A 139,826-nucleotide genomic window follows, 5' to 3' on the forward strand; every position below is an offset into this window, starting at 1 on the left:
TCTTAAATTCGCTGAAATATTGACTTGTAGGTCTTAAATAATTTTTAACTGGTCCTAATTCTCCAATGTTCATGTAAAGCTACCCAATTAGGCCAAAACCCATAAATTCACCAACAATACATCTCAATAGAACTTAACAAAACTCTATTTACAACTCTATTTTCTATATGGTTCCTCACAATAAATTGTGTAAGTTCTCAATGTATTAATAGGAAACTTTATGATATTTTTTATTGAAAAAAAGTATATGTGTGGTTTGCTTGATTTTGACACATTATTTAAGTTGACACATTATTTTTTAATGGAACAAGTAAAAATCCTTAGGGTTTAGCCCTGTATAAATCAGAAATTTCATTCATAATGGTCTTAAAAAGGTCTTAAAAAGTCCTAAATTTGACTAAATTTGAGAAACCCTGGTAATAGTAAACAAGGCAAGCGTAACAGAGTCACGTTAATGTAATGTTTGCTACATCAGAGTTTATTGAGCAAATGTGTTTCTATCTCAAAATAACCTTTTTTTCACACAAATTCTAATCCACCTCAAGTGAGCTTACTTTTTTTTGTGAATTAAGGGATTTTTATTGAAAATTTGGAATTTCCATCACTCGTTTTATCATTCGATATTCCAGAATGCACATTATCACAATAATGCTGTCTTATCCCAGCTATTGTCTTATAATATGCACTTATTTTTTACCTGATTTACCGTGATGCTGCAGCAATTGGTCCATTGATTGATGACCCAGTTTGTTGTGATAAGTCTACTGCATGCACATGTTGGAAAGGGAACTCCCATCACAATTACTGGGCAGTGTTTGGCCACAAACTAAATATTGCAAATAGTTTTTTAAAGGAAATGTTGATGAGTTGAACATCATGTTCTAGCAAGATATGCCTCTATCTGAGAAGGCCATACTTTGTTATTTTTGAAGAATTTTCAGAGCCTGATGAAATCGATATAAATATGTGAACATAGGCTCATTCTAAAAACGTCCCCCTATATACATCTCTGGAGATCACAAATTATGTAGCCAGAAGTACCACCTATAGAGTGGTATGACGCCATTTCTTTTCTCGCTTACCTGCTGGCTGCTTACCTCCATATGGATGGCTTTCCCACAGTTACCAGTTTGTCTAGTAGCTAGCCATGTACGCAGGCGGACTTGAGACGCAGAGAGGAGTTGACCACGATGACGGAGTTCAAGTCCAGCGAATAATGGTTCCAGAAAGCAGGTAAAACAAAAACAGAAGCCAAAAAATGAAATAAACAAGTAAATAATTGGTAAGAATGTGGTAAAATTTGAAAATGTGGTAAAAATCAGGCAAGGGCTTTTCTTTTTCTGGATTTCTTTTGAAAACACTATTGGTTGGGTTTAGGGAAGAAGGAGGGTGGGTCAGTCGATCAGTCATTTGGTCAGTCAGTCGAGAGCAGCCTCTAGTGGATTTAAGAGAAAACAGCAGGCGCGAATGGCACTCGTGAGAGAAATTTGAGATCTCAAAGAGCGTACACAGCGGCCTCAGGTGGATTCATGAAAATGAAAACTGCAAAAAAACGTACCACCTAGGATATATTTGGCGCTCTCCAGAATTGTATATAGTGGTACGTTTTCAGAATGAGCCAGGGTTGAAATATGTGTTAAATATCACAAAATACAATCTATGTTACAGTCACTGCCCTTGCCATCCAGATTAAAACAGAACAGACTTTGATCCACTTTATGAGCATTTACTTTAGCACTGTTTGGTGTATATACCTATTGCTGCTGATTTTGCTGACATTTTTGACACTATCTTAAACGCTGTTTGCACACCATTTCCAGGAAACATGTCATTTAACCTGGAAACTAGCTAAATATTTGTGCTCCTGGATAACAGCTTATCAAGTGTTGAAAATTTTATACAGTCTATGAACAGACAACATGGCTTCAATTTTACATTATCAGCTTGAGCCAGAGAGCGACAAGGACGCATTCTCCAATAATATATACAAAAATAATTTATTGATTTAGTTTTATGTTGTTCGCCATTATAATCCTGATCTATGAGCAAGACCTTCTGTTTTGTCATCACCAAGAGATTACAACTCTCGACATGATGCAATGAAGATCTAGTGACAATTTGGAATTAGCAACATCTTTTGGCCAGATGTAAAAATGTTTTGCTCAAGTTGTGAAGCTGTTGAGAAATAAAACATTATGCAGGTGATTTGCCTTTATCGTCAAATTTAGTTTTGCAATCAATAGCTACATGATCAGTAGTGAGGGAGTAATATTGAAGCAAAATGTTTTTTTTTTTTGTTTTTTTTTTCATATTTGCTTGATACAGAGAGATGCACACTCAGGTAACTTTAATTTACCTCCACACACACACACACACACACACACACACACACACACGGTTAATCTTGCTCTCCTTTTCTCTTTGATTATTGGATAAGTCTACATATAATAGCTCCATAACTCTGAAATTATATTTTGATACATACATTTTGAATAGATACTGTATTTTGGATTAGGGATGGGAGATACCACAATTTTCAATGTGAAACGATACCGATACTTTTTGTTAAAATTTTTTACGATACCGACACCACTGTTAATGTGATTTTTCAAAATAATGTTAGTTTGCCTCCTTTAAAACTCTCCTATAAATGTATTTTGTCGAACATAGGGAGACTGAGCAGAAGAACACTGGGCAGCTTGTTTTTTGTTCTGCTTCTTTATAAGTTTCAGTTGTCTATAAGTGTATATAAAGGCTGCTTGTATTGTTGCTCATACAACGGTTTTTCAGCTGATGAGCACCACAACACGCTGCGTTATGTCTCTGCCATCATGTCATTCCGTAATACAGAAGTGTGCGACTTGTTGAGTACGTAAGTTATTTGAAAGGCACATGATCGTTCACATCACGTTCACCGCAGATTGATTGGTGTACGTCTTATATACAAAGCGTCACTGACAATCCTGTACACAAAGCTAAAATATTTAGTTATGTAAAAATTATTAAAATAGTTAAAATATCGATACTTAAAAAAATATCGATACAAGATTAAAAGCTGAGTATCGATATATCGATACTTGAGCATCGATGTGCACATCCCTGCTTTGGATGAGATACTAAAGAATTTAGTTCTACACACAGCCTGCAAATGTGCAAATAAAACTTTTGAAGAATATATTTAGGTTTGGTAACTGTAAAAGGGGAATAATTGACTGTTCTGTTGAATTATAATTTTAAGTGTTAATAAATATACAAATACTGTAATAATAAGAATAATACAGTGATGGTTTTTGGTTAGATTGAGTAAGTAGGTGGTTTGTGAGTAGTTTTGTTGTAACTGATGGTACGCTTACTGTATCTTCCCCAGCATCTGCATTTGATCACTGTATAAAAATGCTGCATGAGGATATATAAAATAAGGTATGTTACCTCTAATACGAAACATCTGTATTTTTTGTTGCTTGTTGTCATTTTATATCTGATTGACTACTTTTCGATGGCCATAAATGGAGAAACTGGCTTTTCATGTTGCTAGGCAGGACCTAGCCATATACAGGCTTTAACCTGTTCATATTGACCAGCCAAACGCTGACTGTCTAAGTTGTGCCAGACTCATACAATACTAATCTGATTTGTATATTTGTAATTCAAGTTATTGCTGTATGAAAAACAGAAATGTTGGCTAGACTCCTTTAAAGCTTGGTCATTTTTACTCATTGTTAAAGATTCAAACAAACACTGGGGGAAGGTCACAGTGACCTTCTCCCTCCATAAAATTACTACTCTTTGACTTATTTTTGTTTAAAGTGTTAGTTTCACCCTCAGGTCATCCATCTCATATATACTGTAGGTGACCTTTTTGCTTCATTCATTCATTTTCTTTTCGGCTTAGTCCCTTTATTAATCTGGGGTCTCCAGAGTGGAATGAACCGCCAACTTATCCAGCATATGTTTTACGGAGCGGATGCCCTTCCAGCTGCAACCCATCTCTGGGAATACACACTCATTCACACTCATACACTACAGATAAACTTAGCTTACCCAATTCACCTGTACCGCATGTCTTTGGACTGTGGGGGAAACCGGAGCACCCGGAGGAAACCCACACAAACGCAGGGAGAACATGCAAACTCCACACAGAAACCCCTACTGACCCAGCTGAGGCTCGAACCAGCGATCTTCTTGCTGTGAGGTGACAGCACTACCTACTGCGCCACTGCGTCGCCCTAGTAGAACATTAAATAATATATATTTTTCTCTCTCAAAAAGTGGTTCTTTGTGATTCATGGAATGTAAGTCAATGGGTGCTAGCACTTTTAGACTGAAAAACACATAAAGGCAGTACTACACGAATACCTGTGGCTTCTGATGCATTACTGTCTTGGGAACCAGACAGTCTGTGCCAGAAATTTAACATTATATACAAGATTATTATTTTTAATCCACAGCCTCACGGTCATGAACACATTCACAACAGTATGGAACATGAGCTTCCTCTGGATGGATGTGTACAAAAGCCAAACTCACACGTGAACTGACACTGTTTTAAAACTATATTTTCACATTTTATTTAATTTAATTTGAATAACTGCCCATGCATACAGCAATGTTTCAGAATCTGTCCTAAGGTAAAAGGCGAGTTAGGGTAAAAGGTTGAGTTTTACCATTTTTTAATCCATTCAGCTGATCTAAGCTTAGTTTATCAAAAATCCCTGAACTGGATTGGATCATAAGCATCTCCCTCAAAAAATTTGGTTTGATAATTTCCTATTTAAACCTTCACCCATTGTACACTAATACCAACAGACATTGAAAGTTTGCTATGTTCTATCGTCTCATTCTGGTGTAAGGAACTTTAATCTGAGGAACTGTGCTGCCGTACCATGGCTACAGCAGGCACAATGATATTACGCAATGCTAGTTACCTACCTGGGGACCATTTTCAAGCACTGCATTTCATATCATTGTGTCTGCTGCAGCCAAAGTGTGCATTGGAAAAAACCTTTCATTCATCTATTAAAAAATAATTAGAGTAATGTTTCACATCTAAATTCTATCACTTGACCCAAAAAATCATTTACTTTAAACTATATTTTCTATGTTCATGAGAACAATTTTATCTAACTTGGTACAAAGCATATTTGTCTTGATGAAGAAAGTCAATTAATTTAAATTCTCTTTTTGTTCTAAACAAGAAGATATAGCTTTAATCAAACCAAAAATTCCCATAAAATGTTCATTCATCTAATTAAAAAAAAGTGGGTATCACTTGAGTTAATGAAAAATAAATTATTTGCTATAAACAATATTCTTTTAAGTCCATGAAACAACAAAGCATATTGAGTTTCTGTTTAATACGCATGAACTGGCCAAAGTAACCTTAAAATTTTACATTGGTAAAAAGAGTTGAGCTCTTAATCAAAAACATTTATAATTAACTACGTTTTGAACTTGAATGAAGTGCTGATTGAATTTTTTTTTCAGCGTGACAGCAAAGTTCCTTGATCAGTTTTAGTACATGATGTAACTTTTGAAGCGTCAATGTGTAAATAGCAAAATTATCAAAACTCTTCGATCATTTTTTTAGCAAGATGCAAATGGTCAAATCCAAGTCAGGGATTTATGCTAAAAGCTAAGCTAAAAAAGCTCCCAACAGACTGGCAGATGGATTGAATGGACTTAAAAAATTATAAAACTCAACTGTTAGATGTAAAATGAGGCTATTTTCACAATAGTGGAGTGTTCCTAAAAAGAAAAAGATCACTTTTAGAAGAATTTTTATAACTGAAGGGTGATAAAAACACTGAAAACCAATCAGAATTCATCCTGCTTTAAAGAAGTTGAGCAATCCAAAAACCAGATGACAAAAGCACTTATCATAAACAGAATGCTGTTTGTTTTTAGACCTCGTTATTGTTATACTCATCTTTACAGTTTTTGTTTGTGTGAACAGGCCTTATCTCTAAAACAAAGCAGATGTGTATACATTCAACCCAAGCTCATTCTGAAAATGTACCACTATATACACTTCTGGAGAGTGCCAAATACGTCCCAGGAGCTAAGTGTTTGGCAGTTTTTGTTTTTGCGAATCCACCAGAGGCTGCTGTGTACGCTTTTTCTTTTGCGATTGCCATTCGCACCTGCTGTCAACGGACTGTTGACTGACTGACTGACTTGCTGACCGATCGACTGTCTCACCCACCTCATTTCACAACCCAACATTCTTACCCTGTTATTTACTTGTTTATTTTATTTTTTGGCTTCTGTTTTTCTTTTGCCTGCTTTTTGGAACCGTTCTTCACCGGACTTAAACCCTGTCATCGTGGTCAATTTCTCTCAGTGTCTCAAGTCTGCTGACGTACATGGCGAGCTACTGGACAAACTGGTAACAGTGGGAAAGCTGTCCATATGGAAGTAAGCAGTCAGTTGGTGAGCGACAAACACAACAGGGTCATACTGTCCCGTAGTGTTCGTTTTAAAGACGAAATGCATCCATACGTACTTCTGGCTACATAATTCTCCATCTTCAGAAACGTATATAGGGCTACGTTTTCAGAATGAACCTGTTGTATTTAACAAATCCAGGCACTTTAAGCATGAAATAAAGCATTAATTAATCTCTATAACTGTTTTATTTGCTGTATTTGCAAGGACAATTGGCAAAACCCAGTCTTTATAAGTAGGCAAAAAATATACACACCAACCTAAACACACTGAAGCTCCTTTAGTTTATGTAACAATCCTCTCAGTATCCTTTGACAAACACTCTTCACGTCCTTTTCCTGTTTCAGAGGGGGCCATTTCCTGTTGGCGCTGCCACCTCAGCTGTCCAATCTGCCCCTGTCCACAAAGCCCGAGTGGTTTGGCCCACCATACTGCTTATCTTATCTGGAGCAGTCCACACCTTCATACTGAGGTGATGGAGGTAGAGAAAAAATGCAACAGGCTGCACATGAACCTGTGAGTTCAAACACACATCCAAACACACTATTTGTAAAATGAATATCTATGCATGATGAGTAAAATGTGTGAATTTAGCATAATTTCATTAGAATTATTTACATTAAACATTAACATGACATTAAACTAATAGCACTAATAATGTCTTTAAGCCTTTTTATACTCCTTACCGTTTTAACTTCAGTATTTCACTTTAACTTTTGTTAATATATGTTTGCTTATAAATCCATTCTGTCACAAACTACTTGCAGAATACACACACACATATACTCTGCAAAGCCGATCATAATGCACTTCCACTCTGGAGAGGAAACATATCTCACACAGCCAGAGACACAGACTCAAAGAGACACCAGTTCCTGACACACACATACACTCTTTACTTAAGGAAAATCACAGCATGGTGATTTCCGTGTGCTGGTACGAGGCTGAAAGCTCAGCTCCTTTCTTATATGACTCGATTGGGTGCCTCGTGTAATTGTAAGTGTACATTTCTGTGCAAGCACACACGTTTAACAGCTGAATGTTTTTTCTATCTCTCCTTTTGCAGCTGTTCTGTTGCCTTGAAATCCTTTAATTGCACTGCTTTATATACTTATATAAAATATACACAATTTTGGAATTATTTAACCTTATCTTACGCATGCACAGAAACAGTTTATGTTGTGTTCATTGTAAATCCTTGACTTTGTGGGCTTTTCTTTTCTATTTTATTGTTCTTATTGTCTACTATTCCTCCTAGTACTGTACGCAAGTGGAAATTAGTGAATTAAGACATTATATATTCTATAAACCATTTTGAGGGATGTAAACAAGGACAATGGTCCCAATGTACTTCTTGTTTTACATTTTTTATTTCTTTTTTTATTAAACATTTTGACTTTGAACAAAGCCTGACATCTACACCCCCCCCCCCTCCCAAAAAAAAAGTAATACCATAATAATATGTACAAAGTCAGGATTGAAACATATCTGATACAGTCCCTCTCATATTCGACCAAAATTGTAAAAAAAAATTTACTGGCACCATTTATTTTGGTTATGGTGTATTCTAAACTAATAATGTCCAGTAGATAGAGCCTCCAGGATGGATCAGCAGGAGCAGATGGATCCAGCCATATTTTCAGGATTGTTTTTTGCAGCATTTAGAACAACTGACAGAATCCATCTCTGGTTAATGGATAAGGAGAGTGATACATTTTTCATTTCTATAGCTTCCGAGAATCCAAAAAGAGCCACATATTTATAAAAAACGTTATGATAGCTGTTTTAAAATTAAGTTATGATTGAATTGCCTCTTGTTACAATTATGAACTAGTTTAATAACAAGCAGGAAATGTTCAGGGGCCAATGACATGACCACATTGAAATGGTCTGTATGAAATAAGAAAATGTATGCATCATGTTAGAGGTTTTAATGCAAAGAAACAGTGAAAATATTCAAATCTCACTACATCCCTTTCACTGAACTCTCTTCTGTCTCCTCACTCCTGGAACACACACTCTCACACACACAGTGTTTAAACAGAGGAAATCCTCTCTTCCCGTTGGCCGAATGTGTGTTTACTCACAGAAGGACTCCACTACACTCCAGAACTGAGGTCACACATGGGGTCAAAGGGCATGGTCACTCACTCCCCACTTACACGTACAGTGTGTACCAGACTTCACCTCTGGCACTAAAGCAGTCCATGTCTTCCTCTGTCTTTTAACTTGCTAATTTGTGAAACATTACATCAAAACGTAGGCCACACACTGCAACAGCTCATTAAATATGTATGAAGCTAGCCAAGTCACACACAAAGTATTAGGATTTACTTTCCTCAAAGGATGAGGGCCATGTAAAAATGAAATTATGGGTGTTTTCACACTTGTAGATTGGATCTCTTGGTTTGTCGGATTCAGATTGAAATTATACATTGTATCTCAGCATTCACACTGTCATTTTTATGACTTTTCTTAAAAAGTAATAACATTTTCTTAAAAATTCTTTTTTTGAGACAGAAAAAATATTCAGTTTAGACTTTTGCCTTCTTTATCAAGGGTTGCCATACCAAAAATAATGTCACTTACCCTGGCATATGTTTTACCCTTCCTGCCACATTCAAACCCTGAGAGTGCACTTGCTTATGTAACCCTCAGTGCTGGGAAATACCCACACACAGCCTTATTCACACACACACTATGGCCAAATTATCCAATTCACCTATACCATATCTCTTTGGACTGTGGGGGAATCCAGAGCACCTAGGGGAAACCCATGTAAACACTGGGAGAACATGCAAACTCCACAAAAAAAAGGCCTCCTTCCCCAACTGGAATTCAAACCAGGGACCTTCTTGTTGTGCTAACCACTGAGCCACCACATATCTTGTTTTTGACTTGCTAGATCTGACAACTTAAAAGTAACTTAATATCTACATCAAAAAAGCTCTAAAGCTTCTGAAGCTAGGTTCACACTGTGCCATTTTTAATAATCCTTTACAATTGTAGCCTGTCAGATTGTACGAACATGATCCCCATGTCACACTGTCCCAATGTCAGACTGACACCAAACACAGACACATCCAAGACTCATCTAGACTTTGACGCCATCGTTTCATGTCATTTTCAGTTACCTGTGTTTCTAGGCAAGCGTAAACAATATGCAGCATTAATTCAACTCATAGCATGCCTTGATAAAACCCCCAGAGATGCAGTAGTTGCACTGATTGGATCATCAGGTTAAGTGATGTTCATTATAAGAGAAGTCACACTGCTGCAGTGTTTGAAATTTTCAGAATTAAGAAATTCCAATTGTTGTTGGTGATTAATCAGCTTTCTGTGAACATGTCAAACCAATGATCAAAGACCTCAGATTTTAGCCTAGGATTAGGAATCCATCATGATTTCCAGTATGAGCCTGGTATCAGAAAGTATCAAGAGAGCTTATCTAGATATGCCTTGCTAGTGGTAAAATTGTGTGATCTCCACCTCTGCAAGGTATGCTTGAGCATTCTTTAATTTTTATTATTTATCATGTGACACCATTTACTCTTTTTGATTTATTTAGATGTCTTTAGTCGGTCACACATTAGCTTAAGGTACAATTCTCGCTGAAAGCTGAACAGATAGCAGATACCCATAAAGGCAGGACATATGAATCAACTGTGCTTTAACTTGCTTAACAGATGAGTAAAAATGCGAGGGCTCAAGACTGATAAATAAATTTTTGGAAACAGACCAGGATAGCCCACATAAATTTAGTATATGGAGATTTGATGTGGCAGTAACCACAGACAGTCTGAGGACTCGGAAAATGAGAGGTAAGACTAGCTTACTTAAAACTTATAGCCTCGAGACCCAGATAAACAATGAATGATTTAATGTTAATTGTCTCTTATAATTTCATAAATGCATTATTGTCTTGTTCAAGATGCCACAGATTGTGTGTTTTTGTGAATTATCTATTAGGAAATCAATTTGTAGCATTGTAATTCTATTTAAATGCAAGGGCGTAAATTCGCTCTTGACATTGGTGGGGACATACATCACTAGAGTGCATGCATTGAACGGCACAAATTCAGTTTCGTGCTTTTAAAAACATGAAAAAAATATTTAATAATATAAATAAACACTTAATAATACAAATTACAATCCCCTTCCATGCTGCAAATGTCAATTTACATGATTTTACTGCAGTTGGGGTTTGAGGAGGTATGAATGTAGAGAAATTTAGAGAGGTGTGTGACGCAATTTAACGGTATTATCCCGATTATTGTTTTTCTTAATCATGGAGGCCAAAATCAAAACTGAATTTTATTAATTGCACTGCCTTCGTTAATAGTATTACGGTGGAATAGTAGCGAACTTGACTTGGTGCACGTGTGGGTTACTATGGGTTGACAGAGCATTATTTTATTTTGAAGTTAATTAAATTATTGGTAGGGACATTTCAGTAATTGGTGAATATTGGTGGGGACACTGCCCCTACATCCATGCCAATTCTACACCCTTGTTCAAATAATCCAAACTTTCTATTGTTTATACTTGCAGGCTTTGTTTTAATTTCTTTTTATGTATAATGCAGACCTTTATGCCCAAAACTTGCATTTCGTTGCCTACTTGCATTTCGTTGCCTACTTGCATTTCGTTGCTTACTTGCATTTCGTTGCCTTGTACTTGTACATGTGTGATGACAATAAAGTTGAATCTAATTTAATCTAATCTAAAAATCCGTATGTAACTTTTCCCGAAAATGTTCACTATTTGCCTGGGGAGTGCAGAAATTGATAGGGTAGTGATGTGGCTGAGAGTGAAAGCTTTTCGGACAGGGAGAAGGTAGGCTGGGTGTCAGGGTCAATTGGTGACAGACAGACTCACAGACTTCAAGACATAATAGATGCCTCTGCCCAACCTATCTGGAGATTATGTTTGTCAAGCCAAGGGTGCCCCAACAGTGCAGGAATTAACAGAGAACAAAAACAACAAAGGAAATTGTCTCTTAATAATTGCCGGAGGTGTTGAGGCTCACTGGAATGGTGGCTCTGTGAACCACAGATCAAAGCACATCCATCTAAAATGAACTTGGTGGGCGTGTCCGATAGGTCACAGAGTGGGACATTGTTGCTGACTGGGCAAGTCTCGTTGATAAAACTTTCCTCGCCAGGAGTTCTCACTGCTGTGTAGAAGCATACGAGAATGAAGATTAATCTTGCAAAGTCTTTAAGTACAAGTAATTCAAACAAAATGTATCAACATAAACAAGACCAGGCAACAAACTAAGGAAACATAGGCACTTAAATGCACATATGAATGTTTAACAACACAGGGGGACAGGTGTGTCATTAAATTATCAATGAAAGTAACGGGATGACGAGAAGATAAAATAAAACAAGCACACAAAAAAAAAAACAGCAAACATGGCAGGCATGTCACATTGTACCCCAGGTACCAGAAGCCAAGATGAAGGATACATACAAAGACCTGGAGTCCAGCCTACGGTGGTGTTGAGGGAGGGAGAAGCCATGGTGTAAATGTGGTAGACTCCACCAGTTGATAGATATAGCCAGTGGAGTTGGATCACTGTTGTAAAGGATGAGATGAATAGCCAGGGTGACACCATAGATCTGGAGAGCAGTGGAGCCCAGAAGAGTTGTTTGGCTTATGAGCCAAGTGGAGATGAGGGAGTATGGAGCCAATGGATCAAAGGGCTGGAGGCAAAGACAGGGGATCTTGCAACCCCAAGATAGCTGGCAACTGGAGATCCTGAAGCTCACCTACAAACAAGTTTGGCATGCTAAGTGTGAGCTGAGGTATCTTTAGGAGCCGGTGGATAAAAGGATGATGGACTGACTGGCAGTGACAGAGGAGGGGGGAGTAGGAGGCTGGGCAGAACTCTACTTGTAGTCCTGATGGCTTGCTTTTTTACAGGTCACACTTGGGTAAGACTTGGACTCGTATATCTGTTCTCCTTTTCTTTTGCCTATAATACATGCTGTGTTATGTACAGTGGTGTGAAAAAGAATTGGCCCCTTACTGAATTCTTTTTTTTTTTTTGCACATTAAAACACATTTTAAAAAATGAGAGTTTTACTTTGTTTGATGTAGTGAGCAGTTCACTTTCATGATTTAGTACAATTGCATTTACATTAGAAGTGAACCACAATGGAGTTTGCATGACTCATACCTCAGACACCTTTTTCAGCTTTACTTGTGTACAGTTTACGGGTTTCCACCCAAGTTCAGAAAATTGTGTTCATACTAGCCAAATGAATCAAACTCTGACATCAAACAGCCCTGGGTGTGAATGTGAAAGCACCCTAGAAAACACTTAGCTGCTTTTTTTATTTTCATTTAAAGAGTAAATTCGTACAGTTCGTACACTTTTTATAGTGAAAGTGCATGGCTGTTGACCTCGACTGAGGATTTTTTTGGACGGTGGAAGGAATGAGGATCTCAATCCAACTAACCAACCAAAACTTTCTTTGAGGAAGCAGAGATGGGGCTACTGGGGTTGACTTATCCATTACCCAAGTTGAGGTCATTGAGGTAGTCTGCAAGCTTCACTGTTGCAAGGCTGCGGGGGTGGATGACGTCCCTCAAATTTCTGGATGGAGTGAGGCTGTCTTGGTTGATATGCCTCTACAACATCGTGTGCATATCGGGGACAGTGCCCCAGGACTGGGTTCCCATTTTTAAGAAAAAGAACCAGAGGATGTGTTCCAATAACAGGTGATCACACTTTTCAGTCTCCTCTGAAAAGTCTATGCCAGGGTACTGGAAAGAAGAATCTGGCTCTTAATAGAACCTCTGGAATGGAACACTGGACTAGTTTTTTACCATCACTAGGGTGCTTGAGAGTTTATGGGAGTATGCCCAACAAGTCCACTTCTCTGGTCTTAGAGAAGGCGTTTGACCATGTCCCTCATGGCACTCAATGGGTGTGCTCTGGGAATATGGGCTATAGGTATAGGTACCTAGGGAGGTGTTCCGGGATTGTCCTTGCCCTTTATTCATTCATTCATTTTCTTTTCGGCTTAGTATTCATCAGGGGTCGCCACAGCGAAATGAACTGCCAACTTATCCAGCATATGTATTACGCAGCGGATGCCCTTAGAGCTGGAACCCATCACTGGGAAACATCCATACACACTCATACACACACATACATACATACGGACAATTTACCTTACCCAATTCACCTATATCACATGTTTTTGGACTTGTGGGGAAACCGGAGCACCCAGAAGAAACCCACGAGAACACAAGGAGAACAAACAAACTCCACACAGAAACACCAACTGACCCAGCTGGGGCTTGAACCAGCGACCTTCTTGCTGTGAGGTGAATGTGCTACCCACTGCGCCACCGTGCAGCCCCCCTTGCCCACTGCATATTTTATTAATGCAATTTTCAATTTTGGGGTATAGAGGGCTTACCCTTGTCTGGTTTGTCATTAAATATTATAATATACTGTACATAGATGCCTTCACTGAAAAATAATAGTGCGTTGACTGCGATATGAGTATACCTAATATCCGTCCCCATAATCTTTGGAATGACTTATCTTGCAAAGATGAGTTTTAGTTGCATAACAATGTTGCTAAAGAGTTGTTGTGCAAATTTGTAATGGAAATGCATCAGATAGCTTAAAGTTATATTGATGTTGGCTACAGGTCAAGTTCGTGCTGAAATATTGCAGATGTTGTCAGGTTCTGGCTGAGTTGGGGCTCCATGGACCAGAGTTGGGTTTTTGGCCCATGCAAGGGTCTAGTGTGTGTGTGTGTGTGTGTGTGTGTGTGTGTGTGTGTGTGTGTGTGTGTGTGTGTGCGTGTGTGTGTGTGTGTGTGTGTGTGTGTGTGTGTGTGTGTGTGTGTGTGTGTGTGTGTGTGTGTGTGTGTGTGTGTGTGTGTGTACATGTATGGTTTGGACTCACTTGCCATATTTTAGTCCATATCTGCTCAGCTGCTTTGTTGAATAAAGTATTCATTTTTTTTTTTGTAAAATTATTGTACCTATTTGCTAACTGGTTTGCTAAGTTAAAAAGCCAATCAGAATGAGTTATTTTACTGATGCTACTGTATGTTCAATAGTTTACTAAGAGTTCACTGAAAAGCCACCATCTGTGGTTCAACTAGATTTAACATTATGCAACAAACAAAAACTGGGATGACGGGGGTCCAGTGACAGCTCAACATTGATGAATAGCTGACAGTGGACTTGATGTGTCACAACCTTTACATCTCTATATTTTACAAGAAACTGACAATGTGTTTGTTCAAAACAAACAAACAACAACAACTGAAAATGTGTTTAATTATGTGCCTAAATTAGTTCAGGGGGCTTTTATTGCAATAGCAAAGCAGTACTACTCACAGAAATGTGAAGATATATATAACCTTATAAGACTACAATATTATAACTGTATTGTATAAAAAACGGCAATATAATAACAATATTATTATTATAACAATATAAAATTTGAACTATTAGATTTATGAAGCTACAACTAAAATGGTTTATTTCCCAATACAAGATACAGTGTTTGTAGAAAACCAGTAACTCTTGCTAGTGGCATCTTTACAAAAATCAGAAATAATTTTCAATTTGTATATGCATTTAATATTCATTTTAGGAGAGTTAATTTCTAAATTAAAGAGGATAAAAGTTTTATTTAAGTCTATGCTAGGGATCAACTAGTCAAAGCCAAGTCAAACTGAAGTCTGTGTCAGTCAGTCTACCAAATCCATGCTAATCACCTCTTTATTTAATGATTTTTTTCACTTTTGCCTTCATCCCAATGAACACTGGATTGCTGCTGAGGTTGCTGTGGATCAGGTGTCATCCATTAAAGTCCTGAAACAGACCTCTGGTCCTGGAGTACTGAGATTTCAGTACAGCAATTCAATATTTTAAGTTTATAAGCTGATAACCTATGGTTACTATTACTGAGTAGTATGTGACAGTAACTTTTCCTGTATATGTGACCTCCACAGCACAGGTGGCATCGCCAAATTTATATTAATATATTTAATTTTCTGTTTTAACTTGTTTATCTGATAAGTAGTTTATTTGAACTAGTGAAACATGATCATTACTATAAGCATAAATAAGCATATGATAGCACCATGTGTTCAAAAACCTGGGTAGATTGTCCTACTTTTAGATTGATAAGAAAACTTGTCTCATGATAAGTAACATTTGACATGCACTCTTTTGGAAAGTGATATAAATGATAGAATTACTCAATTTCACAGATACACATATTGGATACAATCAACCCAGGCTCATTCTGATTATGTACACCTATATACATTTCTGGAAAGAGCAAAATACATTCCAGAAGATACGTTTGTTTTTGCCAGTTTTTGTTTTCGCGAATCCACCACTATGAGGTGGACCACCTCTGTATGCTTTTTCAGATCTCAAATTTCTCTTGCGAGTGCCATTTGCACCCACTGTTCTCACGTCAATCTACCACAGGCTGCTGTTGGCTGACTGACTGACTTACTGACTGACCAACCGACCAACACCAGACCAGTGTCCGGAATCAAGTAGGTCCTGAACTTGGTACGTCTTCTCACCGTTTACCAAAATGAAGGCTTCCATCACCAGTCTTTACCTTATCCTTCACTCTCAGACGCCAAGTAGGTTTAAGAAATGACACATGAAAAGTACTGCTGTGATGTCCCACTGAATTGGGGCCAGGATTAAAGACTCTGGTAGGAGGGTGGGTCGTTTTAAGGGTGGGTCAGGGTGACAAGGAATGGGAGTGGACGTGAAAAGTGACTTGAGCTCTAGCCTGCTGCGATGCAGTTGACCACTTGAGATGGGGATATTTCTTTTGATCAAGGATGTTAGGGAGAATACTACAGAACTGAAGTTGCTATTAAAACATTATGAAAAATAACTCATCCCAGAAACTGCTGTAACTTAGATAAATTTGTAGTTTGCAGCCAGTTCAGAACAGATCTATCCTTTTTCCATGCATGGGGACTCCCTCCTAACATATGATGTGGTGAGAATTGTTTCCCAAGAATGATGTGGTGATTTGGTGATGTAATTGATTCCCAAGAATGATGTGGTGGTTTGGTGAAACTTAAACTTTGCAGCTTTTGCAAGCAACTTGTGGTCAATGAATCACTATACTGTTCTCACGTGATGTATGTGATCCTCTTATGTGTTAGAGCAAATATGGATGCCATCTATGAAGAACACCCAGCAATCTAGCATGACTGAAAAGACATTGTGAAGAACTGAAATAAGGTGAGATTGTTGGCCAGAATGAAGGGTATAACCAAGTATTCATTGAGTCCAGTGCTGAAAGAGAAGCCTAAAGTTGTTCTAAAGACAGCAGTCAAAGGTAAAGTTTGGCATTTAATGTTGCTCAGGCCACAGTATACAATGCAGGGGCCAAGGCCACAATCATTCTTCTTGATGAAGAACACAGCAGATGCTGGTGATGTAGATAGCCTAATGAATTCTTTAATGAATGAGTTCTTTCTCAGTGTACTTCTTCATAGTCTTAAGCTCAGGTTGTGACAAGGGGAAGATTTAATCTTCAAGTGGTGATGTTAGGTTCAGTGGCGCAGTCACTGATATGATGAAGAGACAATTCTGGTGCCTTGGATTTTGTTAAAATCTTACGTAAGATCAGGACATTTAGAGGGCATAAAGACACCAGGAACTGGTTCATCCTTTAATTATATACTCTGACTGGATATTGAAGAGTTGTTAAGACGATTGCTATGACATGTGGAGTACTTTTGGATAATCTGACTCTCTTTCCATGGAGGGGTTTTGCTGTTGGAGCCAAGCCAGTCCAAGAGTTACTGAGGAATGAAGTGATGTAATAATGTAAAAGTGCATGTTCCCGGTGTAAAGATCCCCTGTTTGTAGTTGCATATCTGTGGTGGTGTGCAGGATCATTCCCTCACATAGCAGATGCTCATCTACCACCTTCACTGCCAAATGAAATTTGCAAGAGATTAACAGGTGTTGATTTTGTTTGGTGAATTAAAATTTTACAGCTGCATCTGAATCTTAAAACGCAGATGTGGACATTTATTGCATTTATGTTGTTTGGGAAGCTGGTGAGTATATCCGAACTGCACTGGATTGGAGGGTGAAGTACAGTATATTGTAACGAGACATCAGCAGAGTGAGTCCATTTGCAGCTTTACTGTGGCTCAGTGGCTCATTTCTGTGTGGAGTGGTCAGTTTAGTCTTGAAGGTTTCATGGTTATATCTGACTAGCCTGGTGGCAAAACTTCATTGATTGCACATTCCACCAGTAAGAGCAGAGTGTGAAGGTCTATTAGCAGAGTAATTGCACAGTTTTGCTTAAAATATTACAATGCACTTAACATTATGGGTGACATTATATTAGAGTTCAAAAGAGGACAAATTGTTGGTGCATGTCTCACTGGTGCATCTGTGACCAAGACATCAAATAATTGTGAAATTGTAAAAAAACATCTAGAGCCATGGTGATGGAACATGGAAGAAAAGCTGTTCATCTGGAGCTTCACAGGGTCAATATACATGGTCAGGCTGCTATAGCCAAACCTTTGGTCACTTCTGCTAATGCCAAACATCAGTTTCAGTGGTGCCAACAGTGAAAATCTTTCCCACATCCAGGAGAGTTACAGTGTGAAGAAGCCCCAAAGAAGCTTACCACCTAGACTGTGGAATGCATGAAGCATGGGGGTGGGTCAGTGATGATTTGGGCTGCAATATCTTGGCATTCGCTAGGTCAAATACTTGTGCTAGATGGGCACTTCACTGCCAAGGACTACCGAATCATTCTGGAGGACCATGTGCACCCAATAGTTCAAACATTGTATCCTGAAGGTGGTAATGAAGGTTTGATGCACATGAAAGTGAATTTGAACATCTCCAACTTTGGGTTGTTTTGGAGGAGTGAGTCAGGAAACGTTTTCCTCCACTAGCATCACGTACTGTCCTGGCCATTATTCTGCTAGAAGAATGGCTCAAAATCCCTCTGGCCCCTGTGCAGGATTTGTATCTGTCATTTCCAAGACAAAATTATGTTGTATTGGCCACACAAGAAGACCCTACACCATACTAATGAAGTTTTGTGGTTTAAAACCATGTATTTCAGTTTCATTGTCCGACCCATGTAGGTATTACCAACTCTGTTCAGCTAAGGATACCTCTCTCCTCTTCTCCACAAAATTACAGATAATTTTAATTGATGATCCAATACGATCTATTATGTTAGGTTTTTGTTTTCATTATTCTATGCATTAACATATCAAGTCACAAAAAATTAAGCTATTACATGCTGTTTTTACATTTGTGTACAATTGTGTTTGAGACACGATACAACTCAAATCAATTGTGTATTTCAGATATTGTCATATATTAAACTTCAACATCAGCAAACTGACGGCAAACAAGAAACTGACGCTCAGTTGAACCAAAATACACTGATGGACCCAGGACGCATTAGAAGCTCCTGGATTTAAGCTTTACAGTAGCTTCTGCACTTTTAAAGCATGCCGTTTCAAAGCATGTTTTCTTTAATTAACCTTATAAAAAGGCTTTAATTTCAGCAACCAAAGACTTATGTTGTATTAAGCAAAAAAAAAAAACTTATGTCAATAAAAACAAATATTCAATTCAACTCATCTTTATTTCTATGCTTTTACAATGTAGATTGTGTTAAAGCAGCTTAACATAGAAGCTCTAGTAAATTGAAACTGTGTTAGTTCAGTTTTCAGAGTTGAAGTTTAGTGTGATTTAATTTTCACTGCTGAAAGTCCAAACACTGAAGAGCAAATCCATCGATACGCAGACCCACAAGTCCCAAACCAAGCAAGCCAGTGGCGACAGATATGTTTTATCACCACCACTATACAATTTAATTTGCATTGTTTTATACTGATATAATATATTCCTATCACAGCTCTAAACATTGTACTCAGCTATTTATTTATTTTTTTACAATTGACGATTTTATTTTAAACCTTTTTACAAATTATTAAGATGTTTTACCCTCACAAATCCTAAGAGCATGTTCTTTGTGCATCCATCCAAGGATATTCCCTCCTGACAAAAACATCTTTGCACAGCCATGTTTACCTCCAACTCTCTGACTCATTGTCTGGAGACACTCACATGGCCTGCTAGCAGCCATTCATGCATGTTGCGGTCATTCATATAATTTGAACTAAAGCGCGTTTACAAACACTGTCGTGCAAAGCATGAGTTCTCTCCAAGTGAGGCATAGCTTGATGCATTGATGGCGTGACGTCAACACGCAGTTACCTTACCGTGAAGGAGGGGGGATTAATCTGTGTGTATGTGTGTGTCAGGAGAGAGAGACGCGTTAATCTCTAGGGAAATGGGCACGTTTGGAATAAGCGGTACCAGTCAGCAAGCGCACTCTAATATTCCAGTGGCTGTAGAAGAAGTGTTTCCAGAGAGAGAGAGAGAGAGAGAGAGAGAGAGAGAGAGAGAGAGAGAGAGAGAGAGAGAGAGAGAGAGAGAGAGAGAGAGAGAAGAGTGGGAGGGAGAGAGAGGGAATATGAGGGCAGTACTCAGGATGAGCTTGCGCTTTGAGGCTGTAAAACACAAGACCCTGAGGGCATTCTCTGTCTGAGGTAAGCACCGTCTCTCATATTTTAACAAGGCTTGACGCCACGGTGTTTTACTGCGGCGCGTCTATTATTTGTGTTTGTAAAGTAGCGCGCGACAAGGGTTCGAGTCTCCTCGCGCGTACTTGGACGCTCCATGAGCGCGAGAGTGCGAGAAAGGTCGCGCGCTCAGTTCTGTCAAATGTGACCGTGGCGATTAAACCGTAAAGGCTTCGCCGTAAACTCTCCTGAGGTAAATAGGCGTTAAAGGAGACCGGGCCCGGGTTATCACCGTTAAATTGTATTAGTACATGAGAGTGGATAAACGAGCTCAAAGCTGTCTTCACGAGTCCGTTCGGCGTTTTGAAAGTAACTTGGGTGAGAGAAGTTTATTCGTTCTACTTGAGATGTGTGAATGGATGAAGTGTATGATAGCCTATATATACTTCAGATATAACCTGCGCTTTTATATCCTCCAGTGTTTCTTGGCTTTCTTGTTTCAGCAGGCTGCAGCTATTTTGAGGTCCACTCTGACCAAATTAAAGCAGCCTCACGCAGCAAATTACACACTGAGAAACTGCTTTTAGTTCAGAGACGTATGTGACACACACACACACACACACAGAGAGAGAGAAAGAGAGAGAGAGAGAGAGAGAGAGAGAGAGAGAGAGAGAGAGAGAGAGAGAGACCTACTTTATGAGGGGAGTTAAACAGGTTTGTTAAATGTCACACCACAACCGCTTTTACTGTCACCTCCTAATAAAGCAACTATTGAATTTATAACAGTTTTTAAATACGATCTCACCTACATGGAACTTACTTTACATCCTGAAGTTTTGTATAGGCGTCGGGGAAAAGTGCTTTTGCCGGATTATTGCTCAAATTTTAGTGAACGTGTGACTTTTACAGCTACCGGCTTGTTTTGGGTGAAATCTTTTGGCATTGTTAAAGTAAACTAGTTTCCTGGGATTATAATGCAAATGTAAAAAAAAGTTTCTGACTTGTTCTATCTATCTATCTATCTATCTATCTATCTATCTATCTATCTATCTATCTATCTATCTATCTATCTATCTATCTATCTATCTATCTATCTATCTATCTATCTATCTATCTACTCAGATGCTTTAAAGATCCTGCTTAGTTCATTTAAATATGTTAAACATCTTCATTTAAATAATAATTTAAATGTACACCCCCTGCCTCCAGTGTCTTTATTTGTTTCATCTAAAGACTGACTTTCATTGCAGCTGTGCCTCTTCAGGAAAACTGACTGCGCAAGAGAAAGGAAGAGTGAGCTGGTATCTTCTGTAGTAGTAGAGGTTCATGTTGATGCATTTGGCGTCCAGCTGAGATGCCGCGTCGCTGACGGTCCTGCCCCGTCTGTCGAACCGGACCAATGATGATAATGAAGGCGATGATGTCCACACGGCGCGTGTAGCGCTATATTCCACACTGCCGGACTTTTTCCAGACACTCCTCTCTGACCCACGCTCGTTCACACCTCAGATGGACTACCTTTACTCTGCACTCACCAGTAAAATGCATTGCATCGCACTCCTGCTGGCCGGCTTGACTTTTTGTTGCAAAGTGTCCGTGCACAGCTGTTTAGATTACGATGACAGTTATGATTATTATGAGGAGGAGAAAACAGAGACAATAGACTACAAGGATCCCTGCAAAGCAGGTAAGACATTTTGTGCAAATTGTAACACTCTCAGTTCTCGTGAGGTGATCAAAGGAGAAAGCATAAACTTCTGATTTGCACTTCACACTGTGCTGCAAAGTGAGATCTGATGAGTGAACAGTTGTGCGTGTTATTCATATTACTTTCTTTGTATATAACTTTATTATCGCTTTTCTTGGCGAGTCACTTACTGAGTCTAGCAAGAACGACGCCTCCTTTCTTGTGTATATATATATGTAATACGTAATATATATATATATATATATATATATATATATATATATATATATATATATATATATATATATATATATATATATATATATATTTGTTTTTCTAATGTAGAAATATCTCTCGCAAGCCTCGAACGACCCCTCCTCCCCAGCTGAAATGATGTAGCCCGCTTTAATTCTGTTTCTCCTGGGATGATCCCGCGGCTCGCGAGGCCACGTGCGCTACGCTGTCATAAACCCGTGCTTTCCGCGCGCACGTTCCGTCCGTGCAGGTAGAGCGCGGCTGCTCGTTTTACGATCTCTTATGTAATTATTATTATATCAATTTAGACGATGTGAAACTCAGTTCACCCAGTCCATCTGAGCCTGTAATTCACCTGCTGACAGCTGGCAGACAAAATATATCAACGGATGACCTCTTGTTATTAGAATACACGTCTTAATTTATCCTTACGTAATAAAAATGATCTAGGAAAATACAATCAGTGGCTTCTCAAGGCATTTACTTCGTGCAGTATTATGTTTGCATTCGTTATTTAATATGGAAGATTTAAAAAGTACTGGTGTAGATTGTTTCACCCGGGACCTTAACAATAATATGCAGAGGTTCTTCAAGCTGTGAAGGGTTCTTTTTATTATTAAATTGTTCTACATAAGTGAAAATGGTTATTTAAGAACTTTCTCTGAAAGGTTCTTTAGGGAATGTATATTCTTTGTTAATGCAAAAAAAACTTTTGGGACCTCATTTTAGGGGTGCATGTTTATGCATCTTAAACTTGACATCTTCATGTATGAATCAAATGGCCAGTCCCATGATTTTGCCTTCACACTGTCTTCAGATAAATACACTTCACATAAGGCAGTGCAAATGTTTAGATATGCAGTTGCATTTTGTAAAATTGATCAGTTCTTCCCTCTTTCACATGCCCTCTTAATAATGATGGATCTTTACACTCTTAAAAATAAAGGCTCTTCTTGCCATAAAAGGTTACACGAAGAACCTTTAATATCCTTAAAACACTTTCATTCATATTTGGAGTTATAAAATTCTCTTCACACTAAAAAATTATCTCTTAACATAGAACTGTATGTGAAGAGTTCCTAAAAAATCTTTTTTTAGTGTAAAGAGAATAGTTTTGTGCCAACCAATATGTTTCTTTTATGGCACCACTTTATTTTTTAGAGTGTATTTCCATTTATGGTTCCATGAACTTTTAACATCCTTTAAAAAAGGTTCTTCAAATTATTAAAATCTTCACTTTACACTCTCAGAAACAAAGGTACGCAAGCTGTTGTACTTAAAAAAAAATTTATACCTTAAGGGTACATATTGGTTCCTAAAAAGTACAAAAGTGTTCATCTTAAAACTTTTAGGTTCTAATATTTGAGGTACCAATATGGACCCTTTAAGTACAAATGTGTACCTTTTGAAAAGGTACAACCTTAGTGACAGCTTGCGTACCTTTATTTCTGAGAGTGTAAGAACAAAGTAACTGTTTGAAACTGTTTACTAAAAAGTAAGAAATGTTATTTGGAAACTATACTGTACATTATTCTTTGATGGCATTGCTACAAAAAAGACCTTTTGCAATCTGTTTTAAGAGTGCCAACATAGATTTACACACATAATCTTCCTCTCCACATTCTCTCTCTCTCATTTTCCTTTGTGTATATATCATGTTTACACAGGAACTATAAATCTGATCATTTGTTTCTGTTCTGCATTGTGTTGGCATTGTTTCCAAGCCTCCATGAGACAAATGCCTATACACACACATAGGGCGCATATACTGTAGACACAAGCTATGTGAATTACTCATGAGAATGAAAAAAAGAGGACTGTAAGAGTGTTTGTACAGTATGTGTACGTGTGTTTGGATTAGTGTGTCTGTGTTTGGGTGTATGCGTGTAGGAGTATGACTGTTTGGCAGTTATAGGGAGGACCTCTGTTTCTCCAAACCGTGAAATATTCTGCCTAGTAATTTGACAGGCTCATTGATAACAGTACTACTGGGACAGGGTGGACAACATCATCACATAACCTTTAAGCATATGCATAAATAAATAGTCTTAGAAAAGCACTTTAAATCTTTTTAAACACACATCTGTCATGTTTCTCTCACATATTCTCAGGCGATCTTAATTCATATTAATTGTATTGAAGTACAAATCAACAGCTTGTACCTTAAGAAGTACATGTCTCATTTATAAACAGCAGTCTACACCCAAGATGTTGAATGTTTTACACAATATTGAAGTCTGGAAATAACTAAACAGACAATAATATCAGTCTACTTTTGGCAGATAAGATGCTTCTCTAGTTAAGACGCTTTTCTAAAACATCAGGATGTTAATATTGTAACAGTTTTAATTCTGTAGTTGCTACAGTAATGATATAGTGCTTGAGGATCTTTGCATCTTACCAGGTGAAATGCTGATCATCTAAAAAGGGTCCAGGTCATTGAGCGTGTTCGATCCAGCTCTCTCTAATGCTAACAGACACTCTCTTGGCTGATGGAACGTTTTACCAATGCGTTCGCTTGCAGTGTAGCCTTGCATTAGCATATTTGCACCATGTTGGTGTTTTAGCAGAAACAGCCATGCTAATTAAAAGCAAGGTGTCAACAGTGGGTGCTGCGGTGCCTTTCAGATGAATAGATTCACATTTAGCCTAATTGTTTTTAGTCGTATAGTATTAAACCTTTGTCATAGGCGTTTGATAATACTTCTGCTTAAAAGTTCTCTCTCTCTTACTGCATTGGTTCCCAAATTGGAAGTTGCGTGACAATGAGGAGGAGTTGCTTGGTGATTTCCAAATATTTTATAAATGCAGTGGTGGAAAGAGTTCTGAAAAATCATACTCAAGTAAAACTACCATTACTTGTCCAAAAATAGAGTGAAAGTAGAGTAAAGGTATATGTTGTTAATATTACTCAAAGTATGAGTAAAAAGTAGCTCTTTTAAAAGTACTCAAAAGTAGTGAGGTCCACGCTGTCAATGACTGATGCGTTTACTGATGCATGTGTAAACGTAACATTCTGTAGTGGATTAAGTTATTGTTTAAGGCCGTTTAGCCATTTATATTTAGTCATACAGTAAACATCATCTTCTCATCAGTGTCTAAACAGTCTTAGTGAGTTAGTGCGAGTAAAGAATTTGGACGTCTTTTTGGACAATTTTAATGCTTCCAAACACTATGCTGCATTTAAAAAGTGCTTATATCTTGAGGTTGTTACTTTCAATGTGCAATCTGATTGAATGGGAATAACAGATCTGATTTTTCCACTTAGTCAATCCCCATAGACAAGAATAAAATAGAGTAATGACTGCAGGTCAAAAGTATCGAGTAAAAGTATCGATACAGCACAAAAAATGTACTCAAGGGAAAGAAAAAGTATAATTTTTTAAAAAACTACTTAGTAAATTGCAATTACTGAGGAAAAACTACTCAATTACAGTAATTTGACTATTTGTAATTTGTTACTTTACACCACTGTATAAATGTTATTAAACTATTAAAATGACCATATTTTATCCATAACTTACAGAAGATACAAATAGTGTTTAAGAGTAACATAAATAAACAACATACAAATAAAAAACTGGTAATATAAAATTAAGCAAATGAATAATGACTTGAATAATTTTATGGTAGACTGTTGTGCTTTTTGGTGTTGTCAATATGCTTGTGTTTATATAGTTCCTATTGGTGCGTGTGCACAGTTGTGTGCAATGTTTGTATGTTTATAACCACCTCCAAGGATAGTGGGGGTTGCAAGTCACTAGAATTGTTATTTCGGGCTGAAAAGTTTGGGAACCCCTGTCTTACTGTACTTACTTACTGTAAATCTTTTACAGCACAAATACAGTATTTACATGTACAGCACCAATTATCTTGTTCTTTATGTAGTGTTGGATATTTTTACTGTAAAATATACAGTAATTCTCACAATGCATATTTAAACATACAGTGACTTACTGCACAACTGTCCTACAGTAAAATACACTTCATATTACAGTTAAATGCTGTGTAATTTACAAAAATAATTAACAGTGTAAGGTTCAATCTTGGCTTTAAGATATTGAGAATGTGTCAACACTGATCACATTTTCTAAATTAAAAGTCATAGAATGCTCACAACGTAAAAGAAAAGTTGTCACTAAATAAGAATATGTGAAAACCTTTTTTAATTATTGTAGATTAGTGTTATCATACCATTACACGCTTTAGCATATAAATAGGTCATAATTCAGTCGATTTGTTAACTACATGCTAGAGCTTTTGTTGGGCAAGTTGGTTTCAATTAATATAGTTGTCCATTGTCCATTTTTAGAAATCTCATTCCAACACTTGCAAAACCTGAAACACATGCAGATTCTGTTTGTTGAAGACCCACCATCTTCATGAGCTCCTATTAATGGCTTTTTGGGGTCAACACAACAGAAGCCTGACATACTGCATAATTGTCCTACAGTAAAATACACTTCATATTACAGTTAAATACGGTGTAATTTACAAAAATCATTAACAGTTTAAGGTTCTATCTGTTTTCTGATTGGCTTTGAGATATTAAGAATGTGGCAATGGGGGATCAAATTTTCCAAATAAAAAGTCCCAGAATGCTTGCAACGTAAAAAAAAAAAGAAAGACAACTTGTCACTAAATAAGAATATGTGAAAACCCACCATCTTAATAAGCTCAAATTAATGGCTTGTTGTGGTCAACACAACAGAAGCCTGACATACTGCATAACTGTCCTACAGTAAAATACACTTCGTATTACAGTTAAATACTGTGCAATTTACGAAAATCATTAACAGTTTAAGGTTCTATCTGTTTACTGATTGTCTTTGAGATATTGAGAATGTGGCAATGGGGATCAAATTTTCAAAGTAAAAAGTCCCCGAATGCTCACAATGTAAAAAAGATTCAGTTGTCACTGAATAAGACTATGTGAGAACCTTTTTAAATCATTATAGATTAGTGTTATCATACACTGTTAAATCCAAAAAGTTAAGGTAACGTAAACCATTTGAGGAAACCGATTGCAACAAACCATTTAAGTTCAAAAACTAATCCTAATGAGTACTGTGAACTTAATCCATTTGAATACACGAAGCAATCTTTAAAATCCAATAATTGAAGAGAACTCAAACCAACTGAGTACTGTAAAACCCGATAACTTAAGTCAACTCAAACCGTTTGAGGAAACCGATGGCTACAAACCATTTGAGTAAAAAAAACTAAATCTATATGAGTACTGTGAACTTACTCCATTTAAGTTACAGAAATGAGGTATTTAATAAACTCATTACCTTCAACACTGAGTTTAAAACTTTTTTTAAATGGGTAGAATTAACTTAACAGTAAATCTTGAGTTAACTACACTCATTTCATTTGATAAAGTTGACTGTTGGGTTTTACAGTGTACCATTACATGTTTTAGCATATAAGTAGGTCATCATTATTCACTCGTTTAGTTAACTACATGCTACTATGAGCTTTTGTGGGGCAAGTTGGTTACAATAAATATAGTTGTCCATTGTACAATTTTAGAAATCTCACCCCAAAGCTTGCAAAACCTGAAACACATGCACATTTACTTCTGTATGTTGAAGACCCACCACCTTCATGAACTCCTATTAACGGCTTGTTTTGGTCGACACAACAGAAGCCTATTAGCTTCATTAATGAGGTGAGTGTATTGTTTAGGACCTCTGTTCTTGTTTACAGAAACCGGGAGCTCTATTGGTTTCAATAGGTCACTAAGGGGCTAGTTACATTATACAGTCATTAAGTGATGTTATCTGTTTCTGTTATCTTAAGACATTGTAAATCTAACGACACTGTTGCCACAGAATAACCAATCTTTTCGGATTATGCAAATTTAGCCCACGCCTCCTTGTTTAGGCAAGAGAAACACAAACAAACCCGAGGGAGTTTACTGGGAGTGTATGCGGACAGACTTTGCTTAAATAGGGGCAAACAGGCAGAAAAGATAGCCGATGCAGGTTTTTGTATTTTCGACAAAGCATTATTAGCATGAATATCAGCATTTACAATTTTGCCAAAGTCTACGGTACAGAAAAGGTCAGATACAAAAGAAATATAAAGATAAAATAAAATATTAAAAGCAATATCGATTCAGTTTCATATTTCATATAAGATATTATATTAGAAAATATATAGTTGTAGTCTCATCATCCAGTAAAGTTATACGTGCACAACTCTCAACGAAACTGAAATTAAATTATTATCATTTAATTTTTCCTCTTTTTATTGTTCACTCTTGCAGTTTCTATCAGATATTTTCTGCAATTAATGTCTTACTCTCCTCCTTTATTGCTTAAACATTCAGTTTTATTCATTCGTTTAGTCATAAAGTAGTGTACTTGCCCATTTTTTTGCTGCACTTCTCACAAAAAAAAATGTGTTGAAGTAATATTGCTTTGAGTACAATAGTTTAGTGACTCAAAGTAGTTTTGACATCTCTTAAAGTAGTTTTGACAGTTCTTTGATCATTATTAGCTGAAATAATAGATACTTTTTTGAAGACCACGTTTATCTATTTCATTTCGTTTACTTACATGTTTTAAGATGAGTGAGAACCAGCATTCCATTTTCACAAGTCAACTTAAATGAAGTCAGGTCTCCTGTATTTCTACAGTGCTTCATCCAAACACAGACTTTGTTAAAGAGATTGTCAGGAAAATGCCAGAATTAGTAAAGGAATGTAACTATTAAAGAAATTTCAACTATTCAGGTTTTGCTATAGAGCATCTCTAAAGACAATGTTATCATTAGGTTCAGGTCAGATATTCACTGTTGGTTCAGATCAAAAACAGTGCGCAGATTATTTAAGTGAAACAATTAATTAAAAAAAGCAATTTTACAAAAGGCAGCAATATCAGTAGATTGAGGAAAATAAGTATACACTACCAATCAAAAGTTTGGAGTCAGAAGGATTTTGAAATGTTTTAAAATAAGCTTGTCCTGCTCTCGGCTGCATTTATTTAATCAAAAATACAGTACAAATTGTAAAACTGGAATGTCATTGCACCATAAAATAACTGTTCAAAAGTAGTTTATCATTTCATTTAATAATTTATTCCAGTGATTTTAACAATTAATTTTCAGCTTTATTACTCCAGTCTTCAGTCACATGATCCTTTAGAAATCACTCTAATGTTAATTATTATTATTATTTATGGTAATAGTAATAAAATCAATAATGACTGACGTAATAATTTAATTTGAAACTGCATACAATAAGAAAGCAGTTATTTAAAATTTTTAATAAATATTTAACAATAACATTTTTTACACATAATAAATGCCGTCTTGATGAACAAAATAATTTTCTTAAAAAAAAAACAAACTGACCCCAAACTTTTGTCCGATAGTGTAAATTTAATTCAGTTCAATTGAACTACAAAGCAGCTTTAATGAGGATGAGAATGCCATTATTCAGTTCATTCAGTTTAAGCTTAATTCTCATCTATGGTAATTCTGTTAGTTAATGTGGTCATGTTGTTGCATTTCTGAAAGTTAAAGAATTAGTTCACTCCAAAAATGAAAATGTTTTTATTAATTACTCACTCATATGTCATTCCCAACTCCTTTGGAGCACAAATATTTAAGTGAAATATAAGAGCTCTCTGATACACTATAAAAAAATCCACACAATTCGATTTGTAAGGACAACATGAAGACATTAGGTTTTTAGTTTTTAGCAAATTTAAGTGGATTGAACATGAAATAGTTGTCCCCCAAAAAACAAAAAAATTATGATCTTACAGCTTATTTTAAATAAGTAGTTTGAACAAACAACAGACGTCATTTTTTTAGTGTAGACAGCAAGGTTCCTATAAAAAAAGTAGAAACTTTTGAAGAAACTGTTGAATTAAGTCATTATTTTTGTTTTATACATAAACAAAAGTATTCTTGTTACTTGATAATATTTTGATTAATCTACTGAAGGTAGATGGTCTGTTTTAAAACATGTTTTTTGTTTTGGTATTTTTCTGGACTAATGTTTCTGCGACCTTGATGTCAATGGAGGATGAGGAAGCTCTCAGATTTCACCTAGATTATCTTAATTTGCAAAGATAAGCGAGTCTCTGGGGTATTTAAACAACATAAGTCAGAGTAATTAAAAACATAATTTTCATTTTCAGTGAATTTGAGACCAAGTTAAGAATGCCACACTAAAAATATCTGTAAATTAGAATTTTTCTGCGATTAATCTTTTTATTTTCCATCATTTTTTTAATGATTTGCAATTCATTACGGGACCTTGATCTTTTTTGCCAACAAAGATTAACCTTGAAAAGTTTGAAAAAGTGACTTTTATTAACAATTGTGATAGTTCAAAGGGATATATTGTCTGTTTTGTTGTTGTTTTATGCTACAAAATCCTTGTAATTAACTGCCAGTACATTTTCTGTCAATTTACAGACTTATTTCTCTATATATTATTTTTTAAACGTTATATTATTTCAAACTACAAAAAAGTCAATAAAAGTCACTTTGTTAAATGATAGAGTTGAATCTTCAACATCAAAAGTCGACAGAGTAGAGATCAAGGTCAAGCCTGATCTCACGAGGAAACGTAACTATTGTACGTTTTGTCAGTTTAGTGGCTAATTCGTATGAATTTGTACAAGTTCAGTCGTACAAAAATGTACGATATTAAAAAGGAGGCGTCGCACCAAACCCCGGCCCTAAACCCAATGTCATTGGGGGATGAGCAAATCATACTAAATTGTACGAATGAGATCGTACGAATTCATACAATTAGCCACTGAATCAAAAAGTTACGAATTGCAGTGAGATCGTGTTGCAAGGTCCCATAATGCAGCTCACAACCGTATATAAACGGAAAACACTTGTGAATTACAAAATACGGAAACTGTTAATCAACAGATATTTTTTACACTGCAGATGATGCAACAATGGGCCCATATGAAAATTACTGACTACTAACTGTTTTATCTGTATTTTAAGCTATAAATACAAACATTTTAATACTAGATCTTCTGGACTAATGTGCAGAAGCGTCTCATGTCAGTCTGACAGAATTCTGCTCTTTTAAATTGGAGTAATTTTGTTTATATTGTATTACATTTTGCAACTGGATGAGGAATTCAAATCTACATACATGTCATATCCATGGGTGTCTGTTTACATATTGAACATATTTCAATAGCTATGTTTCAATCCAAAAATGTGAATTAACTTCATGCGCAAAACTGGAATATCGCATAAAAGATGTGCGAATAAAGCAGCGTTTTCCATCCAACGAGTTAAAGTGAACAAAATCATCCCTTCCTGATTATCTGGCGCCAAATATCAACAGTAAAAAAAGAATTTGCTGTGATAAAAGAAGCTGCCTGAATCTTTTCTTCATTTAATAAATGACTTGCAGAAGACAATCCTGACACGCAGTGAACGCGCAGTGGCGTTTGAAGGCGTGAGACGCGGAGCACAGACGCTCTTGATTCTGGAGGTCATTATTAATATAATAACACTAATACTGAAATGGTTAAGGCTTTTTAGAATGACCAAAACAACATTTTAGATAGTTTACAATGTGCTCAGCCTGCTGGTTTATCCATTCACACACATTTTTATCTTTACATGATCTCTCATAACAAATTCACATTACCTTTTTTAATGCGCATACTGGAATTTGTTCGGTAAAAGTGTTTCCATCGTAATTTTTGCGCATCTTTTGTTATCGAATAAAAAGTTGATCCTATTCAGATTTGCGCATATGTTTTTTATGCGCATTTTCAAAATTTATGTGCATCCTGGCATTTTCATCAACCGTTTTTTTATGCGCACATCCAAAATATGCATAAAAATAGGTAGCTAGTAGCTAGCTAGGTAACGTAGCTAGTGTTGCAATTCTACGAAATATATGTGCTGTTAATAAAAGAAATACAATTTTTGATGCATTTTCCCTCTTCATTTACAAATATTGTGATATATTGTGGATGGTTTTCTTGTGATATATCGCGATCTATCATTATCAGGGGCAAAATATCATGATAATATCGTATCGTGTTACTGTACCTGAATATCTGACTACTTATTTCACTTTTATCTTTGCTCTATCTTATTTATTCAGAATTCGACTCTTTTATTCATCTTCAAGTTGGGGTAATTTTGTTTATATCATATTACAGGCTGCAAATGGATGAGGAATTCACCTCTACATACATGTCAGATCCATGGCCGTCTGTTTACATATTGCTTATGACCTTGTCCGTGTGTGTATGTACGGTGGAAATGACTCTGTGCGGTTGATCATCTTGCTACTGTTGTTCTTGGGAAAACAGAATGTGAATATTTGGCCGTGTGCTTATCTCATGCCATTAGAGTGCACTAAACACATTTCCATCTCTTTGTACACTGATTTCCCTCTCTATGTGTGTGTATGTGCGCGTGTGTGTGACCAATGTGGGAGCCCACTTCATTCAGGCACTTATCTCTTCCTGGTAGCCTGCATCCTGCCACTTAGCTTGAGAAGAACCTCTCTCTCTCTCTGCCTCTCTCTCTCTCTCACACACACACATACGCACCTTCATTCATGCCCTTTACAAAAGAGGGGTTTTGTCATAAAACTGTACACACAGCAAAACACAGAGAGTGAGTGAGTGAAAAGGAAAAAAAAAGAACTTTCACTTGCAGTTATATTGTCGGAGTGTTTGCAATATCAAAGTGTTTATGCGGAGAGTTTTGCAGACAAATGGACAATTTGATTACATCCTGACGGATTTACTTAAATGTTAAGCACATCGCACAAGACATCAGCCTGCCTTTACATGTCTAGACACACTCGCATTAAAATTCAAAGCTTTCAAGAGCTCATCAGATGGCTCTTGGCTCTTTGACTGCCTTTGCTTCTACTTTTACCTGATGTTGGCTAGTGTCACGGATTGGTCAGGCTCTCACGATCCCCACTCACGAAGATCACCATCACCTGACTTCTAATGAGCACACAGCTGCATCACATTCACGAGCACCAGATAAAAGCACAGCACTCCAGTCGCTCATTGTCCGGGCTCGTCTCGACGAAAGCGGACAACTGAGCGACCACTCAGCGTAGTCATCCTCAGCTAAAACAAACGCTTTACTTACCTGTTCTCTTTGTATTCCTCCTAGTCTTCCTGGTCCACCCGAATCGTCCTGTCTTCCAGTCCTTCCAAGTCTGTGTCATCCTCTGTCAGCTGTATCTGGTGTGTGCTGTCCATCCTCGTGTATTCCTGTTACCCAGCCACGGAGGAAAAGACCCCAACATCATTCCTGATCCTCCTGGCTATCCTTCATGTGCTCCTTGTTGTCATTTAATAAACACCCTAACGTTTCCTTACCTCTGTCTCCTGTCCGCTTCATAACAGAAGCCCGGACCTTAACGACGACAACATGAGCACCCCCGATCACTTTCAAGAGCTGGTGGACCAGTTGAAGCGGATTCTACAGCCACCAGCTCCACTTTCCAACGCACCACCAGCACCGAGCACTTCCGCCTCCACAGTTTCTTCTTCGGCCCTTCCTTCCAGTCCCATGGCCCGACCAGCGCCCTACTCAGGCGGAGCGGGGGGAGTGCAATGGTTTTCTGTTACAATGTTCCCTCATATTCGAAATGCAACCTTCTCTATATCCCACAGATAAGTCAAAGATCGCCTACATCGTATCACTACTCTCTGGGCCTGCACTTAAATGGGCTGAGACGATCTGGAACCAAGCCGGGCCGGTCATGAATTCCATCACTACCTTCACGGAGTATTTCAAAGAGGTGTTTGGACGTTCTGATGGGGAAGTAGCCGCTGGAGAGCAGCTGTATCATCTAAAGCAAGGTACTCTATCTACACAGGAATATGCTCTCCGGTTTCGCACTCTAGCAGCTGCAAGTGGATGGAATGAGAGATCGTTGTTGACCACGTACCGGCTCGGCTTGGAACCCACTCTCCGAATCCAGCTGGCCACATTAGATGATACTATGGGTCTGGAGAGATTCATCCAACATTCTCTCCGATGTTCCGATCGTCTCCGTTCCTATCAACAGGACACCATCACCCCCTCGTCTGCACTCCTCCAATCGCCTGAGTCAACAGCCTCTCCAGAACCAGAACCCATGATAATAGAGTCTGGAAGACTGACATCAGCGGAACGACAGAGGAGGCTGACCCGGGGTCTGTGTCTATACTGCGGTGTCAGTGGACACACCCGTATGGAGTGTCCCCTTCGTCCCATTCGGACTTCAGTGAGTGTATTCAGTACGAATATTGAACAATGTAAACCACTTACTACCACCGTACAAATAACTACTGCCTCTATTTCTCTCCTTGTCACAGCCCTCATCGACTCCGGGTCAGCAGGGAACTTCATCTCCCAATCCCTCTGTCGTCAACTCCACCTACGTACTGAGGCGTCCTCGCATATATACCAGATACAACCGATAACCCAGTGCACTCGATCTTCGACCCGTATCCATCGACAATGCGAAGACATCCTTCTTCAAGTGGGGTTGTTACATCAAGAGAGGATTCAATTTCTGGTTCTGGAGGGTGCAAATATGGACATCATTCTAGGGCGCCCGTGGCTGGTGAAGCACGATCCCATCATCTCTTGGGGCACAGGAGAGATAAAGAAATGGGGATCTGGATGTACACCTACCTGTTTTCCAAATCTCCCTCTTCAAGGTCGGAACCCCATTTCTTTGTTTACAACATCGGTCGAGAGTCCTCCTGAGAAGCAGTCTATCCACATTCCTAAGGAGTACAGCTCCTTTCATGATGTCTTCTGCCCCAAGAGAGCTTCCCAGCTACCGCCGCATCGGCCATGGGACTGCGCGATCGACCTAGTTCCAGATGCCCAGTTGCCAAGAGGTAGGATCTACCCGCTCTCGCTTCCAGAGAATCAGGCAATGGAAGATTACATAAGGGAGGCTCTGAGTCAGGGGTACATACGTCACTCAAAATCACCAGCCGCCTCAAGCTTCTTCTTTGTGGCCAAGAAGGACGGAGGGCTGCGTCCATGCATCGACTACAGGGTCCTAAATAACGGTACAGTAAAATACCGATATCCCCTTCCTCTGGTACCAGCCGCTTTGGAACAGCTCCGAGAAGCTAAAGTCTTCACTAAATTGGACCTCCGCAGCGCGTATAATCTGATAAGAATACGTGAGGGGGACCAATGGAAGACAGCATTCGTGACCCCTACTGGCCACTATGAATATGAGGTCATGCCTTACGGTCTGGTCAACGCCCCCCTCCGTATTCCAAAACTTCATTCATGAAGTCCTCCGGGAGTTTCTTCACCACTTTGTAATAGTGTACATAGATGACATCCTCATTTACTCCCGGAGTGAGGCCGCACATCGCCAACACGTTGCGGAGGTCCTACACACATTGAGAGAACATCACCTCTACCTCAAAGCGGAGAAGAAATGCTCATTCCACCAGAAGTCGATTCATTTCTTGGGATACATCATTGATCAAACCGGTATACGTATGGATGGGAAGAAAATTGAGGCTGTTCTATCCTGGTCAGAACCCACTTCCATTAAGGAGCTCCAGAGGTTTCTTGGGTTTGCTAACTTTTATAGACGGTTTATCAAGGACTACAGCAGGATTACATCACCTCTCACTAATCTCCTCAAGGGTAAACCCAAAGGACTGGAGTGGACCAAAGAAGCAGCCGCAGCCTTCCGCCTTCTTAAGAAGGAGTTCACAAGGGCCCCACTCCTGACTCATCCTGACCCAAATCTTCCTTTCGTGGTGGAAGTGGACGCATCCACCACCGGCGTCGGGGCAGTATTATCCCAACATCATGATACACCGCCCCGACTGCATCCCTGTGCCTATTTCTCTCGGAAGTTGAGCCCGGCGGAGCAGAATTACAGCATAGGAGACAGGGAGCTTCTAGCAATCAAGCTAGCCTTGGAGGAGTGGCGTCACTGGTTGGAGGGAGCCAAACATCCGTTCCAGGTGATCACAGATCACAAAAACCTCCAATATATCAAAGAGGCCAAGAGACTATGTCCACGTCAAGCCAGATGGTCACTTTTCTTCTCACGTTTTGATTTCTCCATTTCCTATCGTCCAGGACCCAAGAATCTAAGAGCAGACGCTCTCTCTCGTTTACACGAGCATCACGATCATGAAGAACTCCCAACGAAGATTCTTCCCGAACACATCTCCATTTGTCCGATCACCTGGAACGCTCCTCCAGTCGTTGCCACTCCGGAAGCCCCTGCTCCGCCGGGATGCCCTCCTCATCGGCAGTTCATACCACCTGAACACCGGGTAGATCTGATCCACTCCTTACATACCTCGCTAGGCACTGGACATCCAGGGATCAACAATACTCTCTCGCTAGTATCCCAACGATTCTGGTGGCCAAACATGGCAAGGGATGTGAGGCAATATGTTCAGGGCTGTAAGGACTGTGCCCAATCCAAGAGCCCACGTCATCTACCCGCTGGAAAGCTCCATCCCTTGCCGATTCCGAACCGTCCCTGGTCACACCTAGGAGTGGACTTTATCACTGACCTCCCCTCGTCAGAAGGTAATACCTGTATTCTAGTCATCGTAGATAGATTCTCAAAGTTTGTCAAACTAATCCCTCTGAAAGGTCTTCCCACAGCCTTTGAAACAGCCGACAATATCTTTAATCAAGTCTTCAGGTCATTTGGTATTCCAGAAGATATTGTGTCGGACAGAGGTCCACAGTTCATCTCACGTCTATGGAAAGCCTTCTTCAAGCTCCTAGGTGTGGCCGTCAGCCTCTCTTCTGGATATCATCCCCAAACCAACGGGCAGACAGAGAGGAAGATTCAGGAGGTGGGACGGTTCCTGAGGACCTTCTGCAGTGGTCACCAGAGCTCCTGGAGCCAGTATTTGGGCTGGGCAGAATATGCCCAAAATTCACTGCGGCAACCCTCCACCGGACTCACGCCATTCCAGTGCGTCCTGGGCTTCCAACCACCGCTCTTTCCCTGGGATGGCGAACCATCTGATGTCCCCGCAGTGGATCACTGGTTCCGGGAGAGCGAGAGAGTCTGGGACGAGGCTCATCAACATCTGCAGAGGGCAGTCCGTCGAAGCAAGGTAACCGCCGATAGAAGAAGGTCTGAAGAACCCAGATACACACCCGGACAAAAGGTGTGGCTATCCACCCGGGACATACGCATGCGACTGCCCTCTCGCAAGTTAAGTCCCCGATTTGTTGGTCCCTTCACCATCGTGGAACAGGTTAAACCCCGTCACCTACAAACTACAATTACCCTCTCACTACCGTATTCACCCTACATTCCACGTATCACTCCTGAAACCCTATCACGATCCTGTTCTTCCCTCCACAGAGCCTGACCACGAAGAGGAACCCCCTCCTCCACTGCTCCTAGAAGAAGGAGCCGTCTACGCAGTGAAGGAGATCTTGCGTTCCCGACGTCGTGGTGGCCAGTTGGAGTACCTGGTGGACTGGGAAGGGTACGGCCCCGAAGAAAGGACATGGGTTCCCAGAGCTGATATTCTCGATCCTAGTCTCATGGTGGAGTTTCATGAGAGCCACCCTGAGTTCCCAGCGCCTAGAGGCAGAGGGAGACCACCACGGCGTCGGAGGTGTCGGCCCTCAGGAGCGGGCCCTGGGGAGGGGGGTACTGTCACGGATTGGTCAGGCTCTCACGATCCCCACTCACGAAGATCACCATCACCTGACTTCTAATGAGCACACAGCTGCATCACATTCACGAGCACCAGATAAAAGCACAGCACTCCAGTCGCTCATTGTCCGGGCTCGTCTCGACGAAAGCGGACAACTGAGCGACCACTCAGCGTAGTCATCCTCAGCTAAAACAAACGCTTTACTTACCTGTTCTCTTTGTATTCCTCCTAGTCTTCCTGGTCCACCCGAATCGTCCTGTCTTCCAGTCCTTCCAAGTCTGTGTCATCCTCTGTCAGCTGTATCTGGTGTGTGCTGTCCATCCTCGTGTATTCCTGTTACCCAGCCACGGAGGAAAAGACCCCAACATCATTCCTGATCCTCCTGGCTATCCTTCATGTGCTCCTTGTTGTCATTTAATAAACACCCTAACGTTTCCTTACCTCTGTCTCCTGTCCGCTTCATAACAGCTAGTCCTAATTGAAGTAAATGTGTTGTATGTGTGCAAAAAAAGCGATGTTCACTGGAGTCGTGTTTAATAAAAGAGGATTTTCCAGGAGCACTCGGGCCTGACAGCCAGCTTCCGAAATTTCCCAAATATTCCAGTGTCAGCACTCTGCTACGCCATGGATTGTTTGTTTTGGAGCAGAGAAACATGAGTCAGCGATCCGCACACTTCCTCCTAGAATGCGTTTCGCTAATTAAACAATTATGGCTTTACACATCCTGACGTGTGAAAAGGTACTTTGATGCTCCGACAATGGCACTGACTGAAGTCTTTCTGTCGGTTTCTCACTCACACTATGAGTGTGATGAGTGTGTGTGCTGTTTGTTTAAGAGGTCCCAGAACAGTCTTTTATTAAAGTGAAACGACAATTTTAAACTTTATCATTTGAACTTAAACACATTAACACACTGAAAAAAATTATTTCTGCAAAACTGTTGCAAACTATTTATTTGTGTTAGGGTTAGGTTAATTTAAACAAACAAATTAAATGTAAGAAAATTCAAATTAATTTGTTTGTTTAAATTCAACCCAAATAAATTGTTTACAACCACTTAACATAAAAAAATTCAGTAAATCCAAGGAATCATCTTTGAATAATTTTTTTCAGTGCAGTCCCAATAGCCAATCAAACTGCACTGATCGTAATTTTTGTGATTCAACTTATTTCCAATCAAACTTTAACTGCCTTTGATATAAAAACCCAACATAAAATAGTTTTTGGCATATTCTTAACATTTTTATGAAAGGTTGATTATGGTTTTGTAGAATTTTTTGAATTGTGTTCTTGGTATTTAAGCATGCTAGTGAATGGATTTTCAGTAATTCTGTTTGCTTAAGTAAATGTCCAGTGTTTCAATGATTGTCCAAAAGAAAAGATCTTTATGATTTTAAAAAGGAAAGGAAATGCAGAATAGGGCTGCACAATACAGTGCATCCCGAAAGCATTCATAGCGCTTCACTTTTTCCAAATTTTTTTATGTTACAGCCTTACTCCAAAATTAATTAAATTCATTTATTTGCTCATAATTCTACACACAATACCCCATAATGACAATGTGAAAAAATATTTTTTTAAATGGTTGCAAATTTATTTAAATAAAAAAAACTTAAAAATCACATGTATATTTTGCTCAATACTTTGTTGATGCACCTTTGGCAGCAATTACAGCCTCAAGTCTTTTTGAATATGATACCTCAAGCCCCCACCTGTCTTTGGGAATTTTTGCCCATTCCTTTTGCGGTGCCTCTCAGGCTCTATCACGTTGGATGGGAAGTGACCAAGGGCGTCGGTTTGCACTTGACCTTGGTGGGGATGGGTGAATCAAACAACCCCAAACCCTCTCCATATATATATATATATATATATATATATATATATATATATATATATATATATATATATATATATATATATATATATATATATAGTATATTGTATATAGTTGTCAGAAGTCAGAATTACTAGCCCCCCTGAATTATTAGCTGACCTGCTTATTTTTTTCCCAATTTATGCTTAACAGAGAGAATATTTTTTCAACACATTTCTAAACATAATAGTTTTAATAACTCATTTCCATTAACTGATTTATTTTATCTTTGCCATGATGACAGTAAATAATATTTGACTAGATATTTTTTCAAGACACTTCTATATCGCTTAAAGTGACGTTTAAAGGCTTAACTAGGTTATTAGGTTAACTAGGCATGTTAGAGTAATTAGGCAAGTTATTGTATAACGATGGTTTGTTCTGTAGACTATCAAACAAAATATATAGCTTAAAGGGTTGAATAATTTTGACCTTAAAGAAAATTGATTTAAAAAACTGTTTTTATTCTAGTCAAAATAAAACAAATAAGACTTTTTTCCAGAAGAAAAAATAATATCATACCGTGACATACTAGACATACTGTGAAAATGTTTATGCTCTGTTAAACATCATTTGGGAAATATTTAAAAAAGAAAAAAAAAATGCTAATCAAATATATTATTAATGAATCCTCTCTTCATAAAATGTATTAAGTTAAATTAAATAGTCTGGCCAATAGCCAAGAGGGGTTTGGGTGGTTTGAAAAACCAAAAGTTATTATTATCATCACATTTGAATTTTTCTCATTATTCAAATGGTGAAATTCTGACTGAGGAAACTTTAATGTACTGGCCAGTTTTTTATTTGCCTGTAGGCTTCAGTTTTTAAATTAAAACAAGTTTTACCAGATTTCTAAAAAATAAAAATGTAATGATAGATAATAATAAATTTGTATTTAAAAAATAATATTTTCATATTTCTTTATTCTAAATTTTCATTATTTATAAAACTGTAATAGAAAACTTTTAGAAAACAGTTTAAATGCACATTTGTAAATAAATACTCAAAATAGTAAAATAGTATGGTAAGCAATTTGACAATGGTAAGAAATATTTTTGGTACATCATAATGTGTGGTTATGATAATCATCCAACAAAATATTCCAGCAAAAATTAGTTCTTAAAATGTCACTAAAATGCAGTATTTATACCTCATAATTAAATCAAGCGAATAACTGCAAAATGTCAGATGCAGAATAAAAATTAGTGTAGAATAGTTGATTTGAATACTGTTTGTTTTTTTATGTTTCTCTTTTTACTTTTGGGATTTCTCCATTAAATACTACTTATTAAATACTATTAAAGACTTAATAGATGCAGCCAAAATAAAACTAGAACCACAATTGCAGCCTATTGCATCTGTTGCACATTTGTTTCACTGTAAAAAGCAATTAGTTTTTTTGCACTGCTAACTTTTAAAAAGTGAGTAAAAGTTGCCTTAAAATTAAATAAATTAACTGTGCTTAATTATAAAAATGATGCCGTCAACTTAACAGTTACAAGTTAAGTGAATTGGGTGGACTAAATTGGCTGTAGTGTATCCAAGAGTGTATGGGTGTTTCCCAGTACTGTGTTACAGCTGGATGGGCTTCCACTGTGTAAAACATATGCTGGAATATTTGGTGGTTCATTCCACTGTGATGACCCCTGATAAATAAAGCTAAGCTGAAGGAAAATGAATGAATGATGACTGCATTTGAAATACTTTATGCTCTTTATGAGTGTGGCAACATGGTGGCTCAGTAGTTAGCAGTGTCGCCTCACAGCAAGAAGGTTGCTGGTTCGAGTCCCGGCTGTGTCAGTTGGCATTTCAGTGTGAAGTTTGCATGTTCTCCCCATGTTAGCATGGGTTTCCTCCGGGTGCTCCGGTTTCCCCCACAGTCCAAAGACATAGGTTATAGGTGAATTGAATAAACTAAATTGTCCAAGTATATGTGTGTGAATTTTAGTATATGGGTGTTTCCCAGTGCTGGCTTGCTGCTGGAATGGCATCAGCTTTGTAAAACATATGCTGGATAAGTTGGTGGTTCATTTTGCTGTGGTGACCCTTGATGAATAAAGGCACTATGCTGAAGAAAAATGAATGAATGAATGAATTTTGAGTATCTATCTACTCTTTAAAAAAGGGGGTTGCCATGGTTAAATAATCACTTTGGTAAGGTCAGATAAGTTCACTGAAGGAAACTGAAAAAGACATAATGCACTTCATGGAACTTGTATTTTTAAATTCATCACCTTTAAAGCACCAAACTTCTTTGTGCAGATGTTTCTTTGGCTGTTAATTTGTGCACTGTTTATGTATAAAGTATCAAGTGGGTGAAATGTTGTTGCTTTTATATCTCTTTTTGCCTCTAATAAACATGCTGTAACACTGAAATAAAGTTGAGGTCAGAATTATTAGCCCCCCTTTCAATTTTTTTTTTTGCTTTTTTAAATATTTTCTAAATTATGTTTAAAAGATTCAGGAAATTTGCACAGTATGTCTGATAATATTTTTTCTTCTGGAGAAACTTATTTGTTTTATTTCAGCTAGTTTTCAATTTTTTTATGAACTATTTTAAGGTCAAAATGCCCATTTTAAATTAGCCCATTTAAACTAAATATTTTTATTATATCATTATACAATAACTTGCCTAATTACCTTAACCTGCCTAAGTAACCTAATTAACCCAGTTAAGGCTTTAAATGTCACTTTAAGCTGTATAGATGTGTCTTGAAAAATATCTAGTAAAATATAATTTACTGTCATCATGGCAGATAAAATAAAATAAATCAGTTATTAGAGGTGCCTTATTAAAAATAAGGGGGGGGGGGAAACAGGGGGGGCTAATAATTCAGGGGGGCTAACAATTCTGACTTCAACTGTAGTCCAAAACCATTCCCTCCTTTCACAATGATCACAGGAGACACATTTAAGATACACATTGCTTCCTCAGTCTGACTCCCTGAAGCAGTGAGAAACATTTTATACATACATTTTGGTTTTAGTTTAATCTCAGGGCCATTGAAAATATCTTTACGAATATTGCTTTTTCAATTAATCATGCATAGAAACGCTCATTGCTATGAATAATATTGTCTAAATAGACAAGGCGTCAGTATTAAACATTGTCAGGATGCAAAGGTGACATCAAGCAGTTTTTGGCAGCTTAGTTCGGATGTATTTGTGTTTTTGTTTGAGTGTCTGTTTGTCCCCTATTCTACTTCTGATCAAGCTTACAGGAATGTTATTTGGGCTGTCACCCAAAATGCTTTGCGTCATGTCTCTCTGACATGTGGCGCAGATGTCTTTAGTTACGCATGTCACTGACAAACAGAACCACCCCGCTCATCCTTCAGCTCCCATGATACTCATTCATCAAACTCAGCTGCGTGTTTTCTGTGGGTTTAATGAGGAAGGGATTCTCGGTATTAAACTGACATCACGGTAATGAAGTATCAACATATGGTCAGACTTTCTGAGTCTGTTGTGTGTGTGTGTGTGTTGATCAGTGACTCCCTTCAGGATTCTCCACAACATCTGCTGTCTCTGTGTACATATAACAGTCTGTCAGTCAAAGTGAAGGGATTGACTAGAAGAAGAGATGATCAAGTGGTCGCTCTTCATTCATGTGTACAGTTTTCAGCTCTGTTCCAGAGCCTAATGAGCTCTTGCTATCATATACAGCTTTCTTTTAGTAAGCATTCACACAGCTGCATTTTTGCATTGATGCTAATAATGATTTAGCTACTTAATCACGTCGCAATGATAATATTTTGTATTGAATAATTGGTTTAAAGGCCACCTATTTTACCCCTTTTTTAAGATTTACGAAAACCCTCAAGAGTTCACACTTAGCTGATGATTGGTAATAAGCTAGTTTGGCATGCTGTCCAGGGAGAAAGCCCTGAGCTCATGAGATCCTTGAGCCCGGGGCTCCCTCCCATTTGCAGGGCGAGAGGGGAGTTTGAGCTCAGGTAGATCTCGAGAACTTACCCCCCTCCTGCTGCTTAAGGATTGCTAAGGTGGTGTGTTGCTGGAGGAATTTGAATATGGTGCTGATTTGGTTTAGTCAATTTACTTATGTCTCATGTTTTTGGACTGTGGGAGGAAACCGGAGGACCCGGGGAAAACCCACGCAAGCACGGGGAGAACATGAACTCCACACGGAAATGCTGTCCGGCCGGGTAGAGACCCGAGCCAGAGGCATTCTTGCTGTGAGGCCGCGGTGCTAGCCACTGGGCTGCCGTGCTGCCCTATAGAGGAAAAGAGGAGGAGAGGGGGTGGAAGGGGGGATTCTTCAAGACGAAGATGACTTAAGGTAAGAGGCTTGGTTATTTAATAGTTAGGAATCGTCTGATTGGTGGTTCGTACATTAGTTTGATTCGGGGCCAGCCGTGTCAATCATTTCGTGATCCTCTCGAAACTAGTTTATAAATAAACTTCACTTTGTGTCTCTAGAGTGTGTCTGTAAAGTTTCAGCTCAAAACACCCATCAGATTATTTATTATACCTTTTTAGAATATTGGAATTTTTAGCTCTGAGCATCTTGTAGCTGTTTTTGTTGCCTGTGCCTTTAATGCTGGTTTCCCCACCCACCGTTCTCATGTCTCAGTCAGAGTGTGCCTCAGGCCCCTTTTACACTAATACGTTTTAGTTTGAAAATGCATACGTTTTTAGTACGATTACGCCATCCATCCACACTCTGCCGGAGTTTTCGAGCACCGAAAACAGACCATTTTGAAAACGCTGGAGAGGCCATTTTCATTTTAAAACGCTGCTGCTCCATCTCAGTGTGTATGGGGAAAAACGGAGGCGTGGCTGCAGACGTTCACCTCTCTGATTGGGGCTTTTTCCTCAATATTAAGTAGCCTACACAAGGTTCAGTCTTGCATTCTCTGCTTGTAAAACAAACTCCCGAGGACACGTTGGGTAAATCTTTAAAGGGAACAGTTTACTTTATTTACCATTCAAAAGACCAAAGTCGGGGAATATGTCATTAGATAGAGACAAGATGAGTTAAATATTACGTTTAACAAATATAGTGAGATTAGATCCAGCTGTACATACTTGAGCAGTGCGACGTCCACAGCTCTCATCGCTGCAGTGCATGTCAGAGTGTGTGTGTGGTCACGTGATGTGCGTTTTTTAGCGGGCTAGTATAGGTGGAGAGTTGTTCAGAAATGCTGGGTGAAACGCTAGTGTAGATGTGGATTGTTTTCATTCTAAAATGGCGTTTTAAAACGGAAATGTATTTGTGTAAACGGGACCTTAATCTCCAGCTGCGTCAGATAAACAGCACAGTGACAAACATGAAGGAAGCAAATCTCACGAAACGTCTGTGAGAAATACTACAGTAAAAACTTTCTCAATGATTATTTGATGCATTTGTTGTGGAGTTAATTCAAACCTTTCTGCAACCATGAGTCACACACAATGTCGTTTACAAAGTTCACGTGCACACACACACTCACAGTGGACACACACACTCAGCGCGCGCGTTTAACTTTGCACTGTTTTTGCACTGCAAATGTGACAAGACACATGCTAATATGCACTGCTGTATGGATGTCTGTTATGTTAATGTACAAAATAATCCCGATTTAAAGTCTACAAACTGGGATTGAAGCATCTTCTTTTATAATTGTACTGACATGCGGCTGTGGTGATGAAGACGGTAAAATCGATGTAATTCATTACAAACATGCACTGTTTTAAAATGTTTTAAACTTGTAAAACTCATTCTTGATCACATTTAATGATGATTGATGATCACAGAGAGCTGAACAGATCCTTTAATCCCGGTTGCTTTGTGCACGTCCTGTCTTGTTAATATGATTAAAGGCATTACTACGGAGACATGTTAATACGTGGCTGTCAATCAATTCAATGGGCGGGTAAACCACACTCCTACATCACAGTGTGGTGGGCCTCAAAATCACTGGGATTATTTTATGTCAGGAAATTAAAAAAAAGAGACTTATTGTGTTTCTATCACCCCAATATGACTGTGGACACACCATACCTATACACGGTTCTGTCCAAACAACTTACAAAAGATGATTTTCATCATAGGTGCCCTTTAAACAATTTCGTGTAGGGCCTAAGTATTTATAATCACCCTTCCTTATGTTTTATCCATAATGTTAGGTTGACAGGGATGCTGCCGTCACAAGGACAGACCAAAATTTACATTGTGAAATCATCCAATCAGGAGAGCTTAATCGCCTCTTCTTTCCTTGTGCACTTCATGACAAATGATACAGAAGAAAACTGAAATTCAACCCAATAGAAAGAAGAGTCACACGAGTCAGAATTCAGCTCAAAATCAAACCGTGTATGCCCGGTCTAATGAAAAGAGAGAGAGAAATGAAGTATTAGTGAAGTACTTGTGAAGTATTTCCTGAGTCTTTGCATCTATTACATAAGTCTCAGACTCGATTCCTGGAGGGCCGCAGCTCTGCAGTTTTGCTTCAACTCTAATCAAACACAGCTGATTTACTAATCTAGGTGTTCAAGACTATTATAGACCATTAAGCAGGTGTGAGTTGGAGGTTGTTGGTGCTAAACTATGCAGAGTGGTGGCACTTTAGGAATTGAATTTGAGACCATTGATCTATCAACTTTAACTGCTTCAAGAACAGTCACGTTATACCTTAAGGACTGACAACATGTTTCTGTGTGTGTTTGTATGTTCTGTGTGCACAAGGGCCTGTCTGTAGTGTACAGCTGAAGTCAGAATTGTTAGCCCCCCTGAATTATTTGCCCCCTGTTTATTTTTGTCCCCAATTTCAGTTTAAAGGAGAGAAGATTTTTTCAACACATTTCTAAACATAATAGTTTTAATAACTCATTTCTAATAACTGATTTATTTTATCTTTGCCATGATGACAGTAAATAATATTTTACTAGATATTTTTCAAGACACTTCTATACAGCTTAAAGTGACATTTAAAGGCTTAACTAGGTTAATTAGGTTAACTAGGCAGGTTAGGGTAATTAGGCAAGTTATTGTGTAATGATGGTTTGTTCTGTAGACTATCGAAAAAAATATAGCTTAAAGGGGCTAATAATTTTGACCTCAAAATGTTTTTTTTTTAATTAAAAAGTGCTTTTATTCTAGCCGAAAAAAAACAAATAAGACTTTCTCCAGAAGAAAAAGTGTTATCAGACATACTGTGAAAATTTCCTTGCTCTGTTAAACATCATTTACGAAATATTTAAAAAAGAAGTCAAAGAGGGGCTAATAATTCTGACTTCAACTGTATGTGTGTGTATGTCAGAAAAAGAAAGTGTGCCTTTTATAGATGATAAATCATCATTAATTTTCCTTCGACTTAATCTCTATTTCAGAGGTCGTCACAGTGGAATGAACCGCCAACTATTACAGCATATGTTTTACGCAATGGATGTCATTCTAACTGCAACCCAGAACTGGGAAACACCCATACACACTCATTCACACACACACACAAACACACACTCCCACATACACTATTCAATTCACCTATAGTGCATGTGTTTGGACTCTGGGGGAAACCGGAGGACCTGGAGGAAACCCACGCCAACATAGGGAGAACATGCAAACTCCACACAGAAATGCCAACTGGCCCAGCTGAGACTCAAACTAGCGACCTTGTTGCTGTGAGGCCACAGTGCTAACCACTGAGCCACTGTGCCGCCTATAAAACATGGAAAAACTCGGAAATGTATTATCTTTCTGTTGTTTGTTATATTTATTTGTTTTGTCATAGGGGGTTTGCTTCCTTTACTATTGTAGGTAGACTGTAGTAGACTTGTTTTATTCATCCCCAGACATGCAAGCAAAAAGGAACATATTTAGAATACCTATGCAAAAATCGGGTCCTGCTTATAATGCTCAAAAATGCTGTTTAAGTAGGCAGATTTTGGAATAGAGCTGAGAAACTAGAGTCTGAAGTGGTAACCGAATAGTAAAATTTGCAATGCAAAAACTATTACCCAGAGTCTCTATGTACAGTACTTGCTGAGACAAGTTGAATGCAGTTAATGCCCTCCATCAACTCTTAGTTGCCTTGGACATTTCTAGGATAACATGGAGAGTCTCATTTGGAACTGTTGTGTGATCTCCAGGATAATCTCTCATTTTAATACACACGTTTATCTGCAGATATCACTGCACTCAGATTAAATCACACATCCAACCTCGCTACAATAACCTTGGAGCTGAGATTACATTTCACATTCGCCAAAACTATTTTTATTCCCACCCAGATGCCACAGTCTGCAGACCATTGTTTGTTTCCTTCTACGCAAAAGTAAAGCTGTTATACTATGAGTATAATTCAGAATAAGACACCACAAAGTTAACAATTCCATGTCACTCCAGTGGTCACATATTAGTCTCCAGCCTATTTGATTTCCCCGCGACAATTGATGATTGATTCAGTACAGCCTCAGCTCTGTGTGTATCGACCATCACGGCTGAATTTATTGACTGGTGCTAAGTTAAGATGTGCAGTCAAAGACCTTAAGTTGATGTTAAGCGAATTCGTGATTGCTGAGGCATTACTGGGCTTCACTCCCAGACTTCCCAAATCAATGTACAAATTCAACACAAAGCCTTTTCCTCTGCGGTCAAGTCAGAAGCACTTTCAGCCCTGTTCACCTTGTTTATGCTTTCTTGTCTCTCTGTGAGGGCTGTTAGAGACCTGTGAGCTTGTAAATGTAATGTAATTCAGCAGAAAATATGCACAGCTCTCTGTGGGATAGACTTGTTTACTTTAATGCTGATGAAAATATAGGCTTTTAATTGCATATAAACTTTAATTTCTTGTTGTTATTGCACATTTTTGTAACCAATTTTAGTATTTGTTAAAAGAAATTGTGTAAGTATTCATAATAAGTCATACACTACCTGACAAAAGTCTTGTCGTCGATCCCAGTTGTAAGAGCAACAAATAATAACTTGACTTCTAGTTGATCATTTGGAAAAGAGGCAGAAGTTAGATAGCTGATGAATCATCTGTTGAACTGCATCCCAATCATCACAAATCCTGCAGAAGACCTATTGGAACCCGCATGGACCCAAGATTCTCACAGAAATCAGTCAAGTTTGGTGAAGGAAAAATCATGGTTTGGGGTTACATTCAGTATGGGGGCGTGTGAGAGATCTGCAGAGTGGATGGCAACATCAACAGCCTGAGGTATCGAGACATTTGTCCTGCTTCTTACATTTCATTTGCAATCCTTCTCATACTTCAGCCTCCACATCAAAGTTCCTGAAAGCAAAGAAGGCCATGGTGGTCCAGGATTGGCCAGGCCAGTCACCAGAGATGAACATTATTGAGCATGTCTGGAGTAAGGTAAAGGAGGAGGCATCAAAGATGAATCCAAAGAATCTTGATGAACTCTGGGAGTCCTGCAAGAAAGCTTTCTTTGCCATTCCGGATGACTTTATTAATAAGTTATTTGAGTCATTGCAGAGATGTACGGATGCAGTTCTCCAAGCTCATGGGAGTCATACGCAATATTGATTATTTTCCCACTACACCATGACTTTATATTCTATACTATTCATTATATCTGTTAAGTGACAAGACTTTTGTCTAAGCAAAGTCAGACCTTAATGTCCTAGTAAAATAATTATAAATCAAAGCATAATCATATTTTATTTTGGTAAAATAAGCATAATCTAGAGGCCTTTGCCTTTCATATAAGCCACTTCTGATACCAAATGATCAACTAGAAGTCAAGTTATTTTTTGTTGTTCCTAAAACTTGGATAGTCAACAAGACCTTTGTCAGGTAGCTTATTTTTAAAGTATTGTTTAACATGAAGTAACTTAAGAAATAATCCAAAAATGATATGTGAATGTAATAGCATGCTAATATAGTTTATATAGGATAATAATAAGTACAATTCACTCTTCTTACATGGACATGAGTAATCTAATTATTTGCCTTAATCTGCATAAGATAATTTGATTAAGGTGTTTATATGAGTTGCTTTTTGAATGTTACTTTCATGTTCCCGTTTTACATGTTGTAGCACATATTTCGATTAAGGTCATTACGTCACAATTAAACGATAGTTTCCACTGGCGTTTACGAACAATGGTTCATGTTCATCATTGCACCATATGTATTTTGTTTTTAATTTTGCAAGTTCAACTACAGTTCATTTCTCACACTATACAGTATGTGCAAACAGATGGCAGCAGATACAAATTCTTAAGCAACAGGCTACCTCCCATTTTGTTTACTAACTTTTTATTTATGACTCACTTATAAGTCAAGGCACTTCATAATGTCCATTTGAAAAGTTTAGATGCAAATTAATCTAAATGCCATTGATATTTTCTTCTAAAATTAGCATTTTTCTCAGACTCCTGTGTGTAGGCTAAATAATTTTACTTTTATAGTGATGAATAAATTATTTCCATTGCCTTAAATGTGAAATAACTGAACATAAACATAGCAGGCTGAAAAAAAAACTCATTTTAGGACACAATTTCAGACGACATTTAGAGGTTATTGCATCTAAACCTAATTTCTTCCAGAATTCTCAGCATAGACATCATTTTTTGCAAGCACCAAAAATGTGCTCTCTTGACTAAAGCCAGTCTCATTTGTCTGTCATTTTAATAATGCGACTAAAATAGCAATACTCCATGTCTTAATTCGATTTCTGTTTAGTTCGATTATGACTTTGTTGTAGTCGTCCTATTAATCTCATCAAAAATCGCTGTTTACATGGTAGACTCCTAATCAGAGTATTGCCTAATCATATTTAAATCAGAGTATTGGTGTCCATGTAAATATACTCATTGTTAAACTGTATAACAATGAATGTAGCAGAGAGATAGATAAATGAAGTGGGTTTAAATCAGTGCTAATATTAGTTCTTTATGAAGGGTGTGATCCACAGGAGACTCCAGCTTATTATGAAAGTGATACAGAGCACAATCAAGAGTTCGGGCTGAACAATGTCTAAGAAATTGATTGTGTGGGAGATGGATGGTTGTGTACACACATGCACATACACTTACCAAACAATAGTGAAGGCCTGAAAGTGCCGTCCACTATTACGTGTACATATGCACACGTGCACACACATGCGAGCACAAGGGCAGAGTTTATTCCAATATAGAACAATCAAGATAGTTTAAAGCACAGTCCTCATTGTGTATTGTTTTATATCAAGGTTGAATGGCCTGCCAAAACTACTTGCACACACAAATGGCAAAGTTCCCAATGTTATCTCCTTTTGCATGGCCATCTCTATGACCTCCTTGGCGACATGCTAATTTAAGGATGGATGATGTCATCTCAGTGATTGAACTTTAGGAATGGTGTGATAAATCCAATATGGACATTATGTGTACAGGGTTGTTGAGATTACAGCCGGATGTATATATCTGCCTGTTCATTTTTAATCAGCATCTGAGAGTCAGAGCAAGTTGACAGATAAAGATGTTTCCTCTCATGTTAACATGTCAATCGATTGCATATGCTGCAAACCTAAATTAGCATCAGTCAATAGTTCAGACCACGCTGATCTGAGTCTCAGATGTGTCTGCCAGCATTTAGACCATCAATCTGTTCTGCTGCTGAAAAGTGTGTGCTTGTGTGTTCTAATAATACGCTTCTCTGTTTCCAGCTGTATTTTGGGGAGACATTGCTTTGGATGATGAGGACTTGAAAATGTTTCACATTGATGGGACGATAGACCTTAAGCAACAAACACATGGGAGACAAGGACACACATCTGGTAAGACGCATTGGATATCTCAGGGCTCCAGATTACAGCTATTGACCATAATTTGCAAAAGAAATGTGACTATTATGAACCAGTTCTTTTTGTGTTTTGTGAAATTCACTTAACATTACGCAATTTAAATCAGACTCACTCAGTAAATCATAATGAGAAGTTACTTATACCGACTGTATGATTTTAGGCGTGATTTTCAGTCACTGACAGGTTTTGGAAAATTGCAGACAAATGCTTTAAATTTGACGTAGATCTGTTTTCGTTCACGCAAGTGACCACAACACAGTGTAAATGATCAAAACTGATAAATCAGAGAACCGTTGCCAATGCTTGTGAAATATTTGGCACGCTAAATATGTTACCTATGTCAGAGATTCGAAAACTTTCTGTTTAAAAAGTGTTCTGACTGAAAAACACACCGGTGATGACCTGAAAGGCTGGGGAAAAGTTTGGATCTTGCATTATTTCCTTATCAGTTCTCAATAGTGTTTTGTAGTGAAAAGTAGTTTGTGAGCCTGATGCGGTTGTTGGAGAGTCTTCTTCTATACTGTAAAACCCAACAGTCAACTTTATCAAATGAAATGAGTGTAGTTAACTCTAAATTTACTGCAAGTTAATTCTACTCAGTTGAAAAGAGTTTTGAACTCCGTGTTGAAGGTAATGAGTTTATTAAATACCTCATTACTTCAACTTAAATGAAGTAAGTTCACAGTACTCATATAGATTTAGTTTTTTAACTCAAATGGTTTGTAGCAATCGGTTTCCTCAAACGGTTTAAGTTGCCATAACTTATTAGATTTTACAGTACTCAGTTGGTTTGAGTTCTCTTCATTTATTGGATTTTAGTGTACTCAGATTGCTTCGTGTATTCAAATGGAATAAGTTCACAGTACACATTAAGATTAATTTTTGAACTTAAACGGTTTGTTGCAATCGGTTTCCTCAAATGGTTTCTCAAATGGTTTCCTTAACTTTTTGGGTTTTACAGTGTAGTAAAGTCATCAGTGTGTAAGTCTCCGATCAGTTGCACAATGTGAACACAGCTGCAACTGTATGATACCCCAGCTAGTCATGCAATGTGAAAACATCTGCGATCCAACAACTTGAAAAATTATGCAGCGTGAACTCGGCATAAGACTGACTGCGTTTATTCGCATTCGTACATTTATACGTATTTTAAATATTCTCAGTATTTAAAATATTCTTAATAGGTTATTACATAAGTCGACTATTGTAGGAAGTAAACAAGCATTTTTGTTTTGAACTTTGGCATCTAAAAAATCATGTGGCCACTGAATTTTTATGTTTTCAGCTTCTTTCAGAAACAAATTTATGTAACTTATGAGTCTATTAAGTCTAACTTGTCACATTTTCACAAATTTTAAAGTTCAACTACAGCATAGTGGTTTGGTTAGTTTGTTTAACAAAATTGCAAAATGCAGCAAAAAAACTAATCATGAACAACACTTGTACAACATTTATTATTCATAACTGAACATTTACTAATGCTTTATTAACATCCAAGTCCATGCTTGTTAACATTAGCTAATGCACTGTGAGTTAACATGAACTAACAATGAACAACCGTATTTTCATTAACTAACGTTAACTAACATGAACAAATAACATAGTAAATGTATTGTTCATTGTTTGTTCATGTTAGTAAAATGCATTAATTAACATTAACTAATGAACCTTATTGTAAAGTGTGACTGGCATAATGTATATCCAGCTGGTGGTTATCACAGAATAATACCTGACTTATTCCATGGCTACATGCCACAAAAGTAAATTATTAGACACAAAACATTGGTCTAAGCTGTAATAGTTTAGTATAATTGTCAAAAAAGTATTAGTGTTATTATATTATTATTGACCTCCAGAATCAAGACTGTCTGTCAAGTCATTTATACGATAATCCAGTTTTGCGCATAAAGTTCATTCGCATTTTTGGATGGAAACATAGCAAATGTTAAATTTAGGCAATATATATATATATATATATATATATATATATGAATATATTCACCAATTGTCAAGATGATTCGTAGTTACTGGATGTATTGTTATTAATTTAATCCATTGTTTTGTGGACTGTTGTGACTGACCAATCAGAATCAAGTATTCCAGCCACGTAATCAATTATATTAACAGTACCTTCATTTGTGTTCTGAAGATGAATGGATGTTTTATGTGTTTGGAATGACACGAGGGCAAGTAGCGAACAGAGTTTTCAGTTTTTCAGATTTGTCATAATCTGGATTGTAAAGCATGAAAGGGCTTTAGTTTAGTTTGAGATTCTAATGTGCATGGTTTTTTAGCTGAGATCAGCAGCAGATGTGCAGTAGATGAGGTTAAAGCTGACCCTCACAGCTGCTGAGGGCTGCTTCTAGTGCAGAAAAAAACAATGGCTTCTTCTACAGTAAGGTTCAGCTTCTGTTTGACTTTGTCCTTGAAGCCGCCCATGTGTTTTCTTTTCTTGTCCTGATGTCATGTTTGAAGTCAGATCTTCCTCCAGGACTTCTGAATCTCTGGCATCTGCACAGTTTTAACTGCAGGCTGACACACAGATACATACACGCACTAGCCACAGCGAATTGTGTATTTAAGGTAATCTCTCTGAGTTTGAGCTGTCATAGGGATAGAATAGATGTCCATGATTGTGTTGTGGGTTGTGGGTGATTTTAAGTTATTAAAGTCATATTGAAGCTGAAGAATGTGTGGGGATATTGGGACTTTATAGCTTCAGGTGATTAGGCTTGATAAATGTTCCTGTCTCTACTCCACTGCACCATCAGCAAACAACTGTGTGTGTGTGTGTGTGTGTGTGTGTGTGTGTGTGTGTGTGTGTGTGTGTGTGTGTGTGTGTGTGTGCTCCTTATGTGCTAGGAGAAGTGAAAAAGTGTGTGTGTTTGCAAATGTTTGTTTCTTTGCTAGTTAAAATAAACACTGTTAACAAAATCCTTCCTTGCTGATGTCTAAACGGTCCAAAGTCAAAACGAGTGTGTTTGTATGTGTCTTTACCAGTAGCTCATTGTTTGGGCAAACTTCCAGTGCATTAAACAGGATACAAACACTGGTATGTGTAGTGACTAGGACCAGACAGAATCTGGGGGTGGTTTTTGCTAATTCTGAGCAGAATTTTGTAGGATATGATTTTGGAAGTTTAGTAAATAAAAACGTCACGGTGGTGCAGTGGGTAGCACGATCGCCTCACTGCAAGAAGGTTGCTGGTTCAAGCCCCTGGCTCTGTATTTCTGTGATGAGTTTGCATGTTCTCCCTGTGTTCGTGTGGGTTTCCTCCAGTTGCTCCAGTTTCCCTCATAGTCCAAAGACATGCACTATGGGTGAATTGGGTAAGCTAAATTGTCCTTAGTGTATGTGTGTGAATGAGTGTGTATGGATGTTTCCCAGTGATGGGTTGCAGCTGGAAGGGCATCCGCTGCCTAAAACATATGCTGGATAAGTTGGCGGTTCATTCTGCTGTGGCGAGCCCTGATTATTAGAGGGACTAAAGGCTCGTACACACCGGGAAGCTTTTCATTTGCGTTTATCGTCAGCGTTTTTCTGGACGTGTTTCCGCATTCAAACCCAAGCAATTTTCACTGGTGTCGAGCAGAAGAGTATGCAAAATCACTCCTTGAAGTTAGATGGCGCTACACAACTTTAAGCTTCTGACATCCTCTTGTAACACAGAAGAAGAAGACAGAAAGTTGACACGCTTATTGTTAAAGTAATTGTCAATTTGAACAAGCATGGATGGTTCAAGTAGCAGCTCCAGTTCTAGCGATGAAGAAATGATTATTGTTCACCAGTGCAATAAGCAGCTCCATGTTTATATCGCCTCTGGGCAACTTTTTCAATGTGCGCTCGCATTGACAGTTTTGCGCTTGAGCACCTCCAAGTGCTGTTTATTGTAACTTCAGCAGCTCTGTGCACGTGAACTGATTGGTGGAGAAGGTTTTGATTGATGGAGGCGGTGCGTCAAACCAAAAAAAAAAAACAAGCACGAGGCGTTTCTTAAAAAAATTACGCTTTTACGTCTGCACGATCACAATGGCGCCCTTTATTTAGTCACAAACGTCGATGAAGTTAAACGTCGATGGAAAACTCGAGCAATAAGCATCCCAGTGTGAACGGGCCTTAAGCCGAAAAGAAAATGAATAAATGAAGTAAAATAACTTAAAATATGTAATAACTTTTCAAAATGTTTACAATTTCTGCAAATCCAAGTACACCCACTTGTTTAGTAAACAAAGCTATTCTTTCTTATAATATATCTGATAAATAACAGAAAATATTACTTTACATGCTGCGGTGTCTGTGGGGTCTTAAAAAGTATTAAAAGTTCATAAATTAATTATGAGAAAAATAAAGGCTCAAAAATGTATTAAAAAGTCTTAATCGCGTTTTTACGAGGTCCTAATTTTTGTTCAAGCTTTCTCCAAAGTGTTTGACTCCAAATAAGCATAAATATATTTATTTTCCTCCTAGTATTAACAATGACGTGCTCGATCCAGGCCATTAGTTCAGGCTGAGGCACGTCTGGCCAAGCTCCTCCGTCTGGGTGATTTCACGTAATTTGCCACAAACATTGGAGAGGTGATGTGACGCTCTCCACATGTAGCGAAACCATAGAGCGAAACAGATGGTAAGATGGGAAAATGTAAGTTTGCGTTCTCCTGGTTGGAGAAAGATGAATTTAAACAGGGGCTGAAGCCTATTGCTGAATACAGCCGTGTAATTTATTCTTTCAAACTTTGTTTCTTCCGAGCTTGTCTGAGTTCTGTTGCATGGTTGTGTTCCATTGATTTATTTAACTACAACTGTTTAATAACAACTGTTTATAAAGTTAAATGTTTGATACTGATTAGAACTTGAAGTGGTGATGAGGACTTAAAAAATTCAGAGAAGGTCTTTAAAAAGTCTTAAAAAGGTATTGAAATTATCTTTAGGATTCCTGCATATACCTTTTATAAACATTTGCATATTATTCAATAATATTACTGAAATATTATTGATTAAAACTGAATTAAAATATATTTGTACACATTTACATAAGTAAATAAATAGACTTGAATTGAATGATGGGCTAAATAAATCTATGGAAATCTGCTGATGTTTGCGTGCACAGATTCCGTTTGGGCCTAGAAATGACTGCTGGCAAACTATAAGCCAACTAAGAGTAGTTGCTGGGTAGTGGCATAGTCAGCAGATCTTACCTTTGTCATTGCCTGAGCCTTTGGCAGCACAAAGATGGAAGTGAGACCAGCCAGACGATAAGGATTCAACTTTGGGTTTTTTTTTCTGCTTCCTGCTTCGCTACTGTTCGGACGTCTTTGCCTACTGCTCCGCTCTCTGCTCACTTGCTTTTATATCTTAAACCCTAATTTTAACTTGAGCCTATCAGCACAGTGCTCAAACGACACAACTTGATGATCAGCATCGATTCTACAAACTTTCTGGAATATAGCTTTACTAACAAGAGGGGAATTATCGTCTAAACAATCCTCCCGCTACCAGCTATCAGCTGCTCACATTCCTGAGACGGGAAAACACGGCTGTGAAAATGCCTCTGGATCGGATTAATTCAGATTCTCACTGCTGTACAAACTGCCACAAACTTCTACAAAAGATTGCAGTTCTTGAAACAAAGTTACTTGCGATCCAACCAGAACTGCAGCGTCATTGTGGACGCTCACAGCAAATAGCCGGTGAGTCCCATAAATCTATTCCTACCACTATTCCGAGCACTGAAAAACAGATTAAAGCTGTTGAAAATGAGCATTGGCATAAACAAGGTGCGAGACCAAAGGGTACTCACGGGGTCAGATCATACGCTGCCGCATTAGCGTCCTCTACCCCAAATACAGCTCGGACTCAATTACAGCTTCAGAACAGATATGAAGTATTGAGTAATATGGGTGAAGAATCCCCAAATGCAGTCAGACAGAGATCGCATGACTCAGCAGCTAACTCTGCATGGAACAGAGGCTCAAGGCCGACTAGACAGCGGCATTCTGCTCCGATCGCACCTGAGATAAGAACACTAGTTGTAGGAGATTCAATAATCAGGAATTTTAGGAGCAAATCTACAATGACATACTGCTTCCCTCATGCAACAGTTTCTGATGTAAACAAAGAACTTGAGGAAATTCTGAAGAAGCACAAGACTGCAAAACGGATTATCATCCATGTGGGGAAGAATGATATTCGGAAGGAACAGTCAGAACTGCTCAAGAGAGATTTCTGTGAGCTCTTGGAAACAGTTGAAAGAGTGAAAATTCAGCCGTTCATCAGTGGACCACTCCCTGCAAGAGGGACAAACATGTTTTCACGGCTGCTTGGTCTAAATGTATGGCTGCAGAAAGCATGTAACAGGAAAGGACTGAATTTTATTGACAACTTCAATCTCTTCTGGAACCAAAGACAACTGTTGACATCAGACGGCCTTCACCCAAACAAACTTGGTGCAAAGGTACTAAAGGACAATATCTTCTTCTCCCTCCATCATCCATCAGCTGTATGTGCCACTGACCTCAATCCAAATGGCACATACACACCCAGCAAATGTCCAGATGACCACAGGACCTCAAATCAGCTCCCGAGTGGACTTGGGGCTGACGCATCACCCAAGGACAGTGATAACGCCACGCAGCCAAAACACCCACTGTTGATAGAGACACTATCGCTGGCCCTCTGCTCAACACAGACAGACTGTGACGCATCAGAACAGCATCATGTCTCGTCACTAAAAAATGATCCTCAGGAAAACACCCAGGAAAACATATTTCAGCACCCAGAATCTCCAGAGCCACAGCCTCTGTCACCAGACACGTTCCCATTATCACCTTGCTCGCCTCTCTTGGGTTTCTCAAAAAAGATGGAGGAACTGGTGCATGCTGGAACTAAACTTTCACACTCCATCGCCGCAAGCCCCCAGTTACCAACCAAAAAGCGGCCTGCTCCACAACCACCTCTGAGCCCACGTGGAAGAGCCCTCCGACATTTGCCCCACCGCCAGGGCCCAAACAACAACGCACCATCCTCAGCTGGTGAACAAAACTGCTCTCCATGATGTGTCTCGGGTGCCTGCTTAGATAACAGTGTCTTTATCAGATGTTTACAGAACAAGCAGGAACCCAGTGTGCCTGTAGCTTTCTCTACACATATATGTGTTGTATTACGTGACAGAAAACCGAAGACTTGTTCAGGCCGTATAGCAAATCACTCAAATCTTGTGTCTATTAAATATAAATCTGAGACTACTGTAGCAGAAACAGCTAAAACTGTTAAGTTAGCACTTTTAAACATCCGATCACTCAACAATAAGTCACTTTTAGTCAATGATTTTATCAGCTCAAATTGCCTTGATTTTATGCTTTTAAATGAAACTTGGCTAGATGACAGCTGTAGCGCAGCAGTTCTGAATGAAACAGCTCCTTTAAACTTTGACTTTTTGAGTGTTTGCAGAGCCAATAGGAGAGGTGGAGGCATTGCTGCCCTGTTTAAAGATGTCTATGAGTGTAAACAAGTGTCATTTGGTGACTTTTTGTCTTTTGAATATCTGAGTATAGCACTAAAAGGTGCTCCACGTACCTTACTGATCATTATCTACAGACCTCCAAAATATTCTCCAGCTTTTATTGATGATTTTACAGAGCTGTTATCAATAGTAACCTCTGAATTTGACTATTTTACTATTTTTAATATTAATATTCATTTAATATTCACATTGATAATCCAGAAATCAATGCTGTAAAAGAACTGATGACTGTTTTCAACACTTTTGATCTGACTCAGCATGTTCAAGGACCCACACACAATCGTGGACACACTCTTGATCTACTTATAACTAAGGGTTTACACATTTCATCAACTGTTGTTAAGGATGTTGCACTATCTGATCATTTCTGTATTTTCTTTGATATATTGATCACTCCAGCTATTAAAGACAGATCTGTCTCTGTCAGAAAGAGATGCATAAATGAGAACACTAATGAGCAGTTTATGAAGGCCATATCGCTAGCACCAAGTATATCTGCAGACTCTGTTGATTCTCTTCTTGATTTGTTTAACTCTAAAGTTAAGAATGTCATAGATGACATTGCTCCTGTTAAAGCCAAGAAGATAACTAGCAGCCAAAGGGGTTCCTGGACTAGGTCCCCAAGAATTCAAATGACGAAAAGACAGTGCAGAAAAGCTGAGCGTATGTGGAGAAAGACGAAACTAGTAATCCATTATAATATCTATAAAGACAGTCTTCGTGCTTTTAATATGGAACTAAAAACTGCTAGGCAGACTTTCTTTTCAAGCCTTATAAACAGCAACGTAAACAATGCTCGTAAACTCTTTGCAACGATAGAGAAACTCACAACCCCCCCCAGTCGGATTCCCAGTGAGCTACTCTCTGAAAGCAAATGTAATGAGTTTGCTCATTTCTTTACTGACAAGATCAATAATATCAGAAAGGCAATCAGCTCATCCAATCAGCCAAATTGTGTCGACGTCAGACTAGCTCAACCACAACTTAAGAAATCAGACATTATGTCCGATTTCATGGCAATTAATGGCAAAATCTTAGAAGAGATCGTGCAAATTATGAAAACATCAACCTGCAGTCTCGACACGCTCCCCACATCATTCTTTAAAACGGTATTTACCTGCTTAGAAATGGATCTTCTAAAAGTGGTAAATGCTTCACTTCTCTCGGGGATTTTTCCTAACTCACTTAAAACTGCAGTTGTTAAACCCCTCTTGAAGAAGAGCAACCTAGATAACACCATATTGAGCAATTACAGGCCCATCTCAAATCTCCCTTTCATTGGCAAAATCATTGAAAAAGTTGTTTTTAACCAGGTTAACAAGTTCTTAAACTTCAAGGGGTGTTTGGACAATTTTCAATCTGGTTTCAGACCACATCACAGTACAGAGAGCGCCCTTATAAAGATAATCAATGACATCCGCCTAAATACAGATTCAGGCAAACTAACAGTGCTGGTACTGCTTGATCTCAGTGCTGCATTTGACACTGTCGATCACAGCATACTTCTGGATAGGCTGGAAAACAGGGTTGGGCTGTCTGGGACGGTCCTCAAATGGTTCAGATCTTACCTTGAAGGGAGAGGATACTATGTCAGTATAGGTGACCATAGGTCAGGGTGGACACCCATGACATGTGGAGTCCCACAAGGCTCGATTCTGGCACCACTCCTGTTCAACCTTTATATGCTCCCTCTGAGCCAAATAATGAGAAAGAACCAAATCTCCTACCACAGCTATGCTGATGACACTCAGATCTACCTAGCCTTACTGCCTAATGACTACAGCCCCATTGACACCCTCTGCCAATGTATTGATGAAATTAACAATTGGATGTGCCAAAACTTTCTTCAGTTAAACAAAGAGAAAACTGAAGTCATTGCGTTTGGGAACAGAGATGAGGTTCTCAAGGTGAATGCGTACCTTGGCTCTAAGGGTCAAACAACAAAAAATAAGGTCAAGAATCTTGGTGTGACTCTGGAGTCAGATCTGAGTTTCAATAGTCATGTCAAAGCAGTTAGTAAATCAGCATACTATCATCTCAAAAACATTGCAAGAGTCAGATGCTTTGTTTCCAGTGAAGACTTAGAGAAACTTGTTCATGCTTTTATCAGCAGCAGGGTGGATTACTGTAATGGCCTCCTCACTGGCCTTCCCAAAAAGACAGTCAGACAGTTGCAGCTCATCCAGAACGCTGCGGCCAGAATTCTGACCAGAACCAGGAAATCAGAGCACATCACACCTGTCCTCAGGTCTTTACACTGGCTCCCAGTCACATTTAGAATAGATTTTAAAGTATTATTACTGGTCTATAAATCACTAAATGGCCTAGGACCTCAATACATTATAGATATGCTCACTGAATACAAACCTAACAGATCACTCAGATCTTTAGGATCAAATAGATTAGAAATCCCAAGAGTTCAGTCAAAGCAGGGTGAATCGGCTTTCAGCTACTACGCCCCTCGCTGCTGGAATCAGCTTCCAGAAATGATCAGATGTGCTCCAACATTAGGCACATTCAAATCAAGACTGAAAACACATCTGTTTAGCTGTGCCTTTACTGAATGAGCACTGTGCTACGTCCGACAGATCGAACTACTATGTTTTTCTCTTCTTTTTAACTCTTTTATAACACATTTTATCAGCTTTTATTTTATTTTATTTTTATTCTGTTTGTTTTTATTTCTCTTATAATTGTTTCTTTTATTCCTGTTTATGTAAAGCACTTTGAATTGCCACTGTGTATGAAATGTGCTATATAAATAAACTTGCCTTGCCTTGCCTTGCCTTGCCTTGCCTTTGCTTTTCCGTTCTGACTGGGTTTGTCACAGGATGTGCCACCGGGGCAGAAGGGCAAACTGCATCAGGACCAGGAAGAGCAGGAAAACTGATGCATGTTTAAACCAGTCAGGACAGGTCCTCCTTGAATATTTCCAGAGTTTTCAGGATGCTGTGTTGAGGACAAGAGCAAGGCACTTGTATACCTTCTAGTGTTGTGCATGTGAGATGTTGATCCAAAAGCTCCGTCTTTTCCTGTGTCTTGGATTCAGAGCTTTGTTTGTTCCTCACTTTCCTGTCCGCATCAGAGAAATTCCAGAGAGACAGACATAGAGAGAGAGAAAGAGAGAGAGTAAATGCACAGGGAAGATAGCAGAGTAAAAGAGACGTGTGAATAGAGATGTTCACTGAGAACCCTGGGAGTGAAATCCCCAATTGGGGATGAGGTGAGGTGAGGATAGTCGGTTAAAATTGGTGTGATAATGGCAGAGAGACTGTGATGCACGTTTCTCAGCTCACTGACAATGTTCATGTAATCTATAATGTAATAATGGCCTATATAAAGTGCATTTAAAGGACCAGTGGTCAGTTCATGTATTTTCTCAGATTAGATAGCTCCCTGATTTGTGACAACATGTATATTTGAGTGCATAAATGTGTCTCCACTAAACAGATATACATCTGATTTTTGGATCTTGTGAGCTGTATGTATATTTAACTAGGTTATGTTGACTAAAGTGGAGTATTCTTTTAACTTTCTTGCATATTTTTTTTCTTTCAGGAGGTTTAGGAGAAAACGAGCCCACTAAGAAGAGGGGTTCGTTATATCTGTTGCTAGACAGAATACGACGGTTAGGTTTTGGTGAGTTCACACTTTACACATGTGCAGAAAATATTTCTTTGGTGTCTAACGTACTCCACAGCACAATCAGAAAGAAACTCAAATAGCCCTCATCCTTTACTTTTAGCATTAGCACAAAAGTTTTAGCATATATTATATATGCATCTCATTGATTTAGTTTTATAACAGATGCTTATTTCAATTCATTTTATTTGTTTTTAATTTATTTTGGAGCTCATATTTTTTTGACTCATAATTCATAATGTAGCCATCCGGAAAAATGTTTGACTGTGTAACTATTTGTGATGTATGAAAACTTTTCCAGTCATTTTGTCCACCTAAACTCTGTCTCTTAAATTAATCTTCAAGCTCATATTCACATCTGTCTCTATCCAGTAAACTACACCAAAATATATATTTATAATATATAATATAATAGAATATATAATATAATGCCATATAATATAAAGTATATGGATTTTATTTCCTTAAGAGCTTGTATGTGTATGCTTAACATTTAGACTTAGAGAAAAAATATCAGTAAGTGGCCATTTACATAGAACAGGTTTTTGCACTACATTACCATTGGTTTTCTATGTAAATACACACTTGACATATGTGCATGACACTTATGTCTTCTGAAGAGCCACACAGTTAGCATTACATCTTTAAGACTTTGTGTCAAGTTAAAAGAATTTCAACTTTTATGTGCAGTGCCACTATTTAGTGACAGTTTCAAAGCAGTGGACCAATCAGATTAACTCAGAGGCAGGGAAAGCATTGCGGGCTTGTGTTAATAGTAGAAAGTAGACATGAAAACTGTTTTTGTCATTAAATCATTAAAATCATTAAACATTAACACAAAGGGCTTTATTTTAATGATCTAGTCTAAAGTCTAAAGCACATGGTGCAAAAGCACTAAGGGCATGTCCCAATCTACTTTTGCTATTTTAAGGATGGAAAAATATGCTCTGCACCGCGGTGCATGGTCTAACAGGGTTGAGCTTATTCTCTTAATGAGTTATAGGTGTGTTTTGAGAATAAACCAATCAGAGTCTCATCTCCCATTCACTTTAGGAGTCAGTTGCGGCACATGGTCTTATAGGGTTGAGCTTATTTTCTTAAGCTATTTTATGAGTTATTGGTGTGTTTTGAGCATAACGTGCATTAAACCAATCAGTGTCTCATCTCCCATTCCCTTTAAGAGTCAGTTGCGTCATGCCATGGTGCATTTGCTATTTACATGGTGGACTTTGTAAGTAGAAAACCTAGCTTCAATTGCGAGAAAACAGTTAAACAGACCATCTGAGGTGCGAGGATAAAGAACAAACCTCCTCCATTCAGCTTTACTTTACTGTTACTCTACTTTACCCTTATACTTTCATGGAGTACAGAAAGAGTGAAAACTCACTGCTCTGAAGACATCCATTAGCCTACATATTTAATTTTGTTTGTTAAGCGCAAAGATTTGTTTCAAAACTATTTCTAAATTCAGCTCTAATTTCCAGCAAACGAATAAATAGACAATAATAACAAACTGTGGTCAAACAACTGAGTTATATCCAAACACTCATCCTGTTCTTATGCCCCATATGGTGATGCATACATCTCCATAAGCAGACAGGTAGACAAATCTAAGCATGAAGAAAGCATGAAGGTAGTGGTTTTTATATTTATGTAGAAAATAATTTTTTTCATATGTAAAGATATTTGTATTGCTGTACTTTCTGTGTATATTAAGCAATGTGTAAGCATTTGGACCACATAGATGCATAACTAACACACTCTGCACTGGACTTTAGACTTGGTTTTAGTTGGTTTTAGCTTTTAGTTGGTCAATGGCGTGGTCTATTTCAGTTTCTCAAAATAGCAACGTGTCAACAATGCGTCTTAACACACCTCCTTTTTAGACTAGCACACCCCTGAGTCCACAAAGTGGTGCAAATGTATTTGCTATTTAAACAACGTGGTGCAAAACATGAAAATTGGGGTAGCGTTGGTCTGAAAATAGCAACAAATCACGCTATACACGTCTTGCACCTTATTGCACCGGGTGTATGATAGGGCCCAAAGACACTTTTATACCTGTCAACAATGGAATGTAAAAATACAGGACACCCCTCATGCTTTCAAGCCAAAATAAAGGCAAGCATAATTCTTTTGAAAAGCTCTTGCAATTATATCACATATGAGATTGGCTTTTTGTTGCAACTTTCACTTTTGATATAAAGATTAAAAATACGGAAAAATATTTAAATGGGATAGAATGGTAAAATACGGGAGAATCCCCAACTTTAACAGTTTATTCAGGTAATAAATTAAGCCCATCTCTCATTACTGGGTTGGGTATTTGATGTGATACAAGTAATATTCGCAATATTCGTTTGAGTGAGAAAAACTGCAAATGAAGTAAAAGTGCAGTCATATAAGTTTTGATGTTAATGTAAGATGTGTCCCATTTTTCTATGCCCTCTCTATGTGTTGTAGAGTCGTGGCCAGTAAACAGCAGTAAAGATGTGTCGAGTATGAAGACTGGAGTGAGAAGAGTAAACAGCGTCAGAAATGTAAAGTCTCGAGTCCCACGTGCTGCTACGTCCCGAGCTGAGAAGATCTGGCCTGGAGGAGTCATCCCTTATGTCATAGGAGGCAACTTCACCGGTAAGAGGACTAAGTGTTTGCCTTTTTAGCATCAATGCGTGTGATTTACACATAATGATATCTGTATGTGTGTTTTTCAGGAAGTCAGAGGGCCATGTTAAAGCAAGCAATGAGACACTGGGAGAAACAGACGTGTGTGACTTTCATTGAGAAGACTGATGAGGAGAGCTACATTGTCTTTACGTACAGACCTTGCGGGTTTGTGTTACTTTGATTATTATGTTATGGTAATTTTGTTACGCTTTATGATAGTAATGTTCTTTTTTTACTGTGCCCTACATCATAATACTTGTGCTGAATGTTCTGTTGATAATTGGCAAGTGTCACTTTTCCTTTTTACAATGACTTTAAAGCCAAATTATTTGCGTATCCAGATCTTCAATCTGACAGTAAAAGGCCTGGATTTGATTACAGGTTTCATTGATCATAGTGGCTGTCTGACTGAGATGTAAACATTTTATATAGGGTAAATGTGAGGTAAACATCGTTTTATATAGGGTATGGGGTATGAAGACACAGATAAGTGATCATTGTCATAGTTGTAAACGTGACTGTGTTCTTCCACAAAAGGGGTTTGGCATCAAGATTGGCTTTGTTTTCTGGCTTTCTGGTAAACTTGGGCTGTCAGTGAAAATCTAATAGACATACAAGAATAGCCCAAAACTAGACTAGTCATCAAATAGACACATTAGACAAACTTTAGATGTGCGGTCATTTATTTATTTTTATTTAATGACTAGTCTAGTTTTGGCTTATTCTTAAACATCTATTAGATTTTTACTGACAGCCCAAATTTAGCCTTATGTTAGCCAAGACGACTATCTTTAGACATCTTTAAAAATGCTTGTTGGGAATGGTCAAACAGGAACAAACAGAATTACAAGGGTAATCCAATAGCTTAGTCATGGTCACAGGCAGAGAACAAAGAAACAAGGCAAATATCTGATGGAACAGTAAGATTAGACAAAGAAAACCCTTTGTAATGTTACAGGTAAACATACAATAGGACTCAGCAATAAGTGTGTGTGTGTGTGTGTGTGTGTGTGTGTGTGTGTGTGTGTGTGTGTGTGTGTGTGTGTGTGTGTGTGTGTGTGTGTGTGAGGAGAATATATAGCCCATGTAATAAGTCTATGATTCATTTCCAGCTGTGTGTGTGTAATCATGGAGAGAACTGGAACTGGTGTGTGTATGAGGTGTGTGATGGGTTTTGAAGTCCAGTTCTGTGACAGATTAGTAGGTCTGCTAGTTTTGTAACTGCTAGATCGTTGGTGATTGTAACACACACACTGGACGAGAATAAACTTTTCACATTCTGAATAATCTATATCCAATGACATTTAATCCAGCATCTTTTAGACATTTGAATAAAACAAATGCTAAAAAATTATAAGGGTGGCACGGTGGTTATCACTGTCACCTCACAGCAAGAAGGTCGCTAGTTTGAACTAAAATGAGCAAAAATTATGAACAAAATTGGCCGCACTGAGTGAGTGTGTGTGTGAATGAGAGAGTGTATCTGTGTTTCCCAGTACTGGGTTGCAGCTAGAAGGTCACTCGCTGCATAAAACATTCTGCTGGTTCATTCTGCTGTGGCGACCCCTGATATATCAGGAACAAAGCTGACGAATAGAGATTAAGCAAGTAAACATAGTATAAATTGTACACACATTATGAGTTATAGATTCTAGTCAGGTTAGACATCATATTGAATTTTGCTAGGGATGTCCTGATCAGGTTTTTTTTGGCCTCAAGTCCGAGTCCGAGTCATTTGATTTTGAGTATCTACCGATAATGAAATACTTCTATAACGCATAAAAAATAAAATAAAGAAGAGCGAAGAAACAGATCCAGGATTTTCCTTATTTTTTATTTAATTCACCTTATTTTAACATTTGACAACTCTGAATACCAAACAGAGCTCTTCTGTGAGGTAGCTTGAACAATCAAGTAATAAATAACACAAATTCTTCACTTTTGGACTTTAGTGCAACAGTAAATATATCTAAAAAAACTAATAAAAACAAATAGGACCTCAACTTAAAATACCCGGCAGGCAATCCTAAGTTTACATATATCACAGTTTGCTATGGCAATGTTGTCATCATCAACTTTATAATATTCAATTCAATTCACCTTTATTTGTATAGCGCTTATACAATGTAGATTGTGTCAAAGCAGCTTCACATAAAAGGTCACAGTAAATAGGAACAGTGTAGTTCAGTTTGTAGTGTTTAAGTTCAGTTCAGTTGAGCTCAGTTCAGTGTGGTTTATTAATCACTACTGAGAGTCCAAATACTGAAGAGCAAATCCAACGATGCGCAGCTCTACAGATCCCGAACCATGCAAGCCAGTGGCGACAGCGACACCTGTGTGGAAGCCCCCTAAGTGGTGCACTAAGTGTATGCTTTACTGAACAGATAGGTCTTTAATCTAGTTTTGAATTGGGAGAGTGTGTCTGAGCCTCGGACTTTATCAGGAAGGCTATTCCAGAGTTTAGGAGCTATAAATGAGAAGGCTCGACCTCCTTTACTCGACTAACTAATACCTCTAGCCCGCAGACATACTCGCGCTTTCTGCTTCAAGCCACTGATTTAAAACTAGCAGGTTTTAGAGATTAGCGTTTTGCACGGTGGAAATGCTAGAAGCATCAAGAGTAGCTAACAGTTTTGTGGGTGCAGAAAACGCAGTTTAGGAATCAGGTTTTTGACTCCCGTAGTTTACATAGACTGGGTGCACAAACAGTTAAGTGAAACATATTGGTGGTCATCAAGCAGCACACTCAGACACTCAGCTCTCATTGTTATGAGTGTATCCTGTAAAGTGTGTTTGAAATTAAGGTATGTCTGTGTTTGTGAGAACGACAGAGTGAGAGTCGGCTAAGATGACTACAGTCGGCCTAGCTTTCCTTCCTTTCCAGTTACATGGTGAGCAAACCACCCATTGTTCCACTTAGGAATGGAATCCTAACAGTGTGTTAACAAGGAAGAGAAAAGGAAAGAGAAGGGAAGGCGGAAATCGCAGAAGTCTAGATAAACATATTGTTGGTGATCATTTGTATGTATAAAAAAACTTTTAATTGATTATTTGATCACATGGATGATGTTTAATTTGATACAAAAACCAATAAGAATGTTTTTAAGCAGATAGAAAGAGGAGAAATAAACTATCTATTCTATACTTCTCCAAAAATTACCAGATTATGTCTGGATTCAAAATCTAGAAGGAAATACACTATCTTGCATTAAGATTGTAGTTAGTAGTAGTTTTGGAATCAAGGTTAGCCTATGCAATAAACTGATACATGCTTATTTATACAGAAACAGCCTGCGTTTATGCTGTAATACATGATATTGTACCCAACTACTGTATATGAAATGGTACAGTACATGCAAGGGAGATGTATACAGATGGAGCTATTACTATGATTTCTACAGTAGTTTGGCATTATGGCATTATCATCTTGTCACAGAGGATTGTTTGTATGTATAAAAACCTTTTATTTGATCACATGGAGTATATTTAATTTGATACAACAGCTAATACGAAGGTTTTTAAGCAAAAATAGAAGTCTATGAATATTATTCTGTTAATATAAATGGAAATTAGGGATGGGCGACATCTGTATGGGAATGATACTGATGGAAGTTGAGATGAAATAATGAGGCAGATCCAGACAGATTACAGAGAAACAGACAGAACGACCACTGGCAGAAGGACAAGGATAGATTAAAGCAGAGGGGAGAGAGGTAGTGAGAGCATTACATAATATTATCCATCTCAATGCGGTCATATCAGTTATAATCAGCAGACGTCATTCAGCTAAAATCTGCTGACAGACCATCACTAGCACCGAACGCTAACTTTCTGCACATCTTTATGTGTTTTTTTGTGTGTATGTTTGTACATTGAGAAAGTGTTGACAGGCTTGGATATTTGACACAATTATGGATAAAAGAGAATGTTTATATTAGCTGTTTGTATTTGTAGGTTGCTTAGATGTGCAGTGGTTGCATTCAAGACACTAGTTAGAAAATTTCAGGTCATTTGATTTCAACTCCATTTTATTTAGTTCACATTTTTTGCAAAACAAATGCATTCAAAGCAGCATCAGAGAAAATATCTACATTTTAATTATATTTTTGATTAAATATTGAGCTTTCCTTTTTGACGTAGATTGATGAATGTGTTTTATTTTACGTCTACTTTGGTTTATTTATCATATTTCTGTGTGTGTCTACTCCACACTATCAATGGCTATGAAATGAGGGATTAAGGTGTTCTAATCCAAGCTATAAATAGTGACTGACTAGAATAGAGATTACTGCTTTGATTGAGTGTGTGTCTGAGACAGTGTTAATTTTGACAGCAAATTTTGATTTAGTTTTAGTCTTAGTCTTTTGAATAAAATTCCATACATTTTTCCATTCCATTGTTATTTTAGTCTTCTGAATCATTTTAGTTGTAGTCTAGATTCAGTCAACTAAATTTACTCTAGATTTAGTTGACTAAAATATATTTGGTTTAATTTATTGTAATTTAATTAAATATTGAAATATAGCTTTTCCATTAAAGATCAAAAATAGATGTGCATTGTTTATTAGTTATTGTTACTTAATGTTTATTTAGTTTTCGTCTAGTTTTCATCAGTAGAAATGTGTTTATCATAAATCATGATGAAAAATTATCATTGTTAAACTTAAAATTATTAACACTGGTCTAAGACATGCTTAATTGTATACTATTCAATCTGCATTCCAAGAATTCTGACTTTGCACATTTGTCTTTTCCTTCTCTTTTCCTTCTCCTCGTTTCCAAGTTTCCACTTGGTATTAAAATTGCATTTGTGTTCATTCACTCTATTTTTATGCTGACCACTTTATGAACGAATCGCAAATAATGCTTAATTTTAACAGTCAGCAGGGTTGCGAGGCTGCTGGAAATATTGCTGTTAATAATCGGATTTGCAGGCTTGTACAAACACAGCAAGTAAAACAGTTCAACTTAATGTGCCAGATACTCTCACCTGCTTAACTCAGCACATGCATACAATACAAGGATGGATTAAATAGAGCAGTGTTGACAAAAACATACTCTATATCTTGGCATTCTTTTCACAATATTGCTTGCAACAGTACTTTAGATTGGTAGTTTACAACTTGTGTCACACAACCAAGTCTGTTCTGGGGCTCATGCACAGAAAAGGGATAAATAAACTACTCTAGTCTATACTGCCCAAAAATGTACCACATTATGAAAAGGAAAATCTAGAAGGAAATACACAGTTTGGACTGGCCCTTTTCTATCTTGAATTAAGATTGTAGCTAGTAGTTGTTTTTGAATCAAGGTTAGCCTGTACAATAAATTAATACATGCTAATTTATACAGACTCAGCCTGTCTTAATTCTGTGACACTTGATATTGTACCTAACTATTGTATAAGAAATGGTACAGTACATCCAAGGGAGAAAGTATACAGATGGAGCTATTACTATGATTTCTGCAGTTTTCAATTCAATCCATGTTTATTTATATAGCGCTTTTACAATGTAGATTGTGTCAAAGCATATAAACATAGAAGTTCTAGTAAATTAAAACTGTCAGTCCAGTTTTCAGAGTTGAAGTTCAGTTTAGTTCAGTTCAATGTGGTTTAATTTTCTCTGCTGAAAGTCCAAACACTGAAGAGAAAATCCATCGATGCACAGCTCCACAAATCCCGAACCATGCAAGCCAGTGGCGACAGCGGCGAGAACAAACTTCACCAATTGACGAAAGTGAAGGAAAAAAAAGTAGTTTGGCATTTTGGCATTATCATCATCTTGTTAAAGAAGAAGTGCAGATAAACAAGTCAAGAGTTCTGTACTGCATCATGTTACGTGTACAAGTTGGAGATACAACACTGAGGTAGCTTAAACCAAATAGGTTTTACTATGAGTTAAACTACTGCTTCTAATTTCAGAGAAGAAATTCACATTCTGCTTATGAATGTAGACTATGTAGATTATGAAACATTGTCTATATATAGTTTGTTTTATAGATAAGGGGTTTCATCGTGTTTCAAATAGACATACCCCTTCCAACGCACCATCCAGAATTTCTTAAAATAAATAAAATGTCTCTCTGCCTTTCAAAATCTCATAATTAAAATTTTTCCAAATTCACTTGTAAGGCAAATCATTTTACAGCATTGTCAATTACTGCATTGCCACACTGAGCATATTCAATCCCATATGGCATATAAATAAATCTACAGCATAAAATAGATTAACCAGTTAGCATATGAAAACATAGCTAGAGCACAAACCTTGTAGGGTTGTGAGGCTGCTGGCAATATTGTTGTTAATAATAATCGGATTTGCAGGGTTATGTAAATACAGTAAGTGAAACAATTGCACATAATGTGCCAAATATATTTACCATTCCCACAGTACAGCACAATTTGAACAGCATCATACTGAGGCGTGAAACACTGCTTTTGGAGCTCAATCTTAAACCCACCCGTTTTTATTTTTTCCTCTCTCTCTCTCTCTCTCTCTGTCCTGAGATTCATTGCTGTGGCACTCGGTCAAAGGTGAACAATGTGTGGTTATTTGTTGTTAAGGAAACAACACAGCAAGGATCTGAATGCTAACCTCAGCTCACCCTAATCAGCGTTAATCAGCTCTCATCATTTCACTCAATCCGCTGCTCACCCCGCAGTAAACTACAACATCCCCAACAACGAAGCATTAGCCCAGCTCACCTCCCATCACCCCCTTATTACAGACAGTCATCCTGGCACTTCTGTGACATAACCACAGTTTATTCGAGAGCGGAGGGAACCAAATAAAAGATGTTGACATTTCATTGAGATCACTTTTTGGGACTGAGATTTACCCGTTTTTTCTTTTTTTTTTGGATTTTCAAGGTGTTGCTCTTATGTCGGCCGCCGTGGAAATGGTCCCCAGGCGATATCCATTGGGAAAAACTGTGACAAGTTTGGCATTGTGGTTCATGAACTTGGGCATGTAATCGGCTTTTGGCATGAACACACGCGACCTGACCGTGACGATCATGTGACCATCATCCGGGACAACATCCAGCCAGGTAATGCATGACTGAAGTCTTCAAGTCTGCATCCTACAGAGGAGCTGCTAGTTAAATCTGTGTTTGACATGGATTCCAATTTTGGTTTATTGTTGTTAAACATTATATAACCCAGGTAACTCGAAAAATTTATTTAAGCTTAAACCAATTTAAAGTTCATGGCTGTGTCAGAAATCGTATTAATGTCAGTAGTATGAATAGAACTCAGTCGTATACAGTACATCTGCCATTTTGTCATCATCACATGACCTACCCGCATCAGTTGCGTCGCTTCACTCCTATTTATGAATTTTCTATTTTCTCATGGTGTATCATGGGATAGCGTAGTGTCCATCCGATGCGTACTTCAGAAACTCGAAGGAAGTAGTAGGTCATCCGGGAACTTCTCACTCACTGTTTTTCAATTCCTATGAATTTGGACATACTACTTGATCACTTACTGTTTTTAGCGTACTATATAGTATGGAAGTATGTGATTTCGGACGCAGCTCATGTGAAATCACTATTTACAATGTTTAATTTGCTAGCACACATTGTTATTCTTTAAATAAGCAATTAATTTATTCAAATTAATTCACTGAAAAAGTCTTAAGTCAAAGTCTGACCATTTGCTTCTGCTTTTGTAGTGGAGGTGCCTTTTCTGTTGACCACAATTTGATGGCTTCAGCTACATTATTCTTAACCACGCCCCTCCTAACATTCGTTTGCTATGAGGGTCTGGATCTGTTAGGCTTGTGTTCATTGAGCATATCTTTAATGTATTGAGGTCCTAGGCCATTTAGTAATTTATAGACTAGTAATAATACTTTAAAATCTATTCTGAATGTAACTGGGAGTGTAAGGTGTAAAGACCTGTTGACAGGTGTGATGTGCTCTGTCTTTCTAGTTTTGGTCAGAATCCTGGCAGCAGCGTTCTGAATGAGCTCCGACTGTCTCTTTGGGAGGGCCAGTAAGGAGTCCATTACAGTAATCCAACCTGCTGCTCATAAAAAAAACTGTGGGAAGTTTAATTACCCAGGACAAACAAAGGATTTATGAACAACTATTGCACATACATAAAAACAGCTGTGGATCATCCAGTTTAAGAGAGTATCATCAATACAACAGTATATAATCTTTTGGAATTTTACTTATTTTTTCATAAATATATCTGTCATATTTAATAGAGTATTCACTACAGTACTAAAATTTACATTTCTTTTTTGTTATTTGTTTCTGTTACCATTGCAATATTTTTTTCAACAGAACTGTATGAATCAAGTAGTTTACTCAGTCACCTAGAAGAAAAAAACTATTCAGTTAAATGTAATTTAGGCTTGTATTCACACATAGACCAATACACGTACAGCTGAAGTCAGAATTATTAGCCTCTCTGAATTATTAGCCCCCTGTTTATTTTTCCCCAATTTCTGTTTAACGGAGAGAAGATTTTTTTCAACACATTTCTAAAAATAATAGTTTTATTAATCTCATTTCTAATAACTGATTTATTTTCTCTTTGCCATGATGACAGTAAATAATATTTGACTAGATATTTTTCAAGACACTTCTATAAAGCTTAAAGTGACATTTAAAGGTTTAACTATGTTAATTAGGTTAACTAGGCAGGTTAGGGTAATTAGGCAAGTTATTGTATAATGATGGTTTGTTCTGTAGACTATCGAGAAAAATGATAGCTTAAAGGGGCTAATAATTTTGACCTTAAAATGGTTAAAAAAATTGAAAACTGCTTTTATTGTAGCCAAAATAAAACAAATAAGACTTTCATCCGTAATCACCAATACTCCAATCAGATTGATACAAGCTTACAACGAATAGAGAGAATTCGCCCTACTACTTATCTTTGTTTTGGAAGAATCTCTCCTTCCACCCCATCTCCTTCTTTTCCTCCTTTTACCAGGGGAAGCTCTCGAGACCTACCTGATCTCAGACCCACTTATATGCTTATTGACCAGACGGGAGCCCTGGGCTCAATTATCTCTGAGCTCAGGGTTCTCTCCTGGGACAGCATGACATACGTGCCAACTCTTGAAATTAACATTTGAGTTTCCCCTTTGACGTGTTTAAATAACATTGTGTCAGTTATGTTAAGAATTTTCAGTGTTATTGGAATTACTGTCCTCTGTATTTATTTTAGTTCGTGTCACGGTGGTTTCAGGCATTATTCATGGTCATCAGAAGAATAGAAAAGATTCTTAACTTCAGTGATTTTCTCACACGGACAGTATTTGAGCTATTGTTTCATAAAAAGGACTTTTCAAGAGTCAGAACTCAATCCCAAGCACTAGCTTTGTGAGTGTAGACCATCTGTTTAAATGCGAGTGTGTCTGTGTGCGCTCAGGTCAGGAGTATAACTTCATCAAGATGGAACCAGGGGATGTCAACTCTCTTGGCGAGCCGTATGATTTTGACAGCATCATGCATTATGCCAGAAACACTTTCTCCAGGTGAGACTTCTGTCACACACACGGAATTTCACACTCAGTAATTTAATTCAGAACTTTCTTTTAAGTACGCTCCCTTTTGTCTTTCTATTCTGCAGAGGAATGTTTTTGGACACGATTCTTCCCTCTCGTGACGAGAATGGCGTCAGGCCTGCTATTGGTCAGAGAACCAGACTCAGCAAAGGGGATATATCGCAAGCCAAGAAGCTGTACAGATGCCCAGGTAGGCTTACAGCATGTGTTTATGTAAAGGAGAACGTTTAATTTAAGGCAGAGAAAAGGTGTAAACGACAGGAAGAAGACTTCTCTTAATGAGCATAGAAGTGTCTCCTGATAATATTATGTGTGTTAGCTTGCATGATATAATTTGCTTTTTTGTCAGTTTTATGATACACATGTGTTTTTTTTGCTGTGGATCTGTGGGTAACTCTGTTGCACCCTAGCAAGAAGCTCTCTGGTTTATGTCCTTGCTGAGCCATTCAAATCTCTGTTGGAGTTTCCACTTTCTCTCCATTCTGGCGTTTTCTCCACCTTTTAAAAACTCTAAATTGCAACCTTACGTAGATCAAGTTATTTGGCGAATAGATGTAAGGATGTCCTTTTTGCCCTGCAAAGAGGAGGACTACCCTGACATTTTGGGGACAAAGAGCAGGATAGCACCCTCTCGCTCTACTGATTGTGTGTGTGTCTATGCAAATGGCATATGAGTGTTTTTCTTCGCTGTTGTATTGTTTTGAGTTCATGCACTCATGTGTGTGTGTGTGTGTGTGTGTGTGTGTGTGTGTGTGTGTGTGTGTGTGTGTGTGTGTGTGTGTGTGTGTGTAAAAGCGTGACGCATGGCCTACTTCACATACAAAGACAAAGCTCTCCTCTTTCCACCTTATTCACTGTCTGTGACAAAATTGGTGAACTAAATGCCCACTTTCATTGTTCAGGCCAATATGTCCAGTAGGGGATTTGGGGAAAATATCTAATTCAAATTTTTTTATTTTTTTTAACAGATATTGCGATTGGCTTTGGATTTAATTTTGTAGTCAAGATTCAGCTCAATAATCTTTAAGTCGTGGCTACAATTCTGCGACAGCTCTTAAAAATTACCTGTTTTTGGTCTGTGTCTGTGACTTTGAAACCAAAATATTCCCGTATTACCAATGCTATTATTCTTCAATATTTATTCATCTATTAATGCTTCTGAAGCAGCATACGCCATTATCCCACTTGTCTGTGCTTTCCTGTTTGTTTATTGTGGGTTCAGCCATGTATAGTTCAGCCATGCAATTCTGATTGGGCAGAACGAAAGTGTGCTAACTCAATTGGCTAGTAAAACTGTTACACACAGATGGCAGTCACAGATTTGCTCTGGGCGGGGGAAATTAAATAATATTTCATGTAGCAGCCTCTTGCAATAACCTAATCTTAACATTTAAAATTACGATTGCGATTCGATATCAATTAATCCCACAGCCCTAACGTCCAATCATGTTTTATTCTTATTAAATACAAAATGAAAAGATTAATTGCATGTCTAAGCTGTTTTTATTTTTGCTTTAATTTAAGTGAAGAGCAATGTAACAATAAAAGACAAATAACATAATAAAAGTCCCATGAATATACATTATTTAACTTAGTAATGGTCTCAATTATATTTTTTATTTATTTATTTATTTTATTTATTTTTTTATTCTTGACTTTATAAATGTAAATTAATCATTTTTGTTTGCAAAAAAGAGCTGCTAGGACATTCTGCTTAAAATCTGCTTTTGTTTTATTTGAGGAAAGTGAGTAAATTATCTTTTGGAAGCCACTGTTCTAAATACAAATTTCATATTTCTGCTGTTACACACAGGTTATCAGCATACCTGCCAACACTCAAAAGTCTCCCGTATTTCAGACCCATCTTCCCCCACCCACTCGTTTTGTTATTTCTTTCGGAAAACTCCCGTAATTTCAACTCGCCCCCTGTTTTCAGCTTTTTGGTACAGTCTGTAAAACCCCTGGGTCACCAATTTTGGTATTTTATCTGATCGCAGTGGCCACCCGAAACCCAGTCCATAGTACCGTTACTAACACCACAGTACAGTTACTAACCCTCTGCCCCCGCCACCCCTGGTCTCCCGGAATTTCTGGCGCAAATGTTGGCAGGTATGGTTATTAGTCAAATTTCAGTCTAACTTTCTTCATTAAAGCTAAAGGTAACAGCTTATCAAACGTGGGACTTATGACTTTATATTCATATTTCCTTGAAATTGACACCCTAAAGCACTTCCATATGCAACCACTGTTCAATGAGCTCTGACTGAAAACAGAGGCCTCTCAGGCGAATGTTTGGCCAACCTCTACATTGCTAATTGGGAGGAACATTTGGCCAATGTTAGCAGAAGATTTGGCTTGTCTTGAACAAAGAATATGCTCTCCGATCTTGCACTGTTTGGCTCCTGAGATCTCATTAGGACAGTCAATAGGTCTTTGTTACTTTATTGCGTGTGTGTGTGTGTATCGGTTTCTTGCATTGCTATTTAGTGGTGGCGCTTCGCCACTGTTGAGCATATGGTACTATGGCACAAGAACTTATAGCCAAATTGTGACATCTTTCTGTTGGGACTACACAGATAAAGTAGAACATGCAGCACATCCAATGTAGTCCAATTAATGGATAACTCTTTTGAGTCAGTTATTTTAGTCAATTGGTCAAAAGACTCATAAGTAGGCCCACACAAAATCTGTGCACGCAGAAAGATATTTAGCTCATCATTGAGTCCATTTATTTACTTGTGTAACTGTGTGTAAATTTATATTTGTTCAGTTTTTAAATTAATTTCAGTAATATTATTGAATAATATTAAAATGTTCATATGATTTTTTAACATTACAGCTTGTAAAGTAATATTTTCTGTCTTTTAGTAGATATATTATATTAGAGACTTGCTTTGTTTACCAAATAAGTGGATCTAATTGGATTTGCATTGTAAACATTCATTCATTCATTCATTTTCTTTTCGGCTTAGTCCCTTTATTAATCTGGGGTCGCCACAGCGGAATGAACCGCCAACTTATCCAGCATTTGTTTTATGGAGCGGATGCCCTTCCAGCTGCAACCCATCTCTGGGAAACACATACACACTTATTCACACACACATACACTACGGACAATTTAGCCTACCCAGTTCACCTATACCGCATGTCTTTGGACTGTGGGGGAAACCGGAGCACCTGGAGAAAACCCATGCGAACACAGGGAGAACATGCAAACTCCACACAGAAACACCAACTCACCCAGCCGAGGCTTAAACCAGCGACCTTCTTGCTGTGAGGCGACAGCACTACCTACGCCACTGTGTTGCCCTGTAAACATTCAATAAATGTTAAAAATGTAAAAATGTTTACTTTATATATAAAATTTTTATCATTCCGCATAAATCTGCCAATTTTTTACAAAATTCTGCGCAGAAATAGCAATAAATGTCTGCAGATTCTGTCTGGCCCTACTCATAAGTAGTTGGTTTGCAATAATAAATCATTCACTGAATCTGAAGTGAATCTAAAGTTACTTATTCCTTCTAACATCTAAAGTTGTTATATTATAAATGGAATTACTAATATTTTTGAATGGTTTTTTTTGTATGTACACTCATTATTCACATTATTCAAGTTATTGTGTTGGTCTCTTGCTCTTGTTCTCAAGCATGTGGCGAAACACTACAAGACTCAGTGGGGAATTTCTCATCTCCAGGATATCCTAATGGATACCCATCATATACACACTGTGTATGGAGGATCTCCGTCACACCTGGGGAGAAGGTATTAAATATGAGATTTCTAGAGGCACTGAGCTGTTCTGCGTTCATCTGTATCTGCAATCTTCAACCCATTATTTTCTGTAATTGTCTTCACTACAAGGTTGTAGATGATAAAAACACTGATCCAGTATGTGAGGACTGATGTGTATGTGTTGCCCATTTCAGATAGTGTTAAACTTCACCACTATGGACCTCTATAAGAGCAGCCTGTGCTGGTATGACTACATTGAGGTTCGTGACGGATACTGGAGAAAAGCGCCATTGCTGGGTATATAATTGCTGGAATATATTAGGCAATTATATGTATGACAAATGCAAAGCATGCTTATAGGGCAATGTCATTTACATTTTATTGTGTATGTGTGCAAATGTGTATATCTGTGCAGGCCGATTCTGCGGTGATAAAATTCCAGAAGTTCTGGTCTCTACAGACAGTCGGATGTGGATTGAGTTTCGAAGTAGCAGCAACTGGGTTGGAAAGGGATTCGCAGCAGTCTATGAAGGTGTGTGTTTTCACATCAGATTTTTACTACACAACTTAGCCAAAAAACAATTTCTCTTCCTTTTGTGTTTAATTACGGGTGGAAATCAGCATCAAGATGCACCATCCGATTATGTGCATTTTACTGGCTATTAAACAAGTAACAACTTTAACTTCTGAACTTTTTAAAAGTAATATAAAGTTTCGCCTTCACTGTACAATTTTTAATAATCCTAAATGATTGGAGCTTGTCAGACTGCACAAACTGAATCCTCATGTTGGACTGTAAGAAATGTCTGACTGGGGTGCATTTCTGAAAACCATCGTTAGCGAACTAAGGTCGCAAGTTCCGTGTTACAAACATAGTTCGTTGATTTGGCGTTTCCCAAATCCATCGTTTCAACGAACATCGCAAACTTGTACGCTTGCAACTACCCCTCTATAGCTGTAGTTAGAAGCATAGTTCCTGGTTGTGTTTTATTCCTCGTTATCCCCCTATGTTCTATTCCTTTTGAACATTCCAACATTTAAACTTGGAATTATAAATTTAAAAAAAAACATTAAAGTCATCTCTCATAGGTGTAATTTGCTTTTCAAGTATTTTTTTACTGTAAAATTTTTGCAATCTTCATATTGACAATTGACAAATCATTAAGGGAATGTATATGACATGGGCCTGTTGCTTAGAACAATTCAGCAGTGGTTTGAATGTAGCAAATTGTAAAAGTAGATTTTCAAAAAAATAAATATATAAATAAAAACTATAACTTACTTAATAATAATAATAATAATTATTATTATTAAGTAGGATTTTTTTCATTTCTTAAAAAATAGCTGTAAATTAGGCCTACAATAATTAACGATTTTTATGATTTATATATGAGATTTGAATACATGTCTAAGTGATTTTATATGGAATATACTCAATAATATTTGTAAAGGACACATATATAGGTCCGAAATGTGTAGTTTACATATATTTAAATTAATATGCAAAACGAGTGCATGTTTTTACCAAAACTAATATTGGATTTTTTTGGTTTATAACTGACGAGGTTCAAACGATAAATCTGCGACAAAGAAACTACAGTTTTGTGAAACACTCCTCACTACATCATTCTTTTCGTCAATGATGCATCGTACTATGATAGTTCAGCCACTAGTTACATCGTTGTTTAGGAAACGCACCCCTGAACGACACTGAAGGTGTGCCAAACACAGGCACAGAAGAAAACTCTCCCAGAGTTTGGTATGATCCATCTGAAGTTGTCATGCTGATTGACGCAATCAGTTTCAGTGGTTCTTTTGTTTAATAGTTTGATGCTCCTTATAGCTGAAATCTTATTGAAAGCATCTGAAATCTGAGGAAAATCTGATCACAATGGCCATTAAAAAGCTGTCGGTGAACATGTTAAACCAACTATTAAAGATAACAGATCTTAGCCTAGGATTTCAGGAATCTATTAGGATTACCCAAATTTGTCCTAAAAGACCAAATCATGGATGAAATCTCAGTCTGAGCAGGGCATAACAAAACAATATTTAACATTTTTTTAAATCTTAACATGCGACGTGGTGGCGCAGTAGGTAATGCTGTCGCCTCACAGCAAGAAGGTCGCTGGTTCGAGCCTCGGCTGGGTCAGTTGGCGTTTCTGTGTGGAGTTTGCATGTTCTCCATGTGCTTGCGTGGGTTTTCTCTGGGTGCTCCGGTTTCCCTCACAGTCCAAAGACATGCGGTACAGGTGAATTGGGAAGGCTGAATTGTCCGTAGTGTATGAGTGTGGATGGATGTTTACCAGAGATGGGTTGCAGCTGGAAGGGCATCCGCTGTGTAAAACGTGTGCTGGATAAGTTGGCGGTTCATTCCGCTGAGGCGACCCCGCAATAATAAAGGGACTAAGCTGAAAAGTGACATAATAAGTGACATTTTTTACAATAAAAGACCTTTTTACTAATGAAAAATCTAATTAAACAAAGTGTTTTCCCTCCTTCTTTTTGTATCTTGTAGCAATATGTGGAGGGGAGATCAATAAGGACTCTGGACAGATTCAGTCTCCAAACTATCCAGATGACTATCGTCCATCTAAGGAGTGTGTGTGGAGGATCACGGTGTCTGAGGGCTACAGCGTAGGCTTGAGCTTTCAGGTCTTTGAGGTGAAGTTTCTCTCATGTTCTGTTTCACTATAGCCTCTTCAAAAATAGACATCACTATTTACACGTGTGCTTTTTAAAGTCAGATTTATGTTTACTCTTAGAGTATACACACACTTATAGACGCACGTCATTGTCCAGCCCATTTTCTATTAGCCTGCAGGTACATGAGTCCACAAGACAGTCATGTTTGATTATTTACATTAAAATGTCAGAATGTCGTTACAAGTCATAACTATGTATGCGCACCATTGTGTGTGTCAGTGGGTCAAAGGTGTCGAATTGTTCAGAGGAAACGAAAACACACTCTCTGCCTTTGCCTACACACATTCACACTTTCTTTTGCACGCATATAGTCTTAAAAGAGCAGGACGTGTAGCAGACCTAAGAGCCTGGCTTATACTATACACAGAGACGCCTGAGATCCTGTTTTCTTTGGATTGTTTCCTAGGCACTGACACCTAAGGTGCCATAGACATGCTAATGCCATTAACACTTAGCGTATTATGCCTTTGTTTGTGCAGATCGAGAGGCATGACAGCTGTGCATATGACTATCTGGAGGTTAGAGATGGATTGTCAGAGAATAGCCCTCTGATTGGTCGATTCTGCGGCTATGATAAACCTGAAGATATCCGTTCTACCTCTAACAACCTCTGGATGAAATTTGTCTCTGATGGGACTGTTAATAAAGCAGGCTTTGCTGCTAACTTTTTCAAAGGTACACACTCACACTCACACACACACACACACACATTGTGCTGATGTGTTGGCTCTCATCCATTCATCTGATGTAACTCTGTGTATGTGTCATTAAAACAGAGGAAGACGAGTGTCTGAAGCCAGATAATGGAGGCTGTGAACAGAGATGTGTGAACACATTAGGAAGCTTCAAATGTGCATGTGATCCTGGATATGAACTGGCTCCTGACAAGAAGAGCTGTGAAGGTAAGTGTGTGTGTATGCACACAGGTGCATCCGTCTGCCTGACTTAAACACGCGGATGCTTAGGCTAAACTGAATGTTTTAGGAAAACATCTGCAGTCAACAGGAAAACAACAAGAACAGCACTTGGACCATACTATGCTCTGAAAAAACAGGAGTAACGTCATTAACAAAATAAAGTGTGTTGTAACAAACAAAAAAAATCACAGCAGGTTCAGACTACACATTATTTTTGTCTGTTATGATTTTTTTTAGATTAGGTGATTTTAACACCCAATTTTACATTTATTCATTTAGCTTTTATCCAAAGTAAGTACAATTGAGAGACAAGAAGCACTTCAAATCCCCAGAGAGCAGCAATATATGGATGCTATGACAAGTCTAAGCTAGATTAGCAGTTTATAAATACATACATACACAGATACATACACTACCTGACAAAAGTTTTGTCATCAATCCCAGTTGTAAGAGCAACAAATAATAACTTGACTTCAGATTTTTACAATGAATCATTTGTTGAACTGCATCCCAATCATTACAAATCCTGCAGAAGACCTATTGGAACCCACATGGACCCAAAATTCTCATAGAATTCAGTCAAGTTTGGTTAAGGAAAAATCATGGTTTGGGGTTACATTCAGTATGGGGGCATGCGAGAGATCTGCAGAGTGGATGGCAAAGAAGGTGCTCCAGGATTGGCCAGCCCAGTCACCAGACATGAACATTACTGAGTATGTCAGGGGTAAGATGAAGGAGGGGGTATTGAAGATGAATCCAAAGAATCTTGACGGACACTGGGAGTCCTGCAAGAAAGCTTTCTTTGCCATTCCAGATGACTTTATTAATAAGTCATTGCAGAGATGTACGGATGCATTTCTCCAAGCTCATGGGAGTCATGCACAATATAATTTTTTTTCCCACTGCACCATGACTTTATATTTACACTGTACATTATTTCTGTTAAGTGACAAGACTTTTGTCTAAGCAAAGTCAGACCTTACTGTCCTAATTAAATAATTAAAAATCAAGGCATGATCATATTTATTTTTGGTAAAATAAGCGTAATCAAGAGGCCTTTGCCTTTGATATAAGCCACTTCTGATACTAAATGATCATCTAGAAGTCAAGTTATTATGTGTTGTTCCTAAAACTTGGATAGGTGACAGGACTTTTGTCAGGTAGTGTACATACATACTCATACATAGATACATTCAGCATATTCTGAATTCAAAACTTTATGCAGGTGAGTGGGCTGGAAAATCACCTGCACGACGGGACACACTCTACCCTCTGTGTTCATAAGAAAGTTGCTGGTACATACGGAGAGGAAAAGAGTGTGTCTTCTACATGATGTGGACAAGAAACATACATACTGTATGACACATTGCACTAATCATTGCTTGCTGTCATGTAAGAGGTGTGCAATGTCTTTGAGAAGACAGAATTAGCAACTAACACACAGACTAGAGTCAACAAATATTAAGAAATATATAGTATAGTATACACATTTAGTAAACAAACATCCCATTGATTGACATCCATTATAAAAAATAAAACAGATGATTCTTGATTGGTCCATTGTCATTTACAAATTACAATTTGTCATAGAAATTGTGCCCAAATAGGTTTAACATTTTGTAGTCTAAGGCAGGGGTTCTCAAACTTTTCAGCACGCAACCCCCAAAATAACAATATCAGTGACTTACGACACCCCATTTATCTTGAAGGTGGTTATAAATATACAAACGTTGCACACACAACTATAGGCCTAGAGAAACATGAGCATATCGACAACACAAAAATGCATCAGTCTAATAACCATATATATTTTTAGAGTCATTTATTAATTTAATTTAATATTAACCTCAAATGTCATATTTATAATGTATTGGAGTGCCATAAAGGTTGTCAGAAAGTTTAACCTGGTCCCATAAAATCAGTCTGCTGCAGCTGACACCCCAGGGGTTGCAATCCAGTGGAAAAAAAAAAATGAAAGGCTGATAGATTTTTATTTGAATGTTGTTGTTTCTTTAAAGTAACTATTACTTTTAGTAGTGTGCTTGTTTATGTCAGTGGGCAACAACTGAATCAGCTGCGTATTGTGCGTGAGTGTTGCTGTTGATATTGTTATAATTGTAATATTTAATGATATTGTGATATTCAAGATTCGTAAAGTCATACAGCTCTGGATTACTTGAAACAGCTATTACTATTCTCTCCTCCATCTTTAAAAGTCTCCGTAGTCATCTTGACAACACAACCACTGCTGTCACCTCAACAGAAACCCTGCCTCTGCATTCATTTGATTGGAGAATTAAAAAGACGTGACTAAAGTAACACGCTTTTTTCCGCTCAGAGTTGACTATTTTTCAATTGCGAGCAGACAGCGTGCAATGGCAAGAATGCGAGACGCACCACAACCGCCTTTTTTTTACAAGAAAAAAAGAAGCAAGGTGTGCTTTTTTATGTCAATGGGCAACAACTGAATCAGCTGCGTATTGTGCACAAGTGTTGCTGTTGATATTGTTATAACTGTAATATTTAATAATATTGTGATATTCAAGATTTGTAAAGTCATACAGCTCTGGATAACCTGAAACGGCGATTACTATTCTCTCCTCCATCTTTAAAAGTCTACGTAGTCATCTTGACAACACAAACATTGCTGTCACCTCAACGGAAACCCCGCCTCTGCTTTCATTTGATTGGAGAATGAAAAAGACGTGACTAAACTAACACACTTTTTCCGCTCAGAGAAAGATGCGCCTCTCAACACAAAAAGCACGTTCTGTGTGATCGACCCCTAAACCCGGCATTGTTTTCAAAGACTTTCTTCTCACTCTCTTTCAGCTGCGTGTGGTGGTTTGTTGACTAAGTTGAATGGCACAATTACCACCCCGGGCTGGCCTAAGGAATACCCTCCCAACAAAAACTGTGTGTGGCAAGTAGTGGCCCCGACTCAGTACCGCATATCCATGCAGTTTGAAGCCTTTGAGCTGGAGGGAAATGAGGTGAGATCACACATTCTCTAACTCTGCGTGTGTGTGTGTGTGTGTGTGTGTGCCAGTGTGGTAATTGTTTGCGTAGGCAGATAGACAAACAGTCAGACAGGAAGATGGATGGATGTTTATCAGTGTATTATTTGTATATTTTATCTGTGCAGGTGTGCAAGTATGACTACGTTGAGGTGCGGAGTGGCTTGTCATCTGACTCAAAACTTCATGGGAAATACTGCGGCACGGAAGTTCCTGAGGTCATCACCTCCCAGTACAACAACATGCGAATCGAGTTCAAATCAGACAACACAGTCTCCAAGAAAGGCTTCAAAGCTCATTTCTTCTCCGGTAAGACCACCGTGTCAGCTCTTTTCATTTGAAATGGAGATTTGGAAGTGCTTTAGCTGTGTTTTGACACCTCCACCCTGGTTCGCTTGTATATATGAATTTCATAATGTAAATTCTGAAAGCTTTTTCTGAGGAACAGAACTCTCCCTCTTTCTCCCTCATAACAATGTACAGTGAGAAGTTCTCTGGGTTGGGTTTGAAACTTTGGTTGTTGGAACACATTGTGTAAAAGCATTAATCCAAACTCTGGAATCTTAATTTTTAGCATATTGTGTTTTTAACCCATTTGGATGCATGATTGATTGTGAAATATAGATGTTTTGGAGTAATTAACATCTGGAATTTTAATGACGATGTAAACTGCAACTTTAAAAGTGTGTGAATCAGGGCGTTCTCTTCCACAGACAGGCCAGCTCGTTGCAAAGAGCGACTCTTTATATTTTTGTCTTGCCAGGAGGTTGATAATGATGTGCCAGCTTTGATTGGCCAGCAGGTCATGTCAAGGCATGTTTCAGGTACAGCCTTCTCTCCCCTGACTGGTTTTGGGAAATGGATTTGCCCTCACTTTTGAGGTGCCTTGAAAAATCCATCCATCCTCTTGGAAACTGGGCTCTGTCTTTGAGGCAACAAATGTGTCAGGCTTCTGGGTCAGCAGCATTTGTTGAACTTTTTGCATGATAAAAAGCTTTTCTGTTACCTTGAACAAATTTTTAAATATTATTAGCAACTATTGATATCTTTATCCTGGCTTTATACTTTTTCATATTTAGTTCCACCTGGGAACAAACTAATCAAAAATAAAAGTCAAGTAATAAATATGTTCCTAGATGAAATGTATCTTTTTCGTAATCAATTAAATTGACTAAAGTCATTTTTAGACATTATAAAGAATATTAAATTGGGTAAAAAAATGGGTAAAATCAGAGTAACAGATATATTTAGGTAAAAAAAATATGTTTAACGTACCTGTATGTATTAAACAAAAGTTATATAACATTATATTATATTTAAAAAACCTTTTTGCTGACAAGCGAGCAAAACAGTGACAAAGTATAAGGAGTAAATTGCCACAAATAATTTATTTTATGGGCTGCATTGTGAAATACATGCAGTCTTATTATATGAATAATCAATTTATTATTATTTTTTCTACTGCTATGTTAAATGACATTTCTTTTAGTTTTTTGTTGTAAATTATGATAAAAATGTCATTATAGTTATATATTACACTTCTATTGTTTTTTTTGTTTTTTGTTTTTTTGCCAAAACATTTATTCATTATTCTTCGACTTAAGGCTGATTTATACTTCTGTGTCGAGTGATCAGCGTGAGCCACGGCGCCTGCCTTGCACATAGTCTTCTGCGTGCTGTTTGTGTTGGTCTGCAATAACACTTCCAAAACGCTAGCTGGCAGTAGGTTTTTAATGTTCCTCTGTGTCATGTTTCTTTCTTTGTTTTTCTGAGTGCTACCTTAATGTACAAGTAGCTAAAACTCACTCATTCAGAGGCAGGAACTGGCGTGCAACAACTTTAATCATAAGGTAAACGCAAAACAACAGTTTCCATCTAGAGTTACTTCACGGGACTCGACACTTGTAAACACTCGCTCCAACAGGTTCACGCGGCTCTCGGTCTAACCCACACTGGTTACAGCTACCAAGCCGACCAATCACAGAGCTTGCTATACGCGTCGTTGTGTGATGCGTAGTTACATTTTTTTGAGAGGCGTGCATCGGCGTCAGCCACGACGAGGGCTATGTAGCCATGTGAAATAAACATAAAAATATGTTTTATACAGCAGATGTCCTTCCAGCTATAACCCAGTAGTGGGAAACACCCATACACTTTCACATTCACACATGCACTCATACACTACGGCCAATCTCAAGAGTTCACACTTATGCATGCTGTCCCCGGAGAGAACCCTGAGCTTGGAAATGTAAAGGGGTATGAGCTCAGGAGCTCCCCCTTGGAAAGATGGAAAGGAGGAGATGGGGTGGATGGGGGGATTCTTCAAAAAAAATGAAGATAAGGGAGTAATACTAGTCGGGCTGTTTATAGTGAGTCTGGAATGATCCAATTGGCTTGCTAATAATTACACATGAGAGACCAGAGGCGATCAATCTTATCACGTGCTCCTCTCGAAACTAGTTTGTGAAACTTCACTTAGTTTATTCAATTCACCTATAGCACATGTCTTTAGACTGTGAGGCAAACCAGAGTAAACCCACCCGAACATAGGGAGAACATGCTTACTCCGCACAGAAATGCCAACTGGACTAGTCGGGACTCGAACCAGCGACCTTCTTGCAGTGAGGCAACAGTGCTAATTTATTAATAGTAATTAATAATAAATATTAATCTTATAATAATCATATGCATTATACACGGGATGTTTAATGCATAATCATCCCTCCACCACCCTGCCTCCACAGATTTAAACCCGCTAGACACTGCCGTCAGACCCTTTTCTCTCTCTCTGTCCTGACAAGGGAATCACAGGAAATGTCTTCTCGGACAGCATGCCAAATACGCATATTCCATATTGTCAAATATCTTTAAGTGTGAATCGTGAATAGCAAAGAATATCAGATATCAGAATATCAGAGAACAAATAAGTATATGTTGGTAATGTGTAATAGTTTTGTTAAAAGAAGCACATTAGTTGTGTTCATTTCCTTCCCCATGCAGTGAATCCCTGTTTTTAGTATTTTATTATCTAACACTTATGGGATCCTGAAGACTCAAACTGTTTGGTGAAGGAACAGAGAGACAAAGATGTTCTGATTCCAGAAAATGAACCTGAAAAACAGGATATTTGCCATTAAAACTAGATCAGTCTTTGACAAGAGTATTACATCATTAAAAAAAACAAAACCTAATTTAACATAATTCGCTGCTTGTCAAATGGCTTCTACACTGGTGTTTTTTAAAAATGTTTTAATAATATATTTTACTAGGGTGATTATTATATCATATAAATATAGTTTAAGTTGCCACTTGTGACAATCCATTTCTAACATTTGTCTTCTACTAGCTACACAAAATCCTAAAAGTTGGGTTTTTGCTGGCCCAGAACCAGCAGACTTAGGGAGGTCCTAGAGCTCTCCCACACACTCCTAATCTGAATGAGCGTCTGCTGAGCCAAATGAGAGCAACGAACTGAAAACATTGAAAGAAATGATTCATTCATTGTATATGCACAGAAAAGCATAATTCTTATACGCTGGACCTGTACAATGTTTTTTTAAGGGACAATACATAATTCCTCTTATGTCTTTGACTCTGGCATTTTCTGATCAAGCATTAAAAGAACACAATTTCACACAGTAAAACAGCAGGAAATCATTAAAGACATAGTACATGCTTTGAAAACAGCATTAATTATGAAAAATGTGTGGTAACCCACAAAAGCTTGGGTCTCTTATCTATCTCTCCTTCTGTCATGCTTTGGGTTTGAATGATGAATATGCTGGTGGTTTTGAGCAGTGGTTGAAGTGTGATAATTCGCCAAACCTGCGACTTCCATGCTAAAAACTGTTTTCGTGGGGCTTCTGACTCATGGGATGCTTAAGAGTGTAGATGTGCAATGGGAGGAAAAAAATACATAAGGAATTTTTCACAACATGTAACCATTAAGTGGCACATTTAGTTTACATTTATAACACGCACAATCTACAAAAGCTATTGCTTTTTCTTAATCGCTATGCACTTTTCTCATACAGTATGACTCTCTTATGCCCGGCATGTTTTTAATTATGGAAAAGGGGCAGTTCAGTTATATTTCAGATTATTTGCGAGATATTGTTTATTTTTGTAATCATGTTATTTTTGTTATTTTATTAAGTATGCAAATCCGATTGGGCTACACCAATAATATATGTAGGGCTGCAACTAAAGATTACTTTAATTATCAATTAGTTGGGCGATTATTTCTTGAATAATTAAGAATATTATTTAGGTATAAAAGTATGCTTAAAAAATGCAAAAGCCACATGTCGAGTTTAACGTTCTTTAATTTTGACATTTTAAATGAAAAACCAATTTGTTTCTTTACATTAAAACTTCACTAAATATCCAAAATGTAAATAAACACAAAGCAAAACAAGTGTTGTACTCCTATTATATTCATATTATGAAATTAGGACTTAATAAGGCTGATGATAAGACATTAAGAAGCAGAACAGATGAAATATCAAAATTATAAATACAGGGGTCAAAATTGCGACTGTTTTGATCGCATATACGACCAAAATATTCTGAAATATTATCTATGCAACCTCAAAACATATTTGGGAGCATTTGTGCGAGTGCATAAAATTGTTGCCGTGCGACCAGTTATTTTTGCTAAATGTTCTCGCAGAATGCATCTTTGCACCAAATGGTTTAAAACAGTTGGCATGTCAGCTTGCAGCAGTAAACAAACCCTGCAATGCTTGCCCCGCTTCAAACTCTTCTGATTGGCTCACTGCTCTAGAACAGAACGTGAATGGATTGGTTAATATCAGCTGTCAATCACTCAGTTCAGATGACAGAGTTATGTTGAAATAGGATCCCTCCCATTTTAAGGCCCACCCCAATGTGACATAGAAGTGCGGTTTCCCCACCCACCAAATTGATTGACAGCCGAGAATTAACATATCTCCATTGTAAAGCGTATAATCATATCCACAAGACAGGACGTGCGCAAACCAATTGGGGCTAAAACATATGTTCCAACACACTGTGATCATCAATCATCATCAAATGTGATCAAGACTGAGTTTTATAAGTTTAAAACATTTTTAAAACAGTGCATGTTTAAAATGAATTACAGCAATTTTACTGTCTACTTTATCACCACAGCTGCATGTCTGTACAATTATAAAAGTAGATGCTTCAATCCCGGTTTGTGGACGTTAAATTAGGATTATTTTGTACATTAATATAAAGGAAATCCATAGAGCACTGGATATTTACGTGTATCCTGTCACATTTGCCATGCAAAAACAGTGCAAAGTTAAATGTGCGATGTGTGAACTTTGTAACGACATTGTGTGTAACTCATTGCCGCAGAAAGGCAAAAAGAAAGTTTTCACTGTAGTATTTCTCACAAACATTATGTGAGATCTGCTTCCTTCATGTCTGTCACTGTGCTGTTTATCTGACGCAGCCGGAGATTGAGGCACACTCTGACAGACACGTGGGAATGGTGGGCAGGGAGAACTAGCATTAAACGCACAAACAACAAAAACATTATTCTCAGAGCAGAAAATATTCTGAAAGCTATAATAAATAATCTGATAGGTGTTTTGTACTGAAACTTTACAGTCACATTCTGGAGACACAAAAGACTTTAAAAAATAGGTGCCTTTTAATACCTTAAAATAGGTGCCCTTTAAATATGTGATCTCTCTATACTCTCTATTTGCATTGTTTAATTTAAGCTAATCTAATGTACCACTATTTAATTAACCATTAATTAAGCTCATGAGGTGAGTACACAATGGGCTCTATTTTGATGTTCCATGCGCAAAGTGCAAAGCATTTGCACAAAAGCATTAAGGGCATGTCAGAATCCACTTTTGCTATTTTAAGGATGGAAAAATCCGCTTTGTGCCGCGACGCATGGTCTAACAGGGTTGAGCTTATTCTCTTAATGAGTTATAGGTGTGTTTTGAGAATAAACCAATCAGTCTCATCTCCCATTTCCTTAAAGAGTCAGTTGCGTCACGCCATAGTGCATTTGCTATTTACATGGCAGACTTTGTAAGTGTAAAAACTGAACGCTTCACTAGTGAGAAAACAGTTAAACAGAGCATCTACAGCGCGAGAATGAGAGATGAGCCTCCTCATTATTTACTTTCACTTTCACTCTCGTGGATAGGGAAACGTGTTTTACGCACAGACATCTATTAGCCTATACATAATTCATTTTGTTTATTAAGCGCAAAGATTTGTTTCAAAACTATTTCTAAATTCAGTTCTAATTTCCAGCAAACGAATAAATAAACAATAATAACAAAGTATAGTCAAAAAACTGAGTTCTATCCAAACACACATGCTGTGCCCCATATGGTCTAAAACCTGACAGGTGGGCAAATTTAAGCTTGTTTTTAATAAAACAAATATAAAGCAAATTGTTATGGATAAACTGAAAAAGTCCCCCCCTCCCCCCCAGATGAAGAAGGCATGAAAGCAGTGGTTTTTATATTTATGTAGGCTAGAAAATAATATTTTTTGTAATATTTTAATCCTTTAATTCTTTTTCATATGTAAAGATATTTGCGTATTGTTGTACATCCTGTGTGTATTAAGAAATGTGTAAGTGAGGCACACAACTAACATGCTCTGCGCTGGACTTTAGACCAGCTTTGATCTGATCTATTGAACAGACTATTTAGGTTCCTCAAAATAGCAACGCCCCAGCATTTAAGGCATTTGATGTCAAATTCTCCCCTGCCTTCAGTCATGTGAGCAGCCCAAGTAATCGATAATGTTGTTGACAAAAAAATTCATTAACGATAATTATTGATTTTTATCAATTAGTCGTTGCAGCCCTAAATATATGCATTTATAATGAGCCTAATTTGCATGTGACAATGGTCTGATTGTGCTGAGTCAATAGACTCATTTCAATATGGAAAGGCTCTATTGTATTAGTTTTATCATAAAATGCAAGTTAAATTCTGTAAGTTGTCAGTGATACACATTTTTTTGCAGTTAACTATTGCAGATTTTGTCTTCTCTCTGTTGTTTTTTTATACATCTTATATGGATAGTAAAGTGATATAAGCATTTAACCTCAATCACTCACTGTAATTGCTCTTACCATAAAATTGAATAACATAATTAGCCTCCAGATGTCAGAATTTATTATTATTACACTTAAAGGCACATTGTTATAGTTCTCTCAGCAATCACAGGTCATCATCTCTCATTCAGATGTCTCAATCAAAGCAAATAAAAATAAGTAAAGAAATCAGAAGGATCAGATTGGCCTTCTCAGGAATTGACTGTTCATTACACTCCTCTCTTTCTGTTACAGATAAAGATGAATGTTCAAAGGATAACGGTGGATGCCAGCATGAGTGTATCAACACTATTGGCAGCTATGTGTGCCAGTGCCGCAACGGCTTCATCCTACATGAGAACAAACATGACTGCAAGGAAGGTATGTACAGGTACTCGCAAAAGAATAATAGTGGCTAGGACAGGATAAGTGAGGGTATTCATCTGGCAGTGGCGGATATAGCATGTGTAAGCATGTTGATTTATACCATATTCTGCTGAGGATGAGCAAAAACGCATAAACAAGAGAAGAAAAACCCTGTGACTTTCTTCTCAGCATTTAAGATGCAGAGTAATGTCATTTTTGTGCCAGGTATCTTTCTTTTTGTCTCTGTTTTGGTTTTAGAAATACCATACAGTGCATCAGTCAGGTTTTTGAATTTAAAAATAAATTTTAAAGACATTTTTAAAAATGATTGATAATATTTCAAAGATAAAACTCATGTGAGCTCAGAAGTTCTTTAGGTTAGAGTTTTATTTTGAAAGCCATTGTGTGAGTTAACTTGTATTATACATGATGTGATTCCACCAGTCAGAGATTTGCTGTGAGCAAGAGATATTTAACACTCCACTCTTAAGTAGTTTTATGTTTCTCTGTAATTTTAATGTGATTGTGTCATTCACAATTATGTTTGGATTACAGTCCTTTCCTTCATTCGAGCCATTACCAAGTCCCCTTAAGGCAAGTCGTTTCACTTGGCGGTCATCTGTGAAAATCCTGTCAGGCAGCATGCTCGGGCATTCTGTTTGAATGCGCAAACATCAAATTCTCTAAAATTGTTTGCCAAGCTTACGATTACATTTCATATTAGGAATCACCAATAAAATTAAACAGCAACTTTCTCTTTAGTTTCATTTTTAAACGTTTGAATCACACAAATTTTGCAGTCTGGTCCGAGTCTATAGCGATTGCTGATTGGCTCCTGTACTTTAACCCTCTACCACATGGTGTTGCCATAAGGCAACATGCTTTTTATGTTCATTTCCCGGCCACTGTTTCTTTACGACAAACATTGATTTTTTGTTGTTGTTGGAAAGAGAAGACCTTAGTGTAGCCAATGATGTGCTTTGGTTAAGTCACATGACATGCAGTGTTTTTCTGTAGCGCGATTTCTGACAGGCTGGCATTTATTGTGAGTAGTTGCTGAATGCAAAAGTAAACGTCAGTAAAAACAAAGAATCAAATTAGATCTACAAAAAAATCTGAAACATCACCTCCAGTAAGTTATGATGACATATTTACAACTCAAATTTTTTTCATTAAATTAGTTTTTTGTAAATAGATCAAATGTATGTGTTACCAAAAGGCAACACTGTGCAATAGTGGAACGTGCAATATTGCAATGGGTTAGCTAGCTAGCAAGGTCAGCTGTGAACTTTTAAGTTGTAACAATAACAACATGAATGCTAGTAATATAATTTTGATTAGTTGTATGTTGATAACATATGCATTATAGATAAAATCTAGTTTTAATGGCAATACTACTTTTGATTAGCTATGAATACTGGGAACAGTGTATTAGTGAGCATGACCATGTTCTATGGTAAGTGAAACAAGACAAGGACAGAACTGGCTCTTCCTGCAAATGAAAGTGAGGATGAGATGAGTTTTAGTGACCCTGAGAATGATGCAGACTGGACATTTGATAAGAGCAGTGATAGAGACAGTTCAAGTATGTTAGCTCAGAGGCAGATAAGACAGGTGTTGTATAGTGTATAGTATAATATATAAACATTGTAGCTAGTAGCTACATTATTCTGATGCATCTGGGCAAACTAGACTTGTTATTTATTTGTTATAATATTTACTAGAGAAAATATTTATATTTACTGTATGTTGTATACATGATAATACAATATTATGTTTGTTTTTAATAATATTTAGCAAAAAAGAATGGAATAAATGAAAGCTGTTGGAATATGAGTTGTTGGAAAGTATGTATAAGGTGTCGTTTATAAGTTCTGTGTTAAAGCTTAAAATACTGGAACACCAATAAAATAATTTCGAACAACATAATTATTAATTATAAAGAAAGTTCTAAATTTAAAATTTCTAAGTTAGATCCACTTTTGGACGTTGTTACCATATGGCAACATATCATAAAGTACCTTAAAAAAGAAATTTTTCCTAAATTTTTTAAAGAACTTCATGTTAAGCCAATTTTAGAAAAGAAAAACAGTCAAATATTTTTATAGATTTATCATAATGCGTGTGGTACACTGAAAAAAGTGTTGCATGCAAAACTGTTGCAAACAATTTATTTGTGTTGAATTTAAACAAACAAATTAAATTTAATACTATTCAACTTAACTTGTTTGTTTAAATTCAGCCCAAATAAATTGTTTACAACCACTTAACGTAAAAAAATTGAGTAAATCCAAGGAATCATATTTGAATATTTTTTTTCAGTGTAGAGGGTTAAGGCAGGGCCATATTGATCGTTACACTTTTCCCCGTTCAAAACTATACGAGTGACATGTTGTTGTGTATTCTATAGTCTTTGCCCTTACTAGTCTTGTACCTTTGTCTTTTTGTCAGATTTTCACATATATCTTTGCTTCAATTGATGTTGTAATTTCCCCATATAACTGCTTGCTTTGGTTCATGGCTAATTACATTATAAACAAGTACTTTTAAAAAATCCTTCATTCATTTTCTTTTCGGCTTAGTCCCTTTAATAATCCGCGATCGCCACAGCGGAATGAACCGCCAACTTATCCAGCACATGTTTTACGCAGCGGATGCCCTTCCAGCCGCAACCCATCTCTGGGAAACATCCATACACACTCACTCACACTCATACACTACGGACAATTTAGCCTTCCCAATTCACCTGTAACACATATCTTTGGACTGTGGGGGAAACCGGGGCACCTGGAGGAAACCCACGCGAACGCAGGGAGAACATGCAAACTCCACACAGAAACGCCAACTGACCCAGCCGAGGCTCGAACCAGCGACCTTCTTGCTGTGAGGTGACAGCTCTACCTACTGCACCCCTGCGTCGCCCGACTTTTAAAAATCCCAATGGAAAAAAGAATGGGATAAAAACATCCAGAACCAACACTGGTTAGATACGTGTGAGCGCTTTGTTGAGTGCGTTTACACATACTGTACATGCACATTTCCAAACCAGTTATGCTTAATAAGCTGATATGTGTACAGTTGTCCCTTGCCATAACGTAGTTCACCTTTGGCAGTCTCGCAGTTTCACCATTTTTTTTGTGCAATTTGACATGTTTTTTTTAACAGTGCATTGTGTTCTGCGTCTTGATTGACTGTAGACCATTGTCAATCAATCTCCTCCGTGCCGTGTCTCCTGTACAGTACAGAATTCGTTCAGCTTGCCAAATTGACATAAATCTTTGATCGCTAGCAGTGTGTCTCTGAAGTGCTGTACTGTATGTTTGGAAGTTTTCTCCCCAACAAACCCTATAATCTCGACGAAACATTCTGCGCCATCAAAGACATCCACAGTAGCACCCAAATGGCAGAGGAAGATGCTAACCATTGCTCAAAAAGTTGGACTTCTGGACATGCTAAAGGAAGAAAGAAGTTGCTGGAGTGTTAAAACAAGAGAGAAAAGTGTGAAAATGTTAATGAGAAAATAGTGTAGTGAGGGGTTTTACAGCCTTAAAACATCTATAAAAATTGAAAAACATAAACTGTGTGGATTTGTGGATTTCACCTATTTTGTGATATTCTTTAAAACATAACTCCCGCGATTATGGAGGGACCACTGTAATGTCATGTAAACGTGTTACCTTTTATTGGTTAAAGCTTTAAAAAATGGCTTAAACAAAATCTGATCAAAACAGGTAGTTTTTGCCCAATACCCAGATTCATGTTGCATTTAAATGCATTTATCAGTGTTCTAGCGGTTTATTTATGAGTGCATGACTGATTGTACATGCGAGGTACACATCAAACATAGAACTAAGAGTAGGAAACATCATGGCTATCAATCTTTATTCGTAAATTGCATCAAGACAACCTGCTCCTACCAGTCCTTACTGTAGACATGTATTCAGCATGATCAGGCACTTCTAGACACACTCTGACCCTTTCCTGTCTAAATATGTAAAGTAATGTATTTTGTATTTATATAGCGCATTTATCGTGCATGGCCATACACCCATCCACACCACCACCAGTGTGCAGCATCCACTTGGATGATGCAACGCAGCCACAGGACAATGGCACCAGTGCACTTACCACATACCAGCTATAGGGTGGAGAGAGAGTGATAAAGCCAATTCTGTGGATGGGAATGATTGGGAGGCCGTAATGAATAAGGGCCGATGGTGGAAATTTAGCCAGGACACTGGGTCTACACCCCTACTCTTTACGACAAATGCCATAAGATTTTTAATGACCACAGAGAGTCAGGACCTCAGTTTAACGTCTCATCCAAAAGATGGCGCCCACTCAGTGAAGCGTCCCCTTCACTACACTGGGAGATTAGGACTCACACGGACCTCAGGTTGAGTGTTCTCTGCTGACCTTACTAACACCACTTCCAACAGCAACCTAGTTTTTTCATGTGGTCGCCCATCCAGTTACTGACCAGGCTTAGCACTGCATAGTTTCAACGAGTAACCAGTTTTGGGCTGCAGGGTGATATGGCTGTGGCCATAAAAACTAATGCAAAAAATCATGTTGTAAACTCATACAGTTGATGCAGAATCATCAAAACTAAAAAATGTAGTCTGCGGCAATAGCCTAATGGTTAAGTGCACCAACGTATAGCGACATGGTGCTCACAGCGACCTGAGTTCGATTCCCGGCTCAAGATCCTTTGTCAACACCCCCCCCCCCTCTCTCTCTCTGCTCCCAGTACTTTCCTGTCTGTAACCGTCACTATCCTTTCACAATTAAAGGTGAAAACCTCCTAAAAAAAGATTTAAAAATATAAAACCTCATGAAAACCCCTTAGATTCTCATGAAAACATGGTTTTCTGCGTAGCTGGTTTGCTGGTTACACTTAAAAAGCAATTTCTGAAATTCAGTTCAGTTCACCTTTATTTCTATAGCGCTTATACAATGTAGATTGTGTCAAAGCAGCTTCACATGAAAGATCATTGTAAATTGAAACAGTGTAGTTCAGTTTTCAGTGTTTAAGTTCAGTTCAGTTTAGTTCAGTTCAGTGTGGTTTAACAATCACTACTGAGAGTCCAAACACTGAAGAACAAATCCATCGTTGCGCAGCTCTACAGATCCTGAACCATGCAAGCCAGTGGCGACAGCAGCGAGGAAAAATCTTCACCAATTGGCGAAAGTGAAGAATTAAAAAACCTCCGGAGAAACCAGGCTCAGTTGGGCACAACCATTTTTCCACTGGCCAAACGTCTTGTGCAGAGCTGCAGTCAAGGCGCTGGAGGCTGGATGCTGGACCTCTCTGGACAGACTTGTCTGTCCTGGGAGCATCACAAGAATCAGTCTCATGCTCTCCATTCCTCCATGACCACCACAGTAGCTGCTCAGGATACAGCCTGGTCCAGGATATGGAAACCTTGGGATCATCTCGTTGCAGGTCTTGGATCGAATCAGTGGTGCTGCATAAAATAAAAAATAATCTGAAATTTGATTGTTCTCCACGTAATTTTGTGCATGTAAATGCTCTCACTGATTTATATTTGTTTTTGTCACAGAGGAAGGAATCTGATATAATTTTAAATATGACCATGACAATTGCTTCTCATTTCACAATGAAATGTTTTATCAACCTGTCACAATAAAAATAATGGAGGCTTTGAAGAAATTTGGTTATGAAGAATGAAGCATAAAACCTCTCTGGAGCCAATAATAAACGTACAGTGCACAACAAAACATGCTTGATCATTCTCATGTGAAGAGACCATTCACATGAGGTCTTAAAGGCACAGAAGCACAACAACCCTTTTTATAGAGTGAGAAATGGGTCAGATCTTTAAAACCATTTAGTCTAATGATGTTATGACAAAACAGTGCATTTGAGCTATGGATAGCTAGAGCGGCTTTATAAATACAATAGTGTGACTGAACGTGAAAGTGTTAAAGTAAACTTTGACACAGTTGTCCTCCAGATCTCTGCACATGTTGAAGCGTTTAGATGGTCTGTTATAGTCAAACAGTGTCTCCCACTAAACCTCGCCTTTCATACGAGCACTGTCAGCTTTCACTGCAGCTCTGCCCTGCAGGCCTTTTAACATTTTTGTGGGCTTTGGAACATTTAAAGCAGCGTGTGTGTGTGTGTGTGTGTGCGTGTGTATGTGTGTGTGTGTTTCTCTTTGAAAAGAAAAACAGCTAGACCTGAGGAGAGGAGGATAGAGATATTACCCTTTAAGCTCTAGAGTCAGGGTCAGGAAGTTAAACCAGCGGCATCCTGGGATACACACACACTCACACACACGCACACACACACACATGCTCAGTCTTTACTGTCTCTTCAGAGCTTGCTCACTGACTCTGATTTTAAACATCTGGAGTTTCACAAAGCTTCAAAGTCTTAATTCTGCTTCTGTTTTCATTTTCCTTTGTGTGTCCGGAAGATGCATATCTCTTAAAAGCTTCTCAGTACAAGCTTTACTAGTTGCTTATTAGTGCATTTGCTCAAGAACATTAGCATAACAAAGTCAAGAGGGCTCTGTGGTATCTAATGAGTCTGTTGAAGTTTGTTATTTGTGAAGTCACGTTTAGTCTAAGAGAGACAGCGCAGCACAGATTGCCTGTAGGCTCATATAACTTACTTAGAGGATATAGAGTATGACCTAGAAACACACACACACACACACACACACACACACACACACACACACACGTGCGTTTAACTCACCGTACTGTATGTTTTCATTCAAATACACATGCATACATGCAAATAAACATAATTTTAAGCTGATGCATCAGTGTTTGAGAAGCATGTGTGCATGTGTGTGTGAACAACAGTATACTGAAAAAACTTTGTTCACTAATGCACACTGACCTGAATTTGATAGGGAAGAATAGAAGCTTAACCAGACTTAGTGCTCTTGTGTGTGCATGTCTGTACTGGTTTATGTGGTTTACAAGGACAAGTTGTACATTGACTTGGGTATGACTGGGGCCTCCCATTTTTTCTATTTCTGCTTAGAATTTTTTATGCGGAATGATTTTAGGAGTATAATAACTAAAAACTTAATATATGAAATCAAAAAATAATACATTTTTAACTTTTATTGAATATTCACAATGCAAATCCAATTAGATACACTTATTTGGTAAACAAAGCAAGTCTCTCGTATCTACTAAAAGACAGAAAATATTACTTTACAAACTGTATTGTTCATAAATCATATAAACATTTTTATTACTATTATTATATCACAATAATATTAGTGAATTTAATTTACTACTGCAGATATCTGTGCACGCAGATTCCGTGTTGGCCTAGGTATGACCTAGGTAATGCAGTATTGAGGTGGTTTATGAGGACATGCCATTTAAAATACTTAAATAAAGGGCCATAACATAACCATTTCCAGATTCTAAGAGCTCTCGGGTAAAAAATTATTCTTACAAACATATTTTTGTCGCATGTTAGCAGACCACTGTAATCCACACATGTGGATCCACATGCGAGCTGTGCTCTCGTCGTGTGAAAATGGAAATAAAGCCTTCATTGATTGACGACCACATGTCTTCGAACAATTCTTCTACTATTTGTTTGAATTACGGTTGGCAACACAACGTGGCGTCTCTCTAAACACTATAACAGGTTAAAAGAGTCTCCGAAGCTATATCATTCATATTAATGAAGTTGCATCTTAGATACAATAGACACAATAGAGCGTGCTGATTGGTTCGAACCAAGTCTTTCTCATGAATTAATGCTGAAAACTCAAGGGACACTGCTCGCTGCAGAGCCATTTGAGCTCCAGCGAGGGGGAGCTTGAGCTCTCGCTCCTCCTGTAAGCTGTTTTAATGCGTACACCCACCCCACCCCTAACCCCAACCCCTAGTGACATCACTCGTAGAAAAAGTGCAAGGAAGGAGGAGCTGGAGCTCAAGCTCCCCCTTGCTGGAGCTCTGCTCTGCCCAAGTGGCTCTGCAGTGAGCACCACTTGAGAACTCAAGGATGTCACTTTACAGACAGCTAAACTATATATATATGACTATATATATATGACTGTCAACATCTCAAAAAATGTGTTTTGGTATTTTGTGTCCCTTTAAATCTTACTTAACAGGGTCTTTTGACATTCAAAATTTGCCACAGGTTTCCTGTGAGGGTTGGCTTTTTAGGGTTAAGGTAAAGGAGAAAAAATATAGTAAAAAAATAAATGTGATAATTAAAAAAGGTAAAATAAAATGTGAGAAGTTATGATATAAAATGAAAAAAATAGCGTTCTAGGTCACTAATCAAATAAACTAATTTTTGTCATTATGTGAAATAATTTGTACAAAAGGTTGTACAAAAATTTGGGGCTTCCATTGAAGCACAAGATTTTAAGATTCCTAAATCATGCCGAAGAAGATTATCAGCAGGTTTTATACAACTTAAAGAGTTCCTGCAGTTTGAGTGGTTCTGTAATTGAAGCATAAGTAAAAAAGCCAGGATTATTTATAACGCACACTTCATGTATTGTCTTAATCCAAAGTGTTTTACTTTGAAATAAAATAAAATCAAAGTTAATAAAAAACAGCAATCAAAAAGGTTCATCAAATGTAAAAAATATGGCTTAAATTGAACTGTGCAATGTGGTAAACAGCACAGAAACAGTACTAAACCTAATATAATAGTGTACATTCATCTGTTCAACTAGTGGTCTCAGACTTCCGGATCCCACTTGATTGTATGTGGAGACAGAGTATGTTAGATTTTTCTTAGTCATTTATATTAGAAAACACTTAGTGAAGGAGGTGCACACACACTCTAACACACACTCTGTAGAGTTTTGGTGAAAATGTTTGTCTGACCTGGTTCCTCAGGGTCACAGCAGGTTAACTGACAGCATGGATCTAGCTTTAATCATTTGTCCGTGCGCATACACACTCATTCCCACATCTACACACGTAGGATTTTGCCAAAGGATTTTGAATATTCTCAAGTGAATGAGGATAATGTAAAGAAGTCCAGTTTCTTGTGAGAGAGATCTTCAGTGGCTTAGTCTCAGGTAAACATACTAAAGGTTAAGCATTCAGTAATAGTCTTTCTGTGATTTGAACACCTCCTAACCAGGGCAGAGTTCAAAGTATGTTTATCTACTGCTCATTTGACCTAATCCATATGTGACATAACTTTGTTTTGACTTACAATGGACTCACATATCCACAGTTGATAACATAAAAAATTTATCAGTGGAATAAATAAGGAGACAGTCTAATTTTTAAGTTTTTGTGGAATTCTGATTTATAGTTTATTATTTTGTTTTATTCTGTAATCTACTGATACAATTTCTTGTAAATTTTATATAAAAATGTCATAAGAAATGCAATATGTTTATATTAATTTGTAGACAACAGAAAACCAATGACACAGCACTTAACCAAGCCTTGAGCTTCTGCAGACTTTTGTCTGTATGTCTGACATGGAGTATTTAAAGCTATTTCCACATTTAAATGACAAAATATGAGATTCTGTATAAAATGTCTACCCCACATGCAATTTAGCATTGCTTGACATTGCAGCCCTCCATTATAAATATGTATTCAAACAATCATCTACAAATGAAAAGTGAGACTGCTATATTTAACAAATGCTTAGTTGCAGTCTCTGGTTAGTGTGAAACCACAACACACTAACAAACATTGCTCTGCACGTTATGAGAGGATGATGATTTGATTCTAAACATGTGTGAACTGAAGTTAGCATTTGCTAACAATAACCAATTGAAGCAAACACAATCATAAAAATTACTTACACCTTTCTGGCAAATTGTAAGTACAGTTACATCCTTTATAAACACATTTTATGTAAGTCCAGCATCGTATTGCAAGAGTTCGTAAAGCAGACCAGCAAAAAATGTTTTGCACACACTATCAAGTTTTCAGTAAAATAAAGTTTTGCCTCTTTTGAAGCTGGTATTCTGTGTGAGGACACCTGTGAGGGGACCAAAACGAAAGGCACCATAAAATTCTTTGCTATTTGTTTACTTAAATGGGTGGGTAAAGAGAAGAGTCCATAGTTTGCTTGGAGACGGACACATGTAAACAACTGGCTAGTCACATCTAAATTGGCGCAGAATTAAAACAGGCCAATTATGACAAATAAATACACTCTGACAATAAATAAAATATAGCAGCATATTTTCTTTTTCAATTTGTCTGAGCTAGCAGACAAAGCAGAACCCTAACTAAACACAAACATCTACAAAAGTTAATTTTTCATTCAATGTGACCTTTAAGTAATAATATTTATGTTAAATATTAAGATTTTACTCAAACACAAAAGTAATAAATCCAGTAATTCCACAAAAACTGCGAATCAAGCACCCTCTTGTTCTGTTTCTTTAATTAGAGTATTTTATGTTATATTATGCATATGAAAGTAAAGCTAGCTAAAGTTGCTGCTGGAGTGTTTCTAATATAATGAAGGAGTGATGGCACATCTGACATCTTTCACTCTTTTGACTGGTTCAGTCAAACTCTTAAAAATGATTCCTCTTTTGGAAAATCATTGAATTGCTATAGTATATCCTCTTGTTAAGTCTGACATCAGATAGCAACATTTACATTAACCTGGAAATAAACCTTCTAGACTATAAGCATGCGTAGTGGATTATTGATTGTGCTGTTGGAGCAAATAAGAATGCAAAAATTGCATTTGTTGTAGTTTCCATTCACTACTATAGACATTTACCCAGACTTCCACTTCTGAAAACCTTGCAAATGCGAAAAGGGTCTGACATGCGGCTAAAGGATTGATGGTGTACACTGTAAAACCAGAAAGTAATGTTGATTAAAACTGTTTGAGGAAACCGATTGCGGCAAACCATTTAAGTTTTGAAGCCAAATGGTTTGAGTACTGTAATCTTATATATATATATATATATATATATATATATATATATATATATATATATATATATATATATATATATATATATATATATATATATATATATATATATATATATATATATATATATATATATATATATATATATACATATATACATACACTCACGGGCCACTGTCTGCACATCCATGATGCAAATTTCTCATTCCACCATCATCACAAAGGTGCTCTATTGGATTGAGATCTGGTGACTATGGAGGCCATTTAAGTACTGTGAACTCATTGTCATCTTCAAGAAATCAGTCTGAGATGATTTGCACTTTATGACATTGCGTGTTATCTTGCTCGAAGTAGCCATCAGAAGATTGTTACACTGTGGTCATAAAGGGATGGATATGGTTAGCAACAATAATCAGGTAGCATGTGGCGTTGACACGATGATTGGTACTAATGGGCCCAAAGTGTGCCAAGAAAATATCCAGCACACCATTACACCACCACCACCAGCCTGAACCGGTGATACAAGGCAGGATAGATCCGTGCTTTTATGTTGTTGATGGCAAATTCTGACCCTACCATCTGAATGTCAGCAGAAATTGAGACTTATCAGACCAGGCAATGTTTTTCCAAACTTGATTGTCCAATTTTGGTGAGCCTATGCGAATTTTAGCCTCAGTTTCCTGTTCTTAGCCGACAGGAGTGGCAGTGGTCTTCTGCTGCTGTAGCCCATCCACCTCAAGGTTGGACATGTTGTGCGTTCAGAGATGCTCTGCTGCATACCTCGGTTTTAGCGAGTGGTTATTTGAGTTACTGTTGCTTTTCAATAGACTCAAACCAGTCTGGCCATTCTCCTCTGACCTTTGACATCAACAAGGCATTTACGCCCCCAGAACTGCCGCTCACTGGATATTTTCTCTTTTTTGGACCATTCTCTGTAAACCCTAGAGATGGTTGTGCGTGAAAATCCCAGTAGATAACCAGTTTCTGAAATACTCAACAACCTGAAACCTTGTTCAACCAATGGTACTGAAATACCAACAACCATGCCACATTCAAAGTGGCTTAAATCACCTTGCTTCCCTATTCTGATGCTCAGTTTGAACTGCCGCTGATCGTCTTGACCATAAATGCATTCAGTTGCTGACATGATTGGCTGATTAGCAATTTGCGTTAACAAGCAGTTGGACAGGTGTACCTAATAATGTGGTCAGCAAATGTATATTGAGCCATATACAGGTATATTATTTGTGTGTATATCATTAAACATTTAGATTATAAGCTCAGTTGTCAAATCGGTATGTGTTTAGTTAATAGAATGAATTGAGTCCAAACAACTATATATCATACCTGCCAACATTTGTCTCTGAAAATCCAGGAGACCGGGAGGTCACTGAATAACACTGTTGAGAACCGGGATAGGATGCAGCAGGTTTTGGGTGGCCGCTGCGATCGGGTACTGTACCAAAGTTGGCAACCCAGGGGCATTTACAGACTGTACCAAAAAAAGGTGGTGGTGGTGGTGGTGGTGGGGGGGGGGGGGGGGGGTATGCTAGGAGTGTTGGCTGGTATGCTATATACTGTAGCTACTCAAATGGTTTAGTATTGCTTTTAACATTAGAGAATTTAACACAAAAAAAATGTATTCATTCGTAACTCATTCAGTTTGAGTTTTGCTTCATATAATCAGTTTATGAGTTACCATAACTCTTTTCATTAAGTCAAAGTAACTTTGTTTTAAATCCTAAGTTAAATTTAACTTATTTTATTTAGTGATTTTCACAGTTAGGTTTTACAGTGTAGGAAAAGTAAGATTAAAAAAATAGATAAGTATATGAGTACCTATATATGAGTGGGTAAACCATTGTCTGTACTTTCACTCACATGCTGTTATTGTCCTGCATTACTAATAATCTTTACCCTGTTTTCTCCATATATTTTCAGCTGAGTGTGAGCACAAAATCCACAGCACGACTGGAACCATCAGCAGTCCAAACTGGCCTGACAAATACCCCAGCAGAAAAGAGTGCACATGGGACATCACCGCAACCCCTGGTCACCGCGTCAAAATTGTGAGTTTTTATATACACCTGCGCTGTACAGTTGCATCTGGTAAAAAAACAACCTACACGAGACACGCTCAGAAAACAAGCACACAAACCTCTGCCGTTAGTGACCCGAGCAGACACATAAACATACATGTAATCCTATTGTGGTCCTCTCACGTTTAAAGACAAATAATCTCACATCACACACATTCCCACTCACATAAACAGGCGTGCATGTATAATCTCCTCTCAGACAAACACGTGGATGTGCAAACACTTACACATGCATCAAGACCTGTCCGCCTCTATATTACATGCACATTTAAATACTTTCACAAACCCACATTCGATAAAAGCACCCCAAGACATCTAATAAATAAAGGCTTGATCAAGTGTCCTCTTGCTCATACAGTATTTCACCATTTTAGCATATAAGTATGAAAGCATGACAGTTTTTTAGAGTGACTTCAGTGTTTCCCGCTGTTTTCTGGACCTGACTTCTGAGTCCTCTCATGTGAAATGATTCTAAATGAGCCTTATTCTCTCAGAAAGCAAGGGAAGTCACTAAAGGAGACTTTTATTGTTTGTTTGAATGAGGTTGAAATGTTTTGGGGATTGCTTGTTTTAAGGTCCATTAGAATGAATATATCATTCTGACATTACCGTTTGAAGTGTTCATTATAAATTTGGAGAGTAACTTTATCAGTATGGTCGCTCAGTGACAGCTGGCTTTTTATGTAATGCTGATGTTGTTAGCACAATGAGTTTAATACATGTAATTGAAGCTCATGCAGTGGGTCAGGGATTTGTGAATGATCCAGCACAGCCTAGTTTAAAGTTTTCATTGCTGCAAGCCATTTCACTAACTCTGGCTGTCTTGGCAAGGCTCACAAAGTATTGATTTTCAATGTACCTTCCACAGTTGTTTCCAGTATTGAAACACCTATTTTTAACTCATCCTCACTGTGCCATCTTTGTGAATTAAATAGCTTGACATTTTTAGACCAAAGTCTTTGAAAATAAAGATTAATGAGGATTACATTTTAGTGACATGCGCAATAATTTGCACATTTAATTGAACTGATATTGTATTACATTTATTTAATTATTTAAATAAAATAAAACAGTTGTATATATAGTAATATACAGTGGGGGAGAAAGTATTCAACACGTGATGTTTTTTTTTCTGGGAGAAATATTCTAAAGGAGCTGTTGACATGGAATTGAGCCAGGTTTTGGTAAAAACCCAAACAATACAAACATAAAAATAAAACAAAACAAAAAATTCTAAGAAATGAGTTATGTGTAATAACAGTGGAATGACACAAGGAGAAAGTACTGAACTACTAAAAATGTATTCGTTTATCAAATCTGATCTTTAATTTTTATTTTTTATTGGATTCAAGTGAGGTGTTTGGCTGGGTCGTTCTACAATTTGATTTTCTTTCTCTAAAAGTATTTGAGAGTTTCCTTGGCTGAGTTTTGAACCATTCTCTTGCTGAAATGTCCACCCTGGTTTCATCATCCTGAAAATGTAGATGGACTAAAGCAGCTGATTTACAATGACGAAAGACAGAGGGTTGCTGAAGAACTACTAAGAGATTTCAGCTGCTGTCTGGGCTTTCACTACCTTCCTACACCTCCCTTTCTTTATGTGTTCAACACTTTTTACCTGTGCAATTTCATTTTTTACACATAACTTAATTTGTAAACTAATTAATATATTTTTCTTTGCATATATCAGGGTGTCCTCGGGGACTTAAAAAGTATTAAAAGTTGATAAATCAATGTAGATAAATTTAAGACCCTTAAAAAGTATTAAAAAGTCTTAAATACTATTTTGCAAGGTATTAAATTTTATATAATTTTTGATTATGCAGTGTATGGTTGTATGCTAACATTTGCCTGAATTAAATCTGCGACTATCAGGATGCTGTGTAGTTTATGAAATCAAGAAAATCCTGCTAGATTTGACATCATGCTGTTTGTTTACAACTAAGGCAACACCATTATTTCTGCAGTTCTATAGGCGCCAAGCTGCTGAATTAGCTAGATTTAATTGATTTTTATTCAGTATATGAATAATGTTTTAGTTTTGGATTAGTTTCTTACAGTATTATTTAGTAAATATACCATAAGTTAAAAAATCTCACCAGTGTTTTGGGTTGAAACCTAAAGTGGTTATAAAGTCTTAAAATGTATGGAAAGAGTCTTAAAAAGGTATTGAATTTCACTCTCTGATTCCTGTATTTACTCTGATATATGGATGTCTTTGGTTGTTACCAACATCCGGTGAAATTTACAAGTCAACAGCACCTTTAGAAATATGTTTTCTGAGAAAAATGGTGACGTGTTCAATACTTATTTCCCCTACTGTATTTGTATATTGAGGCAAAAGTCGTTATTTCAGTCATTGGTGTGATTCATACTAATATGTTGATCTGGTGCTTAAAAATGTATCTTATTATTGAAAGCAATTGCACTGCTTAATATTTTGTGGAATCTCTGATATACTGTTATAAACAGTACAAATATAAAACCATTTACTTAATTGCTTAAATGAGCTTAAATTGCATGAGCAATTAATAGAAAAACAGAATGCCATTATAAAAACATGTGATTGTATCTTATGAATGAGCTTTCAGCTAAAGAGATTAAACAAGATAAATATTTTCTTACTGTTTGGTTAGAATTTATGTCAGTGGTTATTTCTCACCTATTAATTATTTTTTCCTCTGCCTTCTTTTTCTCTTTCCAGTCTTTTAATGAATTTGAGATTGAGCAGCACCAGGAATGCGCATATGATCACCTGGAGGCCTTTGACGGTGATTCAGACAAGACTCCCATCCTGAGTCGTCTGTGTGGCAATAAGATTCCTGAACCACTCATATCCACTGGAAACAAGATGTATCTGCGCTTCATCTCTGATGCCTCAGTTCAACGGAAAGGCTTTCAGGCCACTCATTCCACCGGTAACCAACATGTTTTTCATTTACTTGAATTTCCGTTATTATTCACAAGCATTACACTTAGATTAGATATGATTCAACTTTATACCAGCAATGCTCAGTTCATGCTTGCAGTTTAACAGAGCCCTCTAGTGGACATTTTCTGCATCACATGTTGATCACAGTCTCTAAAAGGTTGCCTCAAGTGTCGTGAAATCTTGTACAATTTTAAAGCTAAATCTCCGATGGTGTGACTGTCTCAACCTTAGTTTAATAAATTACAACTCTTTTATATTATAGAAAGTACATTTTAAAATAATTAATAAATACTTCAAATGCTATAAATGCTAGCGCTCCAGTTTTTTTCGTCCTGAATGTTTACAAACATTTTAATTCGTCTATATGAAGATAGGTGTGCAACAATGAAGATAAACCACTCTCACACGGTGGTTTGTATATTATTAAAACTCGTATTTCAAAATTTTAATATCACACCATAGGTTGTGACCCCTTTTATTTTCTCAAATATCAGACTTCAAACCAAATAAATATCCAACATAAAACAATTGTCTCAAACACCATTGTTACTTTTTATACTGCCTATTTGTCAATTACTCATATACATCTGTTTGTAGAATGTGGTGGGAGGCTAAAAGCAGAAGCACGACAGAAGAACCTGTATTCTCATGCTCAGTTTGGAGATAATAACTACCCTGGACACACCGACTGCGAGTGGCTCATAGCGGCAGAGTCGGGTTATGGCATCGAACTCACTTTCACCACCTTTGAGGTAGAAGAAGAGGCCGACTGCGGGTACGATTACATCGAACTTTACGATGGCTACGACACTGGAGCGCACAAAATCGGACGCTTCTGTGGATCTGGGGTATGAACATTGTGTGAATGTGTGTTAGTGTGTTTTGCAGCGACAGTCCAAAATCTTTGTTGTTTTGTCCCTCAGCTATTTTCATTAAGTGAATTTAATCATTAGCTAATGAGCTCATAAGCTAATTTCGAGAGGATCACATGCTTATGACTGACCACGGCTGGTCCTGCATTAGATAACATATGATTCACCAATCAGATGAATAACCAGAGTTTCTTACCTCTGTTGTCTTCGTCTTGAAGAATCTCCCCTTCCACCCCTACTCCTCCTCCCTTTTCCTTGATAGGGCTTTCCTGGATAGGCACTGTTACCTCACAGCAAGAATGTCACTGGTTCAAGTCCTTAATAGGCCAGTCGACGTTTCTGTGCAGAGTCTACATGTTATCCTCATGCTTGCTTGGGTTTCCACCAGGTTCCCAGGTTTCCTCCCATCGTCCAAAGACATGCGACAAGTGAATTGACTGTAACAAATTGGCACCATAGTCAGCAGTATATCTCTCCACAGCAATCCGTAATTTGGCATTAGCCTTGGCTTAAATAAGCAGGAGAGTTCTTGAAATCTACCTGAGCTTAAACTCCCCTCTCACCCAGCAGACGGGTAGGAGCCCTGGGGTCCGAGAATCTTATGAACTCAGGGACAGCATGCCAAACTCACTTTATAATCAATCATCAGCTAAGTGCAAAAATAAATATGTATTATCAATATGCAAATATGCAATATGTATTATCATAGCGCTGGGCAATATGACAGAAAAATCTCATATCAAGGTATTAGTCATCTAATTTCTGTGAAATTTCTGTAAATTCAATCAATTAAGAGTGTATTGATATTGTAAATGGCTGTTCTTTTTACATTTTAAAGTATATACTCAGAAAAGTACTCTGTAATCTGATCAGATTTCTCACTTTATTTAGAACTTCAGGGCAAATGTTTGATTAATAATGTAGAACTATCAAATATTAAACACTTTCCATAAACGAATGACTACAGGTCCAACATATAAATAAAAATATCGCTAAACAAAATGCAGACATTGTAAAAAAGATAGCATTTTAAAGATGGCAAATTCCCACGATGCTGTTTTTCATGATTCTGTCTGCATCTCTATAATGGTGTAATATGCACTGATATAAATTATGAAAAATGATTACTATAAACAATGTATTTTGTGACACCACAATATAAACAGTAGAGCAAAATATGAAACAAAAGATTTTGTCCCTACAATATATACAGTGCTCAGCATATATAATTACACCCCTCACAAATCTATCTTTTAAATTCATATTTTTAATAAGTTATACAATATTATATTTGTGCATACACATTAGATTAGTCAGTACTGAAGCCAAATCTGGAGCTTATCTAACAAGATAACTTACAATAATGGTCTAAAATCTAGTACACACCAGTTTAAATGTTAAAAAAAAAATATTAAATACAAATTAAAAAAAGGAAACATCAAGAGAAACAAAAAAATGTAAAAATTTTGTAGGAATTTTGTAGGTTGTAATTTGTTTTTGATATTTTTTACTTGAATTTAATTGTATTATCTTTCAATTTCTAAATATGTTTGGTGACTAAAATATGATTTTAATAAATATATCTGTTTATTAAATCTGTTTTGTTTAAATGCACCAGAATACATTGCCTATATTCACTGAGAAATGGATAAAAATATTCATTTTCAAAATGGGGTGTACTCAATTATGCTGAGCACTGTATCATCACATTGCACAGCCCTGTAAATTATCCCCATTTTTTAACTTACTAATTTTATACTTATTGAACTAGAACTAACTAGAATATCAGCTCATCATGTGTGTTTGTGGTGAATTTAGCATGTTCAAATCTCATATAGCTTCTTGCATTTCTCCCGCTGACGACTCTCTTTGTCTCTGTTTAGCCCCGTGAGGAGCTTTACTCTGCTGGCGATGCCGTGTTGATCCATTTTCACTCTGACGACACCATCAGTAAGAAAGGCTTCCACATCCGCTACACTAGCACAAAGTTTCAGGAGGCGCTACACACACGCAAGTAACATTTGAGAGACTGAAGACAGGGATAAAATGAGGAGAAAAAGACTCCAGCAAACTATTGCGATTGATTCATTTCAATCAAAGACCCTGCCGTTATGTGTTTCCTGCATTGGATTTGCCTCTTTATGTTCAGCCACTACAGAAGTGCTGTCATATTGACCCTAAACACCAATCAGCTGCTCTTATGTGTGGGATTGCTCCGCCCGCTGGAGTGGTGTCTTGCGCTCTCTGACTGGAGCAGTGCAGTGAAAACTCACACACACACACACAAACACACACAATCACACACAAAAAAACTTTCTTGTTGGCTGTCCATTCTTCACACATAGAGTTGCACACTGAAACTAAGGGACACTGATAATAAGACATTTAAGTAACTGCTATTGAACAGGTGTGTGTGTCGCTCTGGACAGCATGGACAGTTTGGCTGCTGACGCCACACCACACTGTACCTCAGCTAAAAATGTGTGTGTGTATTTGGATGTGTGTGTTTGAAAGAAAAACAAAGAGAGAAAGAGAGAGAGAGGCCTTCAAATACCAGCCTGAACTCATTCAAATGTTTTTTTTAATTGTGGTTGTAAAATTCTTCTGTTATTATTCTGTTAGCTTTATGGCAAAACCCATTTTCTTTCCATCAAAAGTGAAAAGTAAATATGTAGCCATTTTTAACAATAAGCTTCCTTACATATATGTAGACCATTGTTTATGTCAGCGGAGACAGACATCATTTGTCAGTGATTCGAACTATTAAGGTAGAGGGTCTTATTCACTAAGTATCTGCACGCATCAATTGGTGTGTGAAATTTCCATCTAAGGCTCACTCTGAAAATGTACCTCTACATACATTTCTGGAGATCGCCAAATACATCCCATGAGCTATGTTTTTTCGCAGTTTCGTTTTTCTCGAATCCATCAGAGACTGCTGTGTATGCTTTTTGAGATCTCAAATTTCTCTCGCGAGTGCCATTCGCACCTGCAGTTCGCGCGTAAATCCACCAGAGGCCGCCCAACCAAAAGTGTTTTCAAAAGCACAGATTGACCCGCCCACCCACTTCCCTAAACCCAACCGACAAATTTACAAAGCAATTCAGAAAAAGAAAAGCCCTCATCTGATTTGTACCCACGTTTTACCGCATTCTCATCCTGTTATTTACTTGTTTATATAGATTTTTAGGTTCTGTTTTTGTCTTACCTGCTTTCTGGAACCTTTTCTCACTGGACTCTAGTGGACAAACTGGTAACAGCCGGAAAGCCGTCCATATGTAAGCGGTCAGCTGGTACGCGTGAATAGGAATAGTGTCATACCGCCCCGTAGCGTTCATTTAAAAAATGAAATGCAGCCATGTGTACTTCTGGCTACATAATTCTTAAATCTCCAGAAATGTATATAGAGCCACGTTTTCAGAATGAGCCTATGTTGGAAATTTCACAAATCACATATACTGTGTTTTGTACTAAAATTTATTCTAAATTCCAAAAAGGAATGACTGAAACCACACATCTGCAAGTCACATGCTCTGGGTGGCCTTATGATTGTAAGATCAAGTCTTATACATCAATACATTTCATCATATTCTTTTTGCCTCTGGGACACACATCAAGTTCCCTTTTCATTAAACTATGACACATTTGTCCCCATATGAACATACGCACACCCCACTTAACATAAATACAGATTGAAAGAATACTAGGCTACGTTTACACTGCAGGCAAATGTTGTCCATCTGTTTTTGTCATGAGAGTGTAAAGAGCCCAAACAGCATGGAATCTAATCTTTTCAATTTTGACTATGCCGCTTTTAAATGTGGTATTAAATCAGATACAGATCTGATGTTCTGAAATTCGACTGCAGTATGAACTCATGTGAATACTGAATTCATGTGACTTTTACATCACTTTTGATCGACACATGTCATTATTCTGTACTGGTTTGTGCTGCAAACATCCTCTACTCCCAGCGGTATAGCAGAATAGCACACATGGCAAATACTTGACCAAACATGAAGGTTGCTCATTTTGAATATTTTTTGAATGAGAGCCGCTGCTTGCTAATTAAACATTATCCGTCAACTTGTAACAAAAAAAAGATTGTCCAGTTAGATTTAAAATACCACTATAATTGCAATTTGCATATATTAAAAGAATAAAATACATAGGCCTACATGAAATGGCTATATTTCACTTAAATAATTTATTTACAACATCAAATGCAACAAGTTTAAGGCTCTTTTTAAACCTTTTTTTTTGTTGTTAAGGACAAAATCCTTCAATATGCTGGTAGGCAACGTTTCAGTTTCACTTTGATGAGATTTGACTGGATACAGCCTATGCTGTTTATAAGAAAATAAAATGAATTAACAGTAGGCTAGGTTATCAGACTCTGCAAAGTGAAAACAATGGATGCTTTTTACATTTTCGGGTTTCTCGGTAGTGGATGTATAAACTTAGAGTGCAGTGAATCAGAGAGTACAACAAAACATTTTTTTACAACCCTATTTGCTGAAATAATGACAAACCCCCCCCCCCCCACAATGGTGTTATCAAGACTTTCAGAAAAAAGGAAAAAAATTGTGTGCGACTGATGACGGCTAATTTAGTCTCAGCCCCATAGACGCTGCATTAGAAACATCTCGCATAAGCAGTCATTCGTTTTTTATTGTAATTTGATGCAAAGATGATATAATACATTCATAAATGCATGTTAATGTTCATACTTTTTTTTTTTTAAATCTAGATATTAAAAACTTATATTATAATTTCCATATAATTTTTAACGCTAGGTGTGTGCTCTGCCTTTACAGTTCAGTCTGCTCATTAATTCTTGATGAGTTCACAACACACCTGTGGTTCACAACACACAGTGGTGGTTAACAACAAATAATCACAAAGTGACAAATTTCGGGAGGAGCACGCTCAGAAGTTTCAGTATCAAATACGTCATTGACAATTGTTCTATTATTCAATCAGTTCTTGACCAAACCCCTATATATACCAAAGCTGTCTTACCTGCAGCATCTTATGACTTTAGCATCCCTCCACCACCTTGTCACCTCACCTCTTAAGCATTACAATTCTGGGGGGAGCATTCTGCGGCCGGGCTAGATACTTCGCTCAAATCCCAATTCCTCTCTGTTTCCTGATAAGAGGAATAACTCGAGTTGGGGTGTCTTCCCCCAGCTCAGAGCCCGCCAAATACGCTTTATTCTGAAACTATTGCAAGTGTGAACTCGTGAAAAAACGTATTTTAGGTTTCAAACACTGAAATGCACATTAGCACGAGAAAAACAACCTTTTACAGAAATATTCATAAAAAACACAACGGTTGACTGTGAAAAACATAAACATAATCTGACCGTAGTATGAATGGTTATGTAGCTTTTAAATAATTTTCGATCAACACATGTCATTATTCTGTACTGGTTTGTGCTGTAGACATCCTCTTCTCCCCAGCGGTATAGTGGAATAGCACACTGGGCAAATACTATTATCCAAAATTTAAGGTTGCTCATTTTGAATATTTGCGTTATTCACTTCATACAGAATACAAATTGTGTGCATAATTAGACATTTTGTGCTGTGCATATTGGTACTTTTGCGCATGCGGGTCAGTTTAGGACCATGATCTGTGCACATTGTAAAACTGATATTGGCCACATTTTGAACAACAGTGTGAACAGCTAAAAAATCTGATCTGAAAAAAAAATCCGATTTGAATCCGAAGTCTCTCAGTGTGAACGTAGCTTTAGTAACACTACTGATGAACAAATATTAAAAAGCAGTCCCAAACTAGTTTTTATAGATTCAATAAAATGAGTAGTGGTTGTTTAACAGCAAGTTACATACTGGTCATTTCTTTTGCTCTCGTGATGCATCACTACACCTGTGCATGCTGTTGAAGAGTATTGTGAACACAGTAACAGCTGACAGCTTGGGAACGTTTGTTCGACTTTTGAATAGTTTTTATTTCTTTACAAAGAACAAAAATGTTATTTTTCGGTTACTTTATTAATATGACTAAAATGATTTTCATGTAAGACATCCCAGCAGGCACACAACACCATAAGACATTAATATTAGGTTAGATTTAGGTCATGACGTCAGGTGACCAAAATTCAATGTCTAGCCAGCGTCTTAGGACAACGTTATTTTGACGTCCAATAACGACGTCAAATTACATTGATATTTGGTTGATCTTGGGTTGTGTTGGAAAATGACCAAAATCCAACATCTGATAGATGTCATAGTAGTAATGTCCACACAACGTCAAGGTGTAACATGATTAGACATTGATTTTAGGTTGATTTTAAGTTGGACGTCGGACATTGATGTCAGCCTGACGTTGGGTTCTGATGTAAACCAGATTTTCATTTCCAAACAAAATCCAATGTCCCCGACGTTGGGGTACAACATCAATATGGCATCATGTTGATGTCCTGTGCCTGCAGGGATTACACACTATGCTTAGCCCATATTTTTGAAATTTTACTTGGCAAGCTCTTGTAAGCAGCTGGATTTTACTGTAGGCAATCGAGCACCGGTTGCTGCTCTTGTCTGGCCACCTTCTGCATTTCCACTATTGAAAATAGACACTCACATCTGCTGCATTGTGTCTCAAATGGCCTTTTGGAAAAAAAAAATTTTCTCAAGCACAAAGGAACCATGTCTAAAAGGAGCTATCAACAGCTTTCACAAACACCTTTCAAAATCAAAAAGCGTACAAGAACACTCTGCAACCCACCAGTTGAGAAACACCAGCCTAATATATATTGTACAGTTATCTAGAGGTCTGTAATCTGAGTCTGCATTAATGGAGTTTGAGCGGAGATCTGGCTCCTCTAGAGTCATTTGTTTGCTCATAGTTATGAAAGGCTGATCAAATACCTTTTATATAGAGATGGTTTGGGTGTCTTATGAAAGTGACTAAACTCCAAAGTCATTAACATACACAATTAGTCCATTTTATTAGAAGTTTCGTTTAAAAATCGTGCAATGTGAATTTTAGTGAATGAGACCCAGTGTCTTGTGCTTCGTTCATGAAGAGGCCCACAGGGAATCTAGAAGCCATTCACAACACCTTGTGTGTTCACTTACCAAACACCAGTAATTGAATACAACATTTGATCATGCTATGAAAGTGTAATGCTATTTCACAATTGCATTCCCAAGATTGTATTCAAATAGTTAGATTCCATCTGGGCCTGTTCCTGACTTCCACAAAGCATGTGAATTTGTTTGATCACAGAAAATGATCTAATTTGACTGTTGAAGAAATCAGTGGTTTTCTTAATTTTCCAGTAAAGCCTCATGAAGAAATGAAAAGGAAATGATGTCATAAAGCCTTGCATAATATGTCTGTTACAGCTGTGACTATAACCACCTTAACCCTGTGCGCTTTATATGCACTTAACACAGAAAGACTGGAACTGTGTGCTCTCCAATCATGCAAATACCAATGAAGATGACAAACTGAGCTCAGACAAACACGACGGATACAGACTCATCACAAGGGAACGTTCTTTGTTGCTATATTGTTGCTATATTCCCAATGACGAGTTTTCCCAGCTTGGAAAGAAGTCGCTGTTGAAGGGAAAATCCTACGGTGCTATTCGGTGTCTCGAAGCAAACGACAGATCCCATGAAGCAATGCTCCAGCCATTCAGTGAATGCGTTGGTGCAGTTGAGAGGCAACGTCGAGATGACGACTTCGCTCAACTAAAACACTGACAAACACATTCTCACAGCATTGACAGCACTAGTGTTGTGGAGGAACAATTATTGCCTTAGAACCAAAATGTACATTCTTGCACATGGTGATGTTTCTGTAGATAATGATGTTTTTGTTTTCAAATTATTATTATATTTTATTTGATATTAAGTTTAAAGAACTTGAACCTTTATGTTTAAAAAAAAAGATCTTTAAATGGACTGACCTGAAACCGTCCCCTTTTGCCACGCGCACACACACACAGATACGTTTTAATGCTTTAAATTCTGTCAGACTGTGATGTATGTGTGCATCTGTTGGTCACAGGTCATGTGACTCTGTTCTGACTCATGTGAGTATTTCTGTATGTGCCAAGCTCCTGTTGATTCCACTCTAGATGAATTACGATGTATGAAAATGTGAAACATGATTTATTCAACTGTTTTAGCATCATCCCAATGACTCTTCAAAGAAGGACTCTTCATTCTCAAACAGTGATTAAACTCATGTCAGGTCAATTAAAAATGTGCTGTCATTCATTCTTTCTCGTTCATTAGACTCTTTACTGTCTTTGCCCTTTTCTTTGGAGTGGAAATGTTTCTTTTTCTCTCAAAGGTCAATAATAGACACTTTCTGGACACCTGATACACCAGTTGTGTTTCAGATATCTAATCAGCCAATCAAATGGCGGCAATGGTCAAGCTGAACATCAGAATGGGCAAGGAAGGTTATATTAGGGACAGAACATGTTGGTGTCAGTATTTCAGAAACTGCTAATTTAGTGAGAGTTGTATGCACTATCATATGCTAGGTTTACAGGTCCAAAATAAGAGGAAATATCCAGTAAGCAGGTGTATTGTGTGAAAGAAAACACCTATGCCAGAGGTCAGAAGAACATGGCTAGATTAGAAGTGCAACTTTCAATTCATTCAAAATATTCATTCATTATTTTTCCTTCTGCTTATTTCTCTATTTATTAAGGGTCACCACAGGGGAATGAACCTCCAACTATTCCGGTATATGTTTTGAGCAGCTATTGCCCTTCCAGCCGCAGCCTAGTATTGGGAAACACCCATACACTCTCACATTCACACTCATACACTATGGCCAAATTTGTCTACCCAATTTACCTATACCGCTTGTCTTTGGACTGTGGGGGAAACCGAAGCACCCAGAGAAAACCCATGTGAACACGGGGAGAACATGCAAACTCCACACAGAAATGCTAACTGGCCGAGCAGGGTCTCTGTGGACTGCAAGACAGGGGTGTAACTTGTAGTATGTTAGAGACGTAACTTGAAGTTATGAAGATCCACATATAAAAGAATATGTTGTCCGCAAGATGGCGCTGTACATCAGTTATTAACATATGCAGCAGGAGTGTCCAAACTCGGTCCTGGAGGGCCGGTGTCCTGCATATTTTAGTTCCAACCCCAATTAAACACAAATGAACCAGCTAATCAAGCTCTTTCTGGGTACAATAAACTTCCAGGGAGATGTGTTGAAGGAAGTTGGAGCTGCAGGACACCAGCCCTCCAGGACCGAGTTTGGACAGCCGTGGTCTGCACCTACTCCACATCACCCAAAACCCAACCATCACACTTATACCTGTCACACATCACCTGTTACACATCACAGTCTATACCTACCCCAACTGTAAACCCAAGCATTATCGTTATTAACATCTACACCTTCTCCAAACCTAAACTCAACCATCATAGTTATTAACGTCTACACCTTCCCCAAACCTAGTTATTAATGTCTACACCCTCCCCAACCCTTAACCCAATCATCATGGTCATTAACATCTACACCTTCCCCAAACCTAAACCCAACCATCATAGTTATCAGTGTCTACACCTTCCCCAACCCTAAGCCCAACCATCATTATGAACGTCTACACCTTGCCCAACCCTAAACCCAACCATCATCATTATTAACTAACAGCCGCAAGTTACAGAGGCCTTCATACTTAATGTGCTCGCCATTATTTGCAACCCCAGGGGGCGACGCCAATTTGACCAACTGTCATGACAAAACGGATGAAGAAGTCAGCGAGTTGCATGGTGAAGTTGGTAAATGAATGAATGTAATAATATATCAAATGAATAGGTTGTGGATAAATTTGGAGAAAACTCATGGAAACATTTGGTGAAAATCTTGTCTGTTAAGTATTTCCACCTTCTTGCCAACAATATCTTGTTGTGACATCTCGCATGGTTCAATGGGATATTGATAATTGATGAAAGTTACGCCTTTTCATCTTACTAAAAGTTACACCCCTTCATGTTACGTCCCCCGTCTTGCAGTCCGCAGACAGATACACTTGAACTAGCCCAGCCGGGACTCCGCAATCTTCTTGCTGTGAGGTGACAGTGCTAACCACTGAGCCACCATGTTGCCTGTAACTCAAATAGCCACTGGTTAAAACTAAGGTGTCACCATCTCTCACCACACAATATGTCAAAGTTGAAGCAAATGAGCTACAGCAGCAGAAGAGCCCAATAGGTGCCAGAAACTGTAGGAACCGGAAACCCATGCTGCAGTTCAGACAAGCCAAACTTGGAAAGCAGAAATTTGAAAAAATGTTTACTGCTGTGAAATTTTACTGATAGGATTGAAAACGGTATGGATGAAAGCAGGGATTTCAGTGGTTCTAGTTTTGGTGATACAGCAAAAGCCCCTTAGTGCCTACCAGAGTACTGTTGCTGATCATCCCCATGGCAGCAAAGCTCAAATCATATCAAAAAGTTTTCTTTAAGCATTGAGTTCATTTATATGCTCTCTAGAGTTGCCAGACTTTCTTTCAATAGAGCACCTTTTAGGGTGTACTTGATTTTGGGATTTGCATCATGATGTACAGCAGAATCACTGAAGAATGTTTCAAGCACATAGTTGAGTCAATGCCACAAACAATTAAGGCAGAAGAAATTGATCCAATCTGATACTATCAAGATACCTATTAAAATGCCTGGTTAGTGTTTGAATGATTGAAGAGGTTGCATCCTCTTGTATTTGAGCCTCTTCACTGACCCTTTAAACATGTCTCATTCAACCTCTGGATCTGTTGTACCTTTTTTGTTGATTATTGAATTGCCATATGAAAAAAGATCTTTTTCCCCCTCATTATGGTGCAAATGCTTTTGAAAATTTGATTTTGGCATCTAATTTACTGAAAATTAGCTAAAAATATATTTGAAATAATAAAATAGACATCAATACACAATTAAACTCAAACAAGCTTCTGTTATTGTCCAACAACACTTACGTTTCCAGTTCAGATTCAGATTTATATTTTCCTTTTGAATTGGATGATTAAGGTGTCACACTGAAGAGGGAAATTAATCTACTCACTGTTAAATTTATGTATTGATATATTGCACATGTACAATTATTCCGTGAAACAGGGCTTGTGTTATTGAAGTCATGTGACTTTGGTGTAATTAAGTAACTTTAGTTTTTGTCCCATTTATATTTCTATGCCTAAAAAAATTTACATTTGTATCGGAAAAATCTAAAAATCTGGCTAATGGCATGAAGTCTCAGTTTGGCTTGCAAGGAAAAAAAAAATATTTCCATCTAAATACTAAATGTATAAATAATAATAATTTAAAAAATAATCTGAATAGTTTTGTTTGGGTTTGTGAAAGAGCATTAGTAGACCTAGTAGACTTCGATATTGTTCACTCAAAAGTGAAAAAAACGAGCTCCCTCAAGTGGTTCCTTCTTTTGTTATGCATAAGAAGATGTTTTGAAGATAGCTGAAAACCTGTAACCATAAGCTTCCACAGTAGGACAAACAAATAAAGATTACAAGATTCAAGTTTTTTCTTCTTTAGTGTTTAACAGAAGAAGTCAAACAGGTTTGAAACCAAATGAGGGTGTGTAAATAGTGAGTAATTTTTTTATTTTTATTTGGGGTGAACTATATCCCTTTAAGGATTGAGAAGCTAAAGTGGATTAGTGGAGCCTTGTGGCGAAAGAAGGTGTCACTCACTACTCAGGCACCACAGATGAAGAAGTCACACAAACAAGCTGGCCTGTTGCCAGTGAAAAATATTATTTTCTAAACAACATAATTTTGATTTCTTTAAACTTTGTAATCGGTTTCAGTATTGGCTACATTATAAACTAAAAGACGAAACCTCCGTCAAAATGTCCGCACATAGTAATATCAGCAAACAACCAGCAGATGGAAGCAATTCGCTTTAATAAGATTAACACGTTGCTAAAATGTACTCTATGGGACAGATGGAGCCAAACAAACGTCTATTTGTGCCTTTAGAAAATCAGGTGAGTGTGGAATATTAGCATCACAAATGGTCAATGGTTAATAAGAATCAGAAGGGAATGAATAAGGCTTTCTTGCTTTTATTCCATGTATATTTTTTATAGCTATGCTATTTTTTTCCAGCTGTATTGATTGGTTTGTTGTCGCAGGTCTGAGGATTCTTTTTTCTTTCACTTTCGGTATTTGTTGATTGCTCAGAGACAACCAGAGATGTATAAAGTACTAGAGACCCAGACTTAAGTAAAAGTACAAGTACTCTATCAAAAAGTGACTTGAGTAGAAGTAAAAGTGCTCTTTAAGCACCATACTTAAGTGGAAGTACTAAAGTATTCAACATGTTTTGTACTTAAGTATTGCAAGTAGTTTATTTCAAAATTTACTACTCAAGTACTGAAAGTAAAAGTACAAGTATTGTGTAATGTAGTTATTAAAGAATGCAGTCAAAAGACATCATATTGTTTTGTTTATTTTAAATCTCTTTTTTGGGGGCACGTCATTAAGCAGAACGAAAAGAAACATGACTTACAATACTGTTTTTCTCTCACGCTTGAACCACAGATCTGACAGATTATAACAGCTTTAACACACACCTTTCAAAGTTGTGTGTCACAAAAACAGTCCATAATCCACTCAAAACGCTATTGAAACCCATTTTCGGAGCACAATTTACTGGTTGTGAACGCTGTAAACGAACGTTCTAATTCACTTGATTTAGATTTTATTGTAAAAAAAAGAAAACGTGTATATTACTGTGTTAAATGAAAATCTGAAATATTTTATGGCTTATGGCTATGATTTAGTATTCAAAAATGTTTCATTTTGATTATGTTTTAATTAAATTGGTCTTAAACTTCATATTTTTATAGTATATTTATTCATTCTGGTACTTTTACCATAAACCAACATCTCAACCATTTGGTAGAGGCTGATATTTTAGAAATTATGGGATGTGTTGGGGGAAAATGTATTGATTGTGTTAACTAGCGACATTAGGAGTTAAGAAATGCAATAAATAAAAAAATTCTATTGGTTTTTTTCTTGGTGTGACAGTTAAATGGTTACTTGTAATACAATTGTGTCCTTTAATACAGCAGTAATATATATGAACAGTACCCTTAATTTGACCCGCTCAAATAAAACACTCTTTCTGAATGTATCAAACAAAACTCATGCACAGAAGACAGCACGAGCATTTATAGCAAATAAACTAATGTAAATATTCTCCCGCCTGCTTTATAAACGCTGACAGGCGAGGTCTTACACACCTTTGCTTGGTTATTGTCTTCACCTTCTCAACAGAAAGAGCTGCTATCGGCTTTAGAAATGAAAGCGTTGTTCACTGATGGCGGGAAGAACAGCCGCGGTTACAGTCTATGTATGTATAATACGCGGTTATCACAGGTAATCTATAATAGACACAGTGGAGAAAACTTGCACCACATACACGCCCAGGTCTGGATCCACAAGTATCGCTTTAACAGCCAAGAGGACAAACAGGCCAGCGGGTCAAATGTCCAAAGTGAAAGAGGCAGAGATGGAGTCTCACAACATTTCTCTGTAGTAGTGAAATAGCGGCTCGTGTGCTGTGCCGCCTTCACTCGCCCTCGCGCCTCCGTCCTTCGCCATAGTATTGCGACACCGCACATAGGAGATAAATGACGTCAGTACGTAATAACCCGTTGTGATCTATAACTGAACCGATATCGACCATTTTGACACCTCTAGTAACGAGTAACGATACAGCTCGTAAAAAATCTATCGGAGTAAAAGTATTAAACTCATCGAAAATATGTACTTAAGTAAAAGTGGAAGTAGGAGAAAAAAACAATACTCCAGTAAAGTACAGATACTGCCTTTTAGTACTTAAGTACAGTAGTGAAGTAGTTTTACTTCGTTACTATACATCTCTGGAGACAACATTGTTTTTTTAAAGGTTTTACTGTACACTAATAGGTCTCTTTTGATAGTTTAATTAAAGTCAAAAGACGATTTTAGACTCACTGTGTGTGTGTGTGTGTGTGTGTGTGTGCGTGTGTTTGTGCGTGCGTGCGTGCGTGTGTGTGTGCGTGCGTGTGTGCGTGCGTGCGTGCGTGTGTGTGTGTGTGTGTGTGTGTGTTCTATTAACCATAGTTGACAATACTAAGATAGCATGGGTTATCCTAAAGAATGAAATAATCATATTCTTAATTGTTTACAATATTGATGCAGACCTGAATAGCAACAGAAATGTGAATATTATTATATTATTTCTCGTTAGAAATAATAAAACAATGTGGTGTTTTTGACATTCAGTAGTGGGGCTCTCAAAATAATGCCACATGTCTTTGTTCTAAAGCTGTATAAAATTGCAAAAACAATTTCTTATCTTCACTCTAGTCTTTTTCCCCTTATTTTTCTTTTCTACCCCCATCTCTCTATTTGTGTCTGTCTGCGTCTGGTTGTTTCATTAGTTTGTATTGATGAATGGATCAGGAGATTTAAGTGGATGAGTTGCATTGATCTGTGCAACACACACACGCAAGTCACCTCTATAAACAACACAGTTTGAAAGGAAAGCAAGCTCTCTGCTTTCTCCATCTCTTCTCCTCCTTCATCACCCCTCCCGCTCTGAACACCTTCCTCTTTTTAATCATGATGATGATTACACTCTTTTTGTCTGCCAGTAAAAGCCTTTTATCACCGTCCTCTCAGATAACTGGAAAGCCCCATTATTCCCTCGCAATCGCACGCAGTAATTCCAGGAAACACACACACTGACTCTCTGCGCACACCTGTTGTCGCAGGTTTAGCTCTTTTGTTGTTTTACCGCATGTCTAATTATGTTTACTCTCTCAATTATTAGATCAGTCGGTCTGACCTTAAACAGAAATGGAAACCTGTCATTTTATGTGTTTATGGTGTCACCAAATAATTAAAAAAATGTAAATCCTGGGCCGCTCTGTCAAACATGAGAGTGTTTGAGATTATTACAGATAATGATACAGGCAGCAAATGTATTGGTGGTTCCAACATGGATTGGAGGTGTCTACAACACAATATTATTTATATAAATCAGAACCACAGGAAAAGAATTTAACACAGGGTTTGCATTAGGGACAATTTAAAAGTCTTGTCTTCGATCCCAGTTGTAAGAGCAACAAATAATAACTTGACTTCTAGTTGATCATTTGGAAAAGTGGCAGAAGGTAGATTTTTCTGATGAATCATCTGTTGAACTGCATCCCAATAATCACAAATACTGCAGAAGACCTATTGGAACCCACATGGACCCAAGATTCCAAGTTTGGTGAAGGAAAAATCATGGTTTGGGGTTACATTCAGCATGGGGACGTGTGAGAGATCTGCAGATTGGATGGCAACATCAACAGCCTGCGGTCTCAAGACATTTGTGTGGCCATTACATTACAAACCACAGGAGAAGGCAAATTCTTCAACAGGATAGCGCTTCTCGTACTTCAGCCTCCAAATCAAAGTTCCTGAAAGCGAAGAAGATCAAGGTGCTCCAGGATTGGTCAGCCCAGTCACCAGTTCTGAACATTATTGAGCATGTCTGGGGTAAGATAAAGGAGGCATTGAAGATGAATACAAAGAATCTTGATGGACTCTTGGAGTCCTGCAAGATCGTTTCCTTTGCCATTCCAGATGACTTTATTAATAAGTTATTTGAGTCATTGCAGAGATGTACGTATGCAGTCATCCAATTATTTTTACCCACTGCGTCATGACTTTATATTTTATACTGTACATTATTTCCTGATTAAATTAAAAATCAAGGCATGATCATATTTTATTTAGGTAAAACAAGCATAATGTAGAGGCATTTGCCTTTCATATTTAGCCACTTCTAATACCACATGATCAACTAGAAGTCAAGTTATTTTTTGTTGTTCCTAAAACTTGGATAAGACTTTTGTCAGGTAGGGTAATTACAAATTTTGACTGAAGTGAGTAACATACTGTACAGTATTTTAGAGTAAAAAAATGCACAAATTTGTTGTGAATAATGAATTTTTACTGTTCTTACATTTTTTTTTCTGCAAATAGTTAAGTAAAATATTATGGAATCTATTTAAATGAATGATTACTGTATGTTTATGAACATAAGCACTGCCATTTATTCTCAATTTGCTGTGAATGATGGATGTTTTAACAGAATACAGTGTTCTTAAATCATGGCAATATATAGTCAAGCCTGAAATTATTCATAACCCTGAGGTATGAATAATTTTTGGCTTGACTGAATATGGAATACTTTTTGTGTAAATGGATAAATTCATAAATAAATAAATATTGATCAACGTTTTGGGTAAAAATTCTACAGTATAACTTTTCTAAGTTGAAACTAAGAAAAATTAAATACCAAGAGTTACATAACCTTTTCATTCTATATTCTGAAGACCAGAACTTAAATAAAAACATTCTGTATATACTTTACTTTAATTATGTTTATTTACATATCATTTTAAAGTCATTCTCTATTTAAATATCTTCATAAAAATATTGACAATAGGGCTGCACAATATATCGTTTCAGCATTGATTTTGCAATGTGTGTTTCCGCAATAGTCACATCTCAAGTTAAGTTGCATATTATAGTCGATCAGCAATTGAGAATACATAAGACTTGTGGAGTCATTGCAACAATAAGAATAACAGATTGTAACTTTATCGTTTGCATGTGTTGTAAAGGCATTTCAAGAAAGTGTAAAGCATTTGTAACTTTAATGAAGAGAAATTGTACTGATTTAAAATACAATGAAGACTATACAGTGTGATTTTTCAATTTCTGTATCTCAATACTGTTTGACTCTCCGGAAAACCCTAAATAACTTTGTTTTATTTTTTATTTTTTATTTTTTTTTGCTCTATTGTAATTATTCTTTCAATTTTATTTCTTTATACCTGATTCACACCCTTACAAAATCAATCCAAGCTATCTAAATTAATGATTTTTTGTTTTCTCAAGTACAGCTATTCAAGCCATCTGGTGAATTTGTATCCATCGCAATATATATCGGAGCAAAACAAAATATCGCGATGTCAGATTTTTCCAATGTTGTGCAGCTCTAATTAATGATATCAACAGTAATATTAATAGCAACATGAAATAGGCATAACCGGTTTCGAGGTTTACCATGGTTTGGAAAAATCAAGGTTTCAAAACTGCAAAAATTTTCTGTTTTATCGTTCCTAAAGTATATGAAAGGTTTTTAATGTGTTTTTTTTTGTGTTGTAAACTCTCTGTGTTCTGTTCTTTTTGAAACTAATGAAGAGAGCAGAAGTCAATAATTTATTACAATTATTTAGCCTGACATGTATACTGTTCCAAATTATAAATAATGTTTTCTGGAAAAAAAAATATTATGTTTAATTGGGAAAAAAACTGTGAAACCGTGATATTTTTATCCAAGGTTATCATACCGTCAGAAATCTATACCAGACCATGCTTAATATGAAATTGAATAGATGTTTGTTAACATTTCTAAAAAGTGCTAAATAAATAAATTGATGAAAAGTTTATTATTTTAATTTTTTTTTTATTATTGTTAACAGAACATACAGGCTGAAAAAACAACCACCAACCCCCTCCCTATGGTCTCTTTAAACTATCCAATGAATAGAAGTTAACAGAAAAACAAAAACAAAGTACATTATCACGTATCAATTATACAAAATAAGCCAACCATTCTGGATCCTGATCATTGTTTTGTACAATAAACATGGAGATTTTGTAAGCAGCTGAAGGCCAGATCTTTAGTGTACTCATTAATGTGTTTAAAATGTTTATAAATAATTCAATGTGTAAACTAAAACTACACTAGTTAAGAAAAATAAATAAATAAAATTTGAATGGCCTACTAAATTGAGGTATGAATGGTGCACATCTGCAATAGGATGTTTATGTTTAATACTGCTTCCTTTTTCTCCAAATGTTCACATTAGGGCTGCACAATATGTTGTTTCAGCATGGATATCGCAATGTTTGCATCCGCAATAGTCACATCGCAGGATCTGGATTGTTGAATCGAGATTAGTTGACCAGTAGCCACAGTTGAAAATACTCATGAAATTGTATAGTTACTGAAAAGTTTGTCATTTGCAAGTGTTTTTAGAGCTTGTGACTGTATGAACATTTCAAGCCGGATAAATCATTTAGACACAAGAATTTAAATCGTTTGTTACTATAAAAAAAAGATGAATTGTAATTGTGTTTTACTGAACATTTGATTTAATTTGTGTACCTGAATATTGCTAGACTCCCAGAAAACAGGATATTTCACTTATGTTTTTGCTTTACTGTATTTATCAATACTTGCTACAAAATCAGTCTAAAATTATGATTTTTATTTCCAAGAGCTATTCCAGTCATCTTGTGAAAATGCACTCAATATTACAATATGCATCACAGGGAAAAAAAGGATTGCAATGTTAGTTCACATGGTATTTGTGGTAAGGCCAGGTAGTATCAGTGAGGCACGCGCGTCTCTTTACATACTCAGAATTGAACAGTGTCATTCGCTTTAAGTGCCATCAAGTAGCTGCGAACTGTAACTCTCCTCGCTCTTCTATTTGCTCTGGTTGCTAAGCGATGCTGGAAATAGTTTATTACCCAGTGCAATTTCACCTCCATCACTTTTCTACTGGGAGCTGCAGACACGAACACACAAACACAAATAGATCAATATGACCCCTAAGGATGGTTCTGCAAGGGACAGTATTTTGCATTTACAGTAAAAACTGTGCTGAAAAGTTCTTTTAAAAGCATTTTGATAACTGCACGCTGCAATAGTAAATGAAACTGTGAATCGATGAGCAACGGGGAAGAGTAGTGTTGGCCATGTGACCACTTCGTTTTTAATGGGCTTCCTAAACGCTGATATGGGCAGAAAAAATCCGCTAGCTTGCTGCACGCAAGATAAGGGAGGTGGAACAGTCATTGATCGAAGCTAATGATTTTCACATTAAATCGGAGGAAAGGACAGAGACAAAGAGTCAGAGAGCGCGGGGAGGAGGGAAATGTTCCTTCCTCTTCTAATCCTGCTGTGGAAATGACAGATGAAGATAAACTGTCCAGCAGCAACAGTGCTCAGTCACAACTCTGGCCTATAGTAGGTAAAACAACATGTTACTTTCGTATTTGCTGTAAATAGGTGTAATAGAGTGCTTTTGAGATGCATAAACAGTCGGCCATATTGGAGGCAGAGAACGTAAACAATAGCACTGAACCGTCTATTTTGCTTATTACTCCTGCTGAAATGGATCAATAAGTGTCATGTTTTGGGCTGTACTAATCAATCTGCATGATGATAATTATACATTTGAGTTCTACAGACTGCCAAACGTTATAAAGTCCTGTGATTCCTGTCCAATGAAATCACACACAGAAGGTAAATCGCATCATAATGAACTACCTCAAGACATGGGCGATTTATAATTGCAGCAAACTGTTTGAAAGCACTAAAAGTGTCCAAGAAGATAACCAAAATCTTTACATGCATTGACCCAGAGATTTAGATGCATGTCACTGATGAGAAGATAGCAGATGTTTACTGTATTATGACCAAAATGGCCTTAAACATCCAGCAGGCACAAGACGTCAACATGATGTCAGATTGATGTTGCATTTTGTTTTTGAATTGAAAATCGGGTTGACATCAGAACTTAACATCAGGCCAATGTCATGTCCAACAACCAACTTAAAGTCAACCAAATATCAACGTCTAATGATGTTGCAGCTTGAGGTTGTGTGGACATTATTACTGTGAGGTCTATCAGATGTTGGAATTTGGTTGTCATACCTGATGAATAAATCTCAGTATTTGACATCAATGTTTAAGATGTTGGCTCGACATTGGATTTAGGTCACTTTCTAACACAACCTAAAATTAACCAAACATCAACGTCATTATTGGAAATCAAAATAACTTTGTACTTTGATGCTGGCTAGACATTGAGTTTTGGTCACCTGATATCACGACCTAACCTTTATGTGTTATGACATTATGTGTCTGATGGGCAATAACTTAATGCAGTACAGAATGTTACGTTTACACACATCCACAAATTACACGTAAATGTATTAGCTTTTCACAGCGTAATACTCCCTACGCACTACTCTTTAGTACTTTTGAAATGGCTAGTTTTTACTTGTACTTTGAGTAATATTTACAAAAGATACTTGCAAGTAATAGTACTTTAACTTAAGTATGATTTTTCAGTACTCTTTCCACCACTAGTGTTTCCCAGTGTTGGGCATGTTGGCTGGAAGGGTATGCACTGCATAAAAACATGCTGGAATTCCGTTGTGGTGACCCCTGATATCTAAGGGAATAAGCCGAAAAAAAATGAATGAATGAATGAATGAATGAATAAATGACTAATTATAATAGTAATATATATATATATATATATATATATATATATATATATATATATATATATATATATATATATATATATATATATATATATATATATATATATATATATATATATATATATACTTATATGGATCAAATAAATGCAGGCATGTTGAGCTGAAGAGACTTCTTTTTAAAAAAGCAGAATATATATAACATTTTAAAACATTTGACAGTTTGAGTAAATAGCTTTAGACATTTTATTTTAAAAGACTACCTCATACATTACTATTGTATCCACCTCATTACACTATTGATAAAGCATTCTCACTTTTACCAGTTTTCACCTTTTTTCTTGCAATGTGATTGCAGTTCAAGGGCATGATCTGTGATATACTTTATATACATTCTAATAGCTGAAAATGCCCTTCAGCACAATAACCAAGCCAAGTGTTCAAAGGAACATCCTGCAAAGATGAGAGAAAGGATTACGTTGAGACACAGATCTGTGGAAGACTTAAAAACTACTTCTGCTGCTTTGAAGGTTTACAGAAGCCTGTAGTGTCCATAATCCTGAATGGATGAAGTGTGGAACAGCCAGGCCTTTTCTTAGATCTTACCTCTTAGTAAAACTGAGCAGTTGGAAAAGAAAAGACACGGTTAACATTGTGACCAGGAAGCTGATGGTAACACTGGTTGAGAGCTATTAAGACTGGAGAAACTTACAGAAGGACAAACATCACCACAGCACTCCAGCGATCTGGATTTTACGCTAGATAGTCAATCCTTCTCAGTAAACACACACTAAAACAGGCTTGAAATGGAAATAAAGCACCTGAAGTACTTTTAAGCTGATGATTCATGGTGCAACATTTTGGGCAGTGTTGCTGAGCAATATTGGCTAAATTCCTATTGAAAACGAGCATCAGAGTTGTATCTGGATCCGGTTGCCCTTTGATGGCATCATTTCCCAAAGTTGCTCAGCAACATTGCTTTAAAAGTTGCCCAGTGTAACATCAGCAATAGAGTATGAGAAACCAGATTCTCTGGCCTGAAGAACCTCAGAAGGATTATTAACTGAACGATACTATCACAGTGCTCGGAAAGCATGTTTTGGCAAATAAAAGGTATTAAATAGATGTCCAAACAGAGACAAACATTGTCATTAGGCTGAACTAATTGATTAGAATAGGGTAAAGCATTTGGAATACTATAGATTGCTGAAAGTTATAACAAACCATCAGAACCCCCTAATATATATATATATATATATATATATATATATATATATATATATATATATATATATATACACACACACATGCATACATACATACACGCACACAAACTCAACTGTATTTCGTTGTGTTTATTGCATCTTTTTTTGTTGGCACTAAACTAATTTATTGAATTGAAATCCTGCGTCCAAATAAACTTAGTTTGTCCAATGAGGTTTTTTCTTTTTCTTTTTTGAGTGCACAGAAGGACTTGAGGCTGTAATTGTTGTCTAAAGTACATCAAAATCCTTATTAAATGTTATGAATACTCATGCAATGCAATTGTTTTAGTTTTTCCTAAAATACATTTGCAGAGTTGTCAGGTTTTTTACTTCATTGTGATGAGATGTTGACTGAAGTGGTGGAAAACATCATTTAAAACAGTTTAACATCATTCAGCTAATTTCAGCTTAGATGACTTGAGCACCAAAAAAATCATAGCTCTCCTTCCTTTTTCACTTTCAGCTGCTCATTTGTGAGCTGCTTTACTCGACTGGTTCGTTTAATAGCATTTGGTCTGCACTCAGAACAGCAAAAACACACTTTATTACCCTGGAAACAAGGCTTCGCTCTCACTTGCTGGATTCCTGGGATTTTGCATATAATATATAATAGTCTTTTTCTATTCTTTTTCTAATTTCTGCAGTAAAAGTACTTGTAGATATTTTTTTTTATTTAAGTTTTGCACATGATTAAGAGGTGTTGGGGAGGGGTGGGTAATATTTTAAGAATTGTATAATATTAGAGAACTGATTAATTGGCAAATTTTAGTTTGTCTTGTTTTGTAACTTCATTTAAATGTCTTTTTTTTGTAGATGAATGAGCCCTTAAAAAAGACCTAAAATGCTTCAGTACAATACATACTGTAAGAAACTGTATGATGAAACTGAAAACAAGAAACTGTAAAAAGTGTTATTCTGCAATGCTCTCGAATGTGGGAGTAAAATGATTAATTACCAAACATTTTACAGTGGAAAAACCATTCTGTTTCCAGCATCACATGGCAACACTGCAAAAAAAAAAAAAAAAAAAAAAAAGCTTATCTTGTCTTGTTTTTCGTCCAAATATTTACAAATTCTTAATTCAAGAAGCATTTTCTTGACAAGTAAAAAAGATTGTCTTGTTTTAAGAAATAATATGTCAAAGGAGAGTTTTTCCTTAAAACAAGCAAATCAATCTGACAATGGGTTGAGCAAAATGATCTTCTTTTTCCTTCTGGCATAACATTATTTTGCTTACCCTATTGGCAGATTAGTTAGCTTGTTTCAAGAAAAAAACTCACTTAATTTTGGCATATTATTTCTGAAAAGAGACTGTTTTACTTCTCTAGAAAAGTCTTCTCAATTATATAATTGTTCGATTTTTGGACCTGAAAAAACATTTTTTGCACTGTATATTTTCCTCAAACCACTTTCATCTTATTCTTGTTGTTATTAGTGTTTTGTTGCATTGTTTTTGTAATTAGCACTGCCCAATTAATGTTTATTGCATTATTTTAATGTTGTGTCCCCATGATGACATTTTGTTTGTGTTTCACAACCTGTCCACCATCTGTATTTGATAATTAGAAAAATCGCGAATTCACCATGTGAGTTCTGTATCATTTACATGATGAATCAGCATTTTTTTTAAGTAATAACTATATATAATCAGTTATTATCAGAATATTATCAGTGTAAAATATTGTCATATTTAACTGCTATTAACATTATAGTACATGAGTACAAGTTCAAATATGTAAACCAAATATGCATTATGTTGTGCTGTAATCGCTCAAACATTGTCACTTTTTTGAACAATTCTGCCAAGCCTGTGTTCCATAAGTAAAGCAAACAGCATGCAGGTTTTGAGAAAAGATAAAGGTGTATTTTTTTAAATAGATTTTTTTTTACCTTTAACTACACCTACATCTAGTCTAGTTTTAAAGATACTCTGCAGTGGCTTGATGCAGCATTTGAGTGTTATTGTTGTCTAAATTTAGGTTGCTCCTCATCTAACAGAAGCACAATGAAAAATTCATTCAGATCACGGCCCTCTGTGTTTCCAGGGAAATTAAAATAGGTTTTCATTCAGCTAAAGCTTGAATAAACTTTGCTTTTCATTTAGTCAGTGCTGTATATACAGCATGCTCATGTGAATCTGAATGTTGTTGTTTTATTTCAAGTTTCTTCAGGCTGATTTTATTCTATTTTGTCAGATTATGTAAGAGAATTTCCATCTGAATCCTTCGTCTCTGTGAGATTACGAGGAAAACTGATCTGATAATCTTGACATGATAAAACTGATGATCACCATCACCCGTGATAATAGTTTGTGTATTGTTTTTAAGACCTGTTTGCAAATCATTTTACTATTCATAGAAATTCAATCTTCTGGTGTTTGTATACTACAATTTTTTTTTTTTTTTTTTGAAAAGCTGTCCTCCCTCGCATTTAAATCTGTTTGCATCCTGTGTGTGTCTGTGAGACTTCAATCCAAAGCCAGCACTCGTGTGATTTTTCTATGACAGGAAGAGGAAAAGCTGTTGAATGAAAACACTTTCTGTTTATCCAGTTGGTTCCTTTGCAAAGCTGTGGACCAACAAATACACACACTCTCTCGCACACACACACCCACCAAACAAAACTAGCACATATCCACAAATTACCCACATGCATAGCAATTTAAAAATTAAATTGCGTATAAATAAAAAATGCAAATGCTTGTTTTATTTAGCATTATGCTTTAATTGAATTTTACATCCAATTACAGTTTCAGATACTTTTTTTTTTCATTGACATGACGGTGAGCAGACAAATACTGTGTAACTTTTGCTTCGCATACTTAACTTTATAGCAAAGCAAAAGGAATAGCCTAGCTATTATAAAATACACCTGGAATCCAATATGACATGAACTAAGACAAATGAGATGAACCAAGAATCATTTGTCCATAATATGGTCTATATTTGTCCATCTCAGCACAAGAAGACCGCTATCTGACACCTGTCTGTTCACATTTTGTATGTGTGCACATAAAGAAATACTAAAAATAGTAAAATTGCAAATGTCATTTCTTTTGTGCCTCTGAAGCATGATTGGTTTAGTCAGTTAAAACTTTGGGGACAATGTAGAATATGTTACATCCCAAATATTTGATGTGCGTTTTAATTCAGCAAGAGATTAAATTATCCAACAGAACTACTGTGTAAACTTGATCCAGATGCAAACACGTACACTGTTGACAGGCACATGATTGTGTTTTAATGATTAAACAAGTGTTCAACTCCACAGATGCCCCAGTTTACGTGGTGTGTGTGTGTGTACAGATGAGAAATTGTGGCATATAAAATATTAAAATCGCATTTATACATAATGCAGCACTAACCGGACCAGACACATCAGATTTCTCTCTCTTTCTCTCACACACACACACACACACACACACACACACACACACACACACACACACACACACACACACGCACGCACACACACACACACACGCAGACGCACACACACACACACACACACACACACACACACACACACACACACTCTCTTGTTTTTACACTGTACAAACTGTATTTTATATTGCCCTACCATATCCCTAAACCCAACCCTTACAGGAAACAGTGTACAGTTCTAATTTCTGGGAAAAAAAACAACTAATTCTGTATGATTTATAAGCTTTTTGAGAAATGGGGACACCAGCAATGCCCTCACAATTCACCATCTTCTTGTAATACCTGTGTTATACCTTTGTCATTATACACATTTGTCTCCTGATATGACACACATACACACACACCTCTAAAAGACAATGATTTTTTTTCTCGCAATTTTTATCATAAAATACCTCCACATTCGCTAAGTATTTGTCTCTCCTACTTAGGGTGAACAAACCCTTAATACATTTATACAAACAAATCTACTTTAAAGCGTTCTGTCTCTCGAGCATCCGCTTGTTGTTTGTAGCTTTAGCCTGCTAGCACTGCTGGTCAGCTAAAGCTACCGACCTCTTTCATTCACTTATTTTCTTACTTACTGGCTTTGCTCTTCACCCTGTACAATGTCGCTTGTGTGTCTGTCCTTGAGTGCAGGAGAAGCATAGATGGAGGCGTTAGAGCTGGAAGCAGTGGAGACTCAAATTCGCGGACTCGAGATGAAGCGATCGCAGCTCCGGGAACAACGGGCCTTGCTAGGTGTGCCCGGCACTGTGGCTCACTCATCTGAGGTAAGTGTGCGACACAATCACAACACTCCGTCTATCTCGATCCCATGTGTTCCTCTGTCCAGGCCCAGCGCACCGAGGATGCGATTCGCCCAGGCGTCGTTCACGCCGACAACCGGCTACCACAGCCCCTGGGTGCAGCCGCGTAAGGTGCTTACCAGGTTCCAAATTGCTCTTTGCCGATAACTAATTTCCGTGCTGACGGGCTGCGCCCCAGTCGAGCTGGAGCTGAACTCCTATTGCACAACATCTCAAACAAAAAATTCACTTTTTTTCCACGTATTATTAGATCAAGAAATGAAGGTAGTGTGTACTCTAGAAAAAATCTATTAGGAATCAAACCAGAAAAATACAAATTTCATAAAGCTTGGTCTCCTAAACATCAGGTCACTAGCACCTAAAGCACTTATCATAAATGAAATAATAATAGAAAACAATCGTAATGCACTGTCTCACTGAAACCTGGCTGAAACAAAATTACTATATTAGTTTAAATTAAGCAACTCCTCCAGGATTCTTATATAAACACGTGGCTCGTCATACTGGTCGTGATGGTGGAGTTGCATCAATCTTTAGTGATATTCTTAATGTCAATCAGAGAAACTGACTTATGTTTAACTCCTTTGAGGTATTAGCGCTTAATGTTATGCTTCCGGACACTATGCAAAAACCCATGCTATCTCTCGCTCTAATCACCATATATAGACCCCCAGGACTCCAAGTCAATTTTCTAAAAGAGTTTTCTGATTTTATTTCTGACTTACTAGTTAAAACTGATAAAATACTAATTGTAGTAGACTTTAACATCCACATAGATGACGCTAACGACACATTAGGGCTTGCGTTTATGGATTTACTACATTCACTTGGGATAAAGCAAAACGTTGTTGGTTCAACCCATCGCTTAAAGCATACATTTGATCTAATTCTGTCCTATGGAATTGAGGTCATTGATGTAGACATTATACCACAAAGTGATGATATTACAGACCTCTACCTCTTACTATACAAACTGTATTTACCTGAAATTAGCAGATCCGGGGTCCGTTCTTCGGACGTGGATTACTCAATTAGCTGGATTTGGATATTGATGATTTGACATGATCCAGGATCGTTTAGTTCTTCAAAACTCATCTGAGACTTGTTGTCATAGCAACAGTTCTGGTAGCTCAAACCTGTTTGGGAGCAGGCTTATTTCATATTAGATCGGGTCAGTTCAAGCAAAGATAATACTGAAAGTATGTACCGAATTCTGATATTTTCTTACAGTAGTTATATACACTTGGGATCTATCTATCTATCTATCTATCTATCTATCTATCTATCTATCTATCTATCTATCTATCTATCTATCTATCTATCTATCTATCTATCTATCTATCTATCTATCTATCTATCTATCTATCTATCTATCTATCTATCTATCTATCTATCTATCTATCTATCTATCTATCTATCTATCTATCTATCTATATATATATGTATGTATGTATGTATATATATATATATATATATATATATATATATATATATATATATATATATATATATATGTATATATGTATATATGTGTGTATATATATATATATATATATATATATATATATATATATATATATATATATATATAGTAAAAAATATTTATCAATAAAACTTATGGAATCTGCACTCCGAAACAAAAGTACAAAGACTGCCACCTGGTGGTTCAAAGAGAACATTTTTTGATATGAACTTTTTAGATACAAACGCGTACATGCACAATATTCGACTTTTTTTAAAAAAGGATAATAATTTATGCAGTCATGCATGTGTTTTGAACGCTAATATGCCAGTGATTGACACCTTTACCGATATCGAAATGCTTTTTTGATGCGAAATAAATTATACAGTTATTCCTTATGCCGATTTAAATAAACTTGAGTAGGCCTAGGCTACTAAAATAAAGAAAATCTCTAAACGTAGAAGAACTAAATACATTAATATGTATTACGTACAAAGTGTAACACCTGCAGCTCATAACAAATGTGGAAAGTTATTGCATGTCATATTTAACAAACTGTTTACTGTTAATTTTATGTAATTTTGCTCACATGGATAATTGAATATCAATCAGATGATGTCAGCCCAGTAAAATACGCGGTGCCTCAAGGATCAGTTTTAGGCCCTTTGCTGTTTACATTATACATGCTACCCCTGGGCGACATTATTAGAAGACATGGGATCAGCTTTCACTGCTATGCAGATGATACTCAATTATATATTTCAACTAAACCTGATGAGATGCCTGAACTGTCTAAGCTAACTGAGTGTATTAAAGATGTTAAAGACTGGATGACCAACAATTTTCTTCTCTTAAACTCTTAAATAAATTATACAGTTATTCCTTACGCCGATTAAAAAAAAAACTTGAGTAGGCCTAGGCTACTAAAATAAAGAAAATCTCTAAATGTAGAAAAACTAAATACATTGATATGCATTGAAATACATGTGGAATACTCTTGACACATGAAATGCTCACATGGATAATTGAATATCAATCAGATGATTTCATTACGCTATTAGTGCTGTCAGCCAATCGTTGCATTGCTGATCATGATTTCGAGGATCGATAGATCTGTCCTTCACAACACATGCAGCGATCTCAGATCAGTTTATCCAGACATTGTAATCTGATTCGCGAACTTGTTTGAAGAACCAAATTAGCCAGAGATCAGTTATCAAGATTAAAAGATCCAGGATCTGCCAAATCTTTTCAGATAATTTTAGCGAGGTACAAAGAACCTGCTCCGATATATCGCCCTAGTAGAACTATCGTTCCCGTCCACCAAAGATGAATTCACAAATAACTTAACTGATCTTTCTCTACTTCGAAATGCACTCACAATTGACCTTGATGTAGTAACCAGCAGTATGGATGCCATCTTTACTAGCACACTAAATACTGTGGCACCCATCAAATTAAAAAGGCTAGAAAGAATAAAACTACACCATGGTATAATAGTCATACTCGCGCTCTCAAAACAGCAACCCGTGCCCTGGAACGTAAATGGAAAAAAAAACTAATTTAGAGGTCTTTAGAATTACGTACAAAGACAGTATGTCCAGCTATAGGAGAGCTCTAAAATCTGCCAGGGCTGAGCCTCTCCGCAAACTGATAGAAATTAATCATAACAATCCTAGATTTTTATTTAACACCATTGCTAAATTATCAAATAATCGGTCATCTTTGGAACAAAATGTCCTACGGCAAATTAGTAGTGATGACTTCATGAATTTTTTCAGTGATAAAATAGAAGGCTTTAGATTGAAATACATTGACATACATTAACATTATTGGGCCTAAATCCTGTACACAGCAGATCTCACAACTCAACCTACTATTAGAGTGATACAAAGTTAGCATTAGCTCTACTATAAACGATCTGGGTGTCATATTAGACAGCAATTTAACTTTTAAAAATCATATATCCCATGTCACAAAAACTGCTTTCTTTCATCTGAGAAATATTGCTAAGTTACGTAGTATGCTATCCATCTCAGATGCAGAAAAGCTAGTTTATGCTTTTATGACTTCTAGGCTGGACTACTGTAATGCACTGTTTGCTGGCTGCCCAGCATCCTCTATTAACAAACTTCAATTAGTACAAAATGCAGCTGCCAGAGTTCTTACCAGGTCTAGAAAATATGATCACATCACCCCAATTTTAGCCTCCTTACACTGGCTGCCTGTTAAGTTTCGCATTGAATTTAAAATATTGCTTCTTACCTATAAAGCTTTAAATAATCTAGCACCTGTTTATCTAACCAATCTTCTGTCTCGCTACAATCCAACTCGCTCTTTAAGATCTCAACTCAGGGCTTCTGGTAGTACCTAGAATAGCAAAGTCGAGTAAAGGATGTCGAGCCTTCTCATTTATAGCTCCTAAACTCTGGAATAGCCTTCCTGATAATGTCCGAGGCTCAGACAAACTCTCCCAATTCAAAACTAGATTAAAGACCTATCTTTTTAGTAAAGCATACACTCAGTGCATCACTTAGCGGTATGATACATGAATGTGCTCCACACAGGTTTTGCATCTCGTTTATATACACTATGAACAGCAGCTACGCTAACTATATTTATTCTTTATTTCCACCTGGGAATAACTCATCCCGAGGCCCTCAGACTATGCAGCGCCACTCATTCGATCCAAGACCAGCGGCGAGATGATCCCAAGGTTTAGCATGTCCTGGACCAGGCCATATACTGAGCAGCTGCTGTGGTGGTCATGGAGGAGTGGAGAGAATAAGACTGATTCCTGTGACGTTCCAGGGACAGACGAGTCTTCGCTGAGGTACAGCTTTCCAGCCTCCAGTGCCTAGACTGCAGCTCTGCACAAGACGTTTGGCCAGAGGAGAAATGGTCCTGCCCAACTGAGCCTGGTTTCTCTCGAGGTTTTTTCAATTCTTCACTTTCACCAATTGAAGTTTTTTCCTCTCCGCTGTCGCCACTGGCTTGCATGGTTCGGGATCTGTAGAGCTGCGCATCGATGGATTACTCTTCAGTGTTTGGACTCTCAGTAGTGATAATTAAACCACACTGAACTGAGCTAAACTGAACTGAACTTAAACTCTGTAAACTGAAATACACTGTTTCCATTTACTATGATCTTCTATGTGAAGCTGCTTTGACACAATCTACATTGTAAAAGTGCTATACAAATAAAGGTGAATTGAATTGAATCATTGTCAT

At 37.4% G+C, this 139,826-nt stretch overlaps 1 protein-coding gene across 1 annotated transcript; it reads left to right on the plus strand.

The window, feature by feature from the left end:
* The first annotated feature begins 20,022 nt into the window (after positions 1-20,022).
* On the plus strand, positions 20,023-117,478 carry tll1 (tolloid-like 1). Its single transcript, XM_056460356.1, has 22 exons — positions 20,023-20,069; positions 21,293-21,729; positions 51,130-51,240; positions 62,345-62,425; positions 64,892-65,062; positions 65,143-65,260; positions 71,967-72,145; positions 74,487-74,592; positions 74,688-74,812; positions 78,272-78,387; positions 78,552-78,654; positions 78,773-78,889; positions 80,876-81,021; positions 81,543-81,738; positions 81,840-81,965; positions 84,813-84,973; positions 85,126-85,306; positions 92,334-92,459; positions 105,274-105,401; positions 108,136-108,349; positions 108,961-109,211; positions 111,119-117,478. Exons 2-22 carry the CDS (start codon positions 21,552-21,554, stop codon positions 111,251-111,253), a joined length of 3,069 nt encoding a protein of 1,022 aa, XP_056316331.1. The 5' UTR covers positions 20,023-20,069; positions 21,293-21,551; the 3' UTR covers positions 111,254-117,478.
* The last annotated feature ends 22,348 nt before the right edge of the window (positions 117,479-139,826 follow it).

This window comes from Danio aesculapii, chromosome 1 (genome assembly GCF_903798145.1).
Source record: "Danio aesculapii chromosome 1, fDanAes4.1, whole genome shotgun sequence".
NCBI classification, from domain to species: Eukaryota; Metazoa; Chordata; class Actinopteri; order Cypriniformes; family Danionidae; genus Danio; species Danio aesculapii.

Coding starts and splice junctions, on each gene's coding strand:
- tll1 (XM_056460356.1), top strand. CDS start 21,552: ATGGACTACCTTTACTCTGCACTCACCAGTAAAATGCATTGCATCGCA. Junction 74,813..78,271: donor GAAGCTGTACAGATGCCCAG/GTAGGCTTACAG, acceptor CTTGTTCTCAAG/CATGTGGCGAAACACTACAA. Junction 78,388..78,551: donor CCGTCACACCTGGGGAGAAG/GTATTAAATATG, acceptor TGCCCATTTCAG/ATAGTGTTAAACTTCACCAC.